General features: G+C 46.6%; 4 protein-coding genes across 17 annotated transcripts; 1 reads left to right on the top strand and 3 right to left on the bottom strand.

Moving 5' to 3' along the window:
- Window positions 1-19,903: 19,903 nt before the first annotated feature.
- TOR1A (torsin family 1 member A) lies at window positions 19,904-25,917 on the bottom strand. Its single transcript, XM_081967579.1, has 5 exons — window positions 25,579-25,917; window positions 24,080-24,345; window positions 22,589-22,764; window positions 21,593-21,720; window positions 19,904-21,135 (listed from the first exon to the last, which is right to left on the bottom strand). The coding sequence occupies exons 1-5, from the start codon at window positions 25,787-25,789 to the stop codon at window positions 20,885-20,887; spliced, it is 1,032 nt and encodes a 343-aa protein (XP_081823705.1). The 5' UTR covers window positions 25,790-25,917; the 3' UTR covers window positions 19,904-20,884.
- Window positions 25,918-25,964: 47 nt separating this feature from the next.
- USP20 (ubiquitin specific peptidase 20) lies at window positions 25,965-76,487 on the top strand. 7 transcript variants are annotated; one of them, XM_081967533.1, is made up of 27 exons: window positions 25,965-26,092; window positions 26,313-26,434; window positions 28,108-28,230; window positions 39,122-39,296; window positions 40,179-40,232; window positions 40,450-40,512; window positions 41,417-41,548; window positions 42,437-42,533; window positions 42,652-42,721; window positions 43,155-43,268; window positions 44,026-44,104; window positions 44,574-45,003; window positions 45,485-45,619; window positions 46,175-46,287; window positions 46,918-47,093; window positions 47,757-47,851; window positions 48,652-48,685; window positions 48,947-48,992; window positions 49,497-49,677; window positions 49,780-49,906; window positions 50,254-50,423; window positions 51,970-52,051; window positions 52,380-52,488; window positions 53,497-53,599; window positions 54,341-54,412; window positions 55,035-55,213; window positions 55,903-57,488. In XM_081967533.1, exons 4-26 carry the CDS (start codon window positions 39,216-39,218, stop codon window positions 55,193-55,195), a joined length of 2,724 nt encoding a protein of 907 aa, XP_081823659.1. In that variant the 5' UTR covers window positions 25,965-26,092; window positions 26,313-26,434; window positions 28,108-28,230; window positions 39,122-39,215; the 3' UTR covers window positions 55,196-55,213; window positions 55,903-57,488. The 7 variants fall into 7 exon arrangements, with proteins under 7 accessions (XP_081823659.1, XP_081823660.1, XP_081823661.1 ...); XM_081967534.1 differs by lacking the exon at window positions 25,965-26,092 and having other exon boundaries at window positions 26,210-26,434; XM_081967535.1 differs by lacking the exons at window positions 25,965-26,092; window positions 26,313-26,434; window positions 28,108-28,230 and adding an exon at window positions 33,777-33,918.
- LOC309399599 (splicing factor C9orf78) lies at window positions 26,958-32,946 on the bottom strand. The gene is made up of 9 exons (XM_081967583.1): window positions 32,781-32,946; window positions 32,067-32,126; window positions 31,288-31,339; window positions 30,032-30,102; window positions 29,082-29,159; window positions 28,624-28,821; window positions 27,966-28,102; window positions 27,431-27,529; window positions 26,958-27,236 (listed from the first exon to the last, which is right to left on the bottom strand). The coding sequence occupies exons 1-9, from the start codon at window positions 32,861-32,863 to the stop codon at window positions 27,145-27,147; spliced, it is 870 nt and encodes a 289-aa protein (XP_081823709.1). The 5' UTR covers window positions 32,864-32,946; the 3' UTR covers window positions 26,958-27,144.
- FNBP1 (formin binding protein 1) lies at window positions 59,461-121,040 on the bottom strand. Of its 8 annotated transcripts, none has more exons than XM_081967543.1 (17): window positions 120,634-121,040; window positions 104,160-104,275; window positions 103,172-103,228; window positions 102,358-102,505; window positions 98,813-98,875; window positions 97,465-97,569; window positions 89,454-89,582; window positions 86,671-86,817; window positions 84,898-85,092; window positions 81,043-81,225; window positions 73,441-73,455; window positions 69,268-69,377; window positions 68,379-68,511; window positions 66,978-67,102; window positions 66,157-66,296; window positions 65,248-65,406; window positions 59,461-64,775 (listed from the first exon to the last, which is right to left on the bottom strand). In XM_081967543.1, the coding sequence occupies exons 1-17, from the start codon at window positions 120,655-120,657 to the stop codon at window positions 64,768-64,770; spliced, it is 1,857 nt and encodes a 618-aa protein (XP_081823669.1). In that variant the 5' UTR covers window positions 120,658-121,040; the 3' UTR covers window positions 59,461-64,767. The 8 variants fall into 8 exon arrangements, with proteins under 8 accessions (XP_081823669.1, XP_081823667.1, XP_081823668.1 ...); XM_081967541.1 differs by lacking the exon at window positions 73,441-73,455 and adding an exon at window positions 73,210-73,245; XM_081967542.1 differs by lacking the exon at window positions 73,441-73,455 and adding an exon at window positions 73,210-73,245 and having other exon boundaries at window positions 66,157-66,293.
- Between the last annotated feature and the right edge of the window lie 2,854 nt (window positions 121,041-123,894).

Here is a 123,894-nt window from a genome sequence, read left to right as displayed (position 1 = left end):
TTGTTTACTGACCTTTCAATCGATGGCAAAAAAGTTGAAGCTTCTCCCATAAATAAAGCGGAAGGATTGAGAGTCAGTCACACGGTCGTTAAGTGAATCTGGCTTCCCGGTTGACTTTCCTTGTCAGGAGGTCGCAAAAGGAGATCACGTGACGCCAGGACACGGAAACTCTTAAATAGGAGTCAGTTGCCAGCAGTCTGAATCCCATGGGGATGCTGCAAAGGTTGTAAGTGTGAAAAATGGACATAAGTCACTTTCTTATAGTTTAGGAGAAACCCTCCCATACGACCACCTCTTACAACACTAGGCAACACAGTGTCAACAGCAGAGACCTTCAAAGGTTCTACCATCTCTCAAGACCTAAAATGGACACACCTAACATCAAAAACGTCATCAAAAAAGCACAACAAAGGAGGTTCTATCCATTAGGCTGCTCCTAAATGTGTGAGTGGTGTGTGTGTGTGTGTGTTTATGTGAATCTGGCATAAATGATTCCTCGCATTCACGGTGGTGTGGGCGCATGGAGGGTTAACACCATCTCCTTTAACCTGATGGATTAGTCCATTTAGGAAAGGGGTGGTGGTGGTATTATCCACATCCCCAAATAGGAGGGGTTTGCCCTGCCCTAGGGTCATATTTGCAGGAGGCTCCTGGGGAAAGGGGTCTCGGGGGATGTGGCCACTGTGTATATGCTGTAACATTTGGCAAAGAAGCCAAATGGAGTGGCTTATTTTCATTCTTCCCTTTCTTCCCTTTGGCGAGAGCTCACAGCGGCCACAGAAGAGGCTGTCAGGAATAGAAATGTTAGCTTCATTTTTAATAGGGCATTGAGGATGGCAAAACAGGGAGTGCTGCCCTTCTGTGGCCAGATATGTCCATGACATTTTATTTTTCTAAGGTATAGCAGAAAAGGTTACAGGATAGATTGGATAAAACAGAGATAGAAGATTAATAGGGATGGAAAATAATTAGCAGTTTCAAACACTTTATTGTTCCTTTAACACTAAGCATCGCATCTCCCAAGCACAACCCAGCTGCCAGTTTGCACAACCATTCAAATCATAATACAGTCCTAAATATAAAATACAGTCCCTAAAGATGATACATAAAAATATCATACAATATTTTAAGGATGACAAAAGTCACATAATTGTAAAAATTATAAAAGCAACAATAAAATACCATGATGGGTTAAATGGTTCACTCATTGAAAATGACATTTTTGATATATAAAAAAAGTGAGATGTAAAAGAAACCACAGCTGTCATCGAAAGATTTATCTCAGAAGAAAGAAAACACAACTTTAATGTTGAAGCATTTTAATATCACAACTTAGTGAAGAGGTGATAGGAAAGGATACAATAAAAATAGGCAACAGATAAAATATCTTGTTTACCATAAGCACCACAGCTACTTAACAACAGAGTATGTCAGGAGTAAAACTCAGCTGCATTCCAAAAAATACATGTCAAACAGAATATTACCAAGCCTGAACCCTATTTAGAGATATTTCAGGACTAAAAAGTTGACAAATGTGACAAAAGAAATCAAAATTCTTGAGGTGAGGGCCACATACTGAGTGTCATGATTAAAATTTTACCAGTCGAAAACATAATATACATTTTCAACCACAGCCCAGGCTAAAATTATTCCAAGGTGGAAAACTAGAAACCTTTTACCAATAACTGGCTACAACCTAACATTAAAAAGAGCCTTTGAGGCCTTTTTTTCTGGTTCTAAGAACAATTGCCATGGCTAAATTTATGCCAGGCAGAAAACTATAACATCTATTCTAAATCACCAGCACACTTAGCATTAAAAAGGTCCGATGAGATGTTTTCTGATTTTAAGAACCAACATCCTGCCTAAGTTAAGCCAGGTCAGAAATCTACTCAGGATTTCAACGGCCTCATCTAGAATTAAAAAGGGCCACACAGATTGATTTACTATTTCCAGGAACTAATGTCTCACCCTAGCAAGAGTACTAACTAATTTATTGAGATGGCAACAACTTGTATTAAAGTGTGCCACCAGGTTTACTTTTGGTTCTAACAGATCTGGCTGCTAATGACCTTATTTCTAAGAATGTGAGGGAGCAGGAGTGGTGAGCCAAAATGATCCATTCCAGTTTGAGACTCATTTGGGGATCCTCAGGGACTGGGGGAGCCTTCTCTCTGAGCGCTCTGGACTCCCCCAGTGTGATTCACCCCCACCGCCCACTCAGGGACTGGAAGGCCTCCAGGGCGCCGTGGCATTTCCACCATCATGCGTGGGGGTCTGTTTTGACCACAGATGGAATCAGGAAAAGAAACCCCTCCCATCAACTCACCTGTGCTCATGCATGCAGGTAGGCAGGCTACGAATGTGGAGGAGGACTGGTGAGCCAAAATGATCCTCTCCAGTTTGAGACTCATTTGATCCTCAGAGACTGGGGTACCGGAAGGCCTCCAGGGCGCCGTGGCATTTCCACCATCATGTGTGGCGGTCTGTTCTGACCACAGATGGAATCAGGAAGGGGAACCCCTCCCATCAACTCACCTGTGCTCATGCATGCAGGTAGGCAGGCTACGAATGTGGAGGAGGACTGGTGATCCAAAAGATCCCCTTCCAGTTTGAGACTCATTTGGGGATCCTCAGGGACTGGGGGAGCCTTCTCCCTGAGCGCTCTAGGCTCCCCCAGTGTGATTCACCCCCACCGCCCACTCAGGGACTGGAAGGCCTCCAGGGCGCCGTGGCATTTCCACCATCATGCGTGGGGGTCTGTTTTGACCACAGATGGAATCAGGAAAAGAAACCCCTCCCATCAACTCACCTGTGCTCATGCATGCAGGTAGGCAGGCTACGAATGTGGAGGAGGACTGGTGATCCAAAAGATCCCCTTCCAGTTTGAGACTCATTTGGGGATCCTCAGGGACTGGGGGAGCCTTCTCCCTGAGCGCTCTCGGCTCCCCCAGTGTGATTCACCCCCACCGCCAACTCAGGGACTGGAAGGCCTCCAGGGCGCCGTGGCATTTCCACCATCATGCGTGTGGGTCTGTTTTGACCACAGATGGAATCAGGAAGGGGAACCCCTCCCATCAACTCACCTGTGCTCATGCATGCAGGTAGGCAGGTTACGAATGTGGAGGAGGACTGGTGATCCAAAAGATCCCCTTCCAGTTTGACTCATTTGGGGATCCTCAGGGACTGGGGGAGCCTTCTCCCTGAGCGCTCTAGGCTCCCCCAGTGTGATTCACCCCCATCGCCCATTCAGGGACTGGAAGGCCTCCAGGGCGCCGTGGCATTTCCACCATCATGCGTGGGGGTCTGTTTTGACCACAGATGGAATCAGGAAGGGGAACCCCTCCCATCAACTCACCTGTGCTCATGCATGCAGGTAGGCAGGCTACGAATGTGGAGGAGGACTGGTGATCCAAAAGATCCCCTTCCAGTTTGAGACTCATTTGGGGATCCTCAGGGACTGGGGGAGCCTTCTCCCTGAGCGCTCTAGGCTCCCCCAGTGTGATTCACCCCCATCGCCCACTCAGGGACTGGAAGGCCTCCAGGGCGCCGTGGCATTTCCATCATAATGCGTGGGTGTCTGTTTTGACCACAGATGGAATCAGGAAGGGGAACCCCTCCCATCAACTCACCTGTGCTCATGCATGCAGGTAGGCAGGCTACGAATGTGGAGGAGGACTGGTGATCCAAAAGATCCCCTTCCAGTTTGACTCATTTGGGGATCCTCAGGGACTGGGGGAGCCTTCTCCCTGAGCCCTCTCAGCTCCCCCAGTGTGATTCACCCCCACCGCCCACTCAGGGACTGGAAGGCCTCCAGGGCGCCGTGGCATTTCCATCATAATGCGTGGGGGTCTGTTTTGACCACAGATGGAATCATGAAGGGGAACCCCTCCCATCAACTCACCTGTGCTCATGCATGCAGGTAGGCAGGTTACGAATGTGGAGGAGGACTGGTGATCCAAAAGATCCCCTTCCAGTTTGAGACTCATTTGGGGATCCTCAGGGACTGGGGGAGCCTTCACCCTGAGCGCTCTAGGCTCCCCCAGTGTGATTCACCCCCATCGCCCATTCAGGGACTGGAAGGCCTCCAGGGCGCCGTGGCATTTCCACCATCATGCGTGGGGATCTGTTTTGACCACAGATGGAATCAGGAAGGGGAACCCCTCCCATCAACTCACCTGTGCTCATGCATGCAGGTAGGCAGGCTACGAATGTGGAGGAGGACTGGTGATCCAAAAGATCCCCTTCCAGTTTGAGACTCATTTGGGGATCCTCAGGGACTGGGGGAGCCTTCTCCCTGAGCGCTCTCGGCTCCCCCAGTGTGATTCACCCCCACCGCCAACTCAGGGACTGGAAGGCCTCCAGGGCGCCGTGGCATTTCCACCATCATGCGTGTGGGTCTGTTTTGACCACAGATGGAATCAGGAAGGGGAACCCCTCCCATCAACTCACCTGTGCTCATGCATGCAGGTAGGCAGGTTACGAATGTGGAGGAGGACTGGTGATCCAAAAGATCCCCTTCCAGTTTGACTCATTTGGGGATCCTCAGGGACTGGGGGAGCCTTCTCCCTGAGCGCTCTAGGCTCCCCCAGTGTGATTCACCCCCATCGCCCATTCAGGGACTGGAAGGCCTCCAGGGCGCCGTGGCATTTCCACCATCATGCGTGGGGGTCTGTTTTGACCACAGATGGAATCAGGAAGGGGAACCCCTCCCATCAACTCACCTGTGCTCATGCATGCAGGTAGGCAGGCTACGAATGTGGAGGAGGACTGGTGATCCAAAAGATCCCCTTCCAGTTTGAGACTCATTTGGGGATCCTCAGGGACTGGGGGAGCCTTCTCCCTGAGCGCTCTAGGCTCCCCCAGTGTGATTCACCCCCATCGCCCACTCAGGGACTGGAAGGCCTCCAGGGCGCCGTGGCATTTCCATCATAATGCGTGGGTGTCTGTTTTGACCACAGATGGAATCAGGAAGGGGAACCCCTCCCATCAACTCACCTGTGCTCATGCATGCAGGTAGGCAGGCTACGAATGTGGAGGAGGACTGGTGATCCAAAAGATCCCCTTCCAGTTTGACTCATTTGGGGATCCTCAGGGACTGGGGGAGCCTTCTCCCTGAGCCCTCTCAGCTCCCCCAGTGTGATTCACCCCCACCGCCCACTCAGGGACTGGAAGGCCTCCAGGGCGCCGTGGCATTTCCATCATAATGCGTGGGGGTCTGTTTTGACCACAGATGGAATCATGAAGGGGAACCCCTCCCATCAACTCACCTGTGCTCATGCATGCAGGTAGGCAGGTTACGAATGTGGAGGAGGACTGGTGATCCAAAAGATCCCCTTCCAGTTTGAGACTCATTTGGGGATCCTCAGGGACTGGGGGAGCCTTCACCCTGAGCGCTCTAGGCTCCCCCAGTGTGATTCACCCCCATCGCCCATTCAGGGACTGGAAGGCCTCCAGGGCGCCGTGGCATTTCCACCATCATGCGTGGGGGTCTGTTTTGACCACAGATGGAATCAGGAAGGGGAACCCCTCCCATCAACTCACCTGTGCTCATGCATGCAGGTAGGCAGGCTACGAATGTGGAGGAGGACTGGTGATCCAAAAGATCCCCTTCCAGTTTGAGAATCATTTGGGGATCCTCAGGGACTGGGGGAGCCTTCTCTCTGAGCGCTCTCGGCTCCCCTAGTGTGATTCACCCCCACCGCCAACTCAGGGACTGGAAAGCCTCCTGCATCAGGAGGTGCCATGGCATTTTCACCATCATGCATGCATGGAGGTCTGCTTTGAGGGCAGATGGAATCAGGAGCAGTGCAGCCTTTCTCCTACGCTATGTTGGTATATGGGATGCTTTTGGGGCGCTCTCAAATTCTAAGAACTACAGCTATGGCTAACACTATACAATGAAATGCCTAATCACTACTTTTCTCGGACCATACTGACATTCTTCTTAGTTTTAATAACCATTGCCTGATCTAATCGCCAAGAAAATTAGGGAATCTTATATACATCATGGAACACACTTAGATTGAAAGAGAGTACTTGACCTTTTTTTCTGGTACCAGAAACCATCCCCACGAGTAAAACTACACCTTGCAAAAAAACAAGAAATTCTATCATCTATCAACAGACACAGACAGCATTAAAATGTATAGTATGTTGTAAAATTTCAGTGATTCTTCTACAGGTCAGTTTTGATTGACTGGTGAATTTGCAGTCTTGGCGAAGATCTTATTCATTCTTGCGTTCCATTCTTTCTTCTATTTCTATCAAAAACGCTGCAGGCTGACAATCGAATCTTCTGTCTTCTAAGATGGTACAGTACATGCCTTTGAGATTAAAAAAAATCAACGTTACTTCAGCTGCCACTGGAATTTTACTCCTAAGAATACACAATACATAGTGGTTACTTTACCTGGGCAAAACGAGCTATCAGTTAGTGGAGGGCCATTCCCCTCCCTCCATTATCCCCAAACATTGAAGAATACACGTCTCAGCTGTACTTACCTCACAGTGTGGAAGACGACATCAAAGCTGAGGGCTCACAGTCTTCGGCTGGGGACTTTTTCGTGTTCTTTTTCCTTCTTCTTTCGCTTTTGTTTCTTCCTCTGCCATGCCTATCAACGATTGTCTCTTTCAAAGAAAATTTGGCAGGTGCCATGCACGTGTTCCTCCTCTCAATCTCAGAAGTTCTAAAATCTTCTATAGTTCAATGGCCACACCTAGCTTTAAAAATGGCCATTGGAGTTTTCTTTCTGGTTCTAAGAACCGTCACCAGGGCTAAATTATGCCAGGCAAAAAGGTATAAAATCTATAATCGATCAGCGGCCACACCTAGCTTTAAAAATGGCCATTGGGGTTTTCTTTCTGGTTCCAAGAACCATTTGCCAGGGCTATATTTATGCCAGGCCAGAAAGATATGAAATATATTATCTACAGGTCAGTTTTAATTTACTGGGTGAAGTTGCATTCTTGGCGAAGGTCATATTCATTCTTGCGTTCCATTCTTCTATTTTTATCATCAACACTGCTGGCTGAAAACTCAGTCTTCTGTCTTCTAAGAGGGTGCAGCACACGCTTTTGAGATAAAAAAAAATCAACATTACTTAAGCTGCCACTGGACCTTTAGTCCTAAGAATACACAGTGGTTCCTATTCCCTCAGATGCAGGTGCTACTCTTACTTACCTAGGCAAAACAGACCATCAATTAGTGGAAGACCCCCTCCCTCCATTATCCCAAAACTTTGAAGGATAGAAGCCTCAGCTGAACTTACCTCACAGCGTAGAAGACTACGTTCCTTGGGCTGGAGACTTTTTCTTGGCTCTTGTTTCTTCTTCCTTGGCTTTCCTTTCTTCCTGAGTTGTGACCAGCAAGCGTTGTCTCTTCCAAGGAAATTTGGCAGCAAGAGTGCAATTGTTCCTCACCTCAGTCTAGAAAACTATAAGATCTTTTATAGATCAATGGCCACATCTAGCATAGGAAAAGGGCCAATGAGTTTTGGTTTCTAAAACCACCGCCAAGGCTAAATTAGGCCAGGCAAAAAAGGTGTAAAATCTATAATCGCTCAACAGAAATACCAAACATTAAAAATGCCCATTGAAGTTTTCTTTTTGGTCTAAGAACCATTGCCAGGGCTAAAATACGCCAGGCAAAAATGGTATAAAAACCATTATCAATTACTCCTAGTATTTAACATAAAAATGGGCATTGAAGTTTTCTTTCTGGTTCTAAGAACCATTGCCAGGGCTAAATTATGCGAGGCAAAAAAGGTATAAAAACTATTATCAATTACTTCCAATATTTAATATTAAAAAGGGGCGTTAAGGTTTTCAGTCTGGTTCTAAGAACCATTGCCAGGGCTAAATTTATGCCAGGCAAAAAAGGTATAAAATCTATTATCAATTACTTCCAATATTTAATATTAAAAAGGGGCGTTAAGGTTTTCAGTCTGGTTCTAAGAACCATTGCCAGGGCTAAATTATGCCAGCCAAAAAAGGTATAAAATCTATTATCAATTACTTCCAATATTTAATATTAAAAAGGGGCGTTAAGGTTTTCAGTCTGGTTCTAAGAACCATTACCAGGGCAAAATTGCGCCAGGCAAAAAAGGTATAAAAACTATTATCAATTACTTCTAATATTTAAAATAAAAAGGGGTGTTAGGTTTTTCTGTCTGGTTCTAAGTTCCATTGCCAGGGCTAAATTTATGCCAGGCAAAAAAGGTATAAAATCTATTATCAATTACTGCTAACATTTAACATTAAAAAGGGGCGTTAAGGTTTTCAGTCTGGTTCTAAGAACCATTGCCAGGGCTAAATTATGCCAGCCAAAAAAGGTATAAAATCTATTATCAATTACTTCCAATATTTAATATTAAAAAGGGGCGTTAAGGTTTTCAGTCTGGTTCTAAGAACCATTACCAGGGCAAAATTGCGCCAGGCAAAAAAGGTATAAAAACTATTATCAATTACTTCTAATATTTAAAATAAAAAGTGGTGTTAGGTTTTTCTGTCTGGTTCTAAGTTCCATTGCCAGGGCTAAATTTATGCCAGGGAAAAAAGGTATAAAATCTATTATCAATTACTGCTAACATTTAACATTAAAAATGGGCATTGAAGATTTCTTTCTGGTTCTAAGAACCATTGCCAGGGCAAAATTGCGCCAGGCAAAAAAGGTATAAAAACTATTATCAATTACTTCTAATATTTAAAATAAAAAGGGGTGTTAGGTTTTTCTGTCTGGTTCTAAGTTCCATTGCCAGGGCTAAATTTATGCCAGGCAAAAAAGGTATAAAATCTATTATCAATTACTGCTAACATTTAACATTAAAAAGGGGCGTTAAGGTTTTCAGTCTGGTTCTAAGAACCATTGCCAGGGCTAAATTATGCCAGCCAAAAAAGGTATAAAATCTATTATCAATTACTTCCAATATTTAATATTAAAAAGGGGCGTTAAGGTTTTCAGTCTGGTTCTAAGAACCATTACCAGGGCAAAATTGCGCCAGGCAAAAAAGGTATAAAAACTATTATCAATTACTTCTAATATTTAATATTAAAAAGGGGCGTTAAGGTTTTCAGTCTGGTTCTAAGAACCATTACCAGGGCAAAATTGCGCCAGGCAAAAAAGGTATAAAAACTATTATCAATTAATGCTAACATTTAACATTAAAAATGGGCATTGAAGATTTCTTTCTGGTTCTAAGAACCATTGCCAGGGCAAAATTGCGCCAGGCAAAAAAGGTATAAAAACTATTATCAATTAATGCTAACATTTAACATTAAAAAGGGGCGTTGAGGTTTTCTTTCTGGTTCTAAGAACCATTGCCAGGGTTAAATTTATGCCAGGCAAAAAAGGTATAAAATCTATTATCAATTACTGCTAACATTTAACATTAAAAAGGGGCGTTGAGGTTTTCTGTCTGGTTCTAAGAACCATTGCCAGGGTTAAATTTATGCCAGGCAAAAAAGGTATAAAATCTATTATCAATTACTGCTAACATTTAACATTAAAAATGGCTGTTGAGGTCTTCTGTCTGGTTCTAAGAACCATTGCCAGGACTACATTATGCCAGGCAAAAAAGGTATAAAATCTATTATCAATTACTTCCAATATTTAATATTAAAAAGGGGCGTTAAGGTTTTCAGTCTGGTTCTAAGAACCATTACCAGGGCAAAATTGCGCCAGGCAAAAAAGGTATAAAAACTATTATCAATTAGTGCTAACATTTAACATTAAAAATGGGCATTGAAGATTTCTTTCTGGTTCTAAGAACCATTGCCAGGGCAAAATTGCGCCAGGCAAAAAAGGTATAAAAACCATTATCAATTACTGCTAGTATTTAACATTAAAAATGGGCATTGAAGTTTTCTTTCTGGTTCTAAGAACCATTGCCAGGGTTAAATTTATGCCAGGCAAAAAAGGTATAAAATCTATTATCAATTACTGCTAACATTTAACATTAAAAAGGGGCGTTGAGGTTTTCTGTCTGGTTCTAAGAACCATTGCCAGGGTTAAATTTATGCCAGGCAAAAAAGGTATAAAATCTATTATCAATTACTGCTAACATTTAACATTAAAAATGGCTGTTGAGGTCTTCTGTCTGGTTCTAAGAACCATTGCCAGGACTACATTATGCCAGGCAAAAAAGGTATAAAATCTATTATCAATTACTTCCAATATTTAATATTAAAAAGGGGCGTTAAGGTTTTCAGTCTGGTTCTAAGAACCATTACCAGGGCAAAATTGCGCCAGGCAAAAAAGGTATAAAAACTATTATCAATTAGTGCTAACATTTAACATTAAAAATGGGCATTGAAGATTTCTTTCTGGTTCTAAGAACCATTGCCAGGGCAAAATTGCGCCAGGCAAAAAAGGTATAAAAACCATTATCAATTACTGCTAGTATTTAACATTAAAAATGGGCATTGAAGTTTTCTTTCTGGTTCTAAGAACCATTGCCAGGGTTAAATTTATGCCAGGCAAAAAAGGTATAAAATCTATTATCAATTACTGCTAACATTTAACATTAAAAAGGGGCGTTGAGGTTTTCTGTCTGGTTCTAAGAACCATTGCCAGGGTTAAATTTATGCCAGGCAAAAAAGGTATAAAATCTATTATCAATTACTGCTAACATTTAACATTAAAAATGGCTGTTGAGGTCTTCTGTCTGGTTCTAAGAACCATTGCCAGGACTACATTATGCCAGGCAAAAAAGGTATAAAATCTATTATCAATTACTTCCAATATTTAATATTAAAAAGGGGCGTTAAGGTTTTCAGCCTGGTTCTAAGAACCATTGCCAGGGCTACATTATGCTAGGCAAAAAAGGTATAAAATCTATTATCAATTACTTCTAACATTTAACATTAAAAATGGCCGTTGTGGTTTTTTTTTTTCTGGTTCTAAGAACCATTGCCAGGGCTAAATTATGCCAGGCAGAAATCTATAAATTATATAACCAATCACACCAGGTAGCATTCAGAATACCTGTTCCTCCATTCAGTCTGCAAAGCCAGAAAACTGTAAGACCTCTTATAGATCACACCTAGCATTAGAAAGGGCCATTGAGGTTTTATCACTATCATTCACATCAGACCAACAATCAGAACAACATAAATTGAGAGCAAGCTACACTCCCTACCAACAGTGACGATGGTCCCTAGTTTCGTAATGAAACGTCTACAAGAAAACCACCAAGCTCAGAGAGCATCAAGGATGCCTCATTTCAACCGCGAGCCACAAATATTCTCCTTTATTGGCATCTCTCCTATTAAACTCCATCACCGGGTTCACTTTGAGTTCTAAGAAGTCTGGCTGGCACTGGCATTATTTCCAAGGGTGGGAGAGAGGTGATGCAAAGGATTCCCTTCCAGTCCGAGTCTCACTGAGGGGGTCCTCAGGCACTGGAGGAGGCTTCCAGCTGAGCGCTGTTGTCTCTTCCAGTGTGATTCGCCCTCACTGCTCACTCAGGGACTGAAAGGGCGACCCCAGAGAGGACTTCCAGTATGAGTCTCCCACAGGGTCTGCTCAGGGGCTCAATGAGACAGGTAGCGGATTGACTCCCTGGCTCATCCAGTCTGGGCGTCACAGAGTGGAAGCTCAGGGACTGAAAGACCTCTATAAGTAGGAGCATCACCCCCATCTCCAGGCTGTGTTGGGATGTGGCATGCGCTCTGGTTCTAAGAACCACAGCCAAGAGCTAAAATTATGTTGGGTCAGACATATTTTTAAATACTTTTTACCTACGTTTGTCACAATTTATGATTGTACTTTTTACCATTGATACTTTGTAATGTTGTTGTTTTTTAAAAAAAACTTTGCTAAAGCAAGCCTTAGAGTAAACTGTAGCAAGGCCCAAATAGTTTTGCAGTAACACACATGTTGCAAACAGTACCTGCCAGGCTTCCTCATGTTCATGACACACTGAAGAGTAAATGAAACCATCAGTCTTACTGTTGATGTCTTCTTCTTTGTCTACAGGTCAGTTTGGATTCATGCCTTTGGGGGGGAAATCAACATTACGAAATGATCAAATTATGTTCAGAGACGAGAATAGCAAGCAAGTAATTTTACTGTTCCTAAGCATATGGGCTGTATCCCCTGAGTTTGCCCTTACTCACCTAGGCAAAATGGGCTATCAATTAGGGGAAGACTATCCACCTCCCTCCATTATCCCAAAACCTGAGAACAATACAAAACTCAACCTAACTTACCTCATAGCGTAGAAGACGACATCACAGCTGAAGGCTCACAGTCTTGGGCTGGAGACATTTTCTTCTTGCTTTCTGGATTCTTCTTTCACTTTTCTTTCTTCTGCTGTGCATGGCAAGCGTTGTCTCTTTCAACGACTGCTTGGCAGCAAAAGGGCACTTGTTCCTCCTCTCAGTCTGAAAAGCTAGAAAACTATAAGATCTTTTATAGATCAACGGCCACACCTAGCATTAGGAAAGGGCCGTTGAGGTTTTCATTCAGGTTCTAAGAACCATCGCCATAGCTAAAACTATGCTAGGTAGAAAACTATAATATCTACAATCAATCAATAGCCACAACTAGCATTAGGAACGGGCCATTGACGTTTCATCACTATCATTCACATCAGACCAACAATCAAGATACAAAGAATGCCCTTATCAAGGAACTGCCAAAGAAGCTAACTACAAATACCCTAGAAAGAACTTCCGAGACCATTTGCACCAACACGGAAAGAAGCCAGAAGAACATAAATTGAGAGCAAGCTACACTCCCTACCAACAGTGACGATGGTCCCTAGTTTCGTAATGAAACGTCTACAAGAAAACCACCAAGCTCAGAGAGCATCAAGGATGCCTCATTTCAACCGCGAGCCACAAATATTCTCCTTTATTGGCATCTCTCCTATTAAACTCCATCACCGGGTTCACTTTGAGTTCTAAGAAGTCTGGCTGGCACTGGCATTATTTCCAAGGGTGGGAGAGAGGTGATGCAAAGGATTCCCTTCCAGTCCGAGTCTCACTGAGGGGGTCCTCAGGCACTGGAGGAGGCTTCCAGCTGAGCGCTGTTGTCTCTTCCAGTGTGATTCGCCCTCACTGCTCACTCAGGGACTGAAAGGGCGACCCCAGAGAGGACTTCCAGTATGAGTCTCCCACAGGGTCTGCTCAGGGGCTCAATGAGACAGGTAGCGGATTGACTCCCTGGCTCATCCAGTCTGGGCGTCACAGAGTGGAAGCTCAGGGACTGAAAGACCTCTATAAGTAGGAGCATCACCCACATCTCCAGGCTGTGTTGGGGTGTGGCATGCGCTCTGGTTCTAAGAACCACAGCCAAGAGCTAAAATTATGTTGGGTCAGACATATTTTTAAATACTTTTTACCTACGTTTGTCACATTTATGATTGTACTTTTTACCATTGATACTTTGTAATGTTGTTGTTTTTAATAAAAAAATACTTTGCTAAAGCAAGCCTTAGAGTAAACTGTAGCAAGGCTCAAATAGTTTTACAGTAACAAATATGTTGCAAACAGTACCTGCCAGGCTTCCTCATGTTCATGACACACATAAGAGTAAATGAAACCATCTGTCTTACTGTTGATGTCTTCTTCGTGTACAGGTGTTTGGATTCATGCCTTTGGGGAAAAAAAAATCAACATTACTAAGTGACCAACTGATGTTCCAAGACTACAATACCAATCAAGTAATTTTATAAAGGGCTTTTATGTGATTTATCCTATGTTTAAGAAGACGTGGTAAAATAAACTGGAACGTTGTGCCCTTGGGAATACCTCAGACTAAACAACTAGTTCTTTGCATGTTTTGCTTATTTTAAGGACTTGAGCCGTGACTAAAATTTCCTCGGGTCCCGAGGATTTTATTCAGGAAAGTAACGGCAACTCCAGGTACTGAAGCTATTTTGCCTTTAAGCTAATTTTAATTCTTGTTCACCTGTGATTGTGCCTTTTTAACTGCCCCTGGCTAAAATTTCAGTGATTCTTCTACAGGTCAGTTTTGATTGACTGGTGAAGTTGCAGTCTTGGCGAAGATCTTATTCATTCTTGCGTTCCATTCTTTCTTCTATTTCTATCAAAAACGCTGCAGGCTGACAATCGAATCTTCTGTCTTCTAAGATGGTGCAGTGCATGCCTTTGAGATTAAAAAAAAATCAACGTTACTTCAGCTGCCACTGGAATTTTACTCCTAAGAATACACAATACATAGTGGTTACTTTACCTGGGCAAAACGAGCTATCAGTTAGTGGAGGGCCATTCCCCTCCCTCCATTATCCCCAAACATTGAAGAATACACGTCTCAGCTGAACTTACCTCACAGCGTAGAAGACTATGTTCCTTGGGCTGGAGACTTTTTCTTGGCTTGTTTCTTCTTCCTTGGCTTTCCTTTCTTCCTGAGTTGTGACCAGCAAGCGTTGTCTCTTCCAAGGAAATTTGGCAGCAAGAGTGCAATTGTTCCTCACCTCAGTCTAGAAAACTATAAGATCTTTTATAGATCAATGGCCACATCTAGCATAGGAAAAGGGCCAATGAGTTTTGGTTTCTAAAACCACCGCCAAGGCTAAATTAGGCCAGGCAAAAAAGGTGTAAAATCTATAATCGCTCAACAGAAATACCTAACATTAAAAATGCCCATTGAAGTTTTCTTTTTGGTCTAAGAACCATTGCCAGGGCTAAAATACGCCAGGCAAAAATGGTATAAAAACCATTATCAATTACTGCTAGTATTTAACATTAAAAATGGGCATTGAAGTTTTCTTTCTGGTTCTAAGAACCATTGCCAGGGCTAAATTTTGCCAGGCAAAAAAGGTATAAAATCTATTATCAATTACTGCCCATACCTACAATTAAAAAGGGCAGCTGAGGTTTTGTTTCTGGTTCTAAGAACCATTGCCAGGGCTAAATTTATGCCAGGCAAAAAAGGTATAAAAACTATTATCAATTAATGCTAACATTTAACATTAAAAAGGGGCGTTGAGGTTTTCTGTCTGGTTCTAAGAACCATTGCCAGGGCTAAATTATGCCAGGCAAAAAAGGTATAAAAACCATTATCAATTACTGCTAGTATTTAACATTAAAAATGGGCATTGAAGTTTTCTTTCTGGTTCTAAGAACCATTGCCAGGGCTAAATTTTGCCAGGCAAAAAAGGTATAAAATCTATTATCAATTACTGCCCATACCTACAAATAAAAAGGGCAGCTGAGGTTTTGTTTCTGGTTCTAAGAACCATTGCCAGGGCTAAATTTATGCCAGGCAAAAAAGGTATAAAAACTATTATCAATTACTGCTCACATTTAACATTAAAAAGGGGCGTTGAGGTTTTCTGTCTGGTTCTAAGAACCATTGCCATGGCTAAATTATGCCAGGCAAAAAAGGTATAAAATCTATTATCAATTACTTCCAATATTTAATATTAAAAAGGGGCATTAAGGTTTTCAGTCTGGTTCTAAGAACCATTGCCAGGACTACATTATGCCAGGCAAAAAAGGTATAAAATCTATTATCAATTACTTCCAATATTTAATATTAAAAAGGGGCATTAAGGTTTTCTGTCTGGTTCTAAGAACCATTGCCAGGACTACATTAAGCCAGGCAAAAAAAGTATAAAATCTATTATCAATTACTTCTAACATTTAACATTAAAAAGGGGCGTTGAGGTTTTCTGTCTGGTTCTAAGAACCATTGCCAGGGCTAAATTATGCCAGGCAAAAAAGGTATAAAATCTATTATCAATTACTGCTAACATTTAACATTAAAAATGGCCATTGACGTTTTCTGTCTGGTTCTAAGAACCATTGCCAGGGGTAAATTACACCAGACAAAAAAGGTATAAAATCTATTATCAATTACTGCCCATACCTATAATTAAAAAGGGCAGCTGAGGTTTAATATTAAAAGGGGTGTTAGGTTTTTCTGTCTGGTTCTAAGTTCCATTGCCAGGCTAAATTATGCCAGGCAAAAAAGGTATAAAATCTATTATCAATTACTGCTCACATTTAACATTAAAAAGGGGCGTTGAGGTTTTCTGTCTGGTTCTAAGAACCATTGCCATGGCTAAATTATGCCAGGCAAAAAAGGTATAAAATCTATTATCAATTACTGCCCATACCTACAATTAAAAAGGGCAGCTGAGGTTTTCTTTCTGGTTCTAAGAACCATTGCCAGGGCTAAATTATGCCAGGTGAAAAAGGTATAAAATCTATTATCAATTACTTCCAACATTTAACATTAAAAAGGGGCGTTGAGGTTTTCTGTCTGGTTCTAAGAACCATTGCCAGGGCTAAATTATGCCAGGCAAAAAAGGCATAAAATCTATTGTCAATTACTGCCCATACCTACAATTAAAAAGGGCAGCTGAGGTTTTCTTTCTGGTTCTAAGAACCATTGCCAGGGCTAAATTATGCCAGGCGAAAAAGGTATAAAATCTATTATCAATTACTGCTAACATTTAACATTAAAAATGGCCGTTGTGGTTTTTTTTTCTGGTTCTAAGAACCATTGCCAGGGCTAAATTATGCCAGGCAGAAATCTATAAATTATATAATCAATCACACCAGGTAGCATTCAGAATACTGTTTTCCTCCATTCAGTCTGCAAAGCGAGAAAACTGTAAGACCTCTTATAGATCACACCTAGCATTAGAAACGGCCATTGAGGTTTTATCACTATCATTCACATCAGACCAACAATCAGAAGAACATAAATTGAGAGCAAGCTGAGCGCTGTTGTCTCTTCCAGTGTCATTCACTCACTCAGGGACTGAAAGGGCGACCCCAGAGAGGCCTTCCAGTATGAGTCTCCCACAGGGTCTGCTCAGGGGCTCAATGAGACAGGTAGCGGATTGACTCCCTGGCTCATCCAGTCTGGGCGTCACAGAGTGGAAGCTCAGGGACTGAAAGACCTCTATAAGTAGGAGCATCACCCCCATCTCCAGGCTGTGTTGGGATGTGGCATGCGCTCTGGTTCTAAGAACCACAGCCAAGAGCTAAAATTATGTTGGGTCAGACATATTTTTTAATACTTTTCACCTACGTTTGTCACATTTATGATTGTACTTTTTACCATTGATACTTTGTAATGTGGTTTTTTTAATAAAAAAATACTTTGCTAAAGCAAGCCTTAGAGTAAACTGTAGCAAGGCTCAAATAGTTTTACAGTAACAAATACGTTGCAAACAGTACCTGCCAGGCTTCCTCATGTTCATAACACACATAAGAGTAAATGAAACCATATGTCTTACTGTTGATGTCTTCTTTGTGTACAGGTGTTTGGATTCATGCCTTTGGGGAAAAAAAATCAACGTTACTAAATGACCAACTGATGTTCCAAGACTACAATACCAATCAAGTAATTTTATAAAGGGCTTTTATGTGATTTATCCTATGTTTAAGAAGACGTGGTAAAATAAATTGGAACGTTGTGCCCTTGGGAATACCTCAGACTAAACAACTAGTTCTTTGCATGTTTTGCTTATTTTAAGGACTTGAGCCGTGACTAAAATTTCCTCGGGTCCCGAGGATTTTATTCAGGAAAGTAACGGCAACTCCAGGTACTGAAGCTATTTTGCCTTTAAGCTAATTTTAATTCTTGTTCACCTGTGATTGTGCCTTTTTAACTGCCCCTGGCTAAAATTGCCTGAGTTTTATTCCTGAGAGTAAAGTCAGCTCCTTTTTGGTTAGCTTTGACCTTTTCTTACTTGCAGTACTTTTAGTCTGCAATTGACATGGCTATTATTGTAGACTTTACTCTGAAGCTAATTTTAACTTTTATTCACACATGTGGTGGTTTGGTCGTTTCAAAAGGGTCATGGCTGAGATTTCCTCAGGTTCCACCAAAATTTTATTAAGAATTTGGCTAAAGAAACCTCAGACCTTAAGAATTGGCTTTATTCCTGAGATCAAGGTCAACTCTCAAGGCAATTTTACCTTTAAAGCTAATTTTTTCACACCTGTGGTGGTTTGGTCCTTTTTTTAACGGGAGATAGCTGAGATTACCTCATGTTCCACCAATTTTTTAAAGAACTCGAGCCTCGACTAGAATTACTTCAGTAGTTTGCGTTATTCCGAGGCAAACCCATGGGTAAGACTGAGGTAACTTATCTTGAGAGACCTGAGGTATTTGAGTCCTTTAGATAATACACCTTTGAGGTATATTACCTCAGCCGTAAGACACGCCTTGAGGTTAAAATTATCACAGGTGCTCTCCTGACTCCCCGAGCACAATATATTATTAATTAAAGAGCTCACGCTCCCCTCCGTATCCTACAACAAGGCCTAAAAAGTTTCAGCTAGAATTACCTCAAAAGCTCAAAAGGCCCTGCCCGGCCTCGAGCTCGAGGACTTGGGCTGCGGGGGCGCCGCTGAGAGACTATTATTATTATTATTATTATTAGCTTTACGGCGCCCCGCAGCATCGTCCCTTTCGAGGAACGAGAGACGCGGCGGCGGCGGCGGCGGCGGCAGCAGCACCAGCAGCGGAGCCTACCGCCTCGGCAGCACGCGGCACTTTTCCCACACAGCTGTGGAGCCCGCCGACTTTTTAAATGGTCCCTGCCTCTCGGAGAGAGAGAGGAGGGGGGAAGAGGGGCCTCCCGGCCAATCCGAAGGACGGTTTTCGGAGCAGCCAATGAACGGGCGAGCTGGGCGGCGAGAAGGAGGGACTCTCCACGGCTCCCTCTCAGAGGGATTTGGGCGGGAAAGGGCTCGCGCCGGCGCTCGCACCCAGCGCGCACGCGCGGTTGCCTTCATTTCCCGCCCGGGGTTCGGTTCCCTGAGCTTTTGCCTTGGAGACGGTGGGGCCACGTGCAGCCTTCCCACGCGTTTCCCTCCACGCATGGGGATTCGGAGTAGGGTTGGGGGCTTTTGCCTCCCCCGCTGCAAAGGCCCACTTTTCGAAGTTATCTCCATTATTTTTGCTTTTTTTTAAGCATTGAGAGATCAGAGGATGCTTTGGATTACAAGCCCCATCAGCTATCCCACCCCGGGGTGGGGATCATCCCTTCCTGCAATGGAGCTCCCTCCCTCCCCCCCGTTGAGCAGGTTTCCCTCCTGCTTAAAATGCTTTTATTAAAAAAAAAACCCGAAAACGTAATAATTATAAAAACCATCCCCAAAGGCCGGGTAATGGGAACTGTAGTCCAAAACATCCCCCAAATTCAACCCCTTTTCCTGTTTTTTTTTTTTTTTGCATCTTCTCCACCCTGCTACAATTGCATCAGGAAGCCCTTGAGTTATATTTTGTGGTGCAAATATTGAATTTGTTTTTCCAGTTTTGTTTTTTAAGAAAAAAAAAATCCCCCGACTTTTTTTTTGTTTTCTAGGGATTCTGCTTAAATATAATTATTCTTGATACATGGGTGTCCTGCCCTGGGAAACAAATTGAACCCAAATTTGAATCTATTTCTTCCTTTTTCTATTACAGGAACTCTTCCCAACCCCCCCCAACCCCAGTTAAATGTTTTCAAAAGATGTTACTTGTCCAAAAAATGCAAAATAAAAAATTGGCTGGATTCCATTTCTTCATGGTTTAAATGTGGTTTATGGGATGAACCTGGTTTTCTGCCCTTAAATGACACTGAACTGTAAATTACCCATACAAACTACTTTCACAGAGCACCCTGAAGTGGGCAAACCCAGTTATGGAGAAAATTGGCTGTTTTCTACTTCATGGGTTATAATAAAGTTGCAATGGGGAAACTGATCTTTTTGGATATTGCATTACACAGACTGAAGGTTGGGGATTCCTAGCTTAGGAGATCTAGTCAAGGGGTGGCTTTTTAAAAAGGGCTTACAAAATCTAACAAACCCACCATATAATCAAAATCCCACTCCATTTCCCATGGCGGCAGCAATCTACACTTTTAATGAAGTCCCTCTCAACATATTCCACCATGTTGCGCCCTCCAGACAGGGTAGGACAACGACCTTCAGAATTAACCAACTGGCTTGTTTTTTCTTTATTCACAAAAATATTCCAGAACGTTCAACAAACCGCCGTAAGAGATGAATACTTCTTGCTAGGGAAAGCTGCTTCACAAAGCCATTTTTTTTGGATGGCTGGAGGAAAAGAACATTTTTGCGAGTGATGGCAGAGACCCCAACATTAAAATATTCTCAGAAATTCTGTCTCTTGGCATGAAGGCAACACTTTTAGAATTGGTTCTGAGAAGTTCTTGCTTCAAGGAATTGCAGGTGATTCTCAGAATACTTGGAATACGTCTGCTGTTCAGCCCGGGCAGTAGTTAAGATGGCCAGCTGTGTTTTATTACAGTTACGAAAAATATCTCCCTGAAAGAGTGTCAAATCTATTTCGGACAGTGCTAGATCACTTTTTTTCTTTCTTCTTCTTTTTTTTAGCACCAACTCTGATCTCGATACAGAATAAAGGCTTTTTAAAAGCAGATCGAAGGATACCCAAAGAATCATTTCTAATGAAGTGTACTACATTAGCTCAAGATTGCTGGAAAGATTCAAACTGTTCATTTGTAGAATATTAAAAAAAATGCATGGATTCAAAAACATTCCTTCATTTCTTAGGAGTCACAAACGTTTCAAAAAGAAAAAAAAAATCAGAATACTTTGCGTACCAACCGTTATCTAATTAGAACCATTTTCACTTCCAGATAGAAGGATGTGTTCCCTAAAGATCTTGTGACATGGACCAAAACACAGTCATGATTAAAAACAATTTTTCAATGGATGGACCGAGAAACTGTTCTCTTAAAGAACAAGCCACAATTTTAGATTTCCAAAATCCCAGCTCTCCCCCAATCTCAATTAATTGTCCTATTTACATAGGTTAAAATCTTAGGGGAGGGGGGGAGAGAGAGATTTGGTTTCTTTTGAGTCCTCTGAATAGATTCATTTCCCTCTCCCCTTTCTCTGAAGTTGCAAGCGAAAACCAATTTTAGACGTCGTAATAGAAATCTAATTTTGTGTAAACTGTCTTGCATCCTTTGTCAGAATAGATGCGCTCCTCTTTGGGGAAAAAGGTCATTTCATCGGCCACCCGAGAGACCACGTCTTCATTTACTGCGTGGCCCCGCGATTCCAGTTCAGACCTGATGCACATTTTCACGTGGCTGATTTCCAGAGGCAGGAAGGGGATAAAGTAATCGATGACATTTCGGTCAATCAGGCTGCTGTGCCAAAATCCACCTGCAAAAGAAAAGCACGTTGTCTTGAGTGGGATTCCTTTGTAATGCAATTAAAACAAAATGAATTATAGGCAGTCCAGTATTTAAAGGGCTGCCACAAAAAAGAGGAGGGTCAATTTATTTTCCAAAGCATCAGAAGGCAAGACAAGAAGTAACGGATGGAAACTAATCCAGGAGAGAAGCAACCTAGAACTAAGAAATTTCCTGACAGAATAAACCAGTGGAAGGACTTGTCTCCAAAGGTTATGGATGCTCCACCACTGGAGGCTTTCAAAACAGATTGGACAGTTATTTGTTCAGAACGGTGGAAGTTCTTCTCCTTGTGTAGGGGGTTGGACTAGAAGTCCTCCGGGGTCCCTTCCAACTCTGTTACCCTGCTTTTCCCCAAAGCAACTCAAGGCAGGATAAGAAAAAATGGGTGGAAACTTAAATGGTAAATAAATAAATGTGCTACTCACTATTTTTGTTATTAAACACAGAATTTGACAATGACTGTTGCAAAACATGCAGAGGAAGCTCTTCCCTCTTCTTTCCACTCTTCCAATAATCAAGGGCCACTTCGGTTATTTTTTCAGCTCCAGCATTGCTGGGGGGGAAAAAAAAAGGAGATTTCACACACAAGCAGCCAAAAGTGGTTTCTATGCTCCTGCAAAGCAGGGCTGAAGAATGCCAGCCAAGCAGTTTTGGCTGGATGGAAAAGAAATCCAGATCTCCCCCCACCCGGCCTACTTTTTGACATAATCTTTCAAAGGGTAACAGGAACATGGCAGTTATTGTGTTAGAATCCATAAAATAGTCCTTGACTTATAACCACAATCATTTTTTTTGTTGCTAAGTGAGACATTTAGGTGAGTTTGCTTCATTTTAGCACCTTTCTTGCCATAGTTGTTCAGTGAATCACCGTGTTTGTTAATTTTGTCACACAGTTGTTAGGTGAACATGGCTTCCCTGTGGACTTTTCTTGTCAGAAGGTCGCAAAGGTGATATTGCAACCATCATAAACGCGAACCAGTTGCCAAGTATCTGAATTTTGATCACATGAGCATTGGGGAAGCTCGTGTGAAAAAGGGTCACAAGTCTTTTTTTTTTTTTTAGTGTTATTGTAACTGAACAGTCACTAAACAAACTGTTGTAAGTAGAGAACTACCTGTATACCTGTAACTCAGGAGTACCTGAGTTGGCTCCGGTTTCAATGACTGCCCCCCCCTACTTAGCAACAAACATTTTGGTCCCAATTGCAGCTATAAATTGAGCACTACCTGAAATATTTGAGAAGGAAACACATTATAGAGGTGACACTGACACATAAGCAATAAAAAAGGAGTAAAATTAGGTTTACAATACCCCAGATTTTTAAAACTGGAAATCTAGGAAACTTTTGCTCCAGCAAATTTGTTTTAAAACAAACATTTCTTTTGTCTGTGTGGTGGCCCAGCACTGGCATGGTGCCTCACCTGAGGAAAATGAAAATTGCTTTTCGATACGAGATGCCGTCAATTTCTTCATAATATTCCAGGAAAGGCTTGATGGAGTCTATGAGCCCAGCATGCATTTTATCCATTTCGTCAAATATGAAGATCGACCTGCCGCAGGCGCTCACGTTGCCACGAATCCACGTTTGCAGTTGGTCCTGAGAGATTAAAAGCAAAGCTGAACTGAAGAAGCCCATCAAAAAGCGTAGAAGGAAGCTAAAAGGCCTGAACACACTCTGAGGCAATCCACATCCAGAGGAGCAGAGATCAACACCAAGATTAATGGTTGACCGACAATCAAGAAGTCAACAAAACGAGGAACTACCAACTCAGACAAATAAGATAACAGCAAACAACTGCCCAATCAAGGAGCCACTGAGAACCTCTCACCAACATCAACAAGGCAAGCCGCTTGTGTATAAAACGAGTGCAGTGCTACCTTTCTGCTACTGATGGTGTTACCTAGTTTGGTAATGAAATGTCTTTCAGTACGCAAAAGGCGATCAAATGACCCCAGAAATATTGCAACCGTTGTAAATACAAGTCTGACTTTTGATTATATAACCTGGGGATGCTGGCAAAGGTGCGAGAAACGGTCGTACGTCCCTATTAACAGGTCCTTTCAATGGTCACTAAATGAACTACTGTAAGTCGAGGACTACTTGTTACTGAGGAAAACAATGGGCCTCCCTGCAGTGTCCTCCGGATCTGCTCCCCACGGTTGCTTTTGTGGTGTGGCGACAATAACTTGGTCCTTAACACCAATGAGACCAAGGAGCTTATAGTGGACTATAGAAGGAACAGTTCAGACATCCAGCCTCTGGTCATCAATGGAGACTGAGTGGAGCAGCAGTTTTAAGTTTCTGGGTGTTGTCATAAAAAGAGGACCTGACCTGGGGTGGTCACATTGCAGCCCTGGTTAAAAGGGCCCAGAAGAGATTACATTACCTGAGACTTCTCAGGAAACAACAACTGAATGGAAAACTGCTGGTGATCTTCTACCGCTGCACCAGAGAGTGTATTCTAACTTACTGCCCCTGTGTCCGGTTTGCCAATTCTACAGTGGCAGATAGGCGAGAGCTCCAGAGGGTTAACGTCATTGCCCAGAGGATCATGGGTTGCCTTCTCCCTTCTTTCGAAGAGCTTTATAGCTCCTGCTGCCTTAAGAAAGTTCAAAACATTCTCAAAGATCCATCCCATTCTGGGCAACCTTTGTTTTTTGAACTATTACCATCTGGCAGACAGTAGAGGATAATAAAAAACAAGGACAAATAGGCTGAAAAACAGCTTCTATCCCAGGCCAGTAACTATATTGAATTCTACAGTGTCGGGTTTTCAATTTCAATTATATAGATTATAGATTGTAAAGGATGTATGTTTGTGTTTTTTATTTTTATAGTTCTATACACTGAAGACGACATTTAATTTCGTGGTCCCATGTGCAATGACAATAAAGTAAACTAACTAACCAACCTTGTACTGGCTGATGTTCTGCTGATGTGGGAAGTGCAGAGTGGACACGAACTGGTGGACGTATTTGCTCTTCATCCCTTCGTCGTAAAGGCTTTCTGCCACAATCTTGCTGACAAAGTTTTTGCCCGTCCCCGTCCACCCGTGCAAAGAGAGCGCCAGGGGTTTCTTCGGATTCGGGTTGGTCAAAAACCCTGTCACGGCTTTCACAATCACCTGCGACACCAGGTGTTGCCCGAAGACTTTTTTCCCCAGATTGTCCTTAAGATCTGCAGCGGGGAGGGGGGAGGGGGAACGATGGGAGAAGCCAGAATTTTTTTTAAAAAAGAACGATAGTCTGAGAACATTGGAAGGTCTTCTGTAGGAATAGAGGAATGTTAATTTACCCCTCGGAAAGGGGAGATCAACAAAACTCATTCAAAGGATTCAAAGACACACACACACACACACACACACACAGAGCATGGGAGAGTACAGTGAATTTAGAAAGCGTGCAGCGAAGATCAACAAAGATGCTTAGGGGACTGGGGGCTAAAACATATGAAGAGCAGTTGCAGCAACTGGGCATCTAGTGAAGAGAAGGACCAGGGGAGACATGAGAGCAGTCGTCCAATACCTCAGGGGTTGCCACAAAGAAGAGGGAGTCAAGCACCTGAAGGCCACACAAGGAATGGAAGGACCTAGGAGAGAAGCAACTTAAAACTAAGGAGAAATTTCCTGACAGTGAGAACAATTAATCAGTGGAACAATTTGCCTCCAGAAGTTGTGAATGCCTCAACACTGGAAGTTTTTAAAAACAGATTGGACAGTTCATTTGTCTGAAGTGTTGTAGGGTTTCCTGCCTAAGCAGAGGGTTGGACTAGAAGACCTCCAAGGTCCCTTCCAATAATTCTAATAATTTTATTCCTATTCTATTCTATTCTATTCTATTCTATTCTATTCTATTCTATTCTATTCTAACTCCTATTCTATTCTTCATTCCAATATTTATTCTATTCTATTTTAATAAGCAATACAGGCACAGTCCTTGACTTACAACCAATTCTTTAGTGACTGTTCAAAGTTACAACAGCACTGAAAAAAAGTGACTTAGGACAGATTTCCACACTTACGACGGTGGCAGCATCCCCTTGGTCACATGATCAAAATTCAGTCCGTTGGCAAACTTGAACTCATATTTGTGACGGTTGCCGCGTCTCAGGGGATCACGTGATCCTCTTTTTGCGACCTTTTAAAGTCAACGGGGAAGCCGGATGCGCGTAACAACGGTGTGACTAATTTAACGATGAACAAATGTGTCACGAAAGGTCGTTAAACGGGGCAAACCCCACTTAAAATAACTCGCCAGCAGCAAAGACCTTGGGGCTCCCTTGTGGTCGTAAGTCGAGGGCGGCCTGGTTACCTGCGCGGCCCCGCCCACTTGCCCGGGACTTCGGAGCGCGCCCTCCCCTTCCACGTCCGCAGCGGCCCCGCCCCCTTCCCGCAGCCCTGACGTCACCCACCTCGCCCGACCTGCGCCGGCGGCCTCTCCAGGCAGCATTCGGCGAAGTAGCAATAGAGCCTCGGCAGGGAGATGAGGCCGGTGAGGGCCGAGGCGGTGCCGGCCAGCGCGATGCCCATCGTGACCGGGTCCATCGCCCGCGCCGCCGGGCCCAGCTGCCACAGCACCAAGGCCAGGCCCCACAGCGCCCCGGGCGCTCGGAGAAGCTTCATCGCCGGCAGCCGCGCTTGGGCCGCCGCCTAGTGCGCCTCAGCGCCGCGCTTCCGCCCGGGAGGCTTCCGGCCCCGCGGCCGCCATCTTTGCGCCGGGCAGGTTGGGAAGGCCATTGGCTGCCGGAGAGAGGGGGAGAGGCTTTGCTTCCCCGCCTCCCTCCCGTTGCAGCCTGTCGGATTTCCACCTTTTAGATCTTCTCACGATCAGCAGACCCGAGTCAGCAAGCCAAATCACGTGTTTTCAACTTAACCGCCCCCCCCCAACCCGCAAGTCTTGAATGCACGTCCACTTGAACCCCCCAGGTACTGACACGCGTTTCAGCCCACGTATGAATTGCAATAAATCCTTTTTTATTGGTTGGGGCGGGGGCGGGACAGATTTCTCCCTGCTAGGACGAGGTTTTTGCAAAAAGGACGAGTTGCAGAGTGGGTTTGCTCTTGCTCTGATCCCCAAATATCTATCTATTGTTCCAATTTAAATAGCTGCCCATCTTAAGGTAAACCTCTTCAAACTCTATTGCAGAAAATATGACTTCAGCAACAGAATGGTCAACGCCGGGAATGCTCTACCTGACTCCGCTGTTACATCCTCAAACCCCCAGAGCTTCAAACTGCCTAATGTGGACCTCACCCCATTCCTAAGAGGTGTGTAAAAGGGGGCGTGCATAAGCTCACCAGCATGCCTACCCTCCGTGTCCTACTGTCCCCATTTATCTGTACCTACTTCCTTTGTTCATATTTATGTTCATACCTATACTTGTGATGTATATATGTACAGGACTCTTGAATGGCTTGCAAACAAATATACAAAGAACAATAGAACTATATGAAGAACAAAAGCAAGGAAATATGAAAACATCTAAAAAGTAATCTTTAGACTGGTTAGTTATATGACATCAGTGCTGACTTAAGTTGGAAGGCTTGAAGGACCAAGTTGTGGGTGGACAGCCTCTTGCATGAAGTGGTATAGGGTCTCCTGCTTGAGCAAGGGGTGGGACTAGAAGACACCCCCCCCCCCAAGGTCCCTTCCAACCCTATGATTCTATGTTCTGTCTGGAGAGGACCAAGTAACTTATTTAAGTTCTTCTGTGGGATTGCAAGAATTCAAATTTCCATCCTGTGTCACTGCATGCAGAAAACACAGACCGACAAATCCTTCAGGCCATCCTCCGTTTAAAATACAAACCTTTACTGCTGCAAACATGCAATACACATTACGGTATGAAAAAAGATCTGTCAGTGACTATAATGCAGGGCAGTTGCGTGGAGAAAAACTGAAGCAAAATGAACCTCGGCAAGAAGTGAGAAATATTAGAATTGCAGCCCAGTCTCTGAGAACTGAACAAGCTCGATTTTCAGTATCTCCGGTTCATCTTCTTAAACTTTTCATAGTGGTAATCGTCGGTGGCTTTCTCGTTTGGCGGGCGCTTGCGGTTCGGCGGAGATTCTGCAAAATTGAGAAAGACATTCCCCAAATAAAGATTAAGCAACAATTTTTGAATCAAAATACCTCCAATAGGCCAACTCAAGAAATATGTCCAAAATTCAGGGTACATGATTCCCACAGGATTGAAATTTAGGCCCCAGCCTGTGAGAACTAGACCAAAGTAGCTAGATAACCCCTCAGTATACGTGACTTACTTTCCATTTCGGGTTTTTCAGTGTCTCCCACCCTCAGGGGTCGAGCCTTGGGCTCCTCTTTATTTCTTCTTACCGGAGCATTCAGTTCTTCATGATAAACTGAAAAAAGATATCATGATGATGCTAGCTTAGGATCAACTCAAGTACACATTTGCAGCTTTCAAAATACAGGTGCTCCTTGACTTACAAACCACAAATTGAGCCCAAAATTTCTGTCCTTCTGTCCATCCCAGGAACCTGGGACACTATAACTGTCATAAATATGAACCAGTTGCCATCGCTGTCCGAAGGCGTCTCCGTGGCCATGTGGCTGGCATGACTCAATGCCGAAGGTGCACGGAACGCTGTTCCCTTCCCACCAAAGGTGGTTTCTATTGTTCTAGTTGCATTTTTTACCTGCTTTCGAACTGCTAGGTTGGCAGAAGCTGGGACAAGTCACGAGATTCGAACCACCTTTCTGATCGACAAGCTCAGCATCTTAGCCCCTGAGCCACCATTGATCCAGGACAGTCAGCTTAATTCCTTTGGTACTCACATCGGTTGTGTTGGACATAGTTCACTGCCATATTGGTGGGGACGAAGGAAGTTTCGCTGTCTTTTTTCTTATTCTGCTGTTCCGCCAGTAATCTTGCCTTTGCATCTTCGGTGGAGATTATGTTTTTTATCTTTGCCCTAAGGAGAACCACCAAAAGAAAACAACATCAGACTGAGATGTTTTCAAACGCCTGGGGAAGAAATGTTGGACTGAAGATACCTCTAAAGAGAACAGCTAACGATGACCATGGTGGAATGAAGAAGGGGTGAGTTGATTTGCTCTCTGATAATTTCTCTCTGGGCAAGCGGAGGACTTGGGATCACCCCCAATTTTTTTTGAAAGGAGAATATTTGTAGCTCAGACTTGAAATGAGGTGTCCGTGGTGCTCTCTGAGCTTGGTTGTTTTCTTGCAGATGTTTCATTACCCAAACTGGGTAACTAACCCTGATGATGTTCCCTAGTTGGGTATTGAAATGCCTGCAAGAAAACAACCAAGCTCAGAGCTATAAATGGAGCAAACCCCACACTCACTAGCACTGATGATGTTCCCTAGTTGGGTAATGCCTGCAAGAAAACAGCCAAGCTCGGAGAACACCAAGGTCCCCTTATTTCAATTTCAAAGATTCTCCTTTATTGGATTAGAAACTGTTAAACTTACTCGATTCCAAGGTCCACCTCGGGGATCCCACTCAGCATCTGATTGGACAGCATTTCTTCCGTCTTCTTAGCCGAAGAGACACGGATGCTCTCCGGGAGCTCGTACAGGCAGTCCTCTGCATTCTTCTGCTTCACTTTTTGCTCCTCACTTTCCATAATCCCCTTCCTCTTCTTCAGCTCAGTTTCGATGTATTTCATCCTGAACGAAAGCCGGCTGGGTGACTTTGGGCCAATCACCAGGAGATGAAGAACTCTAGTCCCACCTTAAGTGTGAAAGCCGGCTGGGTGACCTTTGGCCACTCCCTCTCAGTCCAACCCACCTCACAGGGTTGTTGTTGTAGGGAAAATAGGAGGAGGAAGGTATGCTGGATACGTTCACCACCTCGACTCATTCATAAAAATAATATAGGCGAGATATAAGCAAATACATAAATAAACAAATGGCGGCAAGCTACATACATGTCTGCATCTTCATCTCTCCTGTTGGTCTCGGCTGAAAACGAGGTGCCAAGATTGAGGTCCTCCTCCTCGCTGATCCTATGAAAGGGCCACAAAGATGACTCTAAGCACCCTCAAGGCCAAAGAGGCAATACAATACAATACAATACAATACAATAGTAGAGTTGGAAGGGACCTTGGAGGTCTTCTAGTCCAACCCCCTGCCTAGGCAGGAAACCCTATACCGTTTCAGACAAATAGGCAGAAGGACCGGAATTAATCTTCGGTCAACCCTCAAGCCCGCCTCTTTTTTTAATCCGTTAGCCCCAATTCAAAACATCTAAGAGGCTGTGCCTCAAGGAACATGTTACTCCTCAACTTCCGGTCACACAGTCAGGGGCCACAGTCATCCACCCACCCAGGGGTGAAACTCTCCCGGTTCGGCCCAGTTCAGCCGAACCGGTAGGGACGATTGTCCTTGGTTCTGCAAACCGGTAGTAAAAGAAATATAATTTATAAAAATATTTTTTTTCTTGAAGCTTCCCCCTCCCCCATCTTTTTAAAGCATTTTCCCCCTGCCGATTCGGGCAGATAGGCAAGGAAAAATTCTTTAAAAAGCAGTGGGGGGGGGGGGGGAGGAAGAAAGAGAAAGGACGAAAGGAATGAAGGAAGGAAGAGATGGAGGAAGAGAGGGAAAAAGGAGAGGGAGGGAGGACCATAAACCTGGCCCTAGATACAGCTTCAGAGGATACCTTGAAAGAGTACAGCAATCCAGGGCTGGAAGGAACCTCGAGATCATCTAGTCCAGCCCCCTGCCCCAGCAAGACATTGTTAAAGTGAGTTTCTGTCTTTTGACCCCCCCGGTCACATGACTACATAGCCATGCCCACTCAGTCACATGACACACACACCCCCCAAGCCACATCCACAGAACCGGGAGGAAAAAAATTAGATTTCACTGCTGCCCCCACCTCTCCTTTCCTCGCTCTTTCAACTTCTTCATGTCCACCATTCCGCCTGACTTGATCTTAAAAGGATCATCCTGGCCATGTGGAGAGAACAAAGAGAGACGACACTTTCTGAAGATGCTGGAATCCGAGGGCCATAAATGCTGATTTATGCAACTGGGCTTCCTCAGTCAAGGGGATCACCTATTTCTGTAAATCAGGGCTTGGTAGCCTTAAACCCTCAAAGAGCCACTTGGACCCGTTTCCCCACGGAAAAAAGAAAACACCGGGAGACACGAAACCCTTCCCCTGCCTGAACTATTTCCTGAGCAGACACAAAACTAGCATGAAAGGTTCTGTTTTCTCCTGAAACTTTTCTTTTCTTGGGATTTAACCATGGTTGGCCTACCGGGGGTCGAAAAGCTCAATAAATCACGTGCCACACACGTTGCGGGTGTCGCACATTGGTGGTTGTGATGCATATTTTGAGCAACAGGGAGCCGCAGCAGAGGGATGGAAGACCCACGTGCAGCTCCAGGGACACATGGTCGCTGACCCCTGGTTCTAAATCATGAGTTAAACCACTATTAATGATGCACCAAAGTGGGTGGTGTTTGCACCTCACTCAATACCTTTGGCGGAGGGAGGAATGTTTTTTTTTTTGTTTTATAAAAATGTCAAATCAATGCACGAACAGTGTGGCACCTGGACGCCGTACATTCCGATACAAACAAAACTAATCAAATTAAACATTCAATCAACTTATAAAATTCCCATAACAATACACATCTCTGTTAGGTTACAGTCTATCATTATTCAATTATTCCACCTATTTCTCATTATTACTTTCATTTTATCAAATAAAAATGTAATACATTGATATTCCCTTTATTTCTGTTTCTAGCTTTTAATCATTTTCACCCCATATTAAAAAGCTTTTTCTTTCTTTCCTGTCTTAACTTCCTAATCGTGCCACCTGCCTACAGAAAGAGAAAAAGAGAGGAGGAATGGAGAGGGAGATATAGAAGACAGTTCAAATTAAGAATCGAGAAAGAGAAAGAGAAAGAAAGAAAGAAAGAAAGAAAGAAAGGATATATCTACTCATTGTCCCTTCCCCGCTTCGATACTTCAGTTGCTATGCTTTTTTTTTTAACTTGTCTCCCCCATTCCTCTCTTAAATCTCCATCTATATCTATTTCTTGGACATCCCATGTAAGCATTCCTCTGAGAGAGGAGTATTTACAGGCCTCTCTTCTGAAGGCTTCCCATTCTGATCTTACCACCAACGTTGTCTCTTCTTGTAGCTTTTCTCCGACAAGCAAGGCTGCAGCACTTGGGTGGGTGGGTGGGGTGGGGGGACGACAGACAAGAACAAAGAATTAGGATGATTTAAGAGAATCTTCCATTTTTATCTCAAATCTGATCAGAATGCAATCCAGTGTCAGTTTGGGCTACAATACTTAGAAGAGTTTGATATTCCTTTCCTTCCTTGAGAATACTTGTTTTTATGATCGGCGTTCAAGAGTCGGGATTCGGGACAGTTAGTCCTCGACTTACAGCCACAACTGGGAGCAGAGTTTTCATTGCTAGGCAAGGCGGTCGTTAAGTGAGTTGTGTTTGATTTTACCACCTTTTTATCGGGTCTACAACAACTCGCCACGGCCAACTCGCCACAACTTAATTATTGGAACTACCGTAATACCTCATATAATAATAATTTGAACTAATTAAAGTGAACTAAATTCATAATCATTTGAATTTGCTGTTTAATTATTTGAAATAATTTGAATTTTGAGCATGTGTCCAGGAGGATGCCGTGACCATCCTAAATGGAAGAACCAGCCATAAGTCACCTTTTTTTCCACAGTGCTACTGTACCTTTGAACAATCGCTCAATGGATGGTTATAAGTCAAGGACTACTTGTATAGCACAGTGCTAAAGTAGATTCTCAGTTTCTACGGATATAAACGGTTCCCGACAAAAATCCAGGATCTCAAGTCTGTGATTGCTGACAAAGATCACCTTGACATTAAAACTCCATGGAAACATTAGTCATACCTTACTCCATTGGGTCTCCTTCGTAAACTCTGCACTTCCTTCGCTTCTTCTAGTTTTAAACTGGAGGGGAATCATAGATCATAAAAATTAAATACCAGGATCTGGGGAATTTTTGGGAGTTGGGAGTACACACATCTTAAAGGTGCTGAGATTGATTTTTTTTTAAAAAAAAAGACCTTGATCATTTTTTAGAATGATTTGCAACCGAAGCAAACTTTTGAGAAGTTTTTTTATTTTTATTTTTCTATAACCACTCCTTACATCATTAATCTTACAGTGTGCCATCTCGGTACAATCTTTGTGTCATCATATTTAATAGTTACATCATTTTAAATCTATTTTTATCTTACATTTCAATTGCCATTTAATTCAACTCCTCACCTCTAATTCTACGTTCTTTTCCAAATTATTCAATTTTCTGTTTTTATCCAGTGATAAAAACAAACTTGTTTAAAGGCCTTGATCATTTTTAAGAATGATTTGCGACCAAAGCAAACTTGTACATATTTTTAATCTTGTATTTCATGTTTTAAATTGTATGTCATATGGTACGTCTTATTTTCATTGGGATGCTCCTGACACGTATAAACAAATAATAGATAACCATAATTATAAATTGTATATAAAAAAGTAAACAGAAGCAAAGTGCCTCTTTCCAGCCTCGCCCCCTCCCCAATATGTCAAATCCACCCTCCCTCCCCTACTGGCACTCACCGAACCTCCTCGGCCACCAGCTCATCCTCCTCTTCCTCCTCAGAGTCGGCCTTCCTCCGGCGAAAACTCTTCCCGGCCGGCATAGCTGGAGACCACCCCGCCCCGCCTCCCACCGCCTCAAATCAATTTTGCTCAAGGTGGCTGCTTGGAAAAAGCGCTTCCTGTTTGGCAACCTGGGGGCGCGCGTCTTGTGACGTGTACACCGCGCGGTGAAGCCGCTTCGCTGTGGCTCTTCGTTGCCCTTAGAAGGGCAGGGCAGAGTATTCCGTTGACGGGGGGCGGGAGAGGGAATCAAGGCGTCCATAGATGTAGGAAAATAATAGATGGATGGACAAGGGAGAGAAGACGGGTCTCCTTAATTTTTTTTAACCTATATTTTAATTTATTTTCCTGGACTGTTAGAGAAGAAGTAAGAATTATATGTCACAGGAAAGACAGCACGATTGCAGAGATGCTTAGGTGGTGCATGGCCCAAAAAAGGTTGGGAACCACTGCATTAGAGCCTGTAGGACCACCAGAGGCCATCTAGTCTACAGTTGAAAGGAGAAATTGAGGCTTTGGGGCACCCAGAGGTCATCTTGCTCGTCCCCTAGACAGGAAACAGCCTGTGGGCCACCGTGAGTTTCCTACTGTCTATAGGAGAAATTGGGCTCCCAGAGGTCATCTTGCCCACCCCTAGAGAGAAAACATAATCTTTGGGGCCCGCAGAGGGCATCCTTCCAATCCTCCAGGAAGCAAGTGGGGTCCATGGGGCATCCTGAGGGCATCTTGCCTACTGTCTATAGGAGAACAGGAGCCATTTCATTTACACTCATGTTTATTCTTATACCTATTATCTTGTAAACGATTGACAAATCAAATCAAATAAATTTATAAATAATAAATTTATAAATAATAAATAAATAAATAAATAAATAAATAAATAAATAAATAAATAAATAAATAAATAAATAAATAAATGCATACCTAACTAACCTAGAGAGGAAACGGAGTCCATGGGACATCCTGAGGTCATCTTGGCCGACCCCTCCCCTTCTGGACCGCCCTCTCTTCCGAAGCCCCGCCTCCTCCGCCTCCACCATCGCCTTTCCCGCCTTCCCCGCGAGCGGCGCAGCGCCCTCTGAGGCGGCCTTGGCCGGTAAGCTGCTCCCTTCCCCGCCCGATCCCCGACTCCACCCGACCCGCCCGGGGCTTCGCATCGGCCCCCGGCCTCGTCTGCCGGCCCAAAAAGGCCAGAAGGAAGGCTTTGCGGCCTAGCCTGGCCCGAAGCCCCGGGCTTGCCTACCGCGCCCAGCCGAGGAAGGCGCGTCGGAGGCGGCCGGGTGAGTCTGAGCTGTGGGGGTGGTGGCTGTGACAGTGCCCGAGTTTGGCTGGGGAAGCCGGACCCTTCCCCCAACCCTGATATTTTCTGTTTTAAATTGGACGTTTTCATGCTTTTTATTGTTTTACAATGTTTGTGAAGGATTTATTTGTAATGTTTTCCAACTGGGAGCCACCCAGAGTCGTCTGTGGAGATGGGCAGCTATAGAAATCAGATAGAGATGGACGGATGAGAGAGAGAGAGAGAGAGAGAGATGATAAAATATGATTTTATATATGTATGTATGCATGTATATATGTGTGTGTGTGTATGTATATATATGTATGTATGCATGTATACATGTGTATATGTATGTGTGTATACACATACATATACACATGTATACATGCATACATACATGTATACACACACACATATATACATGCATACATACACACACACACGTCTTGTATTCGGGTCTTTTCCTGTGTAAGATTGAAATTATCTTGGCAATGTTTATATATATATATATAATATATATGATAGAATGATAGATGATAGATAGATAGATAGATAGATAGATAGATAGATAGATAGATAGATAGATAGATAATGGGAGTGGGGAGAGGGGCTTTTCCATATCTCCCCCCCCCCAAAAAAAAAAAAATCAGGGTAGAATATTACTCCCCCTTTCCCCAGCTGGTTCCAGATCTGCCTGCCCATCACCTCTTGGTCTCAGCTTTGATCTGGGTTAGGTTTGGGTGTGTCATGTGAACCCAACAACCCCTTGGCTTCAGGGCATGGGTGAGTGGGGGGAGGGTGGACTCCCAAATGGGACAAATTCCCTACCCCGCTTCCCTCCCTGGACAACTCCCGATGGGAGTTGTAGTCCAAGCCATCCCGAAGGCCCCAAGATGGAAAGCTTTGTTCTTGACATTGAGAAATGAGAGAGGAAATCAGGTAGCGGGTCAATTCACATTTGTAGGAATCAAATTGGGGAGGGGGCCCTGCGGTGGCCTCTAAGCAATTTTATTGGGAAAGGAGGTGGTCGTCTTGGGATGGATTTTAAATTGGATGTTTTTTTCTACATTTGCAGTTCTCTTTGCCTTTTGTGTCTTTGTTGGCTTTTGGCTAATTGCAGAAGGGAGCAGGTTTAATGTCAAATTATTGTTTGGTGAATGGAAATTTTGGATTTTAATTGAGTCAGACTTCACTCCCTCTCATACAGACTTGTGGTTTAGTGGCTGTTGGCTTTGGATTTAGTGCTAGGTCTGAACTCGGCCGTTGTGGGTTTAACAAAACGTGGCTAAAACAAACGATGTCTTGGTGTGCTGTATAAAGCTGATTTGGGAGATGGTGGCTTAGTGGCTAAGACACTGAGCTTGTCGATCAGAAAGGTTGGCAATTTGGTGGTTTGAATTCCTAGCGCTACGTAATGGAGTGAGCTCCTGTGACTTGTCCCAGCTTCTGCCAACCTAGCAGTTCGAAAGCACGTTAAAAAATGCAAGTAGAAAAATAGGAACCACCTTTGGTGGGAAGGGAACAGCGTTCCGTGCGTCTTCAGCATTGAGTCATGCTGGCCACATGACCACGGAGACGTCTTTGGACAGTGCTGGCTCTTCGGCTTTGAAACGGAGATGAGCACTGCCCCCTAGAGTCAAGAACGACTAGCATATGTGTGCGAGGGGAACTATATAGCTGGTAGTTTTGTTTGTGGCATTGCTCTAGTGTGTTGTAAGAGTGCAACCTAGAGGGCTAAATTTACCATTTAATGTGTGGTGCAAGCAATAATTGGGTTAATTCCCAGGGCCATGAGTATGATAATCTTATCATGTGATCAGAGCCTGTTTTTATAACAACCGGGTTCCTCAAAGTGATGGGATATTATTGTTATTACAGTTTTATTCTTTGTTCGTAACAATACTGGCAATCTTTGACTTTCAACCATTCATTTAGAGACCGTTCAAAGTTACAATGACGCTGGAAAAAAAAGATTTATGACCATTTTTCACACTTATGACCATTGCAGTATGCCCGTGGTCACTTGACTTACATTCCAATGCTTGGCAACCGACTCATATTTATGACGGTCGCAGCGTCTCGGGGGTGGGTGGGTGTCACGTGATTTCCCCTTTTGCGACCTTCTGACCAACCAAGACAGTGGGGGAGCCAGATTCACTTAACAACTGGGTGACTAACTTATCAACTGCAGTGATTCACCAAGAAAGGTCGTAAAACAGGGCAAAATTCACTTAACAAATGTCTTCCTCGCTTAGCAACAGAAATGTTGGGCTCAATTGAGGTCGTAGGTTGAGGATTACCTGTAGCTTGTGTTCCGTATGGGGGGGGGCTCCCAAAGACCAGTGTTTTCCTGATGGACAGGGTCTGCCTTTTCACGACAGTGGTGGAAAAACAGAGGAGAAAAGAATGGAGCTGGCGGAGGGGGGGGGAAGAAACTGGCCGTGGAAAGCTCTAGCTTTTGTGGGGGAAATGATGAGTTTTCAGCTCCATCGGAGCCGAAAAAGCAATTGGTTGCTAAGCCTTCAAGCTACCACGTGAAAGCTTTGTTTTCATCTGTGCTAGGAGCAACCAGCTGATGCTTTTGGGGGAGCATTTTCCAGAAAATCCTTCTGGTTTATTTAATACAGTCTGGAACGTACCAGCACAGCAAACCTGAAAAAGGATGCCAAATTGAATGAGGAGGGCCAAAAGCATTTACTAAAACGGGTCACTTGTGTGTGAGTTGGGCAGCTGTATAAAATCTGGTAGATAAATAAAAGACACCAAAATGGGAAACTGTACTTTTGGGAGGGGAGGCAGGCGGAAATGCAGTATTCTAAGTGTGGATGCAAGACCACACCTGGAAGACTGTGTCTGGTGTTGGTCGCCATATTATACAAAGGATGTTGAGACACTGCAAAGAGTGCAGAGAAGAGCAACCACTTTGATTAGGGGCCTAAAACGCAGGAGGAACGGTTGCAGGAATTGGGCTTGCCCAGTTTAATGAAAAGAAGGAGCAGGGGGCAACGTGATAGCAGTGTTCCAACATTTGAGGGGCTGCCACAAAGAAGAAGGGGTGGGTCAATTGACCTTCCATAGCAGGGGCTTTTGTCGGGACGAGGAGTTGGCTTCCTGCTCTTGGGAAGCCTGGGTTAGAACAATGATAGGTAGGTAGGTAGATAGATACAATACAATAACAGAGTTGGAAGGGACCTTGGAGGTCTTCTAGTCCAACCCCCTGCCTAGGCAGGAAACCCTATACCATTTCAGACAAATGGCTATCCAACATCTTCTTCCAGTGTTGGGGCATTCACAACTTCTGGAGGCAAGCTGTTCCACCGATTAATTGTTCTAACTGTCAGGAAGTTTCTCCTCAGTTCCAAGTTGCTTCTCCCCTTGATTAGTTTCCACCCGTTGCTTCTTGTCCTGCCCTCAGGTGCCTTGGAGAATAGCTTGACTCCCTCTTCAAATACTGCAGTTCTTTTCTCTTCTATAATATTGATTTCTTTTTAAAACTGCTCAGGAAGTCCTGCGTTTGTGCCAAAAGGCTTGCCACATTATCTGTTATGCAAGGTTGAAACCAATTACAGCCCATTTAAAGCCTCTGTTCTCATGGCTGCTTTTTGGCTAAGCCAGGCGAAGCAGAAGAGGGAACATTCTGTGACCTGCAACTTTATTAGTATTTTTATCAGGCTGTCAGCGTGCCTTGGGCCGGTGGAGCATTATTATATTTTTATTTGCATTCGGCCAGGCACTCCATAGCTGAGAGATCTGGGAAGCCATGGGAATTCCTTCTAGCTCAGTGGATACGAAAGGACGTGTTCCTTCTGTTGTTTTGCTCCCTTACGCGGGGCTCACACTGAGTGAGAAAGAAACAGGGAAGATCCAGCTAGAGAGCCTCTGCATTTAAAATCTAGCAGAGAGGAGGGGTTGCAGTTAATGTTTCATCCTCTATTTTCACTTGATACCACCGCTAAAGCGTCAAACTGAGTGACAGAAAGATTGCCGCAAGTTGCTGTCATTTGCAATGCTCCCTAATGCGGTATTTTTCTCAACCTTAGCAACTTTTAAATATGTGAACTCCCAGAATTCCCCAGCCAGCATGCTTTAGGTGGTATGTACTCCAACTCCTAGGTTTCCCCAGCCACCATGTGTTCCGACTGAGGCTTCTCAAGAAAAAAAACCTCCTTGTCCCGACAAAAAAACCCTTTTTATTAATTGACTGTGAATTCTGCTCATTCACCTCCAGCAAAGTCTTTCAAGGGAGGATTTACGGTCACAGACCTTCTCTGGCTTGGAGAGCTGCCAGGCTGATGTCTGCAGAACTTGGCCAGGAGTCTCTGAGAGTCACAACAAATGATGCGAAGTAATTGTCTCCTGCAAACTCCACTCCCCTTCCCCTCCTCTTTTGTTTCCTCTGGGAGGGGCCATTCATCGGCCGCCTGTGGCCTTACTCCCAAGTCGACCCTTGCTCCTTAGCTGTTCCCTTCATCTGGCATGCACACACTGGGAACAGGCTCCAGCTGTTCTTCTCACTGCTGTCTGACTCTGAAGGCAGCTGATAACTGTCAGACGGCCCTGGCCCCCTCTCTGCCTCCGACACAGAGCCCTCCTCAGAGCCTTCCCAGGACTCCAGGACTGGCCCAGGTTCCACCCCAACCTCCCCAACCTCCGAATCCACTCCCAGCTCCATTGGCTTGCTTTCGGAGGGGTAGACTTTCAACTCCCAGAATTCCCCAGCCACCCTTCTTTAGGATGCTAGAATAGAATAGAAAACCCTATTTTTAATGCTTTCCATTTTCTTTACATCTTTGGTGCCCTGTGATTGAGAAGGCAGAGTGCTAATCCTGGAATTCTAATTACTGTTCTGTTTCTTTATTGGCTGCATTTTTAGACTGCTTCTGTTCCAGGGGTTCATGAATTATACAAAATGCTTAACCTTTGGGAGATTAAATATTTCAGTTGCCGCCTTCTCGGAATCCAGTCCTCTGCATCCGAATGCAACGAAGCAGGGTTGAGACCCTTCTCTTTTTCGTTTCAGGCACGGATGGTGGACTGAGCTGGCCTGGAAAATAGAAGCCAATTCTTTCTCCGAGCTCTTTCTCCGCCCCCTTTAGGGGGAGCCCAGGCACAGAATGGGGGACCAAAGGAACCTCTGTCCTCACCTGGATTGCATAGGTGAGGTCACCAAGGACGATATGCTTTTCAAGTCCAAGGTAAGCAAGTGGCTGTGTCTCTGCAGCGACATTTCTCCTTGCTGGCATAATACAAGTAATCCTCGAGTTACGTCCAAAACGGAGTCCCAAATTTCTGTTGTTAAGTGAGACATTTGTTAAGCGAGTTTTGTCCTATTTTATTACTTTCCTTGCCATAGTTGTTAAGAGAATTGCTGCCATTGATAAGTTTAGCAACACGGTTGTGAAGTGAATTGTCAGACGGTCGCAAAAGGGGATCACACGACCCCGGGACACTGCGACTGTCATAAATGTGATTCAGTTGACAAGCGTCTGAACTTTGATTCGCGTGACCACAGGGATGCTGTATTGGTGTGAAAAACGGTCCTAGGTCACTTTTTTCAGTGCCATTTTAGCTACGGTCACTAAACGAATGTTTGTAGGTTGAGGTCTCCCTGGACATTCTTCTTTTAATTTAATTAAAAAAAGAGGACACAAAACCAAAAATATGAAAGCTTTGTATACTAAGCAATCAAATAATCATCATCTCCTTTTAATGACTCCATAATCCTTTGCGGAGTGGAGTCTGAATGGAGCTGAGTATTTACTGGCCGGATGCCCTACCTGTCACCAATGCGGAGTTTTCTTTGGTAGATAAATGCACATTGTGCCCAGAGAGAGAGAAATATCTCCCTCTACCCAGAATCGAACTCACGGCCTCCTGAGCTCCACCCCTAAGCCATCACACCACTACTAAGCAATCGAATAACAATATCAAAAGAATAATAATCTAAATTAAGCATAGAGCCTATAAATGCATCATAGCGTCACCGCTTCGGTATTGTTGGGAACAAAAATGGCCATGTTGGGGAAACCACATTTTTCATCCCCTCACCCCCCCCCCCCTCTTCCCTGTGACTCTAGGGAACATGCCAGTCTTGTGGTGCGGGAGGACCAAATCTCTGGGCCTGCCTTCAGGTAAGACACTCCTCCCCCCCTCCCTTTGAGACCAAACTTTTGTGAAGGGGGGGGCGTGCTGTGTTCCTCCCGTGGTCACATCTGGTGAGTTATTGGGCCACAGAGAGTCCTTTGAGGGCAGAAAAGACACAATTTTCTGCCCTGTGTTCCAAACGCAGCCGCCTTCCGCTTTCACTGAAATTTGCTCCCGCTTTAATAAGCCTCTCTGCTCCTCTAGGTTGGTTGCCATTATGTCGGTTGTGGAGAGTCCTTTGCGGATCACAGCACTTTGCACGCCCAGGTGAGACACTTTCCACCAACTTCAATCAATTAATCAATTAATCAGATTAGAGCTGGAAGGGACTTTGGAGGACTTCTAGTCCAACCCCATGCTTAAGCAGGAGACCTTAGACCATCCCAGAGAAAGAGTTTTCCAGTCTTTTCTTAAAAACCTCCAGTGTTGGAGCACCCACCACTTATGGCTGCTCCACTGGTTAATTGTCCTCACTGTTAGGAAGCGTCTCCTTAGTTCCAGGTTGCTTCGCTCCTTGATTAGTTTCCATCTGTTGCTTCTTGTCCTGCCTTCTGGTGCTTTGGTAAATAAGTTGACCCCACTCTTCTCGTTTCACTAAGTTGATTCACTGATGTTGAGACTCTGGAAAGAGCGCCGAGAAGAGCAGCAAAGATGATGAGGAGACTAGAGGTTAAAATTTACGAAGAACAGTTGCAGGCACTGGGTATGTCTAACGAAGAGAGGGACTAGGGGTGGTGACATGATAGCAGTCTTCCAGTATTTGAGGGGCTGAGAAGGCTCAAGCTACTCTCCAAAGCACCTGAAGGCAGGACAAGAAGCAAAGGATGGAAATTAATCGAGGAGAAATCCAATCTAGAACTAAGGAGGAATTTCCTGACAGTGAGAATAATTAACCAGCGGAACAACTTGCCTCCAGAAGTTGTGGGTGCTCCAACGCTTGGAAGTTTTTAAGAAGAGACTGGACAATCATTCGTTTGAAATGGTATAAGGTTCCTTGCCTGAGCAGGGGGTTGGATTGGAAGACCTCCAAGGTCCCTCCCAACTCTGTTATTCTGTAACTTGGTGAGTCTGTGAATCACAAACCCTAATTGCTATTTCGGTGGGGGGTTTTCTTCTCTTTTTTTTTTCTTTTTTCTTTCCTTTCTTTCTTTTCCCCTCAACCTGCACCCAGGCCAAAAAGCACAATTTGACGGTGAACCTGACCACGTTTCGGGTGTGGTGCTACGCGTGCGAGAAGGAGGTGTTCTTGGACCAAAACCTGGCTTCCCATCCTACCAACCTGCCTTCCAAATTTATGGAACAGGTAGGTGAGCGGTTTTTTGTGAACTGTGCTGACTTTATTCCTCCACCTCTACCCCCCTCGGTTCAAGAGCACAAAAGAGTTGCTGAGTGCATTTTGGCTCTTGAGGTTTACACGGGTGCTTAAAAGACGGGCATCCTGAGGACCAGTGCTTTCAGGGGGACAAGTGCGTTGCAAGGATGATGGCTTTGTTCTGACCTAGGCTTCCAGAGACAGTAAAAATCACACACTTAGTCCCCAAAACCCTCTTTTTATTTCAAGGGCTGTGAATTATCTTCATTCACAGCCCGTAATGAGTCCCAAATAGTTGTAAAGAGTCCGACAGAAGTCTGCCAAAGTCCTTCGGGATAAGGCTAATAAGCACATACCTTTATCTGCCTTGAAACATTGGCAGTTAGCTTGGCAGGGCCACACGGAGCACAGAGTCAAAACGGAGCTTTGGAAGGTAAATTGACCAGCATGAACCAAGTTGCTTCCTCAAAGGCTCGTGTGTCTTTCCTCCTCTTTTATGCCCTACGGTAGGGGCCAATCATCTCCAAGCCTTACTCCTGAGTCGTCCCTTCTGTCTTAACTGTTCTTGCCTTCTGGCAGCTCTGCGCATGTGCGCACTGGGAACAGGGGGAGCCTGTTCTTCTGCCTGGCTCATGTCAGACTCTGGAGGCTCCGGAGGCAGCACATAAATCCCAGACGGCCCTGGCCCCGTCTCTGCCTCTGACGCAGAGCCCTCCTCAGAGCCTTCCCCAGACTCCAGGACTGGCCCAGGTTCCTCCTCACACTCTGAATCTGCTGCCAGCTCCACTGGCCGCCGGTGGACCACAGCAGGCTTTGAAAGAGAACGCTGCGCCCCCCCCCCCCCCACCCCAAATCTTGCTTTTCCCTTTCCTGCTCCAGGAGGCTCCCCCACCTGTCCATCCGCTCAAAGCCGTTCCGATTGCTGTTGCTGACGAAGGAGAATCAGAATCAGAAGACGACGACCTCAAACCAAGAGGTGAGCTGGTTGGGGTCCTTTTGGTGGCGGCGGGGGGGCTGGGGGGAGAACCAAAGAGTTACAAACAGAAAGAAAGGGGTCTGTAGAGCTTCACACATTACATTGCTGCCCCCTTTAGGTCTTACGGGGATGAAAAATCTTGGGAATTCGTGTTACATGAACGCTGCTCTCCAGGCGCTCTCGAACTGGTAGGTACTCTCATTACAGGTGGTCTTCGAGTTATGACCACAACGGAGCCCAAAATTTAGGTTGCTAAGTGAAACGTTTGCCCCATTTTACTAGCATTAGCAGTAGCACTTATACACTGCTTCATAGTGCTTTCACGGCCCTCTCTAAGTGGTGTACAGGGTAAGCCAGATTCATTTTAACAACCGTATTGCTAACTGAACAAGTGCAGTGATTCCCTTAACAACTCTTGCAAGGAAGGTCGTAAAATGGGGCAAAGCTCGCTTTCAGCAACTGTCTCGCTTAGCAACAGAAGTATTGGGCTCAGTTGTGGCTGTAATTCAAGGGCCGGATGCAAGTTTGAATGGAGAATGCTCTCTTGGTTTCCGTTTTGGTCTGTGAGGCTGCATGAAACGGACGGAAATGTTATCTCTGGCCTTCTTGCCTCCGCTTTAGCCCCCCCCTCACACAGTTCTTCCTGGAATGCGGGGGTCTCGTGAGAACCGACAAGAAGCCGGCGCTCTGCAAAAGTTACCAGAAGCTGATATCCGAAGTTTGGCACAGAAAACGGTGAGTTTGTTGAGGGGAGCCTAGCTTGTGAGGGGTAAAAGTAAATTCTTAGCGTTGCTGGTGGGTGGAGGCACGGATAGGGAAAACACACACACACACACACACACACACACACACCCCTCTCTCACTGATCTCTGAGCTTGGTTATCTTCTTGTAGACTTTTCATTACCAAACTAGGTAACATCGCCCGTGCTAGGAGGGCGTGAGGTTTGCTCCCGTTTATATGGAGAAGCTCTGAGCGGGGTTGAGGAAAAGGACTGCGGGGCCCTTGGTGCTCTCTGACCTTGCTTGGGTTTTTTGCGGACGTTTCATTGCCCAACTAGGTTACATCCTCAGTGCCAGTGAGTGTGGCTCACTCTGTTTATATTCCGTGGCTTGGAGCCTGGTTGTTTGATTGCGGACATTTCATTTCTGAACTGTGTAAGGTGACAATGATCACGTTACCTAGTCAGGTCATGAAACGTCTGCAGGAAAACAAGCAAGCTCAGAGAGCACCAAGAACCCCACAGTCCTTTTTCTCGTCCTCCTCTCCCCACTCCCTACTAGTTAGGTAATGCAACGCCTTGCAAGCAAACAGCTCATCTCCAAGCCCCTGTACATAAAGCCCACACTCACTAGTCCTGATGATGTTCCCTTGTTGGGCCTTGAAAGGTCTGTAAGGAAACCAGCTCAGAGGGCACCCAGGTCTCCACAACGATAAACCACTGGCTCTTTAAATGGCCTCTCAATTGTTGGTTTGTCCTCCCTTCCTCCTAGCCCCAGCTACGTGGTCCCCAACAGCCTCTCCCACAGCATCAAGCTGATCAACCCCATGTTCCGGGGCTACGCCCAACAGGTGAGCAGATTCCCTTTGCTGAGGTGGGAATTACCTGGGATCTCCTCCCTGCAATGGTTTAGAAAGGAGGAGACGCGCTCGGTTTCTCCAGGACCAAACACGGCAAGTGATTATGGAAGTAGCATTCCCCTGTTATTGGGTAGAGTCTTGCCTCACTTATCGGGAGGCCGATCCAACCGACAATTAGCTGCTTGTGCTAATCAGGCTGTGCTGAAATTGAAACTGAAACAGGCTGTTTGCTGCAAGGAGGCAAATTGCTGGGAGGCAGAAACATATTTTTTCCCCCTTGTTTTCCTCCCCGAAAGCTAGGTGCACCTTATACTTTGGAGCGTCTTATACTCCGAAAAATAGAGTATGTCTTGAATCACAATCAAACGTTTTGTAGTTCGTTAGAGGGATGTCTGCCTTCTTTTGGATAAGCCCCATTTTTCCCTAGCAAACCTGGGGTCTCTTTCCGTCCCCTTCCCAGGATACGCAAGAATTCCTCCGCTGCCTGATGGACCAACTTCACGAAGAGCTGAAGGAGCCGATGACGGCCGAACTGCGCGACTCGGACGCGAGCGACACAGACGACAAAAGGGAGGGGGACCGCAGCCCCTCGGAGGACGAGTTCCTCTCCTGCGACTCAAGCAGTGACCGCGGGGAAGGGGACGGGCAGAGCAAAGCGGGCTCAGCCGAAGCGGAGCTGCTGATCCAGGAGGAGGCAGGGGGTCGCAGCATCTCCGAGAAGGAGCGGATGAAGGAGCGGAAATTCTCCTGCCACCAACGGCGGAGCAACTCGGAGCAAGTCGACGAAGATGCTGACATCGACACCTCCGTGATGGCGGTGGAAGGCAGGGCTTCTCCGGAAGGGCTTCTCCCACCCCCTCCTCGACCCGCCAGCCCTGCGAGGACCCCAGGTATGGGCCATGTGAGGCATTCCTCCTTCCCTCCCTTCCTTCCTTCCTTCCTTCCTTCCTTTTTCCTTCCCTGAGTTCAGCATCTTTCAAGCCTTCCTCCCTCCCTCCCTCCATTTAGCATCCTTCAAACCTTCCTTCCTTTCCTCACTTATCTCTTTTCTCTTTTCCCATGTTTCTTCCTCCCTCCCTCCTCCATTCCTATCCCTTTCTTCTACCTTCCTCCCTCCCTCCATCTCCTCATCCCCCCTCATTTATTATTTACCTTCCTTCTCCTTTTTTCTTTTCCCATCTTCCCGTGTCCCCTCAATCTCTCCTTTCATCTTCTCCTTCTTTCCTTTTTCATCTTCTCCTCTTTCTCTTTCTCCTCTGCATTTTAAGCCGCCCCAGAGCCACCTTACAGGGGAGGAAGGAGACATAAAAATGTAATAAACAAAACCAATGAAATCTCACCCTCCCCAAGTGCCTCTTGTCCATTCCCCAGAACCAGATAATGACGCCTACCCACGTTGTTCCTCGCGGCCCTGTAGCCCTGTCCACCACGACGTCTACGCCAAACTCTCGAATCCTCCACATTCCAGCCCGGTGAGGCTGGGACACTCCTACCTGCTGAAGAAAGGTAGGAGGAGTGTAAGTGTAATGTAAGTGTCTACGCAATTGCCCCCTTTGCCGCTGGGGCCGTTAAGTGGATTTGGCCTCCCCATGGACTGGGAATCTGAAGGGATGGGCAAATGCTGCTGGATGGGCTTCGTTGGAGGATGTCAGCCAAGCCAAGCTGCCTTTTTGCAATTGACCGACAGCGATTCTGTCAATGCCAAAATGGTGCTAGGAGCGTGGTGGCACAGTAGTTAGAATGCAGCATTGCAGGCTAACTCTGCCCACTGCCGGGAATTCGATCCTTGACCAGCTCGAGATTGACTCAACCTTCCCTCCTTCCGAGGTGGGTAAAATGAGGGGGGGGGGGAGAGGCTGACTCTGTAAACGGCTTAGAGAGGAGGGCTGGAAAGCCCTGTGAAGCGGCATATAAGTCCTTTTTAAGTGCTGCTGCTGCTGCTATTGGTGTGCAAGTGGTGCTTCCGGATATTTTGCAATTGCACCCCAAGGTGCCTATCGCTCTTGGTCAATATCTTTCTTCTGCCGCAGTCCTTCTGTTTTTATTTGCCTCCTTCTTCAGCTCAGCTGCTGACCTCTGGAAAAAAGAAGAAAGAATTGCGTTACCGTAGCGTCATTTCTGACATTTTTGACGGATCCATTCTCAGCCTCGTCCAGTGCCTCACCTGTGACCGAGTGAGTTTCGGTGCTCTTGGAAAGAAGTCGTCCCTTTCCCACACTTTCCTCTTTGGCTGTGGCCACGAGTCACACCATACTCTGGCCCCAGGGAGAGGGATTCCTTCCTAGGTTTTGGTCTAGGACTGATAGGGAGAAGCAGGAATTTACTTCCCTTGCAAGATCCACTTAGGCTCAGTTACCGAGACCCAAAGAGGTTTAGCCTTCCGTGCTCTCATGCTGGAGCCCATCCTCAGGGAATGTCTCTTTATCGGAATGGGTGCTCTGGGCTATTCCAAACGTCGTCGTTGTGGCCAGTGCCAGTGGCCAGCTGATCTGGCAGCACATTCAGACAGTGAGGGGGTTGGGGAGGAACCTGGGCCAGTCCTGGGGGCTAGGGAAGGCTCTGATGAGGGCTCTATGTCGGAGGCAGAGAGGGGGCCAGGGCCCTATGCCAGTTTATCAGCTGCCTTTATCAGTGAGGCAGAGGAACAGCTGGAGCCTGTTCCCAGTGTGCACATGTGCAGAGCTGCCAGACGAAGGGAAGAGCTAAAGAACGGGGGTCGACTTGGGAGTAAGGCCACAGGGGGACGATCAACGGCCACTTCCATTTCCACTTTCTTTCTTCTCTCTTCCTTCCACGCCCTCCAGGTTTCCACCACTGTAGAGACTTTCCAAGACCTGTCGCTGCCGATTCCCGGGAAGGAAGACTTGGCTAAGCTGCATTCAGCCATTTACCAAAATGTACCCATCAAGCCAGGAGCCTGCGGTGACAACTACGCCGCCTCGCAAGGCTGGATCGCCTTCATCATGGAATACATTCGCAGGTCTGTGGATCTTGGAGCGCCTTCAGATGTTGAGGCCAGCTGGGGAATTCTGGGAGTTGACGTCCACACCTCTTAAGGTTGCTAAGGTTAAGAAACACCGCTCTATGGTTTCTTGGGTTTATTGTATTTGCACGCTGATTTTGATAGCTCAGATCTGGCCACATGTTCGAGAAGGAGGAGCCTTTTTTTCCTAATTTCCCTAACAATGAGAGAGCCAAATTCACAATTGCATTTCTGTTGTGGTTCGCCATAGGCCAGTGGAGCTGGCTGCAGAGTCGCAGAGTGGGGAGGTTGGGGAGGAAGATGGGCCAGTCCTGGAGTCTGGGGAAGGCTCTGATGAGGGCTCTGTGTCGGAGGCAGAGAGGGGGCCAGGGCCATCTGAGAGTTACCAGGACAATAAAACGTCTGCAAGCAAATTTTAATATATTGTTGATGGTGAAACCAAATTCTCTGACACTGAATGTAAGACAATTGGCTCTCAGCCTCCTGTGTACAGAGAGAGAGAGAGAGAGAGAGAGAGAGAGAGAGAGAGAGAGAGAGAGAGAGAGAGAGAGAGAGATAGATAGATAGATACGTGGTTTTCCAGAAGGCCCAAGTGCAAACCCACAATTGCAAGCAGGGTGTGAGGTCCATAGTGACTCATGCAGCACCTCCTTTCTCCAGGTTTGTGGTGTCCTGTATCCCCAGCTGGTTTTGGGGGCCCGTCGTTACCCTGGAAGACTGCCTGGCTGCCTTTTTCGCCGCAGACGAGTTGAAAGGTGTGTTTGCAGGGAGGAAGGCTGCTTCCACACCCAGGGCCCTTGAGAGAAATGAGGGTGGGGGTGGTACATGTTGTCTTTGACTTACAGCATTCGGGCGCTTGGCAGTGGCAAGGATTTATGCCTCTTGCAGCATCCTTGGGTCACCTGACCGGCCATTTGCCATCTTCCCAGTGCTGTGGCCCGCCAGCAGAGCTGGCAGCAGAGTCTGACAGTGAGGAGGTTGGGGGCCAGTCCTGGGGGCTGAGGGAAACTCAGATGAGGGCTTTGTGTGGGAGGCAGAGAAGGGAGCTAGACAGCAGTGAGGCAGAGGAACAGCTGGAGCCTGTTCCCAGTGTGCGCATGCGCAGAGCTGCCAGAAGACAAGAACAACTAAGAAAGCAGGGTCATCTTAGGAGTAAAGCCACACCTTGGAGGTGATTGCCCCCCCCCCCCCTAGGAAACAAAAGAGGAGCGAATGGGGAGTGGAGTTTGCAGGAAACAGTTCGTTCCTTCGGTCATTTCAAGAGTGGAAAGTTCTGTTTGTGACTATAAGAGACTCTGGGCCAAGGGTTGCCTTGCCCTGCGGTTGGAAACTAGTTATCTGGCAGCTCTCCAAGCGAGATAAGGTTCGTGTGGATAAACGTCCCTCTGAAAGACTGTTTGCAAGCCTTGCGGACTGAGAATGAAAGGAATTCACAATCGTGTCAATAAAAGGGGGTTTGCCGGGACCCAGACTCTGCGTCATGCTTTCTAAGGAAGCCTGGGTCAGAACAAGGGGCACCCTATCCACTCCTGCCTCATCCTGGTTTCTCTTCTAGGCGACAACATGTACAGCTGTGAAAGATGCAAAAAGTAAGTCCCTTTCCATCGCGGGGAGAAGTCCTCCCTTCCCAGATATTTTCCCTAGCGGGTCCCTGTTTTGCAAACGTTGTTGAGCGACGCTCAGCATCTCGGTGGGAGAATAAAATTGGAAGCAGCCGACAAGCGACTACATTAGCTAAATCAAGGAAGGTTGGCTGGGGAATTCCGGGAGTTGATATCCACATATCCTCAAAGTAGCCAGGAGAAATCCTGGAGCAATCCCTTTTTCTCTTTTTGTCCCTCCTTCTCAAGGTTGCGGAATGGAGTCAAGTATTGTAAAGTGCTTCAGCTTCCTGAGGTGAGCTGTTTCCCTTTTCTTGGTTTTGCCAAAATCATTTGGCTAAATTTCCTCCTTGGTTAATGACGTCTTCTGCCGTTGCAGAGTGAGAAGTATAGTGTGGAAGATAGTTTTCAGGGAAGGGAGGGGAAAGAAAAGGGAAAGGGATTCCCCGCCATTCGGTCAGAACTGAAGAAGCTTCTTGGATGAGAAGAGGAACATCTTCAAGGGAAAAAAAACAAAGGAAGTCCATTTGCCTCTTGAGAAAGCACCTTTGGGGAAAGGAAAAAGGAAAGGAAGTAAAAGGATGAAGAAAGGAAGAGAAGAGAAGGGGGAAAGGGAAGGAAGGAAAAGGGAGAAGAAAGGAAGGAAAGAAAGAAGGAAGAGAAAGGGAGAAGGAAGGAAGATGAGAAAAAGGGAGCCTGGGGGAAGAATGGTGACTTTTCCTCAAGAGCAGCCAATGGGTTATAATCTCAGCAGGCATTTTTCAAGCTCCCCTCCCTCCCTCCCTCCCTCCCTCCCCAGGTCCTCTGCATCCACCTGAAGCGTTTCCGGCACGAGGTCATGTACTCCTTCAAAATCAACAGCCACGTTTCCTTCCCCCTGGAGGGCCTGGACCTCCGGCCCTTCCTGGCCAAGGAGAGCATCTCCAAAGTCACCAACTACGACCTCCTCTCGGTGATTTGCCACCACGGCACGGCCGGCAGTAAGTCGCCTTCCTCTGCGTCCTTTGGTTCCCCTAAACGGATTTATGGAAGCAGGACGCTGGGTCAGGACCCCGCGTCAATTCTCGGCCTCTCGGTCCTAGGTGGACATTACATTGCCTACTGCCAGAACATGATCAACGGCCAATGGTACGAATTCGACGACCAGTACGTGACGGAAGTGCACGAAACGGTCGTGCAGAACGCTGAGGCTTATGTCTTGTTTTACAGGTGAGGGTAACCTTGTTCGGGGAGTCCTCAACTTACAACCACAATTGAGCCCACCATCACACTATCTCCGGGTGATTGGCCCAGAGTCACCCAGCTGACTTGCACGCCTCAGGCGGGACTAGAACTCACCGTCTCCTGGTGATTAACTCAAAAGCGCCAGGCTGACTTTCATGCCTAAGGTGGGACTAGAATTCACCGTCTCCTGGTGATTGGTCCAAAGTCACCCAGCCAGCTTTTATGCCTAAGGCGAGACTAGAACTTGTTGTCTCCCACTTTCTATCCCTGGTGCCTTTTCTACAAGACCAAACTCTTCCATCTCCTCTTGTTTCTTTCCAAACGTCCTATAGAAAAAGCAGCGAGGAGGCTGTCCGGGAGCGCCAGAAAGTTGTCTCGTTGGCCACCATGAAGGAGCCCGGCCTGCTGCAGTTTTACATCTCCCGGGAATGGCTGAACAAATTCAACACCTTCACGGAGCCCGGGCCCATCAGCAACCACACCTTCCTCTGCTCCCACGGAGGTGAGGGGGTGCTGCATGTGTTGTGGCCTGCCAGCAGCCAGTGGAGCTGGCAGCTGATTCGGACAGTGAGGAGGTTGGGGAGGAAGATGGGCCCATCCTGGAGGCTGGGGGAGGCTCGGTTGCGGGCTCTGTGTCGGAGGCAGAGAGGGGGCCCAGAGCCGTATGCCAGTTATCAGCTGCCTTCGGAGTCAGACATCATTGAGGCAGAAGAACAGAGGGAGCCTATTCCCAGTGTGCCCATGCGCAGAGTGGCCAGATAAAGAGAACAGCAAAAGAGCAGGGGTGGACTTGGGAGGAAGGCCACAGGTGGACAGTGAATGGCCCCTCCCAGAGGAAATAAAAGAGGAGCGAAAGGGGAGGGGGCTTTTGCAGGAAACAATTCGTCCGATTGGTCGTTAGATTCGTTTCAGCAGTGTGAAGATCTGTCTGTGAATCTCAGAGGCTCTGTGCAAAGTCTTTCCTTGCATAGCACTGTGTTTGGAAATTATTTACCTGGCAGCTTTCCAAGCTAGATAAGGTCTGTGGTCCTAAATACTCCTTTGAAAGGCTGTTTGCCAGGCCTTGGCTGAAGGTGAATGAGAGAAAATCACATCCATTTAATAAGAGGGGTTTTGTTGGGACCAGGACTCCGCTTTGTGCTTTTGGGGGAAGCCCAGGTCAGAACAGTGTTGTCGTCCTTGGTGCTTTTCTTCAGCAAATTCGTTGCAGAGTAACATTTCGGGGTCTTCTTGGGATTTTGAGACTTCGGGGAGTTTCTCAGCCTTTTTTTTTTCAAATGCAGATAATCCTCAACTTATTACCCCAATTGAGCCCCAAATCTATGTTGTTAAGTGAGTTTGGCCCTATTTTTCGGCTCTCTTGCCACAGTTGTTGAGTGAACTGATGCAGTTGTTAAGTTAGGGACGCAGTTATTAAGTGATTCCAGCTTCCCCATTGACTTGGCTTGTCGGAAGGTCACAAAAGGGGATCACGTGACCGTCATAAATACGAGTCAGTTGCCAAGGGTCTGACTTCTGATCACGTGTGACCACAGGGACGCTGCAACGGTCGTAAGTGTGAAAAACAGTAGTAAGTCACTTTTTTCAATGCTATTGTAACATCAGATGGTGACTAAATGAACAGCTGTAAGTCAAGAACTTCCTGTAGGAAGGAATGACAGCACCGTCAGAGGTGGGTGGGGCAAAGGTAGATTTAGGGAGCTACACGTCACCCCACCTTGCTTCTAGAATTAGTCCTTGGCTTACGATCACAATTGAGAACGGGGTATTCGTCATTAAGTGATTTTGACCCCACCCGGTTTTACAACCTTGATTTATTTATTTATTGCTTCCTCACTCACTCTGCTTGTCCGAAGCCAGGTGGGAAAGTAGTGATCACGTCATCCTTCTAGGCTGCTAACAATCGTCGTAACTGTGAGCCGGTTGCTCAAATAATTGTGGGATTACCACAGCAGTCATAAGTGCGAGAACTGGTTGACAGTCATATTTTTCAGTTCTCTTCTCAGCCCCGTTCTTAACTCTCTCTCTGGTTTTATCTTTCCCCATAGGAATTCCACCGAATAAATACCATTATATTGACGATCTGGTGGTGATTCTGCCCCAGAATGTCTGGGAGTACCTGTATAACAGGTAAGGAGTTTCCCCTTCCAGCGGTTCAGCCACTGCTGGGAGTGACTGTTCTTTCCCTCTTGGTCTCCTATCCGTCCCCAGGAGAAGAGGGCAAGCTCAGCGTCTTAGCCACTGAGCCACCTACGATAATTCTAGCTGCAGTCAATATATGCAGAAGTTGAGGACTTCCTATCTAACCCCCCAGCGTTCTCTACGCCTCCTGGTCTCCGGAGTGACCAGGCCCAGGAGAATCCACCTTGTCAGTCCGGAATAGAGGATCCCCACAGGGGTTCGATCCCGGAACACAAGGCACCGTTTGGTTCAGCACCTGGTTTCTTTCCATGCTCAGGTTTGGGGGCGGCCCAGCCGTGAATCACCTGTACGTCTGTTCGGTATGCCAGGTGGAGATCGAAGCCCTGGCGAAGCGGAGGAAAATGGAGATCGACACCTTCATCAAGGTAACGTCTCCTCCCTCTCCCCTCCTCCCCCCCCCCCCCCCCCCGACTGGCCTGGTGCGATTGGGACTCCCGATGGCTGGTTCAGCAGGAGAGACTGGCTGGGTTTGCAAACGGCCCCCTCCCAATTTAGAAAAGAGAATTCAGAGTATGCAGGCAACAGCCTGGGGTTGCCTCAAAAAGTGTACACTTAACGACCACAATTGAAACCAAAATTCCTGTTAAGTAAATTTTTTTCCAAAGAACGGTCAAAATAATCACAAATGGCGCCCAGGAGCCGAGATTTATCCATTGATTACCTGTGTTGCCCCGAAAAGCAGATTTAAGAGTTTTAATGGCTCCATTGTGGCAGCTTTCTGCACTTTGGGGGTCTCCCCAATGGATGAGATTTTTTGGGGGGACCCTTTATAAATCCTCAGTAAGGCCACACCTGGAATAAATACGGCATCCAGTGTTCGTTTCCGCATGACAAAAAATAATTTGAGACTTTGGAAAAAGTGCAGAGGAGAGCAAGGAAGATGATTAAGGGGCCAGAGATAAAAAATATATATGAAGAATGGTTGCAGGAATTGGGTATGACTAGTCTGGAGAAAAGAAGGACTAGGGCGGGGGGGGGGGGGCATGATAGCAAGCCTTCCCGTATTCGAAAGGCTACCACAGAGAAGAGGGGGGGGTGTCAAACCTATTCTCCAAAACACCTGAGGGTAGAACAAGAAGCAGTGGATGGAAACTCATCAAGGAAAGAAGCAACCTGGGATTGAGAAACTTCCTAACAACGAGAACAATTAACCAGTGGAACTGCTTGCCACCAGAAGTTGTGGGTGCTCCAACACTGGAGGCTTTGAAGAAGAGACTGGACAGTTACTTGTGTGGAGCGGTCTAGGGCTTCCTGCCTGAGCAGAGGGTTGGACTAGAAGAGCTGCCTTTCAGCTCTGTTCTGATTAATTTCACCTCCCCTGGGAGGTTTCATTCCCCCCAGCCTGACCTTTCCCCCTTCCTCCCCCCCCCCAGCTGAACAAAGCCTTCCAGGCGGAGGAGTGTCCGAGCGTCATTTTCTGTATCAGCATGCAGTGGTTCCGCGAGTGGGAGGCCTTCGTCAAAGGGAAGGACAACGGTGAGACACTGGCGGAGGGGGCGGGAGATGGGAACCCCCACAAAGATGTGGACCAGGAAGCGACATCCCGCTTCACTGCTGGTTGAAGTTGCGGGATAAAAACGGGGCGACCGGTTGATCAATCCCCCTCTTCTTTGGTCCTTTCCGGCAAGGCCCGGCCTTGTGATGGTGATGAGGTCACCATTAATTCTAGGAAGGGGAAGTCCTCGCATTAGTGACTTGGTTGAGTCGCCTCCTTTGATTTGTGTAGCTGTCCTTGAACGAGTGGTTAGTTATTGTCTTTATTCCATTTCGTATTTTTTTTAAATCTCATTTCTGTTTTGTTTTATTATTCCATTTTATTACTTCTTTGTTTTGTTTTACTTTATTTTATTTCATTGCCATTTGTATCCTGGAGTGGCGCAGTGGCCTAGAGGTGGAGTTCTCCCCTCCCAGTCAGGAGGCTGTGAGTTTGATCCTAGGTAGTGGCACGTATTTCTCTCTCTGGGCACAAGGAGAATATATCTGCTGAACATAACTCAGCATTGACGACAGGAAGGGCATCCGGCCAGTAAACACTCCTCTCCTTTGAGTTGCCCCAACTCCACCCCGATACAAGGAATTATGGGCTCATTAAACAACAATAAAGAAAATGTATTTGTATCCTGACTTTGACCAAACCACATCCAGAGCAGGAGGCCGTCTTCAAAGCTGCACACTCCCCAACCACAACTCACAAACCATGTTTTTTATTTCCCACAGAGCCTCCAGGTCCGATTGACAACACCAAAATTGCCGTAGCCAAAGGAAGCGGCCATATGCAAGTCAAACAGGGTAAGGAAGGGGAAAAGCAGCTTGGCCGTCCCACCAGGAGGGCTCTGCGTCGGAGGCAGAGAAAGGGCCAGGGCCGTCCGACAGTTATCAGCTGCCTTCAGAGTCAGACATCAGTGAGGCAGAGGAACAGCTGGAGCCTGTTCCCAGGGTGCGCATGCACAGAGCTGCCAGGAGAAGGGAACAGCTAAAGAACAGGGGTCGACTTGGGAGTAAGGCCACAGGTGGATGATGAACGGCCCCTCCCAGAGGAAACAAAAGAGGAGCGAAAGGGGAGTGGAGTTTGCAGGAGACAAAATTAGTTCCCTTAATTGGTTCGTGATTCTCCTGAGGCTCCTTGCAAAGTTTTGCAGATATGGGCCTGGCAGCTCTCCAAGCCAGATAAGGTCTGTGACTGTAAATCCTCCCTTGAAAGAGTTTGCTGGAGGTGAATGAGCAGAATTCACAGTCAATTAATAAAAAGAGGGTTTTGTTGGGACCAGGAGTTTGCTTCAGGCTCTTGGGAAGAAACCTCGGTCAAAACACAATCAAAGACTGAAACCCAACCTGCCTCGAAAAGTCTTTTGAGGCTCTGAGTTCAAATGCTGCCAGAATCTCTCCTGATCAGCTCTGGCCTCTTTTCCAGGAGCCGATTACGGGCAGATCTCAGAGGAGACCTGGATCTACTTGAGCACACTCTATGGCGGAGGCCCCGAGATCGCCATCCGGCAAAATGTGGCCCAGGTGCAGGAGGTGGAAAGCCTCCACGGGGAACAGAAGATCGAAGCCGAGACCAGAGCGGTTTAAAACGATGGAGACATTCAGGTGAGCGGTCCGGAGAACCCAAAGTGGATGTACGTTCAGCCATCTGGTGGTTTGGTCAAGTTACAGGGTTGACATTTGCATCCTGCCTGTATTATTTATACCAGCGGTCCCCAACTGGGGGTCCGCGAGAAAATGTTGGTGGTCCGCAGAAAAATTATTTGCATTTTTTACGTTGCACTAAATGAAGGGTCCTCTCTAACTACGGCCCCTGGGACGAATACGTGCAATGAACGCTTGTGTGGCTGCAGAGAGTCTCCCCCTTCGGGGTCTTTTAGTGGGGGTCGGAGGGGGGCAAAAATTCCCACTTGGGGTCTGCTTCGGTCTCCTGGTGGGGGGCTTTGGGCGAAGGCTGGAGGGAAGAGCCGCTGGTGGCAAAGAGCCGGAGGGCCTCGTTCCAGTGGGACCACATCATGGCCTGGAACTGGCTGACCATCTCAGCCATGTTCCTAAATTAGCCGTTGCCGTGATTCACTTAACAGTGGTGGCGAGAAAGGTCGTAAAACAGGGCAAAACTCACTTAACGAATGTGTCCCTTAGCAACAGAAATGTTGGGCTCGGTGGTGTTCGTAAGTCCAAGGTTAATTGTGTTGTTATTCTTGATTCCTTCCTTCCTTTCTTCCTTCCTTCCTTCCTTCCTTCCTTCCTTCCTTCCTTCCTTCCTTCCTTCCTTCCTTCCTTCCCTCCCGTAGGTCATCTCCCCCTTCAAACTCCTGCGTTTTGGAAGTCGGCACACATCCATCAGCTGCTCTCACCGCTACCGCCCCCTACCCAGCCAGCCCCTTGGCCACCAGTCTTAGTTTGAGGCTTGGTGGCTTCTCCCTCCCTCTTTGCCAGAGAGCAGGGAGGCTGACCGCATCTCGCCTTCCCACATTCGTCCCCAAATCATCCGGTTCCGGGCCAGGACGAGCACCTGGTCCCGTTTGGTTTCCTGCTTTCTCATCCCATCCACCTGCAGAAGCCGGGACAGGATTCGCCGGGAGAAATTTTGGGCCGCCCTTGGAAGGAGGATCCGGTGTCACCACCGTTCTCCTTCGTCATCTTTGCTGGCCTTTTGTGACTTGAGGTACCAAGGAGCGGTGCACCATGGTCTCTGTTCTCCTTTTGGTTCCCCTCCTGAATTATTACCTGGAGGCAGGAAAGATTTTGAAGCCACCTGGAAAGGACCTGGTCGTTTGAAAGGAATACCTGGGTGACAGGTGTTTTTTTTTTCTTTCTCTTCCTTTTGTGGCACACAATAAATATTTTTTTCCTCCCTTCACCCGGACGGATCAAGCGGGTTGGGTGCAACCCCCCCAATTCCCTTCTATTTATCTATTTATTTGCAAGGAATGGGTTGTCCTTGGTTCTTCTCGTCTCTGCCCCGAGTATTGCCCAGCACAAACCCCTAAAACCAAGCACGGACCTCAAGCCCGATCAACAAACACGCTTGAAATTTTCATCCAGCAGTTCCTTACACACACCCCCCCCAAACGGCTACAGCCAAGAACACCCCCGTCAAATGTTACAAAGAAGTGAGGGAACCCTCTAACATCCGTGCGCTGAAAGGGGTTGAGCATATCCTAGAAGGATCTGACAAGGGAACGGGGGACTGGGACACCCCCATTCTCCGTCAATCGATGCTGACGTTCACCCCCATGTTCCTGCAAAATTTCCTTTCGGGGATTCGTGACTTTCTCATCCACCTGGGTGATGCATACAACAAAAGTTGGAGCTCGGATAGTTCCCCCCCCCCCCCCCCCCCAGGCAAACGGCAGTCCCACTGTGGACGTGGACTAAGAGCTGGCCTCTTGGACGTCTCCGCTTTTCGCTTTTCTGACGGAGCCCCGGTTCCTAATCCTCAAGAGATTCTTAACTGTCCTAGCAATTCATCCCTCGGCACCTTTCTCCCCCAAACCTGCCCACAGTCTCACGTTTCAGGTTGGAATGGCGTCGCCCTCAACAAGCCAGTTGTTTATTATTGTTCATATTATTATTTTTTCTGGAGAAAGGAGGAGGGAGAGAATGAAATGTGGGCTTGGGAGAAGCTGCTTGGAAGACGAGACGCCAATGGCAAAGGCTGGGTTGGGGACTGGCCAAGTGGTTTGGCTTCACCTTTATCTGCTGGATGCCACCTGTCTTTGCCATTTCCTCCCACTCCCACGGTCCTTCTGCCTGGGTCTATTTTGCAGAGACTGGGGAACTCGGACGATTCATCCCGGTGCCCCAAAATGGATTTTGTTTTATTTTTTTCCTGCCGAGAACATCAGCCAATAAAACCCGCTCGCATTCAAAAGTCCGTTGATGTTGCTTTGCTTCGTTTGTGCGGCAAGTGCTCTGAGCTGGGTGTGCTGCTATTTGTTGAGGCCCGTGCCAGTGGCCAGCGGAGCTGGCAGCAGATTCGGAAAGTGAGGAGGTTGGGGAGGAACCTGGGACAGTCCTGGAGTCTGGCTCTGGTGAGGGCTCTGTGTCGGAGGCAGAGAGGAGGCCAGAGCTATCTGGCAGTTATCAGCTGCCTTCAGAGTCAGACATAAGTGAGGCAGAGGAACAGCTGGAGCCTGTTCCCAATGTGCGCATGCGCAGAGTTGCCAGATGAGGAGAACAGCTAAAGAACGGAGGTTGACTTGGGAGTAAGGCCACGGGTGGAGGATGAATGGCCCCTCCCAGAGGAAATAAAAGAGGAGCGAAAGGGGAGTGGAGTTTGCAGGAGACAATTAGTTCACTTAACTGGTTCGTGATTCTCCTGAGGCTCCTTGCCCAGTTCTGCAGATATTGTCCTGGCAGCTCTCCAAGCCAGATAAAAGTCTGTGACTCTAAATCCTCCCTAGAAAGACTTTGCTGGAAGTGAATGAGCAGAATTCACAGTCAATTAATAAAAGGGTTTGTTTTTTTTGTAGGGACCAGGAGTTGGCTTCAGGCTCTTGGGAAGAAACCTCCGTCCGAACACTCTTATCCCCTGAGCTGTAGCCAAGGGTCAGCCCTATAGAAAAAAATGAAAGGGAAGGGCGGTAATTTTTAACTCCCTAGGCCCAGCCTGAATTTCCTTATGCTGGGAAGGCTGGGAGCATGGGATCTGATCAAGGATTGCATATTTAAAATCCTAGGGCAGGTGTGTGCATAATAATCATATAATAATAATAATAATAATCTTATACCCTCGTACGTTGCCTTAACAGGTCCTAGGTCCTCCTTGGTTAGGACTCCAGCTGTTGAGCTGACAACCAACCCCAAAGGCTTTGAATCTCACCAAAGATTAACCACATCATCATCATCATCATCATCATATAGGTAGTCCTCAACTTACAACAGTTCATTTAGTGACCGTTCAAAGTTACAAATGCACTGAAAAAAGGAGACTGTTTTTCATATTTATGAGGGTTGCAGCGTCCCGGGGGGGGGAGGGGGGGTGTCACGTGATACCTCTTTTGGGATCTTACGACAAGCAAACTCAATGCCGGAAGCCAAATTCACTTAACGACCGTGTTACCGATTTTAACAGCTGCAGGGATTCATTTAACAACGGCAGCCGGAAAAAGTCATAAATTAGGCAAAACTGACAACCCCTTTCTCACTTAGCAACACAAATCAGGGGCTCAATTGTGGTCGTAGTTAGGGGACAGCCTATCCTTGACCATTAAGATATTTGCTTTGTAATTGGCCTTTCAATGCTTTTAAACTTGGATTCAAATTTGAAATTTGAGAACTCTCTAAAACCCTGGTCCCTAATATTTTTTTTTGGGGGGGGGGGGGAATTGTCTCTTTCGCCAAATTGTCCAAAAAATGATGCTCCTCTTCTTTCAATTGTCTTTCACCTCTCTCTTAAAAAAAAGAAAAAAGGAAAAACATTCCCAAAGCAGCTGTTCTGAGCTCTGCTTGGTTGACGGCCACAAGAGTTTTCCTTCTGGGGATAATAATTCATATCTGGCTGGGGTGATTTTTTAACACCAATCCTTCCCTGCAAAATTAGCCCACCCCTGCTATTTTTGGTGGAAAGCCCATCCACCTGCAACAAGAGAGAGATGAAAAGTGATCTGCTTCAGGATCTTTTTGCTTCAGCTAGAGGATCAAGTGGGTCCTGGATAGGCTGGGAGAACTAGCAGAGGATCCTCTCTGTTGGCGTTGATGGATTAACAACAGATTCCCTTTCTGTCCCTCCTCCTCCAGTCTGGGCCACCTATATCCTCTTGCAAGGACTGTATATAGGTGCAAGCTTTAGTTTTCCACATTTCTTTTCTAAATAAACCCACACCAATCACAGTCCAAGCCTTCACTCGCTTTCAAATGGAAGCACTTTATTTGATTGAATTCTGTTGCCAGAAATAAAATGAAACACTAGATTTTCTTTACACCTTGTTTTTTTCAGCTAGGAAAATCATACATACACACAGACATTTAAGTCGCCACCAAAAAACCTACATTAAAAGAATCCAGTGCCTAAACACACAGAAGTAAACCATTTAAAAAATGGAAAAACCAAAAAAAAAAGTGCTTAATGTTTTATGTTAAAATATAATTTGGCGGGTTTTTTCTTCTTTACATTTTTTTGACACTTCAAGCATGAGAAGGAGAAATGCGAAGTACGCAGAACCTTTGAAAAATACTCAGCATTAAAACACAGTTTTTCAGTAAATATTTTTCCCCCCCTCTCGTTTATTTACAGATGATAAGAAAGGGCGTTAGCGGATGAGTGGAGAGGCCGGGATAATCTCGTCCTTTTAGTCTGATCCTAACCAAGGAGGAAAAAACTTTTTAGAAACTGGTTGTGTTACTTACCTACTTCAAATTCACATCTCTAAGGCCCTACGTTAAAATTTCATGCATGCTTTTTAAGCGTAGATGAAACTTTTCAAATATATTCTAACATAGGGTCTCTGCTCCCCCGGGGACGAGGGACAATATTCTGAATCTGGAATTTTTTTTAAAAAAACATTTCTCTTAAATTTATTACCTGATATGTATGAGTTTCCAGGGTGAAATTAAAAAAAAAAAAAATCTCAAAACAAGCCTTCCAAGTCAAAACACATGTTGGGATTCAAAACTGCAGCTTTTTTGGCACTGTGATTTCCTAAGTATTTTTCCTCCCAGCCATCCTGGGGGAGGGGGAAGGTGGCTAAGCCTTGGGAAGCAAAATCCCCTGTAAAACAGGCACGCCCCCCCCCCAAAAAAAAAATATTACTGAATTAAAATAGCAATAGCACTTAGACTTATATACCGCTCAGAAGGACGGGGGGGGGGGTGCTGAGTCAACCTGGAACCTGGTAAAATTCAATCTACCAAATTGCAGGCAACCGGCAGGCAGCAGAAATCGCCCGTAGTACTGCACTCTTGGCAACTGCGCCACCAGGGCTCAAGGGCAAAATTAATTAAGATAACAATTCTCGTCCTTAAAAAATTTTTCCCTTTTCCGTTGCATGAAAAATAAGCATTTCAAACAAAACATCTCTTGGGGCATTTGCTCCTAATCCAGGGTTGAACTTTCCCTTCCTCTTTTGTCTTCAACGAATCCACTTCTTTCTTTGTTTCCAAATTAAACCCATGTCCTGTCAACCTTTGCAGAAAGGTTAAGCTGGGCAGTCAATACTGTTGGCGCCTTTGCACCCGGATTAAAAAAAAGGGGGGAGATTGAAACCACGGCTCAATTGCAACCTTGGTTTGTGGGGAAAAAAAGTTGGGTTTATCTTATCTGTCCATGTGGACGTTCCTGATCAGGAATTGGTCTAGCGAGATCTGATCCGGTGATGCACCAAACGTGAAGCTTTACAAGAAGCATTTTTTTTAAAAAAATTACTTTTGGTAGGAAAAAAGGGGAACTTGCTCCCCAAACTGTTCAAAAGGCAAAAGAGAAAGCAGGGAGAGGCCCTTTTCTAAGGATGCCGGATTTGGGAAAGGAGAAGGGAAAAAAAATTGGGAATTTTAAAAACTAAAGTGGGATCTTTATTTTGGAGAGCCCCAGGTGCAAAAGGTGTCCTGCCTTCCTGGGCTGCAGGGGAAGAAGAATTTGCAGGTCATTTTATTTCCAAGAACTCGGCCCAAACGGGAGTTTCCTAATTGAAGGCCAAAAAGGAAGCTCTCTTGCCAAATCCTGCTTTAACTTTATTTTATTTTGATTTGGGCTTCCTCAAACTCTCCCTGCAAGGTGGAAAACCTGAAAGGCTAATCTGCCTTCTGCTCCAGGGAGGTTGGGGCAGTTGGAGGGGGGGGTTGTCTGGCCCACCAGGGTAACAATTGGGGGGGGGGATGCCTCCCTCCCTGAATTTCCATGTCCACCCTAAATACGTTGAGGGCTGCTGTAGACCAAAGTCCAGATAAGGCTCTGCCTTCCCCCTCCCTCCCTCCCTCCCTCCCCCCACCAACTTCTCATCCCCACAGGTAAACTGTTCCCAAGAGTGGAGGCTCAGTTTAGATTCCTGGGCTTGTCGTCGCCCCATCCTCAGCAAATCCAATCTGCCCATTCCTGGATTTGTTCCCATCTCGGTGATGTTCGTAGCGGTCAACCTTTTCTTCCACCAGGATATTTTTAATGGTGAGGATGTGCGAGGAAGAGTTACAACGGTGCAATTACATCCACAGGTGGACATGGATTGTCCACTCATTGTTAAACCTCCCACCTGGAGGGTGTTTCCAGTGTCTGCTTCACTTCCCTGCTCGCAACTTTCTCATCAGGAACGTTCAGGTTTTCTTGGCAAGGCCTCAACGTAGGCAGGGAATCCCGCAAAATTCCTTGAAAAATCCATTCTAGCCTGTCGCTTTCCACCTCTTTGGACTTCGGAGAAATGGGATGTCACCGTCCCTGTTCTTGGCCCCTGTATTTCCACCTGGGTTGCAGCCACAGGTAGTTGAAGCTGCAATCTGGGGCTACCGCAGCTCCCTTCTGACTCCCGAGAAGAGGCCAGTTCAAAACCGGCCGTCTCTTGAACTCAACACAGCAATAACCTTCTTGGGCAATCAAGGCTCCAGTTTTCGAGTAGGACCTTCGGTCTTTTGGGACACTGACCAAAGCCGCAACTTTGATTTGATGGCATGGCTCACAAAACGGAATTAAAAACTGGGCTGGAACTTGAGGCCAGACGAGAGCCGAGAAGGGCAGGAATCGCAGCAAAATTTGCCCGGGATGGATCGTAGAACCAAAGGGCTGGAGAAGGGACCTTGGAGGTCTTCTAGTCCAACCCCTTGCCCAACGCAGGAACCCACAAGCAGGATGGGGTTGGAAAAAGCTGAAATAAATGTGGGGAGGGACGTGCGAGAGAAGGGGGAGGGGTGGATTTTGAGAAGGCGGCATGCAAAACAATTTAATAAATTAAAAGGGCAAGGAGAGAGATTAAACGGGCTGGAGATTGAAGTGGCCTGGAAGGTGCGTAGAGGGCAGAGCAGTGAACGGCTAAAAGGAGAAAGAAATCAAGATTTGCATGAAAGATGTTGGGCAGCTAAAAGAATATTAGCGAAATAAAAGGCGTGCAGATGGGGAAACGGATCCCTGGGAAGCCCAGCAAGGCCAAAGCAGACCTTCCCAGTTGGCAGAAAGGCTCAAGGTCTTGGAAGCAGCCTGGTCTTCTTGTCCTTGCCTCCCAAAAGTCATCAGTCAACATTTGGAGCTGGCTTGAGAATTCTGGGAGTTGAAGTCTACCTGCTTTTAAAGCCACCGAGGTGGAGAAACTCTGCATCAGATCAGACCCTTCCTTTGGTGACCCTGGAAAGAAAAGATCTCCTTAATTCTTAATAAGAGGGCTGTCGGATGAATGGGACCTGTGGCCCATAGGCCCTTCCCAGAAGGAGAAATCTGAATTCCTTCCTGCAAGTCAGGTTTTTTTTAGCAGAGGTGAGGCGTGGAACTGAAGTGCTGGTGAACACCACGGGTGTCCATAGGCCTCTCTGGTTTGGCCACCACAGCAGCCCCAAACCAGGACCTCTGAACTGCTTCCTGCAAAGTTTTCAGGTGCTGTGAAACGGCTCGAACCCAGGACCAAAACGGGGCGTTTCTGAACATGGGCAGCTTGGCCTGGGGGCAAGGCACACCTTGGGCTCACCGTCGATTGCCAAAGTCTAACAGCTTCCTTTATGCATCACGCTAAGACTGTACTTCAGCATGCTTTGGCACGGGAGATACCTGGCACTAAACCAGGGGTCAGCAACCTGCGGCTCCGGAGCTGCATGTGGCCGTTTCATCCCTCTGGTGCGGCTCAAAATAGGTGTCACAACCATCGATGTGCGACACCCGCCAGCACAGGATTTACTGAGCTTTTCGATCCCTGGTAGGTTTTGTGGCTCCCGGGGTCTTTTCTGTGGGTAACGGGTCCAAATGGCTCTTTGAGTGCTTAAAGTTGCCAACCAAACCATGGCTGGGTTAGTTCTCCACTAACCCTGGACCAAAGCAGACCATCAGTTCTTAGCCTGAGGCAAATCCCAGCTTGAATAGCCAAGCGTTCTCCTGGACGTAACGCCCGTCAAATTAGCCAGGCTAATTTGGGGGTGATCTCGAGGCCACCAAGGAGCAACCCATGGCTACAAGAGGTGTCTTCTAGGACTCTACCTGAGGCTCTGCCATAGAAACCCCTTCTCCTTCCAATGAACCTCCTCTGGATCTGGGTGTGATGGACAGATGGAGTGAGTGAAAGGAGAAACGGAGGTCCTCCCTCCACCATACCATGGCGTGAGTCACACCAAACAAGCTGGGAGGGAACGTCTTTTGCCTTCTCCCTTCTGGAGAAAGCAGCACCAGAAGCTCCTCGATCAACTTCCAAGGAAAGTCTTCTGCAACCTAGGTCCTTCAAGAAAGGTTGGCCAGCCTAAGCAACGGGGATCTTCTCAACGTGGCTAAGACCTCCTAAGGGCTCCCAACAGGCAACACTTCCATCTCCTGCTCTAAGACCCATGGGAAATCATATTGTCCCCTCCATTTTCTCCTCAAGCGATAAAATGGGGCAAAGCCCACCCGGCCCTCCTAGCCAAAGGCCAATGGTTAGATCTGCTAGGTTAAACCAAAAATTATTTGGGTCTTAGGCCTGCGAATTAGCTGTGGACCGAACTGACGATGTCAGACTGGGTGACAAATCGTAAATTCTATCTCGTGGCGAGGACCCTCCGTTTAATAGCTTGGTTTTCGAAAGGTTTCTGTGCAGGAGACCTGTTTGCAAACCCTTTGAGTGGCCAGGAGAAAGGAGGGGGAGAGGAAGGGGAAAACGTTGATCCGCTGATTCCGTCCCTTCCCTTCCCTGGTGGAAGAAGAGAGGGGACCCCACAGTTTGGACCTGGTAAGCGGTGGTGGAAATCGCTTGAGCCCAGCCAAGAGGGATCCGTTGGTGCCAGAAGCTCAGAGGCAGGAGAACGTAAGAAGCAATGAAGGATGAGCTTGAAGGAAGTTTCAGACCGGCACTTTAATTCTCCTCCCCACGAGGACTTAAAATGCCTTGACTCTCCCTCCCTTTCGTCCCAAGCTCGCCAAACGCCAGAAGTGGTTTTCAAACAACGGGACACATTTCAAAATAATCATAAAATCCAATCGGCCGTTTCTTTCTCCGGTGGGCTCAGCTCGTCCCGAGGCTCCTGTGACAGCAACTGACTTTTTTTTTTTCTTTTTCACTTTAGGAATCTGAAAGAACAAAAACAAAATGAAATAAAATGCAAACAATAACAGCAGTGGGAGAGAAAGAAATGTACAGACAGCCCTTGACATGCAGCACTTCATTTAGTGTCCATTCAAAGTTACAGCAGCGCTGGAAAAAGGGGATTTATGACCATTTTTCACACTTACGACTGTGGCAGCTTCCCCACAGTCACGTGATCAAAATTCAGAGGCTTGGCAACTGGCATGTACTTACGACTCTTGCTGTGTCCTGGGGTTGCGTGATCCCCTTTGCGACCGTCTGGCAAGCCAAGTCAATGGGGAACTCAGATTCACTTAACAACCGTGTGACTAACTTAACCAGTGCAGTGATTCATTTAACAACAGTGAGAAGGAAGGTCTTAAAATGGGGCAAAACTCAACAACTGTCTCTCAGCAATAGAAGTTTTGGACTTAACTGTGGTCGTAAGTTGAGGATTGCCGGTATAAGCCATGTTACCTTTGGCATTCTTCTCCAAAAAGACCTCGACGTAAGAAGTGGGGACGTAGCCTTCCTCATCCTCGTTTCTCCGGATGCGAGTCCACCCATCTCCTTTGTCTTCCTCTATGACATACAGCGTTTCTCCTTCTGTTACAGAAATGGTTCCTTCGTTCTGTCCTGCAAGTGAGAAGGTGAAGTGGATTAGAATAGGAAATTAGAAAAAAAACAAACTCTAAGTTCAGTCACATCTTCTGCATCAAGGCTAGTCCTGCTCAAAAGAGGGCAGAAAATTACAGGCAATAGCAATAACACTTATTGTTCTGATCGAGGCCTCCCAAGAGCCTGAAGCAAATTCCTGGTCCCGACAAAAACCCCTTTTATTAATTGACTGTGAATTCTGCTCATTCACATCCAACAAAGTCTTTCAAGGGAGGATTTACGGTCACAGACCTTCTCTGGCTTGGAGAGCTGCCAGGCCCATATCTGCAGAACTTGGCAAGGAGCCTCGGAGAGTCACAAACCAATTAAATGAACTAATTGTCTACTGCAAACTCCACTCCCCTTTCGCTCCTCTTTTGTTTCCTCTGGGAGGGGCCATTCATCCTCCACCTGTGGTCTTACTCCCAAGTTGACCCATGTTCTTTAGCTCTCCCCTTTGTCTGGCCACTCTGTGCATGTGCACACTGGGAACAGGCTCCAGCTGTTCCTCTGCCTGAGTGATGTCTGACTCTGAAGGCAGCTGATAACTGGCATACGGCCCTGGCCCCCTCTCTGCCTCCGACACAGAGCCCTCACCAGAGCCTTCCCCAGACTCCAGGACTGGCCCATTTAACTCCATTTAACTATGTTTTTCTAAAGTGAGTCCAGGGCGTGCAAGAATCTTTCACCAGAAGCTTCTGGCTCCTGTTTGGAGAATTTCTCCCTTACCATCAAAGGTGTAGAGAGCCTTGCAGGTGCCAATGGTGGGCAGAGGTTCCTCATCGTCAAATTCATCGTCAAATTCGGTCGTCGGCGTTTTCATCTCACTCTCCTGGCTGGGTTCCTCTGTGTAACCGCCATCGGGACTGCTCAAGACAGGAAAAGGAAAAAGGAACCCTAACCCTATAGCAATCTTTCGGGTTGGCTGGAGAGAAGGAGGGACGAGAGGCTGGCCCTTCGCCCTGCCTCCCCACCTGGGTCTCTGCCGTGAAATTCTGCCCTCAGGGGCTTGGGAGAATACGTCAACCCCCTTTTCTCTGTGACAGCCCCCCAAATATTAGAAAATTGCTATTGTGTCACCCCTTAAACTAAGCTAAAGGTTCCCCTTGCTCTTATGTGCTAGTTGTTCCCGACTCTAGGGGGCGGTGCTTATCTCTGTTTCAAAGCCGAAGAGCCGGCGCTGTCCGAAGGCGTCTCTATGGCCATGTGGCTGCATTTTTCATCTGCTTTCGAACTGTTAAGTTGGCAGAAGCTGGGACAAGGAATGGGAACTCACTCCATTACTGGAGATTAAACCGGTGATGGGAGCCAGATTCACATCGGCTCTCAGACATGGGCACTCTGGGCCAGTCACTCTCTGCTCAGCCTACCTCTCAGGGCTGTTGTTCCTGTAGGGGTAGAACTGGAGGAGAGGAAGGTGCTTCGGAAATCATGTATCAAAGCGAGGTGAGGGCTGTGCGGGTTTTGAGGTTGCAAGGTTGGCATCTGAGAGGGCCTCGCGCCAGACCTTTGCCCTTCATGGGTCCTCCAGCACAGTACAGGTACTGTACCTCTCTCTATCCTGGACGCAGTTTGTGACGGTCAAGGTGTTACTCTGGGGTTCGTAGACTCCACTCTGGCGGCGCATTACCTCTGTCCGGACAGGTAACCGACCTTCCACCTCCGCTAACCAGCCCTAAAGCAGAGAAGGAGGGAAAATGAGGGACTTTTAATGGTCTGTGGGAATGGCCTTGGGAGACTGGAGGAAGAACTGCGGACTGGATAAAAATATCTCAGCCCAGAGATGGAAAAGGGACGTCGGAAGCATCTCGGAAGTAACAGGAAAGGAAAGGAGAGCAGTTTTCAGTCTTGCAAGATTCTGTGAATGTGATCTGACAATAAGAGTTGGATTTCTTCTCTGGACTACCTTGCAAACCTAACAAAGGAGACTTCATTATCTTTGAAAAACCATCTGGATTTGACCAAGCGGGGCCTCGATATGATGCTCCTCAACTCAGTGGGCTGAGAGACTACTACAGTTCCCAGAATTCCACTGTACTGGCCAGGGAATTTGCCACCCTAGCACATCTGGGCGGCATCTGCTTGGAAAGCCTGCTCTAAACTCAAGATTTCTAAACTTTAGCCATTTTAAGATGCAAGGACTTCTGTTCCCACTATTCTACAGTGACACATTTTCAAGCATGCTGGCTGGGCAACTCTGGGAATTGAAATCCATACATCTTAAAGCTTTCCACCTGGGGAATTCTGGGAGCTGAACTATACCCATTTTAAAGCAGGCTGCCTGGGGGATTCTGGGAATCCATGTCTCCCCATCTTAAAGTTGAGAAACACAGCAGAAACTGGTGTTTAGTTAATTCCTTATTTTTGCACCCCACCAGCATCCAGTGGAGCTTGGAGCAGATTCGGACAGTGAGGAGGTTTGGGAGGAACCTGGGCCAGTCCTGGAGTCTGGGAAAGGCTCTGATGAAGGCTCTGTGTCGGAGGCAGAGAGGGAGCCACAGCCGTATGCCAGTTATCTGACATCTGACTCTGGTCAGACATCAGTGAGGCAGAGGAACAGCTGGAGCCTGTTCCCAGTGTGCGCATGCGCAGAGTGGCCAGACGAAGGGAAGAGCTAAAGAACAGGGGTCGACTTGGGAGGAAGGCCACAGGTGGACAGTGAATGGCCCCTCCCAGAGGGAATAAAAGAAGAGCGAAAAGGGAGTGGGGTTTGCAGGAGACAATTAGTTTGCTTAATTGGTCCCTGACTCTCTGAGGCTCCTTGCCAAGTTTTGCAGATATCAACTTGGCAGCTCTCCCAGCCAGAGAAGGTCTGTGACCGTAAATCCTCCCTCAAAAGACTTTGCTGGATGTGAATGAGCAGAATTCACAGGAAATTAGTAAAAAGGGTTTTTTTGTAGGGACAAGGAGTTGGTTTCATGCTCTCAGGAAGCCTCCGTCAGAACACCTACCTCAAACTTTTGTACTTCCAGCCTCAGCTTCTCCAGGTTTTGTCCGAGTTCAGCTAACTTGATGTCCACGCTAGCTGCGTCCCCCATTTGGGGGTTCTTGATGTAGACGTCTTTCATTTTCGTTAAGGCCTCTCTGAGAAGGAAGAGGGAAGAACCACCATCCAGGAACCAGGAATTAAAACCACTCTCAACCTCTTTTCAGGAGCTGGAGCGTGCGAGCAGCAGCTGTCCTCACCCCTCTACAGCCTGTCCATCCCCATGGCCAAAGACAGTTATTTTATTTCTTACAATAATTATCTTATGAACCACAGAAAGGTTCCTTCGCCAATAAGGCGGAGCTGGAAGATAAAATTTTGTTCTTCAAACACCAAACCAGGAAAAGCTGGTTCTGCATTCTTTACTTTGGCTACAGAACCTCCGGTGATGGAATAGCCACGAGTGGAGAAACACTGCTCAGATCATAGAGTCGGAAGGGACTTTGGAGGTCTTCTAGTCCCACCCCTTCCTCAGGCAGGAGACCCTGTTCCATTCCAAATAAAGGGCTGCCCAAGCTCATCTTAAAAGCCTCCAGTAATGGAGCAGTCACAACTTCTGGAGTTCCACTGATTAATTGTTTTCGCAACCAAAAACTTTCTCCTCATTCCTAGGTTGCTTCTTCTCCTGCCTTCCGGTGCGTTGGGGAATAGATTGACCCCTCATCTTCGTGGCAGTCCCTCAAATATTGGAAGACGCTGTTACGTCCTTCTTTTCATTAGACTAGAGAGACCCACAGTCCCTGCAACCGTTTTTTCGTAGGTTTTAGCCTCCAGCCCCCTAATCACCTTTGCGGCTCTTCTCCGCACTCTTTCTAGAATAGTCCCCACATTTTTTTCCCTGTCGTTTGATCTACCTTTGATCCAGCTCTTTCTGAATATCCTTGTTGATTTCATCCACTTTTTGCTGGAGTTTCTTTCTCCGTTGCTCCGGGGGAAGGTTGCTATAATCTTCTGGTCCTCCTCCCTGAGGTTTTCAGGAAGGCGAAAAAGGAGAAAAAAAGATGAAAAGTGAAATCTCTCGATCCCATTGCACGTGAGAATTTTATCTGCCTGTACAGCAATATTCTGACCCAATTAGTTATCAAAAGATGTTGTCTTGCCTGACTTAAAGGCATTTCTTTTAAGGCGGTGGATTGGCTGTTGAACAGCCAATCGCAGGGAGTTCCCACACTCTTCTCTAAGATACAAGCATCTCCCCAAAAAATAAAAATAAACAAGAAAAAAACCTGGAAGCATCTTTAGTGAATAGTAAAGGTAAAGGTTCCCGTCGCACATATGTGCTAGTCGTTCCCGACTCTAGGGGGTGGTGCTCATCTCCGTTTCAAAGCCGAAGAGCCAGCGTTGTCCAAATACGTCTCAGTGGTCATGGGGTCAGCATGACTCAATGCCGAAGGCTCACAGAACGCTGTTCCCTTCCCACCAAAGGTGGTTCCTATTTGTCTACTTGCATTTGTTACATGATTTTGAACTGCTAGGTTGGCAGAAGCTGGGACAAGTCATGGGAGCTCACTCCGTTACATGGCGCTAGGGATTCGAACCGCCGAACTGCCGACCTTCTGATCGACAAGTTCAGCATCTTAGCCACTGAGCCACCACGTGCCTTCGTGAATAGCTAATTATATTAAAAGGCTCAAAGCTCTTGTAAAACCACAGCTCCCTTCATCAGATACGCAGGATGGCTGGATTAATCTAAGGTTTAATTTAGGAGGCGGCTGGGAGAGAAAGGGGAAGGGAAAATAGGTTGGTTATTGATGAAGGGAGCTGCATCTGACAAAAGCTTCTTAGATTTGTGCAACCAACTTCATCCCATTTGTCGGACAAAGCACTATCCAACTTCTGATTTCCTCCCCCCTCCCTTCCGAACATGAACTAATGTGGCCCTCGGCTTTGGGAAAATCTATGAATGATGGCTTCCAATGGTCACTAAACGAACGGTCGTTAATTCGAGGACTCCCTCTACGGTATGCAAACTGTAGCGAAGACACAACCTTTTATGGCTGCATCAGTTGAAAAAGAGGCAGAGGTGGAATCACCATCAACTTTGCAAGCCAATCGGGGTCAGTTTAAGCAGGAAATGAACTCCCGTACTTTTCCTGCTGAATCAGTTACTTGTGTGTGATTTCTGATTGTGATTGCTGCTGCAAACTCTTGACACCTCCTTGCAGCAAATAGCCTGGTCGGATTGCCACAGACCATCGCCTCCTCCGTCCCTCGCATTCGTTTTTGGCTACATTCGATGTATAAGACGCACCCAAATTTTCACACACTTTTAGGCGGGTGGGGTGGCGTGGAGAGTACGTTTTATACTCCGAAAAACACGGTAATTTAATGGAAGGGAAAATTCGGCAGGACGTTGATTAAAACATGGCCTGTGGATAAGACCGGACTTTTATAAAGCTCAGTAGGTTTTGGATTTCCAGGTAGATCTGGTTCATTTTTGCTTTTCACCTACTTTCCCTTTCCCCTGTTTCATTCTACCCTGAAAAGGAACCAGCCTGTCGTTTTAATATTTCTTTTTATCATCCGTCTGTTGTTTCCCCCCTCGGGCTGCCCTGCTGCATTGCTTTGAATTTACTCACGCGGCACTGAAGCCCTTTTGGCTAGGAAATAAGCAAGGGGCTTTGGAGGACTGCTGTGGTTGTTAAATCCAGCTAACGAAATGCAAGGGAAGCAGAATTTGAGCTGTTTGGTCCCAACTCATCTGCAGATGCTTATCAGTTGATAAGCCAGTTCATCAGCTCAGAATTCAGAATAACAAGAGTTGGAAGGGACCTTGGAGGTCTTCTAATCCAACCCCCTGCTTAGGCAGGAAACCCTACAACACCTCAGAAAAATGGTCATCCAACATCGTCTTACAACCTTCCAGTGTTGGAGCATTCACAACCTCTGGAGGCAAGTTGTTCCACTGATTAATTTTTCCAACTATCATGAATTTTCTCCTTAGTTCTAGGTTGATTAGTTTCCACCCATTGCTTCTTGTTCTACCCTCGGGTGCCTTGGAGAATAGTTTGACTCCCTCTTCTTTGTGGCAGCCTCTGAGATATTGGAAGACTGCTATCATGTCTCCCTTGGTCCTTCTTTTCTATTAAAGTAGTTCCTGCAACCGTTCTTCATATGTTTTAGCCTCCAGTTGCTCTTCTCTGCACTCTTTCCATAGTCTCCGCATCTATTTTTACATCGTAGCCACCAAAGCTGAATGCAATTATTCCAAGTGTGGCCTTCCCAAGGCCTTATAAAGGGGTATCAACCCTTCACGTGATCTTGATTCTCTCCCTCTGCTGATGCAGCCTAGAACTGTGTTGGCTTTTGGGGCAGCTGCTGCCCACGGCTGGCTCACATTGAAATGGTTGTCCACTCGGACCCCAAGAACTGTCTGAGTTTGAAGTTGATTGATCTCTCCACCTCCTGAACTGGCTCCGATGGTTCCATTCAGGTCTCTTGATCCAACCACCTGCAACCCTGGTGGAATTTCAGAAGAAATCCCCCTATTTAAATACCTAGCTAGTAAATTACAGCGAGTCCTTGACGTGCAACCGTTCGTTTAGTGACCGTCCAAAGTTACAACAGCACTGGAAAAAAAAAGTGACCTATGATTGTATTTTTACACTTGCGATCCAAACAAGCTCCTCATAACCATGTCATCAAAATTGAGAACGCTTGGCTCATACTTATGACAGTCGCAGTGCCTTGGGGGTGGGGGTCACACGATCCCCTTTTGCGACCTTCTGACTGGCAGAGTCAATGGGGAAGTCAGATTCACCCCCCCAAAAAAAACCCTTCCCATGTTCCTAACTTAACAACAGCAGCGATTCACTTAACAACTGCTGCAAGAAAGGTCGTAAAACGGCCTTTCACGATGGGAAATTGTGGTCATAAATTGAGGACTTCCTGTGGCGCCAAACCTAACACGCCATCTTATTCACCATGAACCTATTTGAGCTAGAAACTACGATGGGCCTCCAGTGAACTCCCTTGTCACCAGCCCCAGTTTTTTGGGAATTAAGTGGAGTTATTCTTTTTAAACGGTTTGGTTGAAATTTGCTGGGAAGGGATTAAAAAGCGTTAGTTTGAGGAACTCTTGCGTGAGAGGCTGAAAAACGTAGCTGGCTAACAAACCAAGAGAAATGGATAACCAAGATGGCGATCGCATTCTGTACAGTCCAGTTATTGTGATTAATGTTGAACTCAATGAAGGACAGGAGGAGATGCAAAGATTTTTTTTTTATCAATGATGATCAATGCATATATTCCTGAGGATCTTTTCGTTCTCCATTGGGTAGAGTCCAAAATGATATTGTTCAGAGAAGAGTTTAAGTTCCCTAACCAAGACTTTCCATCCTGCAGTGATTTTCACTACCCTGCTAAATTTGGAATAATGACCAATTTCTTTGTCATTTGTAACGAGGATAAGCAAACCTTTAACCAACACAACATTCTTGCAATTGGGAAAGAACTCCAAAAACTTAACTATCCTAAATTTTTCTTTTAATTGGGGAGCATTGTTTTTTTTAACAAGACATCTATGATCTGAATTGGCCAGGATCTTCTCTGTTGTTTATTGAGTTCAACATTTTGTTTTCTTTGTTCTTCCCACTTGTGGATGGAGAAAAGCCTCTTTTTAACCCAAACTAAATAATTTTAAATCTGTTTCAAGGCCGTCTGTCAGTTCAGAATGACAAGCCTATTATCTACGTTTTTTTTGCAGCCTGCATCGCGCGAGGCTTTCTAAAGCCTTCTACTTAGATTGAGACAAGTTAATTCTTAGTAGTTCATTAGCAACATCAAAATTGGATCACCTCCATTAAATTCCAGACTTGCATATTCAAAGTTATCTGATAAAGGCCAAAAGAAAAGAAAACAAATAAACACACGCAAAACACACCAACACACTTAAAAGACAACAGGGAAAAAATAGTCATTTTACAAGCTACACAAGTCACACAGATATAAAATGGTGATATTTTTAAAATATATATAAATATATATATATATAAATATATACATATACATGCTGGGATGGTGCTTACCAGCTTCAGGGAAAGCTTCGCGTTTAAAGCGGAGAAGGACGGAGAAGGGGGGGAAGAAAAGAGAGAGAGAGAAAGAAAATAACGTATCAGAAAAAGGAGACAAAGCTCAAAACTGCGTTTAATAAAACGATGCGAATGAACTGGACACACGGACAGAGGTCAGCTCAGCTTGTGCAAATGGACACTGGTTTTCACAGAACTTTGCAAAGGTTCACAAGATTGTAATGGGGCAAAAAAATAATAATACTGCTTTGGTCTCCCCGCTGCCTACAAATACAAATTCAGGGGTTGTTGTTTTTTTTTTTTTATCCTGCCTCTTCCATGCTAATCGGCCTCTGCAAAAACAAAACAACAAAGGTGACTTAAGAGCCGCTGAATAATGCAAAATAACTCCTTATGCTTTAGACCTCTTAACTTTTTAAATAAGGCTTGCCAACTTTTTACATGTAGTTATTAGTATTGTGTTGGTTGCTTCCAAGTATGATTCGTAAACCGTTTATGGTGTTTTTATGGCTTTAATTATTGGGGGCTGGTTTGCTGGCCAGAGTGGCACGGATTGAGATGGGCGGCTATAGAAATTGAATAAATAAAATAAGAAAGAGGAGGGAGGGAGGAGGGAGAGAGGGGGTAGAGAGAAGGAAAAAAAGGAAGGAAAAAGGGATGGAGGGAAAGAAGGAAGGAAGGAGAGGAAAAAGGGGATGACAGAAGGAAGGAGGGAAGGAAGGAAGGAAAAATGGATGGATGGATGGATGGATGGATGGATGGATAAAAATTATTAAGTGGCCATGAGAACTGTTTAATTCACTTTCTGTCCGGAAGCTTGGGGAAAAAAAGTGTTTAGCTTCCAGGCAGGCAGGGAGGAAATTAAACATCTCAATATCTCTTATTCCTTCCTTTATGATGCTATTGTGCACATTTCCAGTTTGAGCATCGGGGCGTTCAAAACTGGAGTTTGGTGCACAATAGAGGAAAAAAGACAATTTGAGGGCCAGAATCTAAGCCACCTCAAACTGCAACAGAGCTGTCATTAAAAAAAAAAAAACTATTCTCCAAAGGATGGGAATAAGATTTTGTATTAATTCATAGCCCCCTCACTAGAATGCACAGATATAAACTAATAGTTTAGCCTTAGATGAAACAAAACAAAAAGGATCATTATTACATAAAACAAGGAAAAGTCCATCTTACTGATGTGTTACTAAAGACTTTGTTTTTACATTCATTGTTCAAAACAGTGCCATGTTAGGGATTTTATTTGCCAGTAAAACCTTTTTAACAGACTGAGAAATATGGCTTCCTGGATTTTAAAAATAGGTCAGATAATATATCCTGCTGAAATGTCTAAAAATAAATGCCGGGAGTAACCTAAACTCTAAAAATAAACAAACCTTTTCTCTGTCTGTAATGGGCTAGCACATCCGCATATTTTCAATTTATCCAAGTTGTATCAGAATGGTTAAAAAATAAATAAAAAGAAAAAACAGAGACCAAGCTAGAAACCTGTAAATCTAACCGAGTTTCTTTTGAATGTTATCTTGTTGCTCTGGACTTTTTTTTAAAAAGTGAACAATTGTATTTAGTGAACAATTTTTATATATTTTCACCTGGGTAATTTCTCTATCTCTCTATAATCCACCAGAATTTAGAGGTAGAATTCCAGTTTTATACACAGCTTTTTCTCAAATTTTCTCACTTCCCGTGAACTGGTCACGAAGGTAAAAAGCATTGAGAACTGGTTTTGTTAAGGGTGAAGTACAGGGACTGGGAACTGGGAATTGTAGTCGCCTCTTAGATCTGGAAGGAGGCCTACCTCTTAGGGTTGTTGGCGTGAGAAAAAAACAGGAGGGTGCATTATGTTTGCTGGATTGAATTGTGCCAATGTAAGGGGCCACATAAATCTAGATAACATAAGTCAGCCAGGTGACCGTGAGTTCTAGTCCTGCCTTAGGCATGAAAGCTGACTGGGTGCACGTGGACCAATCACCAGGAGGTGGTAAATTTGCTATCTTGAGCTGTTTATTTAAAAAATAATAATAAAGGTGGGGCATAAATAATAAAATAAACCACCTAGGGCATGTATCCATTCTCCTGGCAAGCTGCAGCATAGGCTTATCATGCCCCCCCCCCCGCACTTACCTGAACACCCCCTGAGGGTTGAACCCCTGTGCAAAACACTGTTTTATCCTGGCGTTTTGCATTTCCCCCCCAAAATAAAATGTGAATAAATGCAACCAACATCTTACAAAAGACCGAAGGGCTAGCCTCAACCCAGGCCCACAGAATCTGGGCATCTCCTTTGCTGTCGTTTCCCCCCCGTCCCCCCCCGCCCCCCCCATGGCTGTGAACGTCTACAAAGACACAAGGCTACTACACAGATCTCCAACGGCTACATGCAGGCTATAAGAACTATGAGGAGGGACGGTTGTCAAAGGAAAACCGCCTCCCTCCTAAAAGCATGCGCTATGAGTCAAAGCTGGTCACTCTCTAGACAGGGGGAAGTAACAACGCCAAAAGCTACGGATTTGCCATCCAACAAGGCCACTATTTTAACGGTGACTCCATAGATGCTACGGGTCGGACCACACATTTATATATATATATATATATACAGCGTATCTACAGCTTACAAAATGAGGCGGGGAGGGGGGGGGCGAGAGACAGAGGAGGAAGGGGGGAAATGAGAACAGAAGGTATTGCCTAACCGGGGAATTCTGGGAGTTGAAGTCCACACCTCTTCGAGTGGCCAAGGTTGAAAGTCTGCAGAACCGCAAGCGATAAATTCAAGAATAAAATTCCTTTGCATCCTTCCCAACCAGATCCCCTACTTTATTCGGGTTCCCCCACCGCCAACTGAGGGCTCCGGAGAAGACGGGGAGGTGGGCCAGTCTCTGATTTCTCACAATCCCCCTTTCTTATACCCGAAAACAGGGCAATAACCCTCTGGGGCTCATGTTGTCAGGATGCAGCAGAGGGAGCCGATGGAGGGGAAGCCGCAAGCAAAACGACGGACACGCGGCAGTGCATGGAGAAGCCGGTGGATCTCGGCGTTCCTGGCACGTGGCAAACCATGACTCTCGTTTACAGCGGGCAAGAGGGCGGATTCCGAGTGCTTAGACCAAGACTGAAGAGCCAGGTAAGGCACAAAGGTGTATTGTGTGTTTTTCTGCATTGGAATGGAGAGGCTTGGCCTTGGAAAAACCCACCATCTCCTTTCTTCCAAGGTGATTTTTGGGGTGAGGCAATTTTGCCAAACTTGGCACGGGGCTAAGGAGCCAGAGGTTGCTGCCCACTGCAGTGTAACTCCCTTCTTCTCCAGCTCACTGGGTGAGAACAAGCCTATCGAGGACACGATTTAATTACAGGTAGTCCCCGACTCAGGACCGCTGGCTTAGTGACCGTTCAACGGCACTGAAAAAAAGAGACTTAGGAACGTTTCTCACGCTTACGACCATGGCAGCATTCCCTGTGGTTACCCAATCAAAATTCTGACGCTCAGCAACTGACCCCTATTTATGTCCCGTGTGTGTGTGTGTGTGTGTGTGTGTGTGTGTGTGTGTGTCACGTGTTCCCCTTTTGTGACCTCTAGCCCGAGAAAGCCAGATTCACTTAACAACCCTGTGACTAACTTAACAACTGCAGTGAGTCACTTAATCACTGTGGCAAGACAGATACAAAACACACACGTTTGCAGTTAGCAACATAAATTTTGGGCTCAGTTGTGGCCATTCAGGGATGGAACACCCACCATTTCTGGAGGCAAGTCGTTCCACTGGCTAATTGTTCTCATAATTCAGCAATCAGAATAGAGCTGGAAGGGACCTCAGCGGTCAATAGTTGATACAGGTTGCTGTCAACTGAACATTTAAAGATTTGCCACAAATACCATTGACTGGTGCTAATGGTTGATACAGGTGCTGCCAGCGTCCTAAGTATCAACCAAGTATCTTCTTAAGATGTATGATGCTCCGAGTAACACAATTTTTTGCAGTTCCGCTGGTGTTATGCAGGAAGCTGCAATTTATTGATGTGTTTTGTAAAATTCTTGGACAGGGTACCAAGTGCCCGATGACATTGGGTATCACTGTTACATGCTTCATCTATGGCTGTGTAGTTTCGATGGCCAGGTCGCGATATTCCTTGATTTTTTTCCAATTCTTTTTCTTTGACTCTGGCATCTCCTGGTAGTGCAATATCAATAAACTGTACACTTCGGCCGTGATATCTGGCATGTTGTGTTCATCATCATCATCATCATCATCATCATCATCATCATCATCATCATCATTATTACCCACCCCAGCCTATCACTCTGCCAAATAGCCAGTTTTTGCTTCTCCCATCTTCTGGACATCAGCAAAGAGAGTTTCACTGCAGCAGTCATTCTGCCCCTTTCATGGTACATTCACTTTTTTATTCCCCATTCGCCAAAGTTGCTTTGGATTTTCCAATGTTTACGGTTTTTGAAATCGCAAGCCAACCCAGCACACACCCTGCGATGTGAAGGAAGCACCCCCTCCCTTCAAGACTCGGGATTTTGTTTTGTTTGTTTGCAACCTCCCGGGGGTTTGCTGAGGGCCGAATTGGAACTTGGACGTCCTCCTCCTTGCAAACGTTGCAAACATGTCAGTGGTTGCGTGGGCCATCTACACCATCCACGGGACTTACAATATACTCCCTAGCCTCCACGGCATAGGTGGGTCTGCCTAATCGCCTCTTCATGTGTTCTTTGTCAAAGTACAAAGACTGAGATTGTTGCTGAGTTAGCAAAAGAAAATGCAGGTGTTAAAAAGAAAGGAGGAGGAAGAGGAGGAGCAGAAGGAAGAACGAAAAATAATAATAAAGAGAGCTACATTTATTCCTCCTACAGCAATAAAGGTTACCTCTGGCTGGAGCATGAGGAAAACAACGCAAACAAAGATAATTTGAACTGCGAGATGGTTAACCAGGAATCAACCACTGTAAGAGGGTGGCCAGGTTACGAACTGACACAGGCTTGTGACCAGGAATCAGGACACTGTTGTGGCCCACCAGCTGGCAGCAGATTCGGACAGTGAGGAGGTTGGGGAGGAACCTGGGCCAGTCCTGGAGTCTGGGGAAGGCTCTGATAAGGGCTCTGTGTCGGAGGCAGAGAGGGTGCCAGGGCCGTATGCCAGTTATCAGCTGCCTTCGGAGTCAGACATCTGTGAGGCAGAGGAACAGCTGGAGCCTGTTCCCAGTGTGCCCATGCGCAGAGTGGCCAGACAAAGGGAAGAGCTAAAGAACAGGGGTCGACTTGGGAGTAAGGCCACAGGTGGAAGATGAATGGCAGGAAAAAGGAAAAAAATACCTAGCTAAAAAATTAACTAATTACTAAACAGTCACTAACCCCGATTCCATGCAATGCTTCTAACCTGCTATACCAAATGTTTAAACACAGCAAGGACAAAGGTAATCATAGGTTTGATCAATAAACTATAATTGAAGGACGGCATTGCATAAAACTGCCTTTTGTAAACTTCTCCACATTGGCTTACATGACTTTAGAAAACACAAAGGACCGAAATGCTCAATTTAATGAATTTTCACGATTGCTTCCATGGCTTGGGTTCTCTCTTATTAGGGCCGAGCCAGAAAACTGAATAATTTATCCGGTCACCGGAAAATCCCAAGGGTCCCTCCCCCAATTAATAATAATAATAATTTAAAACCCTTCACATTAAGAAAACTAGCTTATCAGTTTGTTCCCTGACAGGCTAACCTTTTAGAGGCGGGGAGTTTCTTGGAGTTTGGGATATACTATTTTACACTGAATTATAATCCATTTAATTTAAAAGTAGCAGTTTTCTATATCCCGTCCTACGAAACACTAGCTGGTTGTTTAATCCCAAATGAAATGAAACCCACAATAAATTTCCCAGCTTGGGTAGAGTTTCAGAGTGAAGATCCTAAAATGAAAAAAAAAGCCCATGCTCCACAGTTTATTTCAGTTTTTTTCCTAAATATGCCAAACACCTACCGGATTTCTTCCGCAGGGAAAAACAATCATTAATCTGCAAGCAAACCAGGGCTGAAATAATACTAAAATAAGATCAACATCCCCAAAAGCTGAAAAAAGGAATAAATTAATTTATTTATTTTTTAGGCATTTGCGGCAGGCAGATTGGAAAAAGTATTAATTCGGACAATCTCAGTGTGATTGTGCACCCACAACGCACAACATCGAGAAAGAATCAAAAGCAAAACATGGCAAATGATTAAAAATACATTTCTGGATGCAAAACAGGAAAGATAATCGTATGGGAAAGGAAGGAGCCAATAACATCCATTGGGATGGAAACCACAAAGAGTCAAATGTCGCCAAACAACAGTTTGCGACAAATTGCAAGGAAAGGGCCGCATTTTCAGTGCCAGCGCAACTTTGAGTGGTCACTAAATGAATGGTCATAAGTCCAGGACTACCCTGACTCTAGAGACACTGATCAGGTTTGACTGTTTCGATGGCCAAACTGAGTAACAGAGTTGGAAGGGACCTTGGAGGTCTTCTAGTCAACCCCCTGCTTAGGCAGGAAGCCCTACATCACTTCAGACAAATGGATATCCAAGCTCTTCTTAAAAACTTTCAGTGTTGGAGCATTCACAACTTCTGGAGGCAAGTTGTTCCACTGGTTAATTGTTCTAACTGTCAGGGAATTTCTCCTTAGTTCTCATTTGCTTCTCTCCTTGATTAGTTTCCACCCATTGCTTCTTGTCCTGCTTTCAGGTGCTTTGACTCCCACTTCTTTGTGGCAGCCCCTCAAATATTAGAATACTGCTATCACTTCACCCCTAGTTCTTCTTTTCTCTAGACTAAAAGGTAAACGTTCTACTCGCGCATATGTGCCAGTCATTCCTGACTCTAGGGGGCGGTGCTGCTCATCTCCGTTTCAAAGGCCGAAGAGCCAGCGCTGTCCAAAGACGTCTCTGTGGTCACGTGGCCGGCATGACTCAATGCTGAAGGCACACGGAACGCTGTTCCCTTCCCACCAAAAATAGTGGTCTCTATTTTTCTACCTGCATTTTTTAGCGTGCTTTCGAACTGCTAGGTTGGCAGGAGAAGTCACGGGAGCTCACTCCGGTACATGGCACTAAGGATTCGAACCGCCAAACAGCCGACCCTTTCTGATCGACAAGCTCAGCATCTTAGCCACTGAGCCACCGCGTTATCTAGACTAGACATGCCCAATTCCAGCAACCATTATTCATAAGTTTTAGCCTCCTAATCCCCTCGGTTGCTCTTCTCTGCACTCTTTCCAGAGTCTCATCGTCTCTTTTCTATCGCGGTGACCACAACTGGACACAGCTGGGACTTCACCAGTGCAGTATAAAGCGGTCCTAATCGTTTCCCGCATACAAAGGTCCCTGTGACTTTTTGGGGGTGGTTTCACCGTGGGGGTTTTTGACTCCATGTTGAATTCTAATTCTCGGCATCTCGCCGCCGAGCTACACACACACACACACACACACACTATGGCCCTCTACAAGGAAGGAAGGAAGTGGACGTAACCCTCAGTTTCCCCAAACGTCACAACAGAACGTGCAATGGAAGAGGAGAGGAAAGCCGACAGACACACCCAGAGAACTTACCCCGCGCTTTAGGCTCCTGAAGCAGTGGATTTTGGGTTTGGAGGTCATGAATTCGTTGAAGCGATGGGACAGGGGTTCCTTTTGCTGCTTAGGGGACTGAGGGCCATTTGGCAGAGTAGAAGGCGAGGCAGAGGAAGGGGGCAGAGGAGGAGGCTGATAGGGGGGTGTTAAAAGGGACATAAGCTACGTATAAGAGATGGAGAAGTGATAGAATTAAAAAAGAAAACAAAACAACAACACAATGAAATCAAAAAGGTTAAGAAACCAAACCTGGAACCAAATCAAATAATAAATAAAGCACAGAGCATACACACACATACAAAAACAAAACAAAAGGCCAAACAAATTTACAAGCACCAAAAAAGGGAAACTAAAACCAAAACAGATAAGGGGGGGGGGACCCAAAACCTGCTGAAAATCAAATTTCGGAAGAATTCCTCCCAAGAAAAGCCACGGACGTAGGCAAAAGAAAGGGGAAAAAATTGCTGACGTCATGGGGTTTTTCAAAAAAAAAAAAAAATCAGGAAAGCAAAGCAGAAGGTGGGCTGGGGGGGGGGGGAGAAGAGAGAAAGAAAACGAGAGGAGGGGGAAAGTTCGGCCCCTTGAATCCAAAAGAAAGGTTTTCCCCAAAAAAGCCATGATCCAAAAGCAGTTTCGTAGCAGGTGGTTAGGATGCTGGGGGGTGGCTGGCCATGCTGCATGCAGGAGGAGGGAAGCAAAGGGGGAAGCTACTAGGGTGTTTCCCAGCCCCCACTCCCAGGAAGGGTGTTACATAACATTTCTAGGTCAGGATTGAATTGTGACGTCCTTGGTACTCTCTGAGCTTGGCGTTTTATTACCCAACTAGGTAACGTCATCAGTGCTAGAAGGGAGGGTCGCTTGTTCGCTTCTTTGCATACAGAAGCTTTGAGCTTCGTTGCTTGCTTGCAGGCGTTTCTTGACCCAACGAGGTAACACCATCAGTGCTAGTGAGTGTGGCTTGCTCCCTGGTTATATACAGTAGCTCCTAGCTTGGTTGTTTTCTTGCAGACGTTCAGCTAGGTAACATCAGGTTAGGATGCAGCATGGCAGGCTAACTCACTGCTCAGGGCCAGGAATGTCACTCTGACCTACTTCCATCTTTCCAAGGTGGATAAAACGAGGACCCAGATTCTTGGGGGCAATACGCTGACTCTATTAACTGCTTAGAGACGGCTGTAAAAGCACTACTGTGTTTCCCCCAAAATAAGACAGGGCCTTATTGCCTTTTGACCCCCGAAATAAGTACTTGGCCTTGTTTTCGGGAAGGTCTTATTATTTTTGAGGTGCAGGAGGCGGCGAGCGTGGTCACCTCAGGGCTGCTGCAGCATTGCGCTCTTTTTGCGGCAGACATTAGCGTGACAGAAGGGGTGCGGTGGCTAGGGTTGCGGGAGCGGCAAGGGCTAGGGTTGGTAAGGGCATGTGGGGTGCGTGTGGCATGTTCCCCCCTCCCCCCCCAGCCTCGCTCCTCACTTTTGTGTGGCAGGCAACGAGAAGAAATGGCGGGGGACCGGCTGTGCATCGCTTAAATATTTTCGGGGAAGTCTTATTTTTGTGGAAACAGGGTATAAAGGAGTCTATAAGTCTAAGTGTTATTGCTATTACGATCAACAGTGTTAGAATGTAGCACTGGTAGCGGCTACCCTGTTTCTCCGAAAATAAGGCCTCCTCGGATAATAAGCCCCTTCGGGCTTTTGAGCGCCAGCGCCTGAAAATAAACCCTCCCCAAAGACTTTGCAACACAGCAGCAACCATGAGGTGACCAGGCTCGCCGCCTCCTGCACCTCAAAAAGAATAAGACCTCCCTGAAAATAAGGCCAAGCGCTTATTTCGGGGGTCAGAAGAAAACAAGTCCCTGTCTTCTTTTCAGGGAAACACGGTAGCTCCTAGCATTGATGATGTTACTTAATTAAGTCACGAAATGTCTGCGAGAAAACAATCAAGCTCTGCACTACTGTGTTTAGGCAGGGAGAGAGTTATACTCATAGCACTGATGATGTTACCTAGTTGGGTCATGAAAGTCCCTGACAGTGTCCATCCCCAGATGAATGAGTGTCAACTCTCCAAATCCCCCAGTGAATATGCCGTTGCTGAAAATTCTGGGATTTGGAAGAGATGGACTTCAGACGGTGGACTTCAGTTCCCAGATTTTCCCAACCAACATTCGGTCTTTTTGAGAATCCTGGGAATATTCTCCAGAACTACGAATTCTCTTGCCTATTGTGGCTGGGAGTTATGAATTCTGTAAGCGATCCCTGTATCGCTTAAAGAAAACTATTGGTGGACATTGAAGAACAAGATGCAACCACAAACATCAATAAAGTGAAGGTCAAGTGACGCGTGTGAGGACCACTGGTGCAGACCCATCCTACACCCAACCCGTAGGCTAATCATGTAGAAGGCAAAGAGCTACATCTGCAGAAGGTGGAGGACCCAGGAGCATGCCTTGTTCATGCTTCGATCATGCTGGTGGTGAAAAGGAGAAGTTGATGCACGTGGAGAGCGCTAGGCCTGCTCATCCCAAACATTTGCTACCCTGCCCCAAAACGCTTACCCAGAAGCACCCATAGAGATACTGTCCCAACTGCAAAGGAGACACGAAAGCTGGGCTCAGCTTCAAAAGAGTTGAGCCCCTTTTCCCCCCATCTCAATACCGTTTCCAGGTGCCACGGAGAAGGAGAAGTCACATGTTGGGTTGAAGGACCCATGGCTGCGGTCCATCAGCTTCTGGCTTCTTCCTTTGCAAGGGGCCACCCTCCCCCCCCCCCTGATGTGGACAGCGGAGCAAATGTTTAGCCGAAAGACTGAGCATGCAAGTGGAGGAAATAAATCATGTTTCCTAGTTGGACTGGGGGAGGATGAAGTTCTAAAGAAGATGCTTAGGTCTTCCAGCCCAACTTAACAATGGAGAAATTGGGCTTTTCTGTTTCCCTAATGATTGAATTAGCTGGAAAGGGTCGAGCAATGGAACCAGAGGAGCAACTGAGGCAGGCATGGGGAAAAAAAAAAAGAAGAAGAAGGGACAGCAATTATTTAGAATTGAGCAGGAAAGTCTGGAAAAAGAAATTCAGGAAGTCCTCGATTTACAACAGTTGATTTAGTGACTGTTAGAAGTTACGACGGCACTGAAAAAGGGACTTAGGACTGTTTTTCTACACTTATGACCATTGCAGCATCCCCATGATCATGTGATCAAAATTTGGACGCTTGGCAACTGACTCATATTTATGACGGTCACAGTGTACCCTTTTGCGACCTTCTGACAAGCAGAGGCCATGGGGAACAGGCCACAGTCCCCTAACAACCATCTTATTAAGTTAACAACTGCAATGATTCACTTAACAACTCTGGCAAGAAAGGCAACGGGAATTTTGTTTAGATTGCGGTCATAAATCGAGGACTACCTGTAACCACCATGGCGAAGATACAACTGAAACAGAGCCAAAAAACTAACTTTAAATCAATTCAAATCAATTCGGCATTAAAAGCTAAACATAAATTATAATTAAAAGAACCATAATTTCAAAAGAAGATGCATTGAAAAAAAAAAAAAAACTTTGCCAATGAAAAGAAAAACTGTTACATTAAATTTCAAACAGGACCATCAGCTATTAGTTCTTAGAAACTAATTTCTATTTAAAATAAAAAAAGAAGAAGAAGAAGAAGAAGAAGAAGAGAAAGAGAGAGAAAGAGAGAAAAAAAAAAACACTTCACTGCTGGGATTCCAAAGAAAAAAACTCACAAGTAGCAAAAACTACTGTACAAAAAAGTGTGAACAACTAGGCCAAAGTGTGCACAGGAGAGAGAGAGAGAGAGAGAGAGAAATGTCATATATACCTTGTTTTTTTTGATGAACGGCCATAATTTGCCCTTGGACTTGCTGGAAAATCTGGATTCGGATTTGCTCTCTTTTGAGTTCGAGAGGCTGGATTCGGAAACGGCTCGCTTGATTGGTTGGGTGAAGTCTTCGAAGTCAACATCTCCTGGGGGTTCAAAGCCTGATTTGAAGGCATCGATCACGAGCTGAGAATCCTGGATGGGAACACACAACGGCAGAAAACAGGGTCCCAAACTGAGGATCTTGGAATCTCAAGAACTTTGACGGAACCGACAAATTAACCAGTGAACAATTTGCCACTAGAAGTTGTGAATGCTCCTATCTCTGGAAGCTTTTAAGATGAGACCGGGCAGCCATTTGTCTGGAATGGTACAGGGTTTCCTGCTTGAATAGGGGGTTGGACTAGAAGACCTCCAAGGTCCCTTCCAGCCCTACACTGAGAGTCTCACTCAATCCAGGTCATGGTTGACCCGAAGGTGCTTTTTTCAAAAGGCAGCCGGACTTCTGTGCTTTCTTTTTCCTTGAAGAAGTTTCGCTTCTTGTCCAAGAAGCTTCTTCACTTCACAAGAAGCAGGTTTTGGGGTTATCAGCTAAGAAAATGACCTTTTGGGGGCTTTTGCAGGAAACAATTTGTTCCTTGGGTCGTTTCAGGAATGGAAAGTTCTGTTTGTGAATATAAGAGACTCTGGGCCAAGGGTTGCCTTGCCCTCCGGTTGGAAACTAGTTATCTGGCAGCTCTCCAAGCGAGATAAGGTTCGTGTGGATAAACATCCCTCTGAAAGACTGTTTCACTAAGCCTTGCGGACAGGGAATGAAAGGAATTCAGAGTCGTGTAAATAAAAGAGACTAAGACTCTGCTTCATCCTTGTTAAGGAAGCCTGGGTCAGAATAGTTGTTTGCCGCAGACATGAGGGTGTGTTCCCAATTCAGTAACTCTTCCCAAACTTCACAGAAAAGGGCGGGAAGAGGAAAAGGAAATTAAGAAGGGAATAGCTGCGAACTGGAGAGACAAAGAAAAGCAGAGGAAGCCGCATCCTATATGTTCCACCTCCTCTTTTTTGATGTTATTTTATTTTCAAACCTTTGCTTTATCTTTTCTAAGCCATGCCACATCCCCTGCCCTGGATTCTAACATCCTATCACTGCATCGGAAGGAAACACGGCGAGCTGACTTTATCCAGACAGGAAACAGGAAATCAGACATATATCCAGAGCAAGTTCACTGCTGCTCTCAGCTTTCTGAATTTGTGCTGTTTAAATTGGTCATCTCAATCCTGCTCACCTGCCCTTGGATGGGCGTCACGGGGGTGGGGGGGTGGGTCACCTCTGGCTTGCAGGAGGTGATGACATGGTGAAAGGGGACAATGGATGCACTGCCTTTAGTATAAAAAGCTGCAATGAAGGAACCACATCTGATTCTGTTTCAAAGCAAACATGGTTTACACCTGATCATCTTCATTTAACGACCCCATCATCCCTTGTAGGGTGGAGTCTGGGCGACTGAATGGAGCCAGCAGAGTGTTTTACTGGCCAGATGCCCTTCTTGTTGCCAATGTGGAGTTTTGTTCAGCAGATATATTTTCCTTGTGCCCAGAGAGAGAAATATCTGCCTCCACCTAGGATCGAACTCACAGCCCCCTGATTGGGAGGCGTGAGCTCCACCTCTAGGCCACTGCACCAACTCTATGGTTTATACCTGATGAACAAGGTTAAATATCACCTTCTCCATAACCCAGGTTTGATTCTAGGTCTGAAGGAAGCTGCCCACTTACGTGCTTTGGGTCAATGGAATCCACTGCCTTGGTGATCTCGTCCAGGCACTTTCCGATGATGGGCGTCACCTGGCGATCCACCTCAGCAAACGTCTTCATGGATTCCCCTATTCTGATGATCCGTCTCTCTTCCATGTCTTGGATTTTCTGGAGAGAGGAAGAATCACACATTTAACATCTCCCAGGGCCAACCCGTCCATGCAGCAACCTCATTAAGTGAGGTCTAGAGACTTTCTGGGATGCGGTGGCTCAGTGGCTAAAGACCCTGAGCTTGTCGATCAGAAAGGTTGGCAGGTCAGCAGTTCGAATCCCTAGCGCCGTGTAGCGGGGTGAGTTCCTGTGACTTGTCCCAGCTTCTGCCAACCTAGCAGTTCGAAAGCACATAAAAAATGCAAGGAGAAAACTAGGGACCACCTTTGGTGGGAAGGGAACAGCGTTTGTTTGTTCTGGTTGGTTTAAACTCTGAAGCTCCGTTTTGACTCTGTGCTCCGTGTGGCCCTGTAAAGCTAGTTGGCCATTAGGTCTTTGGCAGCGTTTCAAGGGAGATAAAGGTGGGTGCTTATCAGCCTTATCCCGAAGGACTTTGGCAGACTTCTGTCGGACTCTTTACAAACTATTTGTGACTCATTGCGGGCCGTGAATGAACATAATTCTCAGCCCTTGAAATAAAAAGAGGGTTTTGGGGACTAAGCGTGTGCTTTTTATTGTCATGGGAGGCCTAGGTCAGAATAGCTCCAAGTTTTCCATAATCAAAGTAACACAACTCTCTCCCTTTATCTGGATGAAGAGGTTTCCTAATTCCCTCCTGCAACTGGTTAGTGAGTGAAAGGCAGAGAGCCATTCCCGGGAAAACCTCCATGCAGGGAGATTATTTCTCAAAATTAGAAGCTGCTCACTCCAAATTCTTCTTATGACAGATTTGGGAATTTTCCACTCCACTTTTGGTCACGGAGAGGAACGGCTGCGATGAGTCTCTAAGGAGGCTGATGAAGATGACCAAAAAAAGAAGAAGCCACGGTAGGAGATGATATCAGATTATTACACATATTTGTTTGTTCCTGGCATTTGAAAGTTCCAGACACACGTGTGTGTGTGTGTTCTCCCGTGCTTTGGAAACATAACTATAAGAAATCCTCGACTTATGACCACAATGGAGCCCTATTGCTAAGCAAGATGGTTGTTAAGTGAACATTGCCCCATTTTATGAATTTTGTTGCCACTGTTGTTAAGCGAATCATTGTGTTTGTTAAGTTAGTTACCAGGGTTGTTAAGTGAATGCAGCTGCCTCGTGTGTCAGAAGGTCGCAAAAGGGGATCAGATGACCCTGGGACATGGCAACCGTTGTAAATACGAATCAGTCACCCAGCGTCTGAATTTTAACCCGGGGATGTTGCAGACTCATTGAACAAGTGTCTCACTTAACAACATAAATTTGGGGCTCTGTTCCGGTCATAAGTCAAGGACTGTGTTTATGACAGTTGCAGCGTCCAGGGAGATCATGTAATCTCCACTTGTGACTCTCCAACAAGCAAAGTCGACGTGGGAAGCCGGATTCACTAAACCAGAGCTCCCCAAACCTTTCGGACCTCAGAGGGACCACTACATTCGTAATTTTAAATCCCGCGGACCACTAACATGATCTGCCTAATGACCGGCTGGGTGGGCGTGGCTAGGTGATCATGTGACTGGGTGGGCATGGCCAACTCGATGTCACTCACGTTAAGGGGTGCCTCGCCAGCCTCTGCTCGCCCCTCCCCTCCCAGCCCCTCCTCGCCTGGGCTCCTAAGGGCCCCAACAGGAAGCAGTTGCTGGAGCTAAGCAGCCCCCAGGAGAAAGAGTTGGCAAAGCAGCCCAGCTCTTCCCTCCAGCCTTCGCCCAAAGCCCCTCACCAGGAAGCCGAAGCAGACCCCAAGTCACAATTTCTGCCCCCCCCCCAAAGACCCCAAAGGGGGAGACTCTCTGCAGCCACACAGCCGTTTATTGCACGTACCCGTCCCAGGGGCCGTAGTTGGAGGACCCCCTGATTTAGTGCAATATAAAAAGGGCAAATAATTTTTCTGCAGACCACCAAATTTTCTCCCTGTTGGTGACGGCTGCACTAAACAGCCTTTGACAATGGTCACATGACCAACTCTTGGCTTGGGACATCCAAGGCAGAGCCTCGGTTGGTTCAACCTGGCACCAGGCCGCCCCATCCGTCTTGTGCCTCTCCAGCTGCAGAGGGGTGAGTGACAGCGGCGTGACAAACAACGATGTCAACACAATGACAGCTCCGGAGTCTTTTGAACAACAGGCAGCTGTGTCGCTTCTGAGTCTGAATTCCTGCCAGGGTTTATTCATTCAGACGGAGCAAAAAGTAGCAGAAGATCGGGAGAAGTTAGGGCTGCCTTCGCCTAGAAAATCCTTGACTTACAACTGTTTCATTTAGTGACTGTTTGAAGTTACAACGGCACTTTGAAAAAAAGGGAACATTTTTCACTCTCATGACTGTTGCAGCATCCCCGTGGTCACCTGATCAAAATTGGGACCCTTGGCAACTCTGTTCCTAGTTATGACGGCCGCAGTGTTCCGTGATCGTGTGATCCCCTTTGGCGACCTTCTCAATGGGGAAGCTGGATTCACTTAATGACCGGGCTATTGACTTAACAACGGCAGTGTTTCACTGAACCACCGTCTCGCTTAGCCACAGAACCATGGGGCCAAATGGAGGTTGTAAGTCCAAGGACTGCATTGTTTGCTACCAAAAATAATTCGGAGACCGAAATTGCGAGAGGTTGCCTCACCTGGAAAATATTGGGGATGTGGGTGTGGTAATGTTCTCGCTGCTCCTGGTTGAATTTCTGTAAGGTGGACAGATACTCTCCTTTGCTGTCTTCGGCCATCTGGTGACGCAGCTGGGCTTGCTGGCGTGCCTGGAGGAGGAGGAGGAGGAGGAGAAATGGAAAATGTGGCAACCTTTCAACAAATGGGAAACTTGGCGGATGCTTCCGGGGATATTTTGCACCCTATTTCTGCCCCTGTGACTTCCGTTGCAAAGCAGCCTGGGAAATAATGGAGGGACCACAAAAGCCCCCCCCCCCCCGAAAGAAACAGAAACTGGCTAAGGAAAAAGGGAAGAGAGTCAGTGCGGTGGAGAGTTAAGATGCTGGAAGTTCTAGTACCGCCTTACCTGTGAGTGCTGGCTGGGTGACTTTGGGCCAATCACTGGGAGATGGTGAGTTCTAGTCTTGCTTTAGGCATGAATGCCATCTGGATGACCTTTGGGCCAGTCACCATAAAGTGGGACTAGAACTCACCAGGAGTCGGTGAGTTCTAGTACCGTCTTAGCCATGAAAGCTAGCTGGGTGACTTTGAGCCAATCACTAGGAGACTGCGAGTTCTAGTCCTGCTCTAGGCGCGCGCGCTCTCTCTCTCCCCTCTCCCTTTCTCTCTCCCTCTCTTTTTTTCTCTTCCTCCCTCCGTCCCTCTCTTTCTCTCTCTTTCTCTCTCTGTCTCTCTCCCCAACCCACCTGGCAAGGATATTGTGGGAAAAAGAGGAGCAGAAAAAGTTATGAATATGTTTACTACCTTGAGTTGCAGGCAGGAGTTTTTAGAAAAAGAACAATGGAATGGCCAGAGGGGCATCTCGTGCCTCTTCAAAAGCAGGAATTGGTTAACCGATTCCCCGCTGGCAATTGGTGCTGCCTTTGCATAAATATTTTCCATCAACAATCCCTTTGTAAGTCAGCTCCTCCGCCCACCTCGGCCTCTCAGCAAGTTTTTCCTCCGTCTGGCGTTCCTTTCTCAGCCCACTTGCTTCGGCTGCCTCCCCAGCCTCCCTCTCATCTGCTTCGCATCAGGGGCCTTCTCAGCCCCACCACCCTGGAACTCCCGGCTCCCGCTTGCATCTCCCCAGATGTTGCAGCCTGCTTTGGGGAAGGGCCCAGGCTCCCTGGGGAGGAGCGCCAGGGGTGAAGAAGGCCCCCCTGCACGCGTGCAGAGTGCATCCCTGTGCCCTTCGGAAGACAACCCCCCCCCCCTTAAAAAAACCAAAACGAAACGGAGGGGCATTTTCCAGGGAAGGGGAGTGCTGGGTCCTGTTGCCAGCCCTTATATGGTGAGATTTGGGAGAAAGAATCTATCGGCTTTCCACCGGGCCCCCCCTGACTGCTTAAGGTTGCATTCTATCCCGAGGGAGGGAGGAGAAAAGGAAGAAGAAGAAGAGGGAGAGTGGAATAAGAACAGGAAGAGGAGGATGGGTGGAGGAGGAGGAGGAGAAAAGAAAGGAAGAGAGCGGAAGGAAGGAAAAGAGGAAAAGAAAAGGAGGAGAGGAGGCGGGGTGTAGAAGGAGGAAGAGAAGAAAGGAGCAAGAGGAGGAGGAAGAGGAGGATGTGAAGGAGAAGGAGAGGAGGAGTAAAAGGAAGAGGAGGAGAGGAGGAGGAAGAGAAGAGAAGAAAGGAAAAGGAAGAGGAGGAGAAGGAGTAGAGAAGAAAGAAGAAGAGAGAAGAAAGAGGAAGAGGAGGAGGATGGGAGAAGGAGAAGGAGTGAAGAAAGGAGGAGAAAAGGAGGAAGAGGAAGAGGAGGAAGCTGGGAGGAGAAGGAGAAGGAGAGAAGAAAGAAGAGGAGGAGAGAAGGGGAAGACGAGGAGAAGGAGAAGAAGCAGTCTGAAAGGAATTTTCAAGCACTCAGAACGATCAGAAAAACAGGATGCAGGGGATGGATTTTGGCCGCAGGATGGGTTTTGCTGCAGTGTTAAAAAAGACAACTTTGCTTCCTTGAATTTCTTTGGGAAAAGGCCCCTTTGAGGGTGCTCCAATCACAGTGTGTTAATTGGGGGGTGGGGGGGGGAGAGAGAATGGACAGAAGGGGTGTATTTAAGGCAGCCAGAACCCACTACAGGCAATTAGTCAGAACACAAGAATTTTTTTTTAAAAGCGTGCAATCCTTATGATGCATGTGCTTGGAATCCACATATGTTGATTATTACAAACAGAGACAAATATTTTGGTTTCTCTCCCTGTTTTTGACATTAAATCCATCCTGTTTCCTCATCGGCCTGCTCTTCGTTTTCATGAAAGGTCCTGCATGACAGAAATTTCCATGCGACGTAGTTTTACACACTCATTTTTGCACACAATTTTCTTTCCCCCTTACACCCCACATTGGCATTTATTTTTGACTAACATCTCTCTCTCTCTCTTTCTTCTGGATGTTGCTGAATTTTTTAAAAAAAGTGCATGGAAGTTCTGAAAGAATGTAGGAAATTGACAAAAGAATGAATTTACTCGGACAGCTGAGTTAGTTAAACAATACTGCATTGAACCATATGACTTGGGTGATATTCCTCATAGTGTTGTGGCCCACCAGTGGCCAGTTAATTTCTCATGGTGGCCTGTTGTGGCTGGCCAGCAGAGCTGGAGGCAGATTCGGACGGTGCGGTGGTTGGGGAGGAAGATGGGCCAGTCCTGGAGTCTGGGGAAGGCTCGGATGAGGGCTCTGTGTCGGAGGCAGAGAGGGGGCCAGGGCTGTCTGATAGTTGTCAGCTGCTTTCGGAGTCAGACCTCAGTGGGGCAGAAGAACAGCTGGAGCCTGTTCCCAGTGTGCGCATGCGCAGTCTGGCCAGATGAAGGGAAGAGCTGAAGAACAGGGGTCGACTTGGGAGGAAAGGCCACGGGTGGACAATGAATGGCCCTTCCCAGAGGGAATAAAAAGAGGAGCGAAAGGGGAGTGGAGTTTGCAGGAGACAATTAGTCAGCTTCATTGGTTCGTGACTCTCTGAGGCTCCTTGCCAAGTTCTGCAGATCTCGGCCTGGCAGCTCTCCAAGCCAGATAAGGTCTATGACTATAAATCCCTACACTCAGGACAGCAACTTATACAGAGACACAACAAGCCATTTCCTCATGGACGGAATCCCTTCCCTACATCCTTATGTTCAGGTTAACAACTCATACAGAGACACAACAGGCAGCTTCCTCATAGGAGGAATCCCTTTCCTACATCTCTACACTCAGGGCTGCAACTCATTCAGAGACACAATACATAGCTTCCTCCCTCAAGGTGGCTTTTCCTACATCCCTAAATTCAAAGCGGTAACTCACACAGAGCCACGACGGGCAGAAGCATAAAACTGTTGTTATTCCATCCCTCTTGAGAATTCCTGGACAAAATTGGCTCTTAGCCTCCCTTCTAATTTATCTCTCCTTTCCATCTTAGCCCAAGAAGCATCAAGCCTGGCTTTGGAAAAATCTGTTCCCTAACCCTTCCCAGATTCCAGAAACGGCAAAAGTGTCAATAAATAGATTTTTTTTTTGTTCCCTACAAAGGGAAGCCCAGGGCGGATAGCCGCTTGTAAGAGGCTAATTCTAGAGGAGCACAGCTGATCTACAAAGAATAACAATCCAAAATCATTCTATCTTCTCTCTTCTCTCTCTCTTTCTTTCTTTCTTTCTTTCTTTTTGGGATGACCCACCCTCTTCCAGCCCAAATCCTGCATTGCCCTGTTGCCAAACCAGCTGCTCGTCCGAGAAGATAAACAAGGCAAGAACAGAGAACAAAACATGCCAAGTTCTGCTTCAAAAATAAACTGGATTAGATGACTTTAAAAAAAAAAAATCAACTTTTGGAGTTTGGCTTCACGCATCCACCAAGAAACAGTCACGTCTCAATTTTGCCAGCATCAGGGACACCCAAAATTATCATACATACATACAATTGAAGGGCTGGGAAAGGCTGATATTTGATAAAAACGACACCACACGCCCTGGTGCATTTTATCAGGGAGTTCACACACACACACAGCACTGAGATAAAATGCAATTTAGTTCTGCTGTTTTGCCTTTGGAGAATCGCTTAGGTGCCAATTCTGAGTTGAACCGTTCCAAAGTTTGGCTCGTTTTAACTCATGCAGAATACAGGAAGTAGAATGCAGGATATCAGAGTTGGAAGGGACCTCAGAGGTCTTCTAGTCCAACCCCCTCTCTGCTCAGGCAGGAGAGCCAATATCATTCCGGATTTTCTCCCTATCAGGAAATTTCTCCTTGATTCTAGGTTGCTTCTCTCCATCCGTCATTCATTCCATACATTCCATCATCTTCCTCTTATTCCCCTTTTTAATCAGATTCCCAAGATTTGGAATATCGGAAGAAACATGGCTACTCAGAGAGAACTATGCCTGGGATCCTAAAGTCCTCTGTTAAAGGGCAGATACGTTTAGTCCTGGCTAACTGCAAACGTGGCCACTTTTCACACTTAGAACCTTTGCCTCATCCAATCAGCAGGGTCGCCTGATCGAAATTAAGAGGCTCTAGGGATTCGAACCCCGGAACTGCCGACCTTTCTGATCAACAAACTCAGCGTCTTAGCCACTGAGCCACCGCACCCCTTCAAGTTTCAAGATGATTGATTGATAATTCAAGATAACCATCTCTTTGTGGGGCTTCCAAATTTGCAATTGTGCAGAGAGGTGTGCAAGGGGAGTGAACGGACGGACCACCCAGGAGGAGGATAAATTTCTCTGTATTTTCCATGGAAGTTAATTCGCCCTTCCCCACGCCCACCGAGGCTGGAGTTTGCTGGGCTTCAGAAGAATGATTCATCTTTTTTATTTATTTAAACCCGATGTGATTGCCTGATACGGCAACTGGGTATGTTTTGCCTCTGGCTTTAGATCAAGGGGCTCCCCCGCGGCTTGTTTGGCCAGTTGGGAGTATTTAAACAAATACATAATTTTAAAAAAGAGAACCTCGTGTTAGGAAGTGGGGCAGTTTCAGGAACAAGAGCAAAAATAACGAAGTGGTAAGAACCTGGGATTAACCATTTCTGAATAGTGTCATTGAGCCATTCAGAGACAGAATGGGATAAGTAAGGTTTTGTTTTTTAAAAAAAAAGAATCCCTGCATGTAGAAAACTAGCACAATAAACCTCACAAAGAGAAATCTAGCACAAGACAATGCAAGTTGCTTTTATAACTTTTTCAGATTTGTTAGAACTTTCACAGCTCAACAAAGATGGATCCCCCCCCCCAAAGGGTGCTCACTTTTGAAGGGTGCAAAATGAACCCTAATTTGTTTGGAGTGGAAAACAAGATACTGGTCCCTATTATGCAAGGAGCATCAGTACAGATTAAAAACAGCCTTGGAAAGAGGAGGAGGAGGAGGAGGAAGTGGAGAGGAAGGAAGGAAATAGGAAATAGAGAAAGAAGAGGATAAAGAGAAAGAAGGAGGATGAAGAAATAAATAAATAGGAGAAGGGGAGGAAGAGAAGAAGGAGGAGGAGATAAAGAGGAGAAGAAAGAAGAGGAGGAGAAAGAAGAAAGAAGAGATAATAAAGGGAAGGGAAGAAGAGAATAAGAAGATAGAAGAGAAGGAGGAGAAAGAGAAGGAGGAGGAGAGATAAATAGGAGAAGGGAAAGGAAGAGAAGGAGAAGATGGAAGAAAAGGAGAAGGAGGAGAAAAAGGGGGGAGAAGGAGAAAGAAAAAAAGAAGGAAGAGATAAACAGGAGAAGGGAAAGGAAGAGAAGGAGAAGATGGAAGAAAAGGGGGAGAAGGAGAAAGAAAAAAAGAAGGAAGAGATAAATAAACAGGAGAAGGGGAGGAAGAGGAGAAAGAAAAGGAGGAAATATCTCCCTTGCAGTGTTCAGAAAGTAAAATATATATATATATATATATATTTTCCACCACCGCTCAGCCACCAGGGAGCTCAAGTTAAGCACCAAAATGCTTTACCAGATATTATAATCAGGAAGGAATGCAGGGCAATTATCTCCCAGGGCTAATGAGTGGAGGAGAAAGAAGCACAAAAGAAAACCCTAATGAGGCGCCAACCAAGAGGGCAGAGCTGTGATCGCAGACCCTGCCCTAAAACTCTGGCCAACCCCCACCCCCACCTGTTCTGCCCCAGATGCGCTCACCTTAAACTCACGCAACGCAAATATGTACCATACTTGGTACACAGATGACTTACCCTCTGGAAACAAATACTGGGTGGGGGTGAAAACACCCCTGGTGTGCGTGCCTGCGTGTGTGTGTGTGTTCCAGCATAACTCTGGAATGCCTGGCCCGTTAAAGAGAGCAAGTGCTGCGTCCTAGAGCAGCAATTGTTTGTGATGTCATGGGAGGGAGAAGAGAGAGCCTAGGCCATTAAGGAGAGCGAGTGACTAGACGCCCTTGTGTTGGCAGGGTGATGTCTCTGCTTTTTAGTAGGCTGCCTAGCTTTGCCATCGCTTTCCTCCCCAGGAGCAAGCCTCTTTTCATTTCTTTTCATTTCAGTTAAACTAGACCTACCCAGAGGGAGGGAGCGTCCACCCTTCCCTGCACCAGTTTCCCCAAAATGGTAAAAGAACCAAAGGCGGAGCTAAAACAAAGTCTGCTCACTTTTCAAGTCCGTCACAATTTTTCCACACGGCCCACAACATTTGTGCTTCCTGAGCAAGTTGGGGAAAGGCAGAAATTCAAAGAGGGGAACTTGAAATAATGGACCGTGTTATAAAATAAACCGTCCACGAAATGCACAAAATCTCCAGGCCTTCCTCTAGGCAGCCCTCGGCAGCTCATTTAGTGACCCTTCAAAGCTGCAACGGTGCTGAAAAAAAGTGACTTTCACACTTCCGACCGTTGGCTTTGCTTGTCGGAAGCTGGATTTGCTTAACAAGAGCAGGATTCACTGGACAACTGCAGGGAATCACTTAACAGTGGCAAAAAAAGGACCTAAAATTATTGGCTGCGACTCACTTAGATCCGATTGCTGAAAACAAGATCAACCGATCAAAGCCGGCCAAGCCAACTAGTCCTGTCCTGCCCATCTCACCGAGACGCAACGTATTTTAGCTTTCTACAACTCAACCCGAAGCCAAGGGAGCTGCCTGCAGAGGCTGGGGAATCTCCTGCCACAGGAAGGAGGCAGCCAAGCCGAGGGAAATCCAGAAATCCAGGGGCTGCTAACAAAAGGTAGAGGCTGAAAACAACTCGGTTGCGTCATCCTAGGAAGGCCAAGTTAGCGCTAAGCTACAGAGAGAGAGAGAGAAGGATGAGAGAGAAGTTACAGAGAAGGAGAGAGAAGAGAGAGAAGAGGAGGAAGAGAAAGAAAGAAAGGAGAGAGAGGAGAGAGAAATAAAAGAGAGAAAGAAGGGGGAAGAGAGACAGAAAGGGAAAGAGAGTGAAAGAGAAGAGAGAGAGGAGAGAGAAAGAGAAGGGAGGGAGTGTGAAAGGGAAGAGAGAGAGAGAGAAATAAGAGGGGAGGGGGGGCACCAGAAGCAACAAGAGCAGCAGCAGTAGCCCTGTAAATAAACAATGTGCTATTCTGCAGCACAATTATATAAGCTTCGTATCACATGTCCCCAGCCACACAAAGGAAGGGACTTAAGACTTAACACACTTCACAAAACCACACACACACACACGGTGTTCTCTGGGGCCAGCCACGCGTCATGTGCACGCCAGGCACGGATGGGGTGGAGGCGAATGCCCAGAATTGAAGGGTGCCAAGGCAAGGGAGGATCCCACAAGGCTTCCGACAAGCAAAGACAAGGGGGGGGGGGGGGAAGAGAGACAGATTCGCTCAACGACCATGTGATGAGCAGTCATTGTGAGTTGCGAAAGGGCCATAAGAGGTTTTCAAGAAGAGAGTGGACACCCGTTTGTCTGGAACAGTACTGTAGACAGTCTCTTACTCAAGCAGGAGGTTGGACTAGATGACCTCCAAGGTCCCTTCCGACTCTCTTATTCTGGGACCAAAATTGAGCAAAATAGGTTTCTCCCTTTTCGTGCATCTCTCTCTCTCTCTCTCTCTCTCTCACACACACACACACACCCCCCTACCTTTTCGACATCTGCTTTCGTGACATTGAGGTCCGCATCCATCTTCTCGAAGTATTGCTGTGCTCGGTCGGCTTCTTTGCAGTCCCGTTCAAAACGTCGCTTGCTCTGACGAGGGAAGGAAGAGCGTTAGGAAGGACTAGAGGGGACCTGATGGCAGGGGCTTCCCCAAAGATGGGGGGCTCACCCTGTTTTCCAAAGCACCAGAAGGCAAGACGATGGATGGAAACTAATCAAGGAGAGAAGCAATCTTGGGTTTAGGACAAGCTCCCTACCAGAACAATTAACTCCTTGCCACCAGAAGTTGTGGGCGCTCCGTCAGTGGAAGTTTTTAAGAAGACAATGGACAGTCATTTGTCTGGAATGGGATAGGGTCTCCTGCATGATCAGGGGGCTGGACTAGAAGACCTCCAAGGTCCCTTCCAGCTCTATTCTGATTGATTGGTTCTAACAATGATTTTACAGGTCATCCTCCTTCAGCCACTGCCTCATTTAGCGACAATTACGGCAGGGATGAGAAAGCAACTTTACAACCAAACCTCGTGCTGCCCATCTCTTAATTGTGGTTTTTTGGGGAAAATTTTAATATTTCGATACGCCTAGTTTTCATATTTTTATTGTTGTTTTAAAAAAATATATTCTGTAATAAGTGACCCAGAGTCCTCTTTTAAGGGAGATTGGCAGCATACAATTAAAAAAAAATCAGGTAAAGGAAACGATTCCCCTCGCACATCTGTGCTAGTCGTTCCTGCCTCTAGGGGGTGGTGCTCATCTCCGTTTGAAAGCCAAAGAGCCAGTGCTCCCTGGTCATGTGGCTGGCATGACTAAACGCCAAAGGTGCACGGAACGCTGTTGCCTTCCCACCAAAGGTGGTCCCTATTTTTTCTACTTGCATTTATTACGTGCTTTCAAACTGCTCGGTTGGCAGAAAATGGGAGAAGTCACGGGAGTTCACTTGGTTACACGGCGCTAGAGATTCAAACTGCCGAAGTGTCAATCTTTCTGATTGACAAGCTCAGCCTCTTAGCCACTGAGCCACTGCGTCCCAAAAGAAAATTTAAAAACATTAATCAATCAATAAAATAGATAATAATTACAACCTTTGTCGGTCTGTAGAGTCAAGGAAAGCGGAAGTCAGACCTGTAAGCACCCTCACGGATTCATTTAGCAACCACTTTGCTCAATGACCAAGTTGCGGGTCCCAGCTGTGATCCCTAATATGTGGATGGCTTTTGCTCCAGAGGCCATTGGTGTGTGGAGCAAACCCACGTCCTTTAGTTAGCAGGTAGACTTTTACAAACAGCCCAGAAATGTTAAACCTAACATAGAACGGAGTCACACACGCACTTACCGATTCCAGCTGTTTCCAACAGGTTTCTATGTGTTGCTGCGCTTTCCGTCCGTCGTGAAAATGCTGGAAGGAAAAATTCACAAGATCTTATTTTTTTTTAATAAAAGGCAGACTTGGGTCAAAAGAGGCAAATTTATTGCCATTTTTATGATTGGAGTTTGTTCTGACGGAGGCTTCCCAAGAGCCTGAAGCAAATTCCTGGTCCCGACAAAACCCCCTTTTTATTACTGTGAATTCTGCTCCTTCACCTCCAGCAAAGTCTTTCAAGGGAGGATTTACAGTCACAGACCTTCTCTGGCTTGGAGAGCTGCCAGGCCGATCTCTGCAGAACTTGGCAAGGAGCCTCAGAGAGTCAGGAACCAATGAAACAAACTGATTGCCTCCTGCAAACTCCACTCCCCTTTCGCTCCTCTTTTTATTCCCTATGGGAGGGGACATTCATTGTCCACCCGTGGCCTTACTGCCAAGTTGACCCCTGTTCTTTAGCTCTTCCCTTTGTCTGGCCACTCTGGGCATGCGCACACTGGGAACAGGCTCCAGCTGTTCCTCTGCCTCACTGATGTCTAGCTACGAAAGGAGCTGAGAACTGTCGGACGGCTCTTCCCCCCTCCCTGCCTCCGACACAGAGCCCTCACCAGAGCCTTCCCAAGACTCCAGGACAGCTCAGCACAGCTGAGACAGCACAGCTCCCATCTTCTCCAGCTACACCGAGTGAGTGAAAGACCTCTCCTGCCCGCTACTGTCCCCCTTCAGTCAACCGCATCGTTGGCCGTTCTATTTTGAGTGCAACGTCCTTCATGCCACTGAACATGGAGCACCAGAGCGCCATCCAGACAGGAGAACAACCCTTAATGGACCTTCTGGGCATCCGGCCAGTGAAGGAACACCCTTTGGCTGAAGGGTGAAGTTGTCTTCTGAAGAAGGCTGGGGAGAAACACTGTGGGCCGTGGAGACCGTCCTTCTCCCAAACCGTCAGGTGCTCCTCACAAAGCATCCGGAGATGCTGGCGATGGGACAACAACATTCTTTGCTTTAACCACAAGGCTCCATCAGCCAAGTGGCTGCACAGGGAAGAGGCTTGATGTGGTTGCTAACTCTTCAGAGCGGGCAGCAACTCAACACTCAACCTGCCCAAAGAAGTGCTGATCCAGTTCCACAGAGGAATGATTGTCCTCTGCACCTCCATCACTGCCTGGTTTGGCTCCGCAACCCAACAAGGGCAGACAAGGCGGACTTCAGAGGAGAAACAGCACTGCAGGCAAAACAATGGCTGCCAACCTGCCTTCCATGGATGACCTGCACACGGCCCGAGTCAAAAGGAGGGCTGTGAAAATATATACACACCTCTCGCATCCTGGACATGAATTGTTTCAACTCCTGCCCTCAAAACGACACTATAGGGCCCTGCACACCAAGACAACTAGACACAAGGACAGTTACCCCCCCCCACCTCCCGCCCGGAACGCCATCACTCTGCTAATCCTCGTAGCTACGACCATCACAATGTCCCCGCAGTCACGTGATCAAAATTCAGCATGCATTTGTGGTGGCTGCCACGGGGTCACGTGACACCCCCCCCCTCATTTAGCAACTGTTCGAAGTTACAGTGACGTTGAAAGAAGTGACTGAGGACCTCTCCTTGTGCCTGCGACCGTCACAATGTACCCGTCACGGTCATGTCGTTGGGCGCTAAGCAAGTGGCACGTATTGACGGTGGGCTGCCGAATCCTGTGGTCACGACAAGCAAAGTCATTGGGGGAAGCTAGATTCGCTTAATGGCCACGTGATTCACTTAAAATGGCAAAAGGGATGTACAGTCGGGGGCTGCTCAATTAACGACCGCCTTGTGGCCACAAGCTGAGGAGTACCATTCAATTTGCGTTCGTCAGGCCACCTGAGTCACAACTCTCTTTTTAAGGTCTGTCGTTACTTGGAACGTTTGACTGGTCGTAAACCAAGGACAACCCGTAGCGATGGGAAAGGAGGAGGAGGAGGAGGCACAGACAGAGGGAACCATTGAGGAGGCTAAAAATCTCTGCTCCCCCCTTCCCTTTTCTTTTCAGAGCCTTTTGTTAGCATCCAGACAGACCAATTCCTTCCTGCTACCTCTACGTCAACATCCTGCTCTCAGCTGCCGAAATGTCGGGAATCTCCAGCTAATTTTGGGCTGGGATTAAAAACAAAATGCCCAGCCCTTGGGCAGTGTGAAAATTGCCCAGCCCTCCACCCACCCACCCACCCACCCACCCACGTGCGTCTGTGCAAACTCAGGCGGTTGCGTTTTTGGAGACCTCAAAAACGAGAGAGAAAAAAAGAGATTATTTTTCTCCTGGCTAAGCAGAAAAAAACTCAAACAAATCAAAGTTGGCTTTTTAAATTCTCTCTCTCTCTCTCTTCTCTCTTCTCTCTTCTCTTCTCTCTCTCTCTCTCTCTGGGTTTTTTCTGCCCCGTGTACGTCAGTCAGTGCCGCCCCGACGTATCAATTCAGATTAAAACCCACAGCTCAGACTCCCCTTTTCCAGCCAAAGTTAATTGCATGTTTGCAAGTCGGCCTTCGCTCCTTGCCAGCCTTGAAACTGTTCGTTTCTTTCTCTGCACCCTTCCAAAAGAGATCACACGGAGGACCTGAGCCCTGAGGGGGAGCCCTCGGCGCGCTGTTTATGTTTTGTGCCAAGGAAACAACAGGACGCTGATCTTGGCAGAAACACCCGATGGGGAATTAAAAGTCCCGAGCGGAGCCACCTGCTTTTCTTCCTTTGCTGGCTCAGGAGGTGTTTAGATGCTCTTGTCAAGAAATAAAATGACTGTACAGCCATCAGGAGCCCTGCACGCTTGTATGTCAAGTTACTAGTCCATAACGTCCTTCTTTGCCTTCCTACCTTCCATCCATCTATCCATCCCTGACTTCGGCTTCCTTCCTTCCTTCCTTTTCTTCCTTCCTCTCTTCCCTCCCTCCCTTCCTTCCATGCATCCATCCACCCATCCCTGACTTCGCCTTCTTGACTTCTTTCCTTCCTTTCTTCCCTTCCATCCATCCATCCCTGACTTCATCTTCCTTCCTTCCCTTCCCCTTCCTCTCTCCCTTCCATCCATCCATCAATCCCTGACCGGCTTCCTTCCTTCCCTCACTCCCTCCTTCCTTCCTTCCTTCCCTCTCCCTCCCTGCTTCCTTCCCCTCCCTCCTTTCTTCCCTCCCTCCTTCACACTCTCACCCCTTTCTCCTTCCTTCCCCTCCCTCCTTCCTTCCTTCTTTCCTTCCTTCCCTCCCTCCTTTTTTCCCTTTCTCCTTCACACCCTCCCTCCCTTCATCCTTCCTTCCTGCCCTCCTTCCATCCCTCCTTCCATTCCTGTTTCAACTTCTCATCAAGCAAAATTTATATCATTGAAACGTGACGGTTAGATTCCCAGAGCTGGTCAGCATTGACATTTATTAGATTCATTTTTCAGATTTTCATCAGCTGCCCAGGGTTTCCGCTCTGTTCAGTTCGTTCCATCCATCCATTGCAAAGAAATCAGAAAGTTTAACGGGAAAAAAATGTCCTTACCGATTTCCTTTCCTGCTTGAGGTCTTGTACATAACGGGCTAACTCGGTGGTGATTTGGGAAGTCATGTTCTCGGAAATGACCTCGTGCTGACCGGCGTAATCGTTCATTTCGTTCAAAGTTGCCAGGAAAGCTTGACAAGATGAATACCTAAAAGGAGCCCAAAAAGAAAATTGAAACTCAAAAACACTTTTTAAAAATCGTATTACTTTTCGGGAGGTTGGACTTGTTCCATCATTCGTAGACAGCATGTAGAACATAGAGAATCCTAAAGCTGGGAGGGATCCCAGAGGTCTTCTAGTCCGACCCCTTGACGCCTGTTAAATGCAGGCATGTGTTAAACCAGAGCTTCCCAAACATTTTCCTTCAGTACCAAAATCACTAATCAGAAAGTCTAATCAAGCTTTGAGGACCTTCCTACATACATCTGTGCCAGTCGTTTGAGGACCTTCCTACATATGACACATCTGTGCCAGTCGTTCTGACTCTAGGGGGGGGGGGTGCTCATCTCCGTTTCAAAGCCGAAGAGCCAGTGCTGTCCGAAGACGTCTCTGTGATCATGTGGCCGGCATGACTAAGGCGCATGGAATGCTCTTCCCTTCCCACCAAAGGTGGTCTCTATTTTTCTACTTCCATTTTTTACGTGCTTTGGCAGAAGCTGGGACAAGTCACGGGAGCTCACTCCGTTATGCGGCGCTAGGGATTCGAACCACTGAACTGCCGACCTTTTCTGATCGACAGGCTCAGCGTCTTAGCCACTGAGCCACCGCGTCAAAATATATATATTTGCAGGTGACGCTTTGGCTGAAAACCTACGTGTATTCATCCTCTTCTTTGGAATTCTTTTTGGGCTGGTATTTCTTTGCGAGGTTCCTAAAAATAAAAATGGACAGAGAGAGAAGGGAACAAATAAATAAATGCCAGTAAATAGCTTAGCAAACTTTTTTCTTTTCTTCTTCAAACAGAAGATCAGTTGTTCAGTCGGCTGGGTCGGTTTTACAGCCATTTAAGATAAGAATATTCCCACGGCAAACAGAAAATAAGCAATTGCAAACTTCCCAAAATAGCACGGCTTTACGACTGTAATTCTGGGCTCAAGCGCGGTCGTAAAGACGAGGACAACCTAAAGACCTTGAATTGGTGGCAGAAGCAACTGAAAACTACGATTAATTTCTCTCCCCAGCCTCTCTTGTGCTTTTTCCAAGGGAAAACTTCATTTTGTTCCCTAAAGAAAGAGAAACGGATTTCTATCCGAGGGTGCAGGTTGCTAAATTTGGAACTTGGGTGAAGTTGCTTGTCCAATGGGACCATCAGCGTGTCCTCCTAACGATGAAACATTTTACAAGTGGAGACTTCAATCAGACACCTGAAGGTGGTTTTATTTCTGTATCGGCCATAAACTATGCTGAAAACGGAATGGGTCAAGTTGGGGATAAAATACATAAAGCAAATTATAAAGGCAATGAAGGAAGTTCTCCGTTCCTATTTAGGAGTTACAATCATGGAAACTTGCAGGAGACAGGTTGAAGGGCACATAAATAAACAGGACTTCTGATAGGAAACAGCCCGCCAGCAAGGGGGTCTTTGAATTTGCAGGAGTCAGGGGCCAAAATATCTAGGGGGAAAAATCATGCTTTGTCTAGTAAACCCTAAATCTGGAACTCAGAAACGGTAACAAAAAATATCAAAATAAACTTTGTCCGTTTAGGTAGCTTTAAATCCATAAATCCCTTCCCTCAAACCTGGTTCAGAACACTCGGCAAATGCAGGTAAATCCTACAAGAATTACGCACTTTGGACTCACCTAAGCTGCTTTGCATAATTGATTTCGATCTCCGTCCGATCTTTGACGAATTTGATGTATTTTTCTAGAATGTCGATTCCCCACTGGGTGTGTTTTTCGAGGGTGTCAAATTGATCCTGTAAAGGAAGACAGAATGACAAAGTTGGAAAGGGACCTTGGAGGTCTTCTAGTCCAACCCCCTGCTCAGGGAGAAAAGAGAGAGAGAGAAATATTTAATTGGCCACCACTGTCTCCTGGTGATTGGCTCAAAGTCACCCAGGCGGGTTTCATGCCCTAAGGCAGGACTAGAACTCACTGCCTCCTAGTGATTGGCCCAAAGGGTAGAGAGTGGGGAGCCCCTTTTTATGAAAGGCTTAATTCAGTTCTCTCCACATTGTTGAGGCTTGGGATGGATGACCCTTTAGGATCCCTTCCGACTATATCATTCTATGATTCTATTACACCCAGACCACTTCAAGCACCAGTGGCTGAAGTCAAGTTGAAAGGTTGCCATTCCTGGAGCACAACTTTGACAACTTTTTTCATACAGCTGGGATCCGAACTGAGCGAAAGAATTCTGTGAGGTTTAACACCTCCCACCCCCTCCCGCATCCTTTCCAAAGCCCCACACCACTCCCCAGACATCACACCATTGGACGGATCCCCTGCCTCCTCGTAATCGTACTTGCCATTAAGTCAACCCTGGTTTCTCCAATCAGCCACACACAGGTGTGCCCACGCAACCGACTAAGCCTTAAACGCAGAATATCCAACAGCGCCGGAATGAAAGGCAGGATGCTGCTGGCTTCCTGGGAACGGGACCAACCGGGGCATTCTCAACGGTGAAGGATGATTGGAGGAATGTAAAATAAGCAAGCCCCCCCCCCCCGAAGATTTGGAATTGAAGTCACAAAATCCCACCCAGCAGCTGTTCTGGGTCTGGTGAGCTCCTTCCAGCAAATTGCAAGGACCCTCAGTTAAACAGACCGAAGGGGCAGTTTTCGGCTGCTGCCATAGCAACAGAGCCAGCATGCCTACAGAGGGTGTGTGTGTGTGTGGGGGGTCTTCTCCGCCAATGGAGCATCGCTTGCCTGGCTGTTCCATTTCTAACCGTGATTTGATTCGAGGAAGCCCACGGCCTGCTCTGCCAATCAGGCCCCTCCGGCAGCTGAGCTTTGTCGAAGGGGCCGTGCCAGTCTGCCGGCTGCACTGAGCTGCAGGCTGGCAACGTTGAGGGCAGAAGGTGACTCTGAGTCCCCCCCCCCCCACAAGCTCCCCATCGGGGCTGAAAAGATGCAACATCTTTTGTGAGCATCTTGGAGAACGTGCACAAGCTGCAATCCCACCCGCCTCGGGGTTGTCGGTCAGGGCTCTGCAGGCACAGGGTTGCAGGCAGATTGCAAACATGCAAGGTTTGAAAGGTTCCCCTTGCACGTATGTGCCAGCCGTTCCTGACTCTAGGGGGCAGGGCTCATCTGCGCTTCAAAGCCCAAGAGCCAGCGCTGTCCAAAGACGTCTCCATGGTCATGTGCCATTTAGGTGCACGGAGCGCCAAATTGCCGATCACCTTTCTGACCGACCAGCTCAGCCTCTTAGCCACTGAGCCACCGCGTCCCTTTTGAGACATGTGTACATAGAATAAAAGTGAGCCCCACATCCCCCCCTGCTCAGCAAGAGAGCTGCCGAATGACTTTGGGGCCCTTTTTACCTCCTTTCTTGCCACCGTCGTTAAGTGAATCGCTGCAGCCGTTAAGTTAGAAACTTGGCTGCGAAGCGAATCCGGCTTTCCCATCGATTTTGTTCACCGGAAGCGCCATAGGTCCATGCCTGTTGTCAAGCGTGCATGAATTTTGATCACATGGCTTTGGAAATACCGTGACGGGGTTGGGTAAAAAACTGCCTTTTCTCCAGTGACGTTGTAACTTCAAACCGTCACTAAACAAATGGTTATAAGCCGAGAACCGCCTGTAGGATGAGTGACTGATTGTTCCCACTGCTTTTGAGTAGGGGGGGGGGGAGAGGAAACTTGCTTCCTCGTTTTCTCCTGGAACTCATCCAGAGAACACAAAAGAGGCAATCTGAAACTAAGCCACAAGAAAGTGAAAGAAACATTTACCGACAAATAACACAAATGAGTTGCGGTACTCAATTCTGCTAATGCAAAGGAGACTATTCCCCCCCACCCCCACCCCCTATAGTGAATGCATAGATAAATTTACACCCTAGGAAGGTGCCCAAGAGAATTAACATTGCTTTTGATGAGAAGACCTCTAGAGCCCAGGCTGAGGTTTGAGAGAGGAAGATTCTATTTTTAAACCCAGTGGCTCAAACAGACCCTTAAATGGGCTACAGCACCACATCACGGGAGGTGCACTTTTGCACTAAGCTAACACACTCACACCTTCTTTTGTGATTGGGGGGTGGGGGTGGAGGGTGGAAATCTGCAATTGAAGTGGAGACAGATGTGTGCATGTTTTGCTTTCCTGCACGGTGGGAAGAAGCTGGGAATGAGGTTGAACTTAGGATCACCCAAAGGAACGGAAGACAGGTCCTTGCCCAGAGGGGGGTTTCCAAAGACACAATTGTGGAGGCTGAACATTGCAAAGGCAATCCGCACACTGAGAAGGGACTCTATGACTCTGAATAAGAAAACATGAGAATTGCTTTTTAGCATCTGTTGGCTGGAGGATCACACATTTTTTTTTAGTGGAATCTGTTTGAGGTTTCTAAAGAGAGTGCTCTTTAGAAGGCCAGACCCTGAAGAAGAAACTCAAATACTAATGAGAAGGAAGGACTGCAATGGGTGGCTGTGAAGGTTGGACCATAAGGAAGGCTGAGCGCCAAAGAATGGAGGCCTTTGAACTCTGGTGCTGGAGAAGACTCCTGCATTGAGTCCCTTGGGACTGCAAGGCCATCCAACTGGTCAGTCCTACAGAAGATCCACCCTGACTGCTCTTTACAAGGCCAGATCCTGAAGGGGAAACTCAAAGACTTTGGCCACCTAATGAGAAGGAAGAAGGACTCCCAGGAGAAGAGCCTCATGCTGGGAACTATGGAGGGCAGAAGAAGAAGAAGAAGGGGACGGCAGAGAAGGAGGTGGCTGGATGGAGTCACTGAAACAGCCCGCCTGAGCTTAAATGGGCTCTGGAGGATGGGAGAGGACAGGAAGGCCCTGGGTTCGCCATGATGGGCCTAAGTTAAAACCTCTTGGAAGGAGCAAAGCATTCTGGGATTGCCCTCATGTTGTCCTCAACTCTTTCCTTGACTTGACTTGGCTTCCCAAAGTGGAGAAGACACGAAACCTCCTTGCTCTCGGTTCAGGTTGGACTTCAGTTTGGAGATGTGAAACCCTCAACAGGTCAACAGCAGGTCCAACAGAGACGATTTCACATCTCTAAAAAAAAGCCTGTCTTCACCCCGGGACAATTTTTCTTAGGATATTTTTGGGGAAACGGAAATTCTATCGACAAAGTAACGGTTCCACTTTTCAGCCTGGGTCATTTGGGGGGGGGGGGCACAGAAAATCCAACTTGAAGGCTGTTCTAGACCTTTGGTTTTAGAACTAGGATCCAGATTGCACACGACGAGGAAGCCAACGCTTGTTCTACGTTTGGGAGGGAGCAGCGTAGGACGAAGGCGCTGAAAGTCAATGCACCCCAAAAATGAAGAGCTGGAGGTTAAGAAGAGCCACGTTACGACTAGACAACTGCGGTGTGCTTTCCCTGGGGCTTCCCCTGAAGACTGTACAGAACGTCTGACGGGTGTAGATCTAGAGGGAAATTCCTCAAAAGAATTTTTTTGTGTGCCTAACCATCAGTAATGCTGGCAGAAACACCCTCCCTGTCGCCCACTTGCAGAGAAACAACCTCTGTCAAGACCTGTGAGTCCACACAATTTCCTCTCAAGCACATGTCGAAAAAATGCGACCTTCACTTGGCCACAAAATCCAGCAGGACTTGCAAGAGTCTCGTCAAAAGGTCAGAGGCGGAATCGGCCCAAGACTTTTGCTTTACTGAGGATCGAAAGAGAGAGGAAGAGTCGGGGCGAGGGGGTTCAAATTGAGAAAGTGACAATGATTCTTTCCCCGCCCCTCAAAGCAAGTGAACCCATGCCGTCCCGTGGTTTTAAAATCCGGAATGATCTCACCGCAGTTGGCTCAGCCTAAGAAATGCCAAGAAGAGGAGGAATGGATGCCAACTCTACCCCGAACTCCAGACTTGGAGAGGTTTGGAAGAATCATTCCACAGGTTTTCAAGACCCCCTTCTTCTAGCCGTTTTTTAAATCCTCATCTCACATAAGCGCAAGTTGCTCATTCATTAATAGGCTAATAATTGCATGGATTATTATATCAAGAAGCAACGGTGAGAACTGGACACGGAACCACTGAGGGGTTCAAAATTGGGAAAGGAGTCCGGCAAGGCCGTATACTGTGTCGCCCTGCCTATTTATTTAACTTATATGCAGAGCACATCACGAGAAAGGCGGGGCTAGACAAATCAAAAGTTGGGATTAAGATTGCCGGGAGAAATATCAACAACCTCAGCTATGCAGAGGATGCCACTCTAAGGGCAGAAGGTGAAGAGGAACTAAAGAGGCTCTGGATGCGGGTGAAGGAGGAGAGGGCAAAAGTTGGCTTGAAACTCAACATTAAGAAAATGAAGGTCATGGCATCCGGCCCCCTCGATCCCTGGCAAGTAGATGGGGAAGAAATGGAGGGAGTGACCGATTTTATTTTCCTGGTCTCCAAGATCACCGCAGATGGGGACTGCAGCCAAGAAATGAAAAGAGGCTTGCTCCTGGGGAGGAAAGCTATGCCAAGTCTAGACAGCATACTAAGAAGCAGAGACATCATCCTGCCAACAAAAGGGCGTATAGTCAAGACTGTGGTTTTCCCCATTGCAAAAGATAGCTGTGAAGGTTGGACCGTAAGGAAGGCTGAGCGCCAAAGAATGGAGGCCTTTGAACTCTGGTGCTGGAGAAGACTCCTGCATTGAGTCCCTTTGGACTGCAAGGCCATCCAACCGGTCAGTCCTAGAGGAGATCAACCCTGACTGCTCTTCAGAAGGCCAGATCCTGAAGAGGAAACTCAAAGACTTTGGCCACCTAATGAGAAGGAAGAAGGACTCCCTGGAGAAGAGCCTCATGCTGGGAAGGATGGAGGGCAAAAGAAGAAGAAGGGGACGGCGGAGAAGGAGGTGGCTGGATGGAGTCACCGAAGCAGCCGGTGTGAGCTTAAATGGCCTCCAGAGGATCATGGGAGAGGACAGGAAGGCCTGGAGGAACGTGGTCCATGAGGTTGCGATGGGTTGGACACGACTTTGCATATTAACAACAACAAATTGCATGCATGTTTTTAATTGAATGCTTTTTTATATCAGCCTATTGGCCGTCTGATTATAACATCAGGTGTGATTCACTTAACATCCTCCTTGCTTAACGACTGAAAATCTGCTCGTGATTGAATGTCGAGGGCTACTTCCAACTCCTTCAAATGGATGGAAAAAAACATGCATTTTTTTTGAGCCTCCAGAAACAGGTTTTTTTTTTTAATGTCTCTCTTCTCAACCACATAACTTCCTCTCTTCACCCCCGGAAGTGTTTTAATGGTGCATCCGAATTCTCTAGAACCCATCAAGTGCACTTATGATTCAGCCACGTTTTTCCCCCTCTCGGTCCCAGATTGGCCAATGACTCAAACCATCATCCGGTGTTCTAGAAACATTGCAGAACTGGAGAGGAAATAAGTACCATGCTAAACTTTCTGCAGTTCCCCCCCCCCCCAAAAAAAAAACCCCCACCTGCCATTGGAGTTGGGTAAAATGGAAGGTGGATATTTCAATCCTGTTTTCTGCCAGCCGAATAAATCCAGAGCCTCACGGGATGGGGGCTTTGATTGAAAAAAACGATTCTAAGGCATTTCCCCACTGGGGTCCTTGAGCTTGCTTGTTTCCTTGCAGATGTTTCATGACCCAAGTAGGTAACATCATCAGTACTAGAAGGGAGTGGAGTTTGTGGAGAGGAGGAGGAGGAGGAAGAAGAAGAAGAAGAAAAGGAGGAGGCGGAAGAGGAGGAGGAGGAGGAAGAAGAAGAAGGAAGGAGGAGGACTGTGGGTGCATTTATACCTGCTAGGTTGGCATAAGCTGGGACAAGTAACGGGAGCTCACTCCATTATGTGGCACTAGGGATTTGAACCGCCAAACTGCTGACCTTTCTGATCGACAAGCTCAGCATCTTAGCCACTGGGCCACCGACTCCCAGCATGATCTACCTTCAAAGGAATACTGGTGCATAAACAGTGATACTAGAAACAAATGCCATTAAACCAAAAAGGATTCTGTCAAATTACTCACATAATTTCAAAATACCTCTGGCTGTTTCCATCTAACAAAACTGCTCACCCTAACCCTCCCCCCCCCCCCCCCCGTGCACTTTTCTTCCTTAAAGAAAATTTAAAAACTTCTAGGCGACATACAAGTGAACAAACTTCCCCTTCAGACGTCCATGAATGTACAGAAGTGGGTGAAGAAGAAGAAAAAAAGAGGGGAAAATATTTGCGAAGAACGCCGAGGCACCGAAAGCAAGAAAAAGGCCCTTGTGTTAGGCAAGCGAATGAATAATTTACTGGACCTTCACATCCATTAAATTCATTGTGTTTGCAGCCCTGCCTTCCGAAGGAGTTAGGTCATTGCACACTCACTTCATAGCGCTAATAGCAGGAATTTTTATCCAGGAAGACTATTTCTCAGGAAACGCCAATTAGATCTCCAGCCGAAATCCGGCCTGGGAAGGAGAAATCCGTAACAGGGCATTTTTCACGCTGGCCAACAACTCACTCTGGAGAAATCCAAAAGGATCTCGCTCTGGCTCCTCCCAGCAAAGTGATTCACTGAACAAACATGGCAAGAGAAGTCATAAAACGGGGCAAAACTCACTGAAGACACGTCTTACTTAGCAAGACTTACTGAAGCACCCACAACCTCTGGTGGCAAGGAGTTCCACTGATGAATTGTTCTCAAAAGTGGTTTTTTCCCCCTCCCACTGATACGTTCTGCCTGTCTCTTAAGTCTAACTTTAAGAGATGAAAGGGTGGGGGGGAGAGAAATAGATCCATCATGCACAGGAAGTTCTGGTGAGGTCCTTCACAGGAAGGAAAAGTAAACCAAAAGTAAAGTCTGAAAAAGAAGCCACAAGGCAGAAGACGCAGCACCTCATCTGGGATGGATTCGAGGGTTTGCAGAAAGAAATGTGGGTGGAAAGGACACCAGTTTTCAAACCGCCCACTTCCCTGTTTTCATGTTGCATTATTGTCCATTTCCACTCCTGAATTCCTCCTCATTCCCCACAAACCTCAGATCTTTCAAAGGAAAGGAGAGGCAGTCCTCTGTTGTGGCAGCAAATTGGAACAGTAAAGAGGTTGGGGAGGAACCTGGGCCAGTCCTGGAGTCCTGGGAAGGCTCTGGTGAGGGCTCTGTGTCGGAGGCAGAGAGGGGGCCAGGGCCGTCTGGCAGTTATCAGCTGCTTTCGGAGTCAGGCATCAGTGAGGCAGACGAACAGCTGGAGCCTGTTCCCAGTGTGCGCATGCACAGAGTTGCCAGACGAAGGGAAGAGCTAAAGAACGGGGGTCAACTTGGGAGTTAAGCCCACAGGTGGACGATTAAAGTCCCCTCCCAGAGGAAACAAAAGAGGAGCGAAAGGGGAGTGGAGTTTGCAGGAGGCCATTAGTTCACTTAATTGGTTCCTGACTCTCTGAGGCTCCTTTCTGCAGACCTCGGCCTGGCAGCTCTCCATGCCAGATAAGGTCTGTGACCATAAATCCTCCCTGGAAAGACTTTGCTGGATGTGAATAAGCAGAATTCACAGCAAATTAAGAAAAGAGGCTTTTGTCGGGACAAGGAGTTTGTTTCATGCTCTCGGGAAGCCTCGGTCACAACATCCTCATTTTGCGACCGGCAACAGAGTCCCCTCCCACTGTGAACTCCGTCAGTGGCCTGAACCGATTTATGGAGGGGTGTCCAACCTTCCAACCCAAACGAGAGATTGTTTCGCGCTGACGGTTGTTATGATTTCTCCTTTTTAGCTTCTCTCCAAAAGACAGAGGCGGAGGGGAGGAGGGGGGGGGGAAATCAACCCAGGGCTTTAAAAGCATTAACTCGTGCGAGAGTCCTGCTAAAATATGCATCTATCCAGTTGGAATCGATTTTCAAAACAAAACAAAACAAAAAAAAGCAGTGTTTTGGTTTTATTTTCACAAAGCCGCTCATATTTTCTTCCAGTAGAGGATTTAAGCACAGAAGCGTCCTTTGTTGCTGACATTCTTAAGCAGAATCGCAAGCATAAATAGAGATGAGATCCACAGGGCAAAAAAATAAGTATTTTGGTGGCCGGGAGAAAGTTATATCAGCATATCTGTGTGAGAGCTGCTACCTTTCAAAATTCTGCAACAGTATCTATTCTGACAAAATAGGGAGCACTTTGCAAACAGCATAAATTATTCAAATAAAACAAGTGTGGATTGTTGGTTTCTTTGAGCTTTATTTTAAAATTTGCCATGTCCCAAAAGTGGCACAAACAGATTTCCTCTTGTAGCTCAGAGTGACCAAGGCATGCCCTAGGTCTAGGAAGTCATGAGATCTAGAAACTCCCATGCTTGCCACGACAGTTGTACAAAATTTGCAAGGCTGTGGAACATGGGGATGTGAGAATGATGGGTCCTTGTACCCGGTGCATGTCACCTAAGGCCCTCCTGTTGTTTGTACATTCTATCCCGTCCCTTTGTGTAGAATACTGAAAACGGAGGAAGCGCATTCTTGGCCCCGGGCGAGATCTTTCTGTCCATTCTCTCTTCCTTTTGTTTCTCAGTTTCTTCCTCTCCATCTGGTTTATTTCGCAGCCTCATTTCACTCTCTTACACACACACACACACACACACACACACACACACACAAGCCTACGCAGCTTCACATTTCGCCCTCCTGCCCCTGGGGAAATCCAGGGCCCCAAACACAAACCAACAACCCTCTTCTTCCCGTTGTAAGAAAAGAAAAGAGGTAAATCAATTCCCCTTGAGTGCAAAAAAACAACAACAACACCAACAACAACCAAACACCAGAATAACAGAATTGGAAGGGACCTCGGAGGCCTTCTAGTGCAGCCCCCTGCTCAAGCAGGAGACCCTATCCCATTCCGGACAAGTAGCTATCCAGACTCTTCTTGAAAGGAGTGTTGGAGCACCCACAACTTCTTGGGGCAAGCTGTTCCACTGGCTAATTGTTCTCGCAATCTTGCGAACAAGAGCTGGAAGGGACCTTGGAGATCTTCTAGTCCAGCCCCCTGCTCAAGCAGGAGACCCTATCCAGTTCATCTGGGAATTTCTCTTCTGGAAAATCTCCATGGATGGAGCACTTCTCTTTTTCTGCATAAAACAAGGACCGATATTGCTATAAAAAGGCAAGGAGGTGTTCATGGGGGAAAAAAATGAAAACAATGCCCCAAACCCCATCAACTGCGTTTGCTTTCTGCAATGCTAAAAGACGATTTTAAGTGCTCTGGGCTTCTGCAGTGGTTAACCATCATCATGTCTCAACATCCTCCTTATTTTACTTTATTTATTTATTCTGCTTCCGTTCAATCGCGTCCGATGCTCAGAGGCCGCCTGGAGAAGCCCCTGCCGTTTTCCTGGCCAGCTTTTCCAGAAGTGGCATTTGGCATTCCTCCTTCTGAGGGCTGAGAGAAAGTGGCTGGCCACAGGTCCCTTGGCACAGCTTACATCCTGCCATGATAGCTTTGACACAATCCAACAACAAGTTTTGATTCTCCCAGGTCCTTGGGAGGGACCAAAATCCAGACTGTGCAACCAACGGTGATAAGAATATATATATATTCTAGCGGTCTAAATCAATTTGACAGAAACACAACTCGGAAATGCTTGAAATGCTGACATGCACAGAAGACACAAAAGTGCTTGACAAAATGCAGAGGAAGGAGAGGGATTTTTTTTCAGAGGAAGTTGAGTCAGGAGGGTGGGTTAAAACATGTGTCATGGCTTCTGCAAATGCAGCACTCATGACCAGCATAAGATTGTACATTTTTATAATTCAGCTAATTGGGATAGAGCTGGAAGGGGCCTCGGAGGTCTTCTAGTCCAACCCCCTGCTCGAGCAGGAGACCCAAATCAATCAATTAATCAATCAATCAATCAATCAGAATAGAGCTGGAAGGGACTTTGAAGGTCTCTAGTCCAACCCCCTGCTTGAGCAGGAGACCCAAATCAATAAATTAATCAATCAATCAGAATAGAGCTGGAAGTGTCCTCAGAGGTCTCTAGTCCAACCCCCTGCTCAAGCAGGAGACCCAAATCAATCAATCAATCAATCAATCAATCAATCAATCAGAATAGAGCTGGAAGGGTCCTCGGAGGTCTTCTAGTTCAACCGCCTGCTCAAGCAGGAGACCCAAATCAATCAATTAATCAATCAATCAATCAATCAGAATAGAGCTGGAAGGGACCTCGGAGGTCTTCTAGTCCAACCCCCTGCTCAAGCAGGAGACCCAAATCAATCAATCAATCAATCAATCAGAATAGAGCTGGAAGGGACTTTGAAGGTCTCTAGTCCAACCCCCTGCTTGAGCAGGAGACCCAAATCAATAAATTAATCAATCAATCAGAATAGAGCTGGAAGGGACCTTGGAGGTCTCTAGTCCAGCCCCCTGCTCGAGCAGGAGACCCAAATCAATCAATCAATCAATCAGAATAGAGCTGGAAGGGTCCTCGGAGGTCTTCTAGTTCAACCGCCTGCTCAAGCAGGAGACCCAAATTAATCAATCAATCAATCAATCAATCAATCAGAATAGAGCTGGAACGGTCCTCGGAGGTCTTCTAGTTCAACCGCCTGCTCAAGCAGGAGAGCCAAATCAATCAATTAATCAATCAATCAATCAATCAATCAATCAGAATAGAGCTGGAAGGGACCTCGGAGGTCTTCTAGTCCAACCCCCTGCTTGAGCAGGAGACCCAAATCAATCAATCAATCAATCAACCAATCAGAATAGAGCTGGAAGGGGCCTCGGAGGTCTTCTAGTCCAACCCCCTGCTCGAGCAGGAGACCCAAATCAATCAATCAATCAATCAACCAATCAGAATCGAGCTGGAAGGGTCCTCGGAGGTCTTCTAGTTTAACCCCCTGCTCGAGCAGGAGACCCAAATCAATCAATCAATCAATCAACCAATCAGAATAGAGCTGGAAGGGTCCTCGGAGGTCTTCTAGTTTAACCCCCTGCTCGAGCAGGAGACCCAAATCAATCAATCAATCAATCAACCAATCAGAATCGAGCTGGAAGGGTCCTCGGAGGTCTTCTAGTCCAACCCCCTGCTCGAGCAGGAGACCCAAATCAATCAATCAATCAATCAGAATAGAGCTGGAAGGGGCCTCGGAGGTCTTCTAGTCCAACCCCCTGCTCGAGCAGGAGACCCAAATCAATCAATCAATCAATCAGAATAGAGCTGGAAGGGGCCTCGGAGGTCTTCTAGTCCAACCCCCTGCTCGAGCAGGAGACCCAAATCAATCAATTAATCAATCAGAATAGAGCTGGAAGGGTCCTCGGAGGTCTTCTAGTCCAACCCCCTGCTCGAGCAGGAGACCCTCTACCATTCCAGAGAAAGGGGTGTCCTGCCTCTTCTTGAAAACCTCCAGTGTTGGAGCATCCACAACTTCTGGTGGCAAGGAATCCCACTGGTTCATTGTCCTCACTGTTAGGAAGTTTCTCCTCAATTCCAGGTTGCTTCTCTCCTTGATTATTTCCCATCCACTGTCTCTTGTCCTGCCTTCTGATGCTTTGGAAAATAAGCTGATTCCTCCTTCTTTGAGGTGACCTCGTGTGATCACCATTTTGGAGGTCAGTTTTGGAAATTTGGGGACCCATTGTGATCGTAAGTCAAGGGCTATCTACACATAGAATTGGATAGCGAGATGGGACCCCATCAATTTAATTTAAAAATATAATTGAATTAATTCTTTGCTTTGTCACCTGAAAAAGGATACAGGAAAATTTTATCTTTTTTTAAAAAAAAGCTCAGAATCTCCAAATGGGCCACGAGGAAACACGAGTTTGCTTGAATTTGTCTAATGTAAAAAGACAGTTGTTAAATGCAACAGGATTTAATTGGAAAATAATAAAATTCTCAATTACAAACACATCCAAAGACACACACACACACACACACAGAGCTTTTATCATTTATTGGTGCCCAAATAAGATTGAATATAATCGCTGGGTAATAACAGCTTATGTCCCAAAGCTTTTGCCTCTTCAAATCCATATTTATGGATTTCATGCTCGTCACGAGACAATTGGATATGAAGTTTGGCATTATTATCAGGTACCGGTTTATAAATAAAGTGCCACGAAAACCCTGCAGGTATAATAGATGTTTCCTAGCAATCAATTAGTAGGGAAATAATAAATGGATTTTCCGAATGGGACAATTAATGGATTACTCTATTAAGCAGTCAGACTTTTGAATGTGTGGGGGGAAGGTTTGTGCTGAAGGGGTAGGGGGCAGATACAGACAGCTGTTCTCACCCAGGTTTCCTTAACAAGCATGAAGCAGAGTCTGGATCCCGGCAAACCCCCTTTTATTTACACGTCTGTGAATTCCTTTCATTCCCGGTCCGCAAGGCTTAGTGAAACAGTCTTTGAGAGGGATGTTTATCCACACGAACCTTATCTCGCTTGGAGAGCTGCCAGAGAACTAGTTTCCAACCGCAGGGCAAGGCAACCCTTGGCCCAGAGTCTCTTATAGTCACAAACAGAACTTTCCACTCTTGAAACGACCCAAGGAACAAATTATTTCCTGCAAAAGCCCCCTCCCCATTCGCTCCTTTTTTGTTTCCTCTGGGAGGGGCCAATCACCTCCAAGGTGTGGCTTTACTCCCAAGTCGACCCTGATTTCTTAGTTGTTCTTGTCTTTTGGCAGCTCTGCGCATGCGCATGCCCACACTGGGAACAGGCTCCAGCTGTTCCTCTGCCTCACTGCTGTCTATCTCCCTCTCTGCCTCCCACGCAGAGCCCTCGTCTGAGCTTCCCTCAGCCCCCCAGGACTGGCCCAGGTTCCTCCCCAACCTCCTCACTGTCCGAATCTGCTGCCATCTCCGCCATCAGGCCACCACAATAGCCCTCAACTTACAACCATTCAAAATTAAAACAGCCCTGAAAAATGTCCATTTTTCACACTTTACGACCATTGTAGCCTCCTCAGGGTAATACAGGATTAAAATTCGAACTGCTGGCAACCGTCTCGTATTTATGACAGTTGCAGTGTTCCCGGGTGTTACGTGGCTTTGTGTGTGTGATTTGCAGGGAAGGACCAGTTTCAAAGCATTTCACGGTGCCGCAGAGGGAATCCCAGCCCTTCTCTTCCAGTGGTGGAAAATTGAAGGTTGAGCCCTTCCAAAACCAACTGTGGAAAAGGCCGCCTTCCATAACCACAAATCCGCACACGGAGGGCAGCCACAAGTCACTGAGAAGTCTGTCATCAGAACAAGAGGCCGGGTGGTTTATTTCCAAGGGGGGGGGGGAGAAGAGAAGGTGGGATATAGATCCGCCGGTGACTGGTCTTATTTCATATTTGAGGCCAAAATATGGGGGTTTTCCCCCCAAATCCACTGTAAGGCCTGACACTACAACAGATTCGCAGAGTTGGAAAGGACCTTGGAGGTCTTCTAGTCCAACCCCTCTGCAGTCCCCTTTCCAATCTTCTGACAGTTACCAAGAAAATCCAGTGAATGAAATATGCAGGTATCACCCCTCTCCAATTCCCCTTTCCTTAATTGATCACAACTAAAAAGTGGTTTGTTCTCATTCTTGCTTTGATGTGTGTGAGTTGCCCCCCCCCCCAGCACTTCCCCAGTGAACATGTGAGTCAAACAGAAACAGGAAACCAAAACAGAAGCCTCTTTCATGGCGAATGTCCTTCTTCCTTAAAATGCTTTTGCTTTTGTGTCCAATTTGCCAGCGAATATATATTTCAGAGAAAGAAAAGCTGCCTTCAACCAACACCTTCAATTAGGGCCAGTTAAAAACTGGCAGCATTCACACAACATCCTTACTTATCTTGGTTAGTTTTCACTCTTTGTATTTTTTCCCAGCTCCTCAGTCCATTCGATTAGGTAGAATATAGACTAACAGAGATAGAAGGGACCTTGGAGGTCTTCTAGTCCAACCCCCTGCTCAGGCAAGAAACCCTACATCACTTCAGACAAATGGACTGTCCAACCTCTTCTTAAAAATGTCCAGTGTTGGAGCATTCAGAACTTCTGGAGGCAAGTTGTTCCACTGATTAATTGTTCTCACTGTCAGGAAATTCCTCCTTAGTTCTAAGTTGCTTCTCTCCTTGATTCGTTTCCACCCATTGCTTCTTCTCCTGCCCTCAGGGGCTTTGGATAATAGCTTGACTCCCTCTTCTTTGGGGCAACCCCTCAAATATTGGAGCACTGCTTTCATGTCTCCCCTTGTCCTTCTTTTCATTCAACTAGACATACCCAGTTCCTGCAACCGTTCTTCCTATGTTTTGGCCTCCAGTCCCCTAATCCTCTTGGTTGCTCTTCTCTGCACTCTTTCCAGAGTCTCCACATCTTTTTTTTTTTTTTTTACATTGTGGTGACCAAAACTGGATGCAAATATTCCAAGTGTGGCCTTCCCAAGCCTTATAAAGTGGTCTTAACCCTTCACGGGATCTTGATTACTATCTAGGGTCCTATCTTGTACAAACCTGAAAACTGTTACTTCAGGGGGGAAAAAATATGAAACCTGCTGAGTGATCACCCACCCTTCCTAGATTCATAAAACACAGCCCTATGTAAGGTCTCCAGGTTTATATAGGCACACGGCTGGACTCGCACCAGAGGCCAAGGGGAGCCTGGCTGATTTGGGGGTTCGTTCGGCTGTGGGCAAAGAGGAAGGGACCCCTCAACTTAATTCTGAAAGTCAGGAGGGGTTCAGAAGAACGAAACTCAACCAACTCAGTTACATGGTGGCTAAAAATCGCAGAAGGCATTCCAAAAACGTCTTTTAAAAGCAGAAAAAAAGATGGACGGATGATCTCTTATAGACACCATCTCTTCAAGAAAAGCAGTCAAACTGAGCCGCATCGCCAAAAGGCAGAAACCAGAAATAAATAAATACACCTTTGCTCCCCCCCTCTGCCCATTAAATAAAATATTTCAGCACCCCCAGCCAGAGGTATCTCATGGGTGAGGTCATCCATACCGGTTTGAAAAGCTTAGGTTACATTTGCATCCCTTTAGCTAAACCTGGTTAGCTCTCTCTCTCTCTCTCTCTCTCTCTCTCTCTCTCTCCCTCTCCCTCTCCCTCTCCCTCTCCCTCTCCCTCTCCCTCTCCCTCTCTCTCTCTCTCTCTCTCTCTCTCTCTCTCTCTCTCTCTCTCTCTCTCTCTCTCAATCTATCGGCAGCGGTGGGGAGGGGGGAAAGGCATTAATTCAGGAATTAGTGAAGCCACTGCAAGGGGGGGGGGATGGAGGAGAAGTGGTTGGAAAACAAGGGGAAGGGGAGGTCCCTGCATCTAAGAGCCCCGTCTATAAAAGAAGGTGCAAATAAATCGCAAAAAATATTAAGAAACTCTGTTGTCCAGATAGTCCTTGGCTTAAACCACCAAACAGAAATATCAGACCATCCTGGTTTTTTTTTTTTAATTGTTTTAGGGAAGGAAGGAAGCAGATTTTTTGGGGGTGGGTGGGAGGGAATAATTATCCCCTTCTCCAAGGTTCCCCACATCTCTGCCCTGCTTTTCTGACTTGGCTTCCACGCCCCACCACTCACCCACCCCACCTCTCCCACCCAAGACGGATCGGCTTAAACCCCCAGCCACCCAACAACCCCACCCCCACCCCACATTTCCGTCCCGCGGTTGAGAAATGAGATTTCTCTCTCTCTGTCTCTTTTGCCTCGGCCGCTTCAAAACCCCACCGGGGGCTCGTTTCTCGTTCGCGATTGCATCAGTGGAAAATTAGAAATAAAATAATGAAATGAAATGAAATAGGCATTGCAGCAGAGGTGATCAAGGCATCCCCCCAAAAGCTGCGTCTCCCCCCCCCCCCCACACACCCAAAAAAATTTCCCCTGCATTTTACCCATCGGGAGGAAACGGATCGGCTGCAAACACACACATAAAACACACACACACACACGGCTCTGGCTTTTGCAGACCGTTATTTTTCTCTTATTCCAGCGGAGGAAAAAAAAGCGCAGCGAAGGAAAGATGAAAACGCTGTCCTCTGCCCATCCCTCGTTTTTCTTCGGCCGGGGAAGTTTGCGCAGCGTCTCACCCTGGCCTGCGGAGGGAGGGGGCTGAGCCCCTCCTAGGGGAAGGGGGAAAAGCCCCTCGCTCTCCCGCTGCTGTCCAGAAAGACCCTCCACTCAACCCCAGGCTAAAGCCCGGCCCTCCCCCCGGTCCCCAAACGCCAAGGGCGCGCTTACTCACCCACAGCTCGGCGCCCCAATTCATGGTGCCTGCGGGGCTGCGGGGCTGCGGGCTGGGCGAAGCGGCTGGGGGTCCTCTGGGAAGCGGCGAACGAAGGGGTCTTTGGGGGGAGGGGCTCTTCAGCAGCCCCCTCTTCTCTTTGCTCCCGACTGCCCCCGTCGGAGGCGAGCCCCCTTCTGCGCCCTTTGCCCAACTGGCATAGGCTGGGCGATTGGCAAGGCGAAGGCTGGAGGGGAGAAGGGGCTTTCCGCCCGCTGGGTCGATCGGTCTGTCAGGGACGCCTCCCACCCCTTCTTAAAACACACACATACACACACACACACAAACCCGGACTTGCTATCTGCCCATCGCTTCCTCCGTCCGGAGCGCGCGCGCACACACACACACAGACACACACACACACAGACACAAAAATAAGGGTTCAACAACCAGCAACTCCGGAGGCTTGGAGAAGTGGGGGGGGGGGGAAAGAGATTGACAGTTCGGGGAAAAGGGGAGAACGCGCATGCGCCAGGGGGGGTGTAGAGAGGAGGGGGAAGAGAGGAAGAAGAACAGGGGGCTGCGGGGATTGCGCAAGCGCGCGAGAGAGGGGGGGTCTTTGGCACACACACAAAACACACGGACACTCCACCCTTAAATGACAGGCAAGCGCCTTTTGCAAGCTTCCAGCGCAACCTCGCGGGCTCCGAGGACGGCCAGCAGCTGGGGAGGGGATGCAGATCGTGGTTTAACGGGCTGCTGCAGCTGCTGGGGCTGCCCGTGTGGACTTAACGCTCCTCCCCCCCCCCCCCACTTCCTCCGGTCTGCGGTCAGCCGGCAGGCGCTGTCCAAACCCTCCCAACTACAATCAATCAATTAGGAATAGAGCTGGAAGGGACCTTGGAGGTCTTCTAGTCCAACCCCCTGCCCAAGCAGGAGACCCTATCCCATTTCAGACAAGTGGCTGCCCAGTCTCTTCTTGAAAACCTCCAGGGATGAAGCACCCACAACTTCTGGTGGCAAGCAGTTCTACTGGTTCATTGTCCTCACTCTTAGGAAACTCCTCCTTAATTCCAGGTTGCTTCTCTCCTGGATTAGTTTCCACCCATTTCTTCTTCTCCTGCCTTCTGGTGCTTTGGAGAATAATTTGACCCACTCTTCTTTTTGGCAACTTCTCAAATACTGGAATAATACTATTACTTCCCCCCTAGTCCTTCTTTTCTCCAAACTTGAGAACAGTCGCTAAACAGGTGGTTGTAAGCCAAGGACTCCCTCAACGTGGTAGCTGGAAACCTCCCCTGTTGAAGGCTTCCCTGGTTGCCGAAGCAACGTCAGTCTGCAGTGACGCTTCTGCACGACACCTAGTACAATTGGGTGGTAGTGACGGGCTCTGGGAGGTCATCCAGCCCAGTCCCCTGCAGGTTCACACAGTCGCCTTGCCTTTTGGCCAAGCCCACGAGGCCGGCCAAGGACAACGGTGTGTGTGTGTTGTGTGTGAAAACAGGCATTGTTCTCTGTGCAAGACCTCCAGTCAGCAAGGATGTAGGGGAAAGGCCCCAAGGCCTGGGGTGCAAATGCAGGTGGTGAAGGTGGCTTAAAAGATACCTTTGGGGAGGGGGAAAATTACATCTGACCTTTGGAGACACAGTTTGGTCCAGTGCAGGGATGGCAAAGCTTTGGGTTGTTGCGTGTCAAAAGCGCCTGTGTGGGTGGAACAACGCATGTGTGTGTCTGTGCCCACGCCCATAATGCAATGCATGCATGACAGCCCCCCATGCGCCCTGCACCCCCCCCCCAGTGCATGCATGTGCAACACCACCCCTTCCTGCGCCCCCTTTTTTGGCCTAGCAGGCCCCCCTGAAGCCTCTTGGGAGAAAAAACGGGGCGTGGGGGGCACTCCCCCTGCTCATGCATGCGTGTCTTCCGCCTGCCCCCCGCACGTGCACGGCAGAGACCTGAAGATGAGCTGCCGGCGGGAGGCGCGCATGGGTGCCTGGAGGACCTGAGCCGGGGTGAGGGCTGGCTTTCCCACAGAGAGGGCTGCGAGCGCCACCTGTGCCAGGCGTGGTCCTATAGGTTCCCCATCACGGGCCTAGTGGTTAAAGCACCCGCCCGTAAGAAAACTGCATCTGACATGAGCAGTGCCATCCAATTCCTGTTTTCAACTTACAGGTTAAGGGACAACTTACAGTCCCCCGAATTTCGACCATAATTGAGCTCAACACTTCTGTTGCTAAGCGAGACAGCTCTTAAGTGAGTTCTGGCCCATCCTTTCTTAAGTGAATTTCTTTCATTATTAAGTGGATCGCTGCCACTGTTAAGTTAGTCAGTCCTCTCCATGGACGTTGCTGACGGAAGGTCACATAAGGGGATCAAGTGACACACGCACACCCCGGGACGCCACAACTGTCGTAAATACGAGTCAGATGCCAAAAGTCTGAATTTTCATCACGTGATCATGTGAAAAATGGTCCTGTAGGTTACTTATTTTCACTGCTGTTGTAACTTTGAATGGTCCATCGCTCCATCTACTTAATCAAAAGATTTTTAATTGTTTAATTAAAAGACTTAAAATCTGACGCACAAGGCACCCGAGAGACTCACAGCCATAATAAATCATGAAATAAACAATAATACCAACAGATATCAAAACGAATCAACATTCAAGTAGCTTCAAAGAAAAAACAACAATGTATCTCTCTCTCTTTTTTTTTAACAAATCTTTTCAGAGCAAAAAAGTTGAATTATGGTCATCCGTTTGGTTCATTATATAAACAAAACCAAGGTTAAACCAAGCGTGATTTATCGCAACGCAAACTAGGTCAGTTTTTTTGAAACTCAGTCGTTCTTAGATTCCTACATTACACAATTCGTTTTTCAACCGGTTGATAGAATCGTTTGAATAATTAAGCCAGAAGCTTAATTATTACAACAGGAGGAAGTCAAAGTAATGATTCCTTAATTAAATATCTGCTGAATCTGGCAAAGAAACACCATTAACTTTATTCACACAACATCTAGTGGTGAAAGGGAGAACAACAAATTTACCCTGTGATAGATGGATGGATGGATGTTCAAAGCAACACATTTGCTGAATCTGGACACCAGGTTAGCAACAGCATTTGGATAAACAGATTTTAGACATCAAATTGGCGACAAAACACACCCACACACCAATTTGTAAGGTTTGGCACCATCGAAGGAGTTTTCCAAATATGGATTGAGCTAATTAAAAGGTCTTTTCTCCCCCCCCCCCTCCTTTCAATTATCAACTGGACAATC

Source organism: Natrix helvetica, assembly GCF_964273705.1.
Source record: "Natrix helvetica genome assembly, chromosome: 15".
In the NCBI taxonomy this organism is placed as follows: domain Eukaryota; kingdom Metazoa; phylum Chordata; class Lepidosauria; order Squamata; family Natricidae; genus Natrix; species Natrix helvetica.
Note: the sequence above shows the minus strand (reverse complement) of the source record. Positions and strands in the feature narration are given on the sequence as shown.

What these genes read in the sequence shown, in the direction of transcription:
- TOR1A (XM_081967579.1), bottom strand. Translation starts at nt 25,789, where the DNA reads ATGAAGCTTCTCCGAGCGCCCGGGGCGCTGTGGGGCCTGGCCTTGGTG. An exon ending in AGAACATCAGCCAGTACAAG is followed by an intron (nt 22,765 to 24,079) that starts GTTGGTTAGTTA and finishes TTAATCTCTCAG; the next exon opens with GACCAACTGCAAACGTGGAT. An exon ending in TGTGTTTAATAACAAAAATA is followed by an intron (nt 21,136 to 21,592) that starts GTGAGTAGCACA and finishes TTTCTTTTGCAG; the next exon opens with GTGGATTTTGGCACAGCAGC.
- FNBP1 (XM_081967541.1), bottom strand. Translation starts at nt 120,657, where the DNA reads ATGAATTGGGGCGCCGAGCTGTGG. An exon ending in AATTATGCAAAGCAGCTTAG is followed by an intron (nt 103,229 to 104,159) that starts GTGAGTCCAAAG and finishes TTTTATTTTTAG; the next exon opens with GAACCTCGCAAAGAAATACC. An exon ending in AAGTCTGGAATTTAATGGAG is followed by an intron (nt 69,378 to 73,209) that starts GTGATCCAATTT and finishes TGAAAACCTCAG; the next exon opens with GGAGGAGGACCAGAAGATTA.
- LOC309399599 (XM_081967583.1), bottom strand. Translation starts at nt 32,863, where the DNA reads ATGCCGGCCGGGAAGAGTTTTCGCCGGAGGAAGGCCGACTCTGAGGAG. An exon ending in AAAGAGCGAGGAAAGGAGAG is followed by an intron (nt 29,160 to 30,031) that starts GTGGGGGCAGCA and finishes GCCCTTTCATAG; the next exon opens with GATCAGCGAGGAGGAGGACC. An exon ending in GAGGTGGACCTTGGAATCGA is followed by an intron (nt 28,103 to 28,623) that starts GTAAGTTTAACA and finishes GGTTCTCCTTAG; the next exon opens with GGCAAAGATAAAAAACATAA.
- USP20 (XM_081967536.1), top strand. Translation starts at nt 39,216, where the DNA reads ATGGGGGACCAAAGGAACCTCTGTCCTCACCTGGATTGCATAGGTGAG. An exon ending in CAGCCCTGCGAGGACCCCAG is followed by an intron (nt 45,004 to 45,484) that starts GTATGGGCCATG and finishes TCCATTCCCCAG; the next exon opens with AACCAGATAATGACGCCTAC. An exon ending in TGGGAGTACCTGTATAACAG is followed by an intron (nt 52,052 to 52,379) that starts GTAAGGAGTTTC and finishes TTCCATGCTCAG; the next exon opens with GTTTGGGGGCGGCCCAGCCG.